Below are 144,179 nucleotides of genomic sequence, written 5' to 3' on the forward strand. Positions count from 1 at the left end.
CATCCCCATGAACAGGGCTATAAAACAGAGTTGTTGATTTTGTATATCACTTTTGCTTTGGAAAAGTAAATTTGGTTAAGGTTTAGATTTGCTCCACACCTGCCTTGGGAAACTTGGTTAAGATTCTATCCTCCTAAACCGAGCCGATTCCAGGACCCCAAGTGGAAGTTGAATTATGAGAATGACGAGTGAAACGAATGTATAAGGGTGCTTTGCTCAATTGATGTGTGTACGGATTGTGATAAGAGCTGTATGAGCCCCAATAAAAAGATTTATTAATTAAAAAAAAAAGATTCTATCCTCCTATGCTACAGTATTCTGAAACACTTCTGCTTTTCCACTAAAACCTTACAATGTAGCTTTTGGAAGACAAAAAAAAAAAACCCCTATGACTCCCTGGAGATGATTTTATTAGGAATCCTATTTTCTTCCTTTTTTAAAAAAATTAATACATCTTTTTATTGGGGCTCATACAGCTCTTATCACAATCCGTATATACATCAATTGAGCAAAGCACCCTTATACATTCGTTGCACTCGTCATTCTCATAATTCACTTTCCACTTGGGTTCCTGGAATCAGCTCGGTTTCCCTTGTAGGAACCCTATTTTCAAACAGCCATTCAGTGCTTCAAAATAAGTACTCATCTAATTTAATTATGACGACTTCACCAGAAAGTAACAGCCCAAGATGATATTTACAAAAGCACTTGTCACTCCCTTTAGAAGTAGCAATGCTGTTGGGAGAGTGGGGTGTGGGGAGTGGGTGTTTCACACTTTCCTGTGTTTATAGTCTGCAACCAGTGATAAAGTGACACTTAAGATTATTTAAAGAGCAAAGCACTTCAAGTTTGGGACCTCCCTTAAATCATTCTACAAGTTCACTGGGTTGCTTCAGCAGCCAGCCACCACTGGGTACCTGGGACAGGTATTCCGAATGGCCATGTGCTTGTGCTAGGAAGCACTCTAGGAAGGGACCCCGGGATGCTATTTTACCCGCCGACGACAGGCTCCAACATTAGGAGCTACTCCAGCGGAGCTTGCAGCCACACCACAACAGCTCGTAAATAAACGTGACCCCGCACAGCAGCCAGGCTTCGGCCAGCGGAGCGAGGTGCAGCCTTCCCAGTCGCTACCATTCACAAGCACTTGCGCCCTGGAACAGGCAACCTTTTGGACACGCATTCTTACCCCCTTGGGCAAAGCAGGGCGTTGGGGGCTGAGGCCCCAGGGCTCCTCGGCGGCGCTGGGATTTAAAAACACGTCCGTGAAGCCCACCACACAGGTTTCCCGCTCCTAAAACACACTTCTGCGCGAAAAGACACCTGAGTGGCAGGCGGGTCCGGGGCGCCGGCGTAGAAGCGATGGCGCGAACGCCGCTCTCCGCTGAGGCGCCCTCAGTAGGCGCCCGAACGCGCTGCCCACCCGCACGAGACCTCCGGCTGCGCCTCAGCAAGGCGTCCTGCTGGCCGCCGGGCGCGCGTGCTCGGAGCTGGCAGGAAGCGCAGCACGGGCGCCGGAGCCACCGGCCGGGACCTCCAGGAGGCGCCGCGACCTCCGCCCTCGGCCGCCCTCAGCCGCGCCGCATCCGGGTCCCGCGACGCAGCTCTCACCTGCCCGGCTCCTAGCGCAGCGCGCTCCGGATCCGGGTGCGCCGTCAGTAGCCCCAGCAGCAGCGGCCGCCCCGCTCCGTCACCTCCCGCCCGCCGGGCGCGGCACTCCACCCGCCCGTCGCCCACGGCCCGCTCCGCCGCCCCGACCGACAGAGCACGCGCGCCCGCGCCTCCCGGCGAGCTGCACGGCCGGCCGGGGCCTCCAGCCGCCTTTCTGGAGCCTCTCCTAGCGGCTCCTGAGGGACCGCAGAGCCCTCGGACCACCCACTTCTGAAGCGGCCCTCAGCCGCCTCGCGGGGACCCCTCGCAGCCCTTCGCCCCACTTGTGCTCCGCGGCGCCGCAGACACCAGACCCCCCTTTCGGAGCGTGGGAGCGCGGGGATGTTGCCCCGCAGGGTCGATGCCCTTGAAAGGCTGAAGTTCCCACTTCCAAGTTCAAGAATATTATTCTGTGTGTTCATTTTTGTGATAACAGCTAACATTTTGCTGCAGTTTCATCGTTTAACCAACCCTTTTTGTATTATGCTCTCCTGTTCGTTTTTCTCTCAACCAGGAAATGTCACGCCCCTCATTCTTCGAGCACAGTTGAATTTTTAATTGATTATAAACCCTAATGTCGACTTGCTGTAAAGCACCTGTACGAGGAGGCTTCAAAAATTCATGGGAAATTATATTCTCTTTTCAGTCCATTCTCCCACGAACTTTCCAAAGCTCCTGAGTATTGTGATGCTAGTGTACAATTAGTAAAAACCACTCTGGCAAATAATTCAGTAGTCTGAGATATAAGCAAAGGTGGCAAAACAATCCAGTGTTAAAAGAATGCTTTGGTTAATGAGTGGTTTAATTGGCTGAATTTACAAGAAATCAAAGGAAGGAGCATACTAAATTAAAAAATGAACTCCAGGAGTATTAGATCGATAAAATATTCAAAGCATTAAAAACTTAGAGGAATTTTTTTAAGAGTAGCAATTTAGCTTTAGTGAGGTGGAAACTTTAAGCAAGACAAGAAGGTTCATGTCTTTAAAGGAAAGATAAAGCTATTTGACTATATAAAAATATTTTTACCTTTTAGCATCGGTATCACGATGACAAGAAAAGTGTTTTAAAAGAACAATTGGCTATGCAAAACGCATGGCAATCTAACATAAAGAGTTTCTATAAATTATTTTTCCAGACAAATTGCTTGGTTGTGTGTGTTTTTAATACAGGCAATGCATATACATAGACAACTAACAGAAGAGAGGTTCATAAGCATGATTCATAAACATTGAAAAGATGCCCAATGTCATTGAAAGCCCTGGAAACGTAAACGGTTGAGATATAAATATTAAAGTCACCGAGAGCATGAGCGATAGAAGAGATATTACAAAAATGCAGTCACACACATTTCATGGTAGCATTGCTCACCTCAGCCCCACTTGGTGGTCCACGTGGAGAGAGAGGGAAGAGAAGGAGGACAAGGGGAAATGGAAACGGGAGGGAAAAGACATACATCACAGGAAGTACTTGACTACTATTTTTACGTATTATCACTTTACAATTGCGCCTACCAGACCAGTAAAGGTGCTTAAGGGGCTGGCTTCCCCTGACACAGACATGCCCACACGCACCTGCCAACGTGCCCACGCACACCTGCACACGTGCCCAGGCGCATCTGTGCACGTGCACACCCACACCTGCGCTCGTGCCCACGCGCACCTGTGAACGTGACCACGCCAACCTGCGCACACACGTGACCACAAGCCCCTGCGCACATGACCGCGCCCACCTGCGCACATGACCACAGACACCTGCGCACGTGCCCACGCCAACCTGTGCACGTGCCCTCGCGCACGCCCGAACGTGACCACGCCCACCTGCCCACGTGCACACCCGCACCTGCGCACGCACCTGCTCACATGCCCACAGACACGTGCGCACGTGACCAAGCGCATCTGCACACGTGCACTACCGCCATGCACACGCGCACACCCGCACCTGCACACGTGCACACCCTCACCTGCACACGTGCACACCCGCCACTGCACACGTGCCTACACACACGTGCCCACGCACACCAGCACACGTGCCCACGCGTGCCTGTCCACAGGCCCACAGACACCTGCACACGTGCCCACGCGCCCTTGACACGTGCCCATGCACACCTGCACACGTGTCCATGAACACCTGCACACCAGCCCACAAACACCTGCACACGTGCACACGTGTGGGGGGAGGTCAGACGCTCACAGACATCCTCCCAGAGGGCGAGCATTTGCCAGACTACATGGCAGGCCCCACTCCCTGCTGTTAAAGACATTGGACCCCTGCAGTCATCTATATGGTTCCAGTAGGTGGGGTTTACACCCTACTGATAATGGTTCCTATGGAGATCTAGAGAATAGGTCAAAGTTAAGCCGCCATGCTAAACTTAGGATCCGCCCATCTTGTCACATGTGTAACCCCAATCCCTACCCTTCCTATTGTGTATATTTCCCTAGACCACCCCCTCATTACTGTATTACCCATAGGACATAGGACAGCCCCTTCCAGTGAAGTGGGTCCTCACCTGTAATTAGGGGGCTTGCACGTCCCCAGAGAATATAAAAGGCCTGGGCTAGCATTAAAGATCTCTCTCTCTCTCTCTCTCTCTCTCTCTCTCTCTCTCTCTCTCTCTCTCTCTCTCTCTCTCTCTCCCTCCACGTGGACCATCAGCGGGGCTGAGGTGAGCATGCTACCATGAATCGTGAATGACTCCATTCATTTCAATACTTTACTTCTCTCATGCTCTCTATATAACTATACTATGATCTTTACTTATTATCGCTGTACAATTGCGCCTACCGGACCCTTAACGATATGTTAGGGACTGGCTTCCCCTGACATATGGCGTCCATTACGTGGGGTCTTGTAGGAAAAGAACTCTTTTGAGTCATATCCCGTGTAACAATTGTACGGCCTCATTGGACAGTGAGGGTGAATTGGGACATTTTTTGAATTTATTTTTAAGGGTGTTTTTTAGTCCGAGTGAGATATGGGTGAGGCAAAGAGCAAAGATACAGAGTATGGTATCACGCTTTGCCACCTCTTGAAGAAACAAAATGTAGTGGTAATGAATAAGAGAAAGAGTTTCTTCAAGAGGTAAAGACATGTAACCAAAAGAAGAAGGAGGAGGAGGAGGAGGAGGAGGAGGAGAAGGAGGAGGTTAATACTTCTTTTCTCGAGTCAGGAACCTTTGATATGAAGATCTGGGAAAAGGTAGCCATTAACTTAAGAAAGTCTCACAGGGAAGGACAGAACATACCCATGGAGATCTGGGATCTGTGGGTGCAGATTAAAGCAGTGTTGGAGCCGCTGCAAGGTGAGAGAACGAAAGATCAAGACCAGCAGAGTAGTGAGAAACCTCTAAGCCACGCAGACTTAAATCAGGCGAGAAGCAGGCAGAATGAGTTTCAGGCAGATGAGAAGATTTTAGGTGTAGCTGGGAAAATGAAGTTTGAATCAGGAGACAGCAGAGTAGAACTATCTGCCCCACCAGAGTATAGCACACGGAATCACAATACTATCACGAGCGCACAAGGATGCTGAGGATGGGATAGATATAGGGATTCACCAGTTGCTAGGAGATGAGAATTATATCACAATTGAGGCACAATTAAACCTTGATGAGCAGACTTTTGCTCAAGTTAGAGAAGTCTGTCTTAAGGCCTGGGAGAAATTAATACCATCAGGAAGCAGATGGCCCAGTTACGCGACAGTAAAGCAAAGGAATGATGAGCCTTACATAGATTTTATATCCAGGTTGCAAGATGCTGTCCACAAGAATGTAACAGACAAAGGGGCAGCGGATAATCTTATTCTTACATTAGCATTGGAGAACTCGAATACATCGTGCCAGGCTGCCATACGCCCTTTCAAAGAACAGAGCACGCTGTTAGATTATATCAGGCTTTGCAAAGATGTGGGGACAGATGAGCTGTAGATTCAGTGCCGTCCTTTGAAATAAATTCTTCTGAGGGGAGGGGTAGGTGTCCACTTAGTAGTTGGTGTTGGGGCTGGCCCCCCAGATCTCTCCACTGGTTCCCTACTCCACGCCGGCTTGTTGCATTCACATCTTGGAGCACCAGGTTGCAGTCTGGTCTCTCTTTGCTTGTGGAGACACAAGCAATACCCTCCCCTTGGGTGGGTTAGTGCCCTGTGCCTCCACTACCCTTTTCATTATTATTATTATTATTTTCCTTTCCCCACCTCCTTTTTAGTTGTCTACCATGTGTATCCCTGTATTTAGTCTGGTCCCTGGCATATTACCTGGTCCTCACCCCAGGAATATTTGTATACCGTAGCTTTTTCCTATGCCCCTTTTGCCTTTTTTTTTTCAAGCTTACCTCAGCTGTCTTTCAATCTTTCTATATTTAAATCAATGCTATCTTAAGGTCTGTTTTCTCTTTTTTGCCCTCTGGGTGAGGTTGTTCTATGTGGTGGTCTCTTATTTATGCTTGGTGAGTGTTGTTCTTCTGCCCATACTGAGTCGGCAAGGACCTTGTGTAGGGCTGGGTTTCTTCTAACGTATTCTTTGAGTTTTTCCTTATAATATATTATTTATATACATGTATATAATTTACATATAATATAATTTGTTCACACTCATATATGTATATATAAAACCTAACACCCCCCCAAACCTTTCAAAAACCATGTAAAGGGACCGAAAAAAATCATTTAGAACACCATGGAAGTCATTCTAAATTTCCTCCCCGCCAAGAAAGAAAAACCCTACATAGAGTGTGTCAGGCCTCCAGTGAGCTATTTATCTCCCAGTCCTTCCAAATGAGGTCATCAAGCTGCAACCTGATTGACAGGCTAAACTCCACTGTTTCACTCTTAGTAGCCTCAAGTTAACAGGAGATGATGTAGCTATTGCAGCACATGTGTGACGGGAAAGTCCATTCCTAACAAGATGGGCGGGCTCTGGAATCAAGATGGCAGCCTAAACTTGGTGTCTGAACTGACTTGACCTTAGGTGTCTTTGAATTCTTCTCCAGGGAATAATCTATGGACCTTATGGGAAGGGAGTGGAGCCTACGTAGGATGGGGCAGGAAAAAGGGTCTGAATGCTTTCAATAGCTGACAACATTCAGGCATGTAGCCTTCAAGCGGTTGCCCTTGGAGTTCAAGTAGTAGCAACCTTGTGCTGTGAAGCGCCTTAAGATTGGCATTGTTAGGGTGCGTGGTGGTTGTGTGGTGGTGGTTATGGGGACGTTGTGGGGAGCAACTTTTACTTAGGAGCCCAAAACCTAACCTTCAAACTAACTCAAAAATGCTAATCGTAACCCTAATCCTAATCTGAACTGAAACATGAGCCCTAACCATAAACCTAAGCCTAATCCTAACCCAAACTTTAATCCTAACCCGAACCCAAAATGAACCCAAACATGAATCTGTAGCCTAACACTAAAACAAACCCTAACCCTGATCTGATCCCGAACATGCAACCGTAACTGAACCCAAACCCTAAGCCGAACCCAAATCCTAAACTGAACCCAAAACTTAACCGTAATTGCTAACCCTACCCCTAACCCTGAACATTAAACCCAAACCCGAACCAGAACCCTAACCCAAACCTGAACCCGAACCTTAATCCTAACCCTAAAACCTAACTCTAACCCTAAACCCTAATGTTAAAACTAAACCTAACACTAACCCTAAGGCTAACCCAAACCCAAACCCTAATACGAAATCTAACCCATACTCGAACCCTAACACTACGCAAACCAGAACCCTAATCTGAAACCCAAACCTGAAATGGAAACTTAACCCGAACCTGAAACCAAACCCTAACCAAAACCCAAACCTGAAACCGAATCCAAAACCGAACCCTAATGCCAACTGTAACCCAAACTTGAACTATAGCCCAAACTCTAACATTGACCCAAAACCCAGACTCTAACCCTAACCCTAAACCGAACCCGAATCCTAACCCGAATGCTAACACTCACCCGAACCCAAACACTAAGCCATACCAGAACCAGAACCCGAACACGAACACGAACCTAAACCCTAACAGGAACCCAACATGAACCCGAATCTGAACCCGAATCTGAACCCGAACCCGAAAACTAACCTTAACAGAACCGAACCCTCACGATAAACCTAACCCCAACCCTAATCCTAGTCCTAACCCTAGTCCTAAACCTAGCCCTAGCCCTAACCCTAAACCTAACCCTATTCCTAGCCCTGACTCTGACCCTAACCCTAACATTTACCCTGACTCTGACCCTGATTCTGACCAAGACATTGACCCTAACCCTAACCTACCCACTAAAACCTGACAATAACCCTAACCCTAGCCCTAGCCCTAACCCTAACCCTAAACCCTGACATGGACCCTAACCCAAACCCGAAACATAATCCTAACACCAACCCTAACCCCTAAACCTAACCCTAACCCTAATGGTAAACCTGAATCCAAACCTGAAACCCTAACTCAAATCCTAAACCCTAACCATAACCATAACCCGAACTCTACCCTGACTCCAAACCCCAAGTACAACCACAACCACAACCCGAACCCGAAACGAATCCCAAACCTTAATGGAACCCCAACGCTTACACTAACCTGAACCTCAACACGAACCCAAACACAAAACCAAACCCCAACACAAACACAAACCTGAACATGCACACGAACCCGAACACTAACCCAAACCCTAACACTCACCCTTAATACTAACCCTAACTCAAACCCTAATCCAAACCCAAAACCGAAACCAAGCCCTAACCCTAACCCTAACCCTAATCCTAACAACCCTAAGACTCGCCCTCACCCTAACCCAAACCCTCACCCTAACACAAACCCTAACCTGAACTCGAAACCGAACCCAAACCTGAACCTGAAACCTAATCCTAACCTGAGCACAAACATGAACCCCAATCCCAACTCCAAGACCAAACTAAACCCGAACTTGAATGCAAACCTGAACCCGAACTAAACCTTAACCCTAACCCTACACTAACCCTAACCCCAACCCTAACAACACTAACCCTAACCCTAAATCCTAGGGCTAACTCTACCCCAAACCCAAACCGTAAGACGAACACAAACAGGAACATGAACCCAAACCTGAACTCGACCCCTAATCCCAACACGAACCCCAATCACAACCCCAAATCCAAACCAAACTGGAACCTGAATGTAAATGCGAACTCAAACAAAAACTTAACCCTAACTCTAACCCTAACACCAACGCTGACCCTAACAACCCTACCGCTAACACTAATCCTGAATCCTAACCCTAAATCCTAATGCTAAGCCTAACCTGAACCCAAACCAGACTCCGGAAGCGAACCCGAGCCCTAACCCTAACCCTAACCCTAATGCTAAGAACTCTAACACTCATCTTCACCCTCATCCACACCCTCACCCAATGCCTGACTCTGACCCTGACCTGAACCCAAATATGAACCCGAACCTAAACCCAAACCCAAGACCAAACCCAAAACCTAATGTGAACCTGAACCTGTACCTAAACATGAACCCAAGCATGAACACCAACCCCAACCTGACCCGTAACCTGAACCCTAACTCGAACCATAAAAACCCTAACCCAAACTCAAACCTGAAGCCAAACCCTAATCTGAACCAGAAATCGGAACAGAACCTAAACTGGAACCAGAACCTTAACACTAACCCGAACCTTAACACGAATCGAACTCCAACCCCAATCCCAACCACAAACCGAACCTGAAACTGAACCATAACCCTAAGCTTAACTGGAATCCGAACCCAAACCCACAACTCTAACAAGAACCCGATCCCGAACTCTAACTGGAACCCTTAAACGAACCTGAACCCAAACCCGAAACCTAACCCAAACCCAAACCCGAACCGGAAGCCAAACCCGAACCCTGATCTCAACTAACCAGAACCCAAACAAGAAGCCGAAACCTAACACTAAGTGTAACCCTAACCCTAACAACCTTAACTCTAACCCTTATTCTAACCCTAACCTGAACCCGAACCCGAACACTAACCTTAACCCTAACCCTAATCCTAACAACCCTGTCACGCTCACGCTCACGCTCACGCTCACCCTCACCCTGACCATGACCCTAACCCTAACTCTGACCCTGAACCTAACCCTAGCCTTAGCCCTAACCCTATACCTAAGCCTAACTCAAACCCTAACCCTAATGCTGAACCCCAACTTTAACCCTAACCTTAGCCCTAGCCCTAAACCTAACCCGAACTCAAATCTGAAACCTAACCGAACCTGAACCTGAACCTGAACCCGACTCCTAACCGTAACCTAACCCGACTCCTAACCATAACCCTAACACTAAACCCGAGCCTGAACCTGAATCCGATCCGGAACCCAGACCCTATCCAGTAGGGGAACCCGAACCTGAACCCTAACCCCAGCCTTATCCTTAACCCGAACCCGAACCCAAACCCTAATCTCAACCTGAACTCAAACCCTAATCCTAACCTGAACCTGAACCCTAACCCTAACCCGAACCCTAACCCTGACCCTGACCCTAACGCGAACCCATACCCGAACCTTTACCCTAACCTGAACCCAAACCCGAACCCAACCCTAACCCTAACACAAACCCCAATCCCAACCCCAAGACCAAACCAAACCAGAACCAGAACCAGAACCGAACCGAAGCCTAACGCTAACCGTAAACCAAACTCAAACCCTAACTCTAAGCATAACCTGAACCCTAACCCTAACCCACACCCGAATCCGATCTGAACCCGAACACGATCCCTAACCCCAACCCCAACCTGAACCACAACATGAACCTGAACACAAATAGAAATCCCAACCATAACCCGAACCTTAAACCCTAACCCTAAACCCAAGATTTAACACTAATCCTAATCCTAATCCTAACAAACCTAATCCTAACCCTCACCCTCACCCTCACCCTGAACCTGACCTAACCCTAACCTGAACCCCAACCCTAATACCATTCCGAACCCGAACCTGAACCCCAAACCCAACCCCAACCCCAATCCAAACAAGAACCCTAACCCAAACCCTAACCTGAACACGAACCCAACTGTAACCCTAACCCTAATAACCCTAACCCCTAACCCTAATCCTAACCCCTCATCCCTAGCCCCTAACCCTAACACCTAATTCTAACCCTAACCCCAATCATTTACAGGAATTTGGAAATTGGCATCCCATAAAGGCTAGAGGTGATGCACAAATTCAGCCCTTTGAGACATTCCGTTAACTGTGTGCAGGCCTTTTATTACAGTGGCCCCTGCCAAAAAATGTGAATATTCTAGGTGATTCCTTTTGTGTGTCACCTCAATTGGCGACAGGTCTCCCTGCTCATCCTTCTCAAGTCCATTTCCTTTATGCCCATATTTTTCATAATATCCTGTGCTACTGAATTCTGCAGATGGATAGTATAATGTAGCTTCCCATTGCAGTAATAGGTCTCTACCCCATAGATTAATGGGTGTGAGGGTCACCACAGGTTTCATGAGTCCAGATTGTTTATCGGGGTCTGTGTACTGCAGGGTTTTCCTGCTCTGCCACACCTTCTCCTGATGTGCTTCTCCTATTCCTTCCATGGTATAATCTGGGCAGACCAGTGGCCAGGCTTTGGGCCACTGTTGATATATGATAACAGAAAGATCAACCCATGAATCTAGGAGCTCTGAAATTTTTCCCCTTCAAATGTTAGCGCCATAAATGGATGTTCCTGTTTGTCGAGAACAGCACTCCTAAATGCCCATGACCCTTGGGTAAGCCTCCATTTCCTGGTGCATCTTTATTAAATGTATCATTTTTTATTTATGGAAATATAAGGGAGAAGCAACCATTGCCCCAAGCTGTCTCTCTTTTTTATAGTCCAGGCCACATTGTATCTCACCACCGCCTTAACACTTGTGATAGTTTGTACACTGAACACAATCAAATTACGTCTCCCTAACGAAAGCCCGATTCATTATTTGGTAAAAGCAGAATGTCCTTCTGACTGGTTTAAAAATTTAGTGAGGAACTCCCCCAAATGATAGAGGGAAGCCATATGCCTGATAGATGTTGGGAGGAGTGAGCTTCAGAATGAATACGGACTGCATTTCCCCTGGAGCTCTGCATTGGGCAACTGCTTCCTGTACCCGGTTCAGAAGGCCTGGAAGCACTGCCCGTTCTATGTGTGTTGGCTTCCTGGTAAATGTCCCCTAGTGTCAAACCTTGAGTGACACTGTTTTGCCCAGTGTTTACCTTGATTGCAGTGAGGGCAATGTCTCAGTTGCACCTCTGGCTCTTTTCCCTGTCTGATGTGAATTGTCCTATTTCTTGGAGGGAGCTGCCTGCTTTCTCTCTTAAAATGTCCCTCTTCCCCATATATAAAGCAGTTTCCCTTGGGCGTGAGGTCGGCTAGGTATTCATCTGTTCCTACATTTCTGCATATCATGAGATAACTGAGGAGCCAGCTCTATCCCTTGAATGGGCATAATGCAGATGGACTGGATGGTTTCTGCTATAGTTTATTGTGCCAGCCTAGCCGATAAACACAAGTAGGATTAACTGAAGGGCAGAGGGATAAATGGCTCCGTGAGCCTCACCTTGGTTGTTCTGTGCCTCAGTTTAAAGGGGTACACTACCTGTGGGATGCCTAGCCTGTGGACTGTGTCGCTTTAAGTTGAGGTCCCTTTAAGCCCGCATGATTGGAATGTTCATCTCTGGAGCTGGGGACTGACAGTTAATGACAGTTGGGGACCTGCCTTGCTGTTTGCTGTCTGGGTATATATATAGCCCAGCTCTCTCTACAGAAGGGGACTGGCAACTGGCAGTTCTCAAAACTTGAAGGACCGCTAGTGTCTCACTGCTTTATAATTTAACTGTTAATTTCTTGTATTATCTATCTGTATATTATTTACAGTTTATTTCTTGAATTATACATCTATCTTTATAAATATATTTATATATAATTACTAGCAATCTGGTTTGTTTCTCTAGAGAACCCTGTCCAATACATTTTTGAATTTTTCAAATGCTACTGTAAGAATGAGATTAAAATGATGGCAACAAATGCAAAAATGTGCTTGACACAATGGATGGATGGATGGATTGTGATAAGAGCTGCACGAGCCCCCAATAAAATCATCTTTTAAAATGAGATTATCCACTGCCCCCATGTCTGCCACGTTTTTCAAACTGCATCCTATAATCTGGAGATAAAGTCTAGGTAAGGCACAGCATTTTTTTTTTGTTGTTGTTGCTTCACTGCAATGTAATTGGACTGGCTGGCTCCAAATGGTGCTGTTTTTCCCAGGCCCTTAGGCAAAACTCACCTACCTAAGCGAATGCCTGTTCAATGAATTGTAGTTGTGACTCAACTGTGCTATAAAGCTTATCCCCTAGTAACTGATGTATTCCAATAACTATTCTATCCTCAGCATTTCTACGAGCTTGTGCACTTGCTTCTTCATTCCACCAGATCCAATATTGTAAGAATTCTGAAGGAGCAAGGAACACTTTGGATCCCTGCGGAGGGATCCAATGTTCAGACTCTGCCAAAGACTTTATCATACTAATTACAAAAGGGGAGTCTGGGCCATAACTAGAGACAGTCTGCCTGAGATCTTTTAGTAGCTTAAAGGGGAAGACACTCTGATGTCGTTCTTGAACTCCTTGTGGGCCTTGCATGTCAAGCTGTGGGTCAATGACGCGAACAGGAAAAACCATCCTGATTTCTGGATTTCCTTCCTGCGCTATACCCTTTTCTGCCTGTGAAAGCAAAGGCGCCTTTCTACACCTTGCCTCTATTGTCTGCACTGGTTTTCATGACTGGCAGATCTCCAAACTTCACTTCCCGAACTTCATATTTATAAGGTAGTCAAGAGGCGCCAGAGACCAAATCAGTCGAATTTGAGCAAACAGGCTTTAATAGGGAGAAGAAGAAAAAAACAGCCTGGGCGAAGTCTGGGGCCGAGGGAGTCGCACTCCAGGCTACAGGAGTGGTATTTATATTGCGGGGGAACATGTGACTGGGCTGCTTTGGGTCCATATAAGGAAAAGTAGTCAGGGATTGGGAGATACAGGTATGGCCGGGTTTCTGGAATGTAAGGTGTCTTACTGGTTCCGGGTGTATTCGTGCCGGGTGCAGGGAGGCAGGCCAAGAACAAAGCGGGTCATGAGCCAAACAGGCCATGAACAAAATGGGCCATAAGCAAAACGGGCCGTGAGTAAAAGAAGAGAGAAAAAAAAACATGCAAAGCGGCTCTGGTCAGCTCCGCATGGGTGAGGGAGATTCAAGGTCACTTGCTGCTAGGATCCAGCCTGATATTGATCCGGCCAGACAATCTTCTGTGTGTGCTCTCTCAGGTGTCATTCCCTTGGGGTTAAACTCCTCATCTTTATCTCCTGTACTGGCTTGTTTTATTGTCTTATGATCCCTAGGCTTTTCTACACTATATTTCAGTGGTGGGGCAGATGCTTCTCTGATGTCCCCTTCTGATTTAGGCTTAGTGTTCTCAGTTCTGTCTAAAATATTTTCAGCTGTCTGATCCTCATTCTGACTGCCTTTCACCAGATTTAAGTTTGGGTATCTTCGAGGCTTCTTACTACTCTGATAGCTTTTTAAGTATCAATAGTCCTGCCCAGACTTCTCAATGCTCTGCTGGTTTTGTTTCTTTGCTTTCTCTACCTGCAGAGGTTATGTTAGATTTCTTGGGTGGGGAATACCTTGGTCCTTGACTTTGCACAAGGAAGAATTCACACCGAAGCCTAGTTTGTGATCCAAATGGGTTTTTATAAAGGACAGAAGTTTCAGGCTTTATAGTTAACTGAACACAGGCACCCTCAAGGAACTGCACACCCACACATGGTGGCCTCATTGGGGAGTAGAGAGAGAAGACAAAGAAGCAGCTGGGAAAAGAGGGCAGAGGTCTCCAGGTTCTGACCTTTTAGGGTTTTAGGCTGGGAGGCATGATTGACAGTACTGGTTGACCCCATTGACTGAATTAAGCCCACTTGGCTCAGGCTTGAATTGGTGAATGCCCCTTAGCCTGCATTGGCTTACAAAAGCGGTTCTCAACCTGTGGGTCGAAATCCCTTTAGGGGGTCGAATGACCCTTTCATAGGGGTAGCCTAGTACATCCTGCATATCAGATGTTAACATTATGATTCATAACAGTAGAGAAATTACAGTTATGAGGTAGCAATAAAAATAATTTTATCGTTGGTGGTCACCACAACATGAGGAACTCTATGAAAGGGTCCCAGCATTAGGAAGATTGAGAACCACTGCTCTATCCTGATACCTAACAGTTCCGGAATTGTTTTAATCTGCACCCTCAGAGCCCAGGTTTCCATGGGTATGCTCTGTCCTTCCCTGTGAGTCTTTCTTGGGTTAATAGCTACAATGTCCCAGATCTCCATATCAAAGTTACCTGATTCCGGGAAAGGATTAAATTTCCATCTGTTTTAGATATTACCAAATCAATGTCCATAATGGCTGTACATACCTACAGGTCCACCATCAGTGGATAAGAGCTCCTATCTCACCACAGGCTTTCAAACACTTGGTACTTTCTGATTTTTTGAATTGGGCATCTTTGAGGGTGTTTGCTGGTATCTCACAGTTGGTTTAATTTGGATTTCTCTTATGACTAATGATCAGGAACATTTTCTCATATGCTTATTGGCCATTCAGATTTCTGCCCTTGTGAAACTTCTGTCAGTGACCAATTAGTTTTTTTTTCTTATTGTAAGTTAGCAGAGTTCTGTAGATTTTAGTAATAAGGCCTTTAGTCTACGGACTCTCTTATTATGCTCTTGGTGAATTCTTTCAATGTACACAGGTGGGTTTTTTAAAAATTATTTATATCGTTTATTTTTTAAATCATTTTATTGGTGACTCATACAACTTTTATCACAATCCATACATACATCTATTGTGTCAAGCACATTTCAACACAACATGAGGAACTGTATGAAAGGGTCACGGCATTGACCCTTTGAGTGGTTGAGAACCACTGCTCTGGAGTAGAAGAAGACGACAGGAGAGGTGGTCGGGATGAGAGATGGCAGTATGAAGAATAGCAGCATGATTATGCTGCTATTGACAGTGGAGAAAGGAGGCCACAAGCCAATGACCATGAGAAGCCACCACAAACTGGCAAAGACAGAGTTTCCCCTAGAACCCCAAAAGGATACAGCTCTTCTAACACGTGATTTATTTCTATGAGATTAATTTTGCACTTCTTTTAAAAATCATTTTATTGAGGGTTCATATAGCTCTTATCAAAATCCATCCATCCATCCATCCATCCATTGTGTCCAGTACTACTGTTGCCATCATCGTTCTCAAAACAGTTTTTTCTACTTGAGCGCTTGGAACTCCTTAATTTCTTTTCTTTTAAAAAAATTGTTTTATTGAGCACTCATACAGCTCTTATCACAATCCACACACACATCTATTGTGTCAAGCACATTTGTACATCTGTGGCCATCATCACTTTCAAAACATTTTCTTTCTACTTGAGCCCTCTGTATCAGTTCATTTCCCTACCTCTCCCACCCTCCCTCCCTCATGAACCCTTGATAATTTTTTTTAACCGTTTCTTTCACTGACGTCTCCCTTCACCCATTTTTCTGTTTTCCATTCCCCTGGGAGGGGGTTATATGTAGATCATTGTGATCAGTTGCCCCTTTCTCCTCCCATCTTCCCCTTGCCCTCCTGGTATCTCTGTTCTCATTATTGGACCTGAGGGCATGTATCTGTCCTGGATTCCCTGTGTTTCCAGTTCTTATCTGTATCTATATGTGTGCTCTGGTCTACCAGATTTGTAAGCTAGAATTGGAGTCATGATAGTGGGGGAGGGGAGAAAGGAAGCATTAAAGAACTAGAGGAAAGTTCTATGCTTCATCGGTGCTATACTGCACTCTGACTGGCTTGTCCCTTCCTTATGACCCTTCTGTAAGGGGATGTTCAATTGTCTACAGATTGGCTTTGGATTCTCCACTCCCTGCTTTCACATTGATAACATTTTTTGTTGTAGGTTTTTATGCCATACTGGATTCCCTAACTTACAACAGAAGGAATCTAGAAAGCTAATATTCCACGATAGGAACGACACCAATTTGGTAAATTAGAGATAAAGTCCAAGTACATTATCCTGCTTTGTTTTATTTTTAATAATACTTTTATTGGGGCCTCTTATATCTCTTATCACAAATCCATACATTCATCTAGTGTGTCAAGTACATTTGCACATATGCTGCCATCATCGTTTTATTTATTTTTAAACGTTTTATTAGGAGCTCATACAACTCTTATCACAATCCATACATACATCAATTGTGTAAAGCACATCTGTACATTCATTGCCCTCATCATTTTCAAAGCATTTGCTCTCCACTGAAGCCCTTTGCATCAGCTATCATCATTTTCAAAGCATTCTCTTCCCACTTGAGCCCCTGATATCAGCTCCCATTTCTTACCCTTCCTTTCCCAAGCCAACCTCCCTCCTGAACCCTTGATAAGTTATAGATTATTATTTTCATATCTTACATTGTCCTCCATCGTCCCTAACCCACTCTTCTGTTATTCGTCCCCCTGGGAGGGGATTATAGATTGATCCCTGTGATCAATTACCCTTTCTGCCCTTACCCTTCTGTAATTCTCCTTGTATCTCTACTCTCATTGGTGGCCCCGAGGGTTTTATCTACCCTGGATTCCCTGTGTTGCGGGCTCTTATCTGTAGCAGTGTGCATGTTCTGGTCTAATCTGATTAGTAAGGTAGAATTAAGGTCATAATGGGGAAGAAGGAAGCACCAAAGAGCTAAAGGAAAGTTGTATGTTTCATTAGTGCTATACTGCACTCTGACTGGCTCGTCTCTTCCATGGGTGCCCTCTGTGAGGGGATATCCAATTGTCTACACATGGGCATTGGGTCTCCACTCCATGGCTCCCCCATTCACCTTGGGTATGGTTTTATTCTGGGCTTTAGATGCCTGGTACCTGATCCCATCGACACCTCATGATCACACAGGTTGGTATGCTTCCTCCATGTGGGCTTTGTTGCTTGTGAGCTAGATGGCTGCTTCTTTATCTTCAAGCCTTTAAGACCCCAGACGCTGTATCTTTTGATAGCTGGGCACCATTCGCTTTCTTCTCCACATTTGCTTCTGCACCTATTTTGTCTTCAGGGATCTTGTTAGGATGGTGAGCATCACAGGATGCCGGATTGCCAGAACAAAATGTTCTTGTGTTGAGGGAGTACTCGAGTCGAGGCCCAATGTCCATTTGCAAGCTTAATTCTTAACATATAGATTTGAGTGCATAGTTCTATTCCCCTCTCGTTATATAAATATATATATATATTTACATATGTACATGCCTGTATTTAGGCCTCTATAAGTGTCCTTTGCCTCCTGGTTCTTTCCTCTATTTCCTTTTACTTTCCTCTTGCCCCACCATCATCATTATCCTGCTTTAAATGTCATTACCACAGATTCTCCCCTAACAGCTATGCTCTTTTCAAGTGGGCACATGGTTGATTTTGTCATTCTTCTTGAGACTGTAACTGCTGGTGGGAGTAGAAAGCCTCCTCTTTCTCCCTTGGAGCAGATGGTGGTTTTGAACTGCTGACCTTGTGGTTGGCAGCCCAGTGCATTTGTCATTCTTCTTGATTGTGTCACTCTGACATAGTAAACCATATCGTTTTCTGATTTCGAATTGTCAATACCAGTCCATTTCAGCTCACTAATGTCCAAGACATCAATCTTTATGCATTCATTTCACTTTTGACAACTTCCATTTTTCCTACATTCATACTTCACACATTCCAAGTTCCGATTTTTAGTATATGTTACATCTGTTTCTTCTCACCTTGAGTTGTGCTCCATTACCAATGAAGGTCCATGGGGTCCCACACCACACTCTCTTCAGGTCATCATGATTGACTCTACTTTGAGAAAGTAGCTCCTCCTTAGTCACATTTTGAGTAGCCTTCTGGCCAGAGGGACGCAACCTCTGACATATCTCTGACAATATTCTGTTTTCATTCATTAGGGGTTCAGTATCTGTCATTTCCATGCTAGGCATAAGATTTTCAGTGGCTACTTCCTATGAAGCAGGCAGCCAATTTCTTCTTTGTAATCTTAGTCTGGAAGCTCTGCTAAAACCTGTTCACATTGGGTGACCCTGCTTGTATTTTAAATACCCGTGACACAGCTTCCAGTATCACAGAAACACAGAAGCCACCACAGTATAACAAACTGGCAGACAAGTGTACAGATTGTCACTGGTTAATAGTCCCACAGAATTCAAGGAGGCTTAATTAGCCTAGCAATTTGCAAATAGATTTTGGGCTTTCACTGTCATTCATAGCCTTCTGCAAACCTGGTGCTCAGAATTTAAGCTCTATTCTATCTCTATTCAATTTCCAACTTCATTTTTGTCACCAAGATCATATTTTCCCAATTACTAATTCCTCCTTTGTTTCTAACTTTAGAATTTCAATCACCAGTAATTATCAATGAATATTGATTACATGTTTGAGCAATTACAGACTGAAGAAATTGGTAGAATTCTCTTATTTTCTTCATCATTAAATTTAATGGTTGGAATGGAAATGCGGATAATAGTTTAATTAACCAGACTTCCTGGTAGGCATATAGATACTATCCTATTACAGACAATGCTGTACTTTAAGATGGATCTTGAAGTGTCCTTTTTGATGAGTGGGATGCCATTCTTCTTGAATTTGTCATTCTGGCATAGTGAACCACATGATTGCTTGATTAAAAATGGTTTAACTCCTTTAAAGCTTTTAGGACAGGATCCCTGGTAGCATAGTGTTGGCCATTTGGGATGCTAAATGAAAGGTCAGCAGTTTGAAACCACCAGCCGTTCAGAGGGAAAAAGATGAGGCTTTCTATTCCCATAAAGAGTGGACGTCTCAGAAACCTCAGGGACAGTTCTACCTTGTTTTAGAGGGCCTCTATGAGTTGCAATTGACTTGAGGACAGTGGGGTTTTGTTTTCATTTTTACAAAAGCCTAGGATATCAATCTTTATGTTTCATTTTTGATAACTTACAATTTTCCTAGCTTCGTGAATTTATACATTCTACATTCCTATTACCAATGGGTGTTTGCGCCTGCTTCTTTTCATTTGATTTCTACCCCACTTTGTTGGGATCACCAAGACTACACCAAGGACCCTGTTAGGTATTTCACTACCCTGCACCTCTCTTCCAGCAGCCTCTGATTAATAAACATCCGATGGTGTTACTAGCAATCAGAGACCTTTCCCTAGCACACTCTGCTTTTCCAGGGACTGCATTTGACAGAGCTCTTTCTTCTGACTAGCCCCAGGATCATTGGCAGTGCAGTGGAGTATGCTTGTGCTGATGACTACAAGGTCAGCAGTTTAAACCCATTGGCCACTCCATGGGAAGAAGATGAGGCTTTCTACTCCTGTGACGATGGGTCGTTTTGGAAAACCTTAGGGGCGGTTCTACTGCCCAGGAGTTGGAATCGACCGAGTGTCAGCAAGTTTTTTTTAGTTTTCTCTTTAGCGGGAGAGGTTCTCACGCCCCCTTCACCCTTTTCATGTGACCTGTGCTTAGTTGCTTCTGAGGAATGTGCCTCCCTGCAGGCTTCCCTGGGAAGCCACCTGGCAACTGGTGCAGGATATGAGTTGTGGACTAACGTGGTCAAGTCTCCTGTGGTTTTCATTAGCATTTGTCTATTGAATAATTACTCGAGCTGTTTCTGCAGGCCAAACATAACGGCGGCCGGGTGAGAGGAGCGAGGAGGCTTGGGAGGCTGGCTGGGAGCTCCACTCGACACCGGCCTCCCTTCCTTTCTTGCTCGGCTACACAGCAGAGAGCGCAGAGGCCCCGCCAGGCGGCAGCCGAGAGGAGGCTCCTGCGGGAAGCGGAGCGCTGGGCGGGGCCTTTGCTGGGCGGAGGGGTTGGCGGAGGACGGGGCGGGGCCTCCATCCCGGGGAGGTGGGGTGCGCGCCAGCGTTCCCCGCTTCTCCGCGCGCGTTCTCTGGAGTCCCGGAGGCGCGCGGCCAGTCCCGCTGTGCGCCGTCGCACACGGAGCCTGTGGGGCCGGAGGCATCCGGACCCAGACCGGGCCGGGGCGCACCGCGGGGTCTTGAGGCCTAGGCGCGGCCAGTGGGGCGCCGAGTCCAGCGTCCCTCCACAGCCCCTGCAGAGCGAGGGCGACGACAAGGCTGCCCGGGGCCGAAACCATGAATCGGAGTTTCCACAAGTCTCAGACCCTGCGCTTTTACGACTGCGGCGCTGTGGAAGTCAAGAGCAAGGTAAGCGCGGAGGGGCGGCCGGCCCGGCCTTCGCACCCCGCCAAATGAATGGGACGGGAGCGGAAGGGGCTGGCGGATGGGGAGAGGGGCGCCCGCGGCAACTTTCTGCGCTCGTGCACCGCTGGCCACTCGGCGCGGCGCCGCGCGGGGCGCCGCGCGGGGCCCCGCTGCCCGCCCCGCAGACAAAGCCGGCGCCGGGAGGGTCCGCTCAGAGCCGGCGCTCCCGGAGGGCCCAGGGGCAGGGGCCAGCCGGCGCGGGCCGATACTGCTCTTTTGTTTCAGCAGCCCAGGGGCGCCCGGGCGCGCCGCAGTTATTGAAGAGGGCGGCATTTCCTGGGCGACCGGGGGCTGTGGGCTGCTCAGGGTTCGGGCCTCTCTCTAGGAGAGGGCCCTGGGCGCGCCGCCTCCTTTGGAGAGCTAAGACTGGTAACCGGCGAGGAGGCCGGCAGCGGGTGTCCCAAGCGGGAGCCCCGGACGAGACCCCAGGTGCAGCGCCCTGGGTCCGACCTTAGGACGCTCTCGGGGTCCCTGGACCGCACCCCATCTCACACCCGGGTTCCCTATGGTGGCCGAGCTCTACGGGTCCTGGAACGTCCCCGGGTTTCTGGGTCTGCATCGTCCCCCCCCTTCCCCGCCCCGCCAGCTCATCTCTCAGCCTCCGAATCCCAGGTCTAACTGCCAGTTCCCCTGGAGTGGAACTGACAGCCCCCAATCCTAGCCCCCCAGTTCCCGACCCCCTTGGTTCCCAGGTACCCCAACCCCAGGCCCGGCCCCAGGCCCGGCTCCTCCATCCGCCTGCGCCCTGGCTCGAGCGTGCCCAAACCTGCGGGTCGCCGGGCGTGTGTCTGGGTGACTGTCTGATAGGATCTGGCCCATATGCCCTTTGCAGGAGTGGTTACCCGCCGCTCCTTCCACGCTGTCGCTTTCTCGGACCAGGGTCTCTCTCCAACCTCCTAGCGGAGCTGTGGTGTTCTTTTAAGGTGCCGAGCCGGGGAGGGGGTGTCCTTCAGACTTGTTACCCACGAGCAGATCTCCGTACGCGCCCTCTGCACCTTCTTCCTTCCTTCCTTCCTTCCAGGGAGGTGTTCACGGAACCCGGGAGGGCCAAGGGGGTGCCAGGGCGCAGTGGCCACACGCCATCCACCAGCCTGGAGTGCCCCTGAAATAAATGCCCCTCTGGGAAATAGGGGTGGAGCCGGGGTGGGGTGGTAGTTTTAGGAAGTCTGACTAAAGGTCCACTTTAATTCGTCCAGGTGTGATTTTGAGAGCCACAGGCCGGCAAGAGCTTTGAGTGGTATTTACTTGTTAAAAAGTGTTTCTTTTGAGATCGTTATAGACTGCCAAGACACTGTAAGCAGGACTAGCGACAGGCAGCCAGGAAGCCCAGTGGATGGCTCCTGCAGCCTCGTTTTCTCCTAACCAGCTCGGTGCCCTCTTGTGCATGAGGCTGTGAGAGAGGGCTTGCGTCAGAAGGCCCTTGACAAAGTCTCGGAGCTGTTGTGCGTGGGCGCGCGAGTATGTGCAGAGTTATCCTGCGCGTGAGTATGTGCGGAGTTAACACACCTGCCCACTTTGTGATCACCCACCTGCACAGCCCTTTCACAGTGGCTTCTTCCTTCATTCCATTAGGAGTGGAAACCTCAGTGCCTGGGTGGCATGGGCCACAGGTCAGGTGTTGTGTAGCCTATGAGTCAGCCAAGCTGGACGGCCAGCACAGGGAGGGGGCCTTCCTGCCTGTGCTGTACAGTGGGGAACCCTTCCTCTCACCAGGTGTGGGGTACTCTTAGACCCCTCGCCTGGGTCTGGCCTGCTGCTGGCGGGCTAGCTGGCTATGCGCCGTCCCTCCAGGCTCCCAGATGCTGGCCGGAACTCACTGTTTGTTCAGAGAGGCCCAGGCTCTTCCCTCTGGACACCCTCCCACAGGCTGGCTTTGTAGTTGCTGGTCGTCAGCACAAGGGATGTTTGAACCTTTTTTGAAGGGTAATTAGAAAAGTTGTTTGCACCATGCTTGGACAATCACACAGCTCCTTGTAGCCTGCTTTGACTCAGGCCCCTGGAGAAGTGGAGGGAGCAAACCCTGAGGGAGACACTGCCTTCAGCCAGACTCCTGCAGTGCCATCGGACATGGATTTGGATGTGGGGAGCTGGGCCCAAGCCGGCTGCCCCCTCTTCAAGCTTCCTTTGAGGCTTGGTTCCACTGAACCTCATGTGCTTTCTCTGTAGAAGAGTACAATACCTGTTCTGCTTGCCTTCCAGAACCAAATGATGCAATGAACTTGAAGGCACTCCCCATTGCAGGAGCTGAGCTGTGGGTCACGGCATTTGGTCTGCAACTGCCTCAGACCCTCTCAGAACTCATGCGTCATCTGGCTGCCACAGCTGGAGCGTTCCCAGTGGCTTGGACACAGGCTCATCTATGAACCAGAAGGGCATGCTCTTGGTCTGGCCATGCCCACCCTTCCCCAGACACTCCCACTTTGACACCAGCTTCCCATGGCTGCCCCCAGATCAGCCACATGGACTTTTGGTTCTCGAAGTTGGGTCCCTTTTCCCACTTCGTTGACTTGTTCCTCTCCTTGCGGAAGACCGGAAGGAAGGAAGGAAGGAAGGAAGGAAGGAAGGAAGGAAGGAAGGAAGGAAGGAATGAAGAAAGGAAGGATGTAAGTCTAGTAGACCTCTGGGTGTAGGGGCCCAGTGAGTTTCACTCAGGGAAGGTAGAAAAGGAGCCCTCAGAAATTCCGAATGCCTTATGAGCACCCGTGTTTGTCAGCCCCACGGCATCTGCACATGTTTGGAGACATTATCCATTGGTGGGTGGGTGCCCACGTGCACAAGTACACTTGCTGCGTGTCCATTACCCAATACCCCTCGGCCCTATCCCACCAGGTGTCACCCCGAGTAGCCTACCTGAGTTAGGTATTCCAAGGCTCCTTCCAGCTCAGACATCAACTACCTGCTTCTCCTGATTTCAGGCCCCAATCGCATGACTGAGTCCATGCCTGCTTGGCCCCACAGCTCTGGTTTAGTTACGCTGCACCAGCTTTCTCAGAGAAGCTGTCCTGCCTTGATGACCTTTGAAAGTGCTTCCTTTTCTACTAAGATTATTGATTTGCCACCTGCCTTCTCTACTGCTTCCCACTCTTTCTCTAGTGTCTGTGTCTCTTGTGGCAGTGGTACAGCACTGGCTTCGAAGTAGCTGCCAAACCACTGAGAATCATGGCTCAGCCACGTTGCCACAACCTTAACTATCACAGCCAGTTTTACATTTGTCTCACATTTGGCATTTGCTACTGCCAGCTGTGTACATCATTAATGTGCACAATGATGTGTGTAGTAGATTTTTTTTACTGCTGTTGTAAGTGCAAAAACATTGGATGCTGAGATGGTTGGTGATTGAGGAGTAGGTGTATTTCCATTTTTGCTGTAATTAACTATGCTGCAAATAATGTCTCCATTGTTGTCTTTCAATAAAGAATTCATACAGAATATATTAATATAGACTAGATATTACGCAATGTAATGTAGGAGCCCTGGTGGCATTGTGGTTACATGATGGACTGCTAACCGCAAGGTCAGCAGTTCAAAACCAGCTGCTCTGAGGGAGAAAGATGAGGGTTTCTATTTACATTCTTAGAGACCCACAGGGGCAGTTCTACCTTGTCCTACAGATGGTAGTGGATTTTGAGTTTATTACAGAAGGTATATAAAGATTACTGGTCATGTTAAATCTGTGCAGAACTCTGATGATTTTTCCCCCACCCACAAAAATCTGATTTATTCAAGACAAAATCCCAGACATGAAATCACTGGGTTAAGAGCATGCACATTTTTAAGGCTTTGAACTCATACTGCTAAGTTGTCTTCCAGAAAGACTCTTTACTCTTTCTGCTGTTTCTCTCTCACCATGCATCTGTCCCCATCTCTGGGTCTGTGGTCCATCCCACCCCTGCAACAGCCTAAACTATGGGTAGTCTGTCATTCCTTGCAAATTTAATAACTGAATCAGTGGTGCATGCTCCAAATGTCACTTCTTGACTCACTAGTGAATTAAACATGTTAGTATTTATTGGCTAGCTGTGTATTTTCTTCACTGTATGTTTATGTCTTTCTTTTTTAACAAACATTTCTATGTGGAACAATTTCCCCAGCTTATCACGCCTCCTGAAAGCTGGCCCCTCTCCCCTCTGCCTCTTCTCCCCCGTTGGCATCCTTTTTCTGCTCCCTTTGAGTTTTCTGTATTGAATTACGGGGCTGCTTTTCCACAGGGAGGTTACTGGACAGCCCATTTGATGCGGAGGTGGGGCTGGACTTGGGAGTAGCCTCCACCCAGGTGTTAGCCAGTGCCAGAGGTGAGCGGGAGGAGGCAGGTGCTGGTCAGGGCTGTGTGAGGTTTCTTCTGGTTCTCGGTGTTGCCTATGATCATGGTGATTGGCAACTGGGCCTGCCACTGCAGGTAGACGTATGTCCTTCCATCCTGGGGTGACCTGAGACAGCAGGGGCAATGGGCCTTGGGTCGAACAGGCATCTCCCATTGGGTGCTTGCTCTTTTGGTCCGTTGGGAACTGCCTGGACAGTGTGACTCACCTGCGTGTGTCAGCTCCACCCTTGAGATCCGGTTTTGTGTATCTGTGCACGGCCGTGTTTCAACAAGTCTGACAACTTGATTCAGAGTTGTATGTGGAGGAGGAGACTCTTATCAGGCACCGAGCGGGGAGCATTGGTGGGTGGATTCTGATGCTAGGGGCCCTACATTGCAGATAAAGGAGTCTGCCAGGGGGTCGGGGTGGGGGAAGTGTCTGGCCGTCAAGGATACAGGAGTGTTCACACTTAGGAATGACACCCTTCCTCAGGTACCAGCCTCCTGTCTCTGAGAGGGGTAGAGCAGGGGTCCACCAGGCTGCTCTGAGGCTGCTGCCATGAACAGCCACATACTAGTGGCCCCACCCCTCTTGTGAGCCTGGGGAGCAGAGGGTGCACCATCCCCTGAGCACAGTGGGGATGTGTCTGTGGTGGGGTCCCCCATCCCATACTTCTTTCAGTGATAGCCAATACAAAATGGCGGCTTTTGATTTGCTCTCAGCTGTGAAGGTGAGTTCTGCTCTCACCCCATTATACAAAGGAGGAAACTGAGTCACAGGGGCTAACCGTCCAGGGTCATAAAGCTTGCCTCAGGCTCCAAAGTCAGACCCTGCATGGGGAGGAGGCTCCTGGCTGCCCTGTGCTTCCCACAGAAGAAATTTTGTCTTCTGATGCCCATGAAGGAGGCTCTGACTGCATGGGAAGTCTACAGGGAAGGCTTCTATTCAGTGGCTTAGGGGCTGGTTCCATTGACCCATGTATTCATTTACTGAGCAACTACCGTACTTTGTTCCAGGCAGAGCCCTGGCCCTAGAACCTGGCGAAAGTTCAGAGAGTAAACCGTTTGGGGGAGGTGGGTGAAGGAAGGGGCTCCTTGTCCTGAGATGACTTATGCCACCAGACCCACACCTCCACATCTGCTTGGAGTCAGCCCGTCCCGCGGGGCAGACCTGCTGTTGTGCTCAGCCTTCTGTAATTGCTCCTATCTGTGCTCTGGCATCGGCAGCCTGCTTGGGCTGGTTCAGGACGACTCAAAAGGAGGTTTCCTTCCGAGGCTCTCCAGGGCTTCCGCAGAAGCCAGTGACTTCTTCTTGGTTTCTCAGCACCCTGCTACAGGTTCTCAGCGGCATGCCCCAGGGAAAGCTGGGCAAGGGCTTAGTGGTCTGGAGATGGACAGCAGTAGCTCCCAAGACTGTGAGTTCAGATGGTCTAGGTTCCAGTAGAGTAAAGGGCTTTTTGAAGAAGGTGGCAATGGGTTTGTGGCCCATGTGCCTCTGAGAGAGGTCACCAGTTTTGGCTCCTCCTTACCTGTGCAGGTCACCGAGCACATTGATGCTAGTGCTGGGTGGGAAGTGGGGGGCAGGGAGAGGTGAGTGCAGTCCACAGACTCTGAGCATTAAAGGACACTAATAGGACAAAAAGCAACAAAATGACAAACAACCCAGTAGACCTTCCTCCATCGCTTTCATACCTGGGTGTACACCCTGTAGCATCGCAGCACTATGTTCAGGAACCAAAAGGTGGAGACAACCCAGGTGTCCAGCAACAGATGGACAATGAGCCAAATGTGCGCTAGGCCACAGTGGAATGTTGCTCTGCCATGAGTAGAAATGAAATACGGGTACATGGTACAACATCGGTGAACATTGAAAACATGCTGAGAGAAAGAAGCCATACCCTGAAGGACAAATACTGTATGCTCCAGTTATCGGAGACCACAAGCATCTAGACACACATTGGTTAGTGCTTAGCAGAGGCTGCACAGGCGGAGCTGTTGCTTAAAAGGTCCCGAGTTTCTCTTTAGGGTGATGAACATATCTGGAAATGGATAGTGCTGCTGGTTGCCAGACTGTATTATAAACAGTGCCATTTTATAAATGCTGTTCATACAATCTCCACCACTTGTCTGTCAGTTTGTCCTACTGTGGTGCTCTGTGGATCGCTGTGATGCTGGGAGCTGTGTCACTAGTATCTCACCTAGGAGGTCATCCAAAGGGAACAGGTTTCAGCAGAGGTTCCAGACTATGATCAGACTGTCGAAGGAATCGGTTTTCCACATCAGAGGAATTAGCCGCTGAAAACTTTCTATGTAGATTCAAAACATTGGCAGCTACTGAAGGGTAAATGAATGGGAGCAGAACACTGTCAGAGACAGTGCTAAGGATTGGCCACTCAGGTCCGAAGACTCTTGAAATATGACTGAGGAGGAGCTGTCTTCTCAAAGTAGAGTCCACCATGGTGATGGGAATGGAATAAAAATTGGAGAAGTAAAGCCTTCAGGATCTTCATTCGCTGATGACGCGTAACTCAAAATGAGAAGAGACAGCTGTAAACAATTAATAATCAGGACTTGGACTGTACAAAGTATGATCCTAGGAAAATTGGAAGTTGTCAACAATGAAATGGAATACATAAAAATTGATATTGTAGCTGTTAGCTGAAATGAACTGGTATTGGCCATTCTGAATCAGAAAAGCATTTGGTTTCTGATGCTGGGAATCGACTGATTTAAGAGGAATGGCATCACATTCATCGTCAACAAGGACCATTCAAATCCCTGTATTGAAGTACAGTGCTATATAGTATAGGGTAATATCTACACACATACAAGGAGATGTAGTTAGTACAACTATTCCTCCAATTTGTGTACCAATCACTACGCTGGTAATGAAGAAACTGACTAACCCTATCAACTTCTTCAGTTTGAAATTAATCAAACATGCAATCAAAGTGCATTGATTATTATTGGCAATAAGTATGAGAAACTTGGAAATGAAGAGAAAAGAACTGTAGTTGGAAAATAACGCTTGGGTGATATAGAAATGAAGCTGGAGATCACATGCTAGAATTTTACAAGACCAATGACTTCTTCGTGGTAAATACCTTTTTAAAATAAAAAAATACCCCTAAAGGATGACTGTATGCATGGACTTCTCCAGATGCGATACACAGAAGTCAAGTGGACTACATCATGGGACAAGATGAGCCCTGGTGGCATATTAGGCTTCACCCTGAGTTGCTAACCACAAGGTTAGTTGTTCAACGTGATCATTTGATTGGGGGTGGTGGTGGTGAAGATGAGGGTCTCTATTCCTATAAACAACCAAAAAGAGAGCAATTCTACCTTGTCCTAAAAGGTCACTTTGAGTCAGAAACAACTCAATGGTGGTAAGTGTGAAGAGATGATGGAGAAGCTCCATCTCAGCCAGCAAAAAGAGGCTAGGGGTTTACTGTGGAACAGACCATCAATTCCTCATAAGTAAGTTCATGTTCAAGTTGAAGAAAATTATAACAAGTCCACAGAAGCCAAACTATACTTTGAATATATCCCACCTGACTTTCAAGAACATCTTCAGAACAGATTTGACTGAGTGACAGAAGACGAGATGAGCTGTGAGAGAACCCCAAACACAGAAAAAGCAAAGGTCATTAAAAAGACAGGGAAGAAAGAAAAGATCAGTGTGGATGTCAGAAGAGCCTGTGCAAATTGATCTTGATCACAGGGAAGCTAAAGAAAATGGCAGAAGTGATGGAGTGAAAGCTGAATGGAAGATTTCAAAGGTTTGTTTGAGAAGACAGAGCAACATATTATAATGACGTGTTCAAAGAACTTGAGTGAGGAAAAAAAAGGAACAACATGGCCAACATATCTTAAGCTGAAAGAACTGAAGAAAAATGTTGCAATATATTGAAAGATATAACATGCAAGTAAAATTTTATGGGCAAAACATTGAAAGATGCAGGAAACATCAAAAGAAAGTGGAAACAACACAAAGCCACTGTACCAAAAAGAAATAGTTGACACTCGGCTATTTCAAGATGAAGCATATGATGAAGGACCAGTGACACCAAAGGAGCAAGTGCAAGCTGCTTCAGCAGCATTAGCCATAAACAGGGCTTCCGGAAGGGATGCAATACCCTGAAATGTTGCAACCAGTTGACGAAGAACTCGCTCGTCTATGCGAGGAAATTTGGAAGCCAGCTACCTGGCCAACTGACTAGATCCATATTTGTAAGCACTCCAAAGAAAGGTGATCCAACAATGTTGAATCATTTAACAGTATCATTCATATCACATATGAAAGTAAAATTTTGCTGAAAATCATTCAACAACTATTGCAGCAGTGCATCGACTGTGAGCTGCCAGAAATTCAAACTGAATTCAGAATCGGCGTGGAACAAAGGGTATCATTGTTAAAATCAGGTGGGTCTTGGCTGAAAAGCAAGGAAAACCAGAAAAATATTAACTTGTGTTTTCTTGACTTTGCAAAGGCATTCGACTGTGTGGATTATAGCTATCTGTGAGTAGCCTTGAGAAGAAGAGGACTGCTAGAACACTTCATTTTGCTGATGGGAAAGCTGGGCATGGACCAAGAGGCAGTTGTTCTAACAGAACAAGTGAATGCTCGTGGTTTACAGTCAGGACAGGTGTGCCCCTCAGGGTTGTACCCTCTCACCAAGCTGAGCTAAAGAGCTGAGAAGCTGGACTGAAGGAAGAACGCCACATCAAGGTTCAAGGGAGACTGAACACCTGCAATGTCCAAGTGACACAGCCTTGCTTGCTGAAAGTAGGGAGAACTTGATGAAGCAGTTGTTGATGAAGATTCAGGATTTCAGCCTTCAGTATGGATTGCAACTCAGTGTAAAGAAAACCAAAATCCTCACCATTGGACCAGCAGGTGACATTGTGATAAGCGGCACAAAGATTGAAATTGTCAGCAATTTCTTGTTGCTTGGATCCACAATCAATATTCATGGAAGCAGGGGTCAACAAAACAAAAAACAAAGAATGTTGCATTGTGCAAATCTGCTGCACAAGACCTTTTTAAAATGTTGAAAAGCAAGAATGTTACTTTTCTGACTAAGATGTGCCTGACCCAAGCCATGGTATTTTCAGCCACCTCACATGCGTGTGAAAATAGAATGCTGAATAAGGAAGACCGAAGAAGAATCGATGCATTTGAGTCTGTCTGTTGGCAAAGAATCCTGAAAGTACCACAGCCTGCCAAAAGAACAAACCAACCTGCCTTGGAAGAATGCTCCTTAGAGGAAAGGGTGGCGAGACTTCAGCTCAGGTACTTTGGACATCATGCTTGGTAAAGTGAAAAGGAGGAAGGCCCTCAACAAGATGGATGGACAGTGGGTCCAGCATAGGAACAGTCTTGAGGAGGGCAGGGCCGGGCAGTGTTGTCATTCTGCTGTGCACGGGATCGCCCGATGGCACTGAACAACAACCACCACCTGACAACCACACTCTCTGATAGACAGACTGGGGACGATGTTTGGTAGCTTACAATTGTGATGCCCTCAGATGCATACCACACACGAGAAAGAATGCCTCGGTGACAGTGCCCTCGTAGTTGCTAGAGACCGAGTGGTTCCTGAGCCACTCTGCTGTGACAAGGAGCGGCAGGTGGGTGTTTTCTCGGACACACTGCTCTTCCTGAGGTCCATTTGGGGGAAGGAAAGGATGTGTGGTCTCATGGACCCTTGAAGCTGGCTGTGTGGTCCCTGGTGGGACGCCCTGTGTGTCCCCATCAGTAAGGTGTAGTGCATGTCCTCTGGGGCCATTGTTTCTTTGAAGCTGGGAGTGAACATCTACTGGTTGGACCGGCACCAGCCTGCACTGCCTGGCACTAGTGAGCTGCAGACGGGTAGTTGTCTTCTGGCCAGATGTTAGGGTGCTGGCTGGTGACTGGGTCCTGAGTTCACTAAGGCCACCTAGCTCCTGCTTCTGTGGGGTTTGTGTCCAAGTGAACTGTGCATCTGGGAGCTATCTTACACATGAAATACTGCCAAGCAGAGTCTGATGGTGAGGGCCAGCTCCGAAGCCTGTCCTTCGCCCAAGGACCCCAGGGGTGCCATCGAAGCCCAGTTATTGGGATTCAGGGGATCCAGTTCTGCAGGACCTTCACATACCATGAGCCATGTTCAGGGGCACTGAGAGCCAGAGATGCCCCCCCCCCTAGAATCTAGTGCCAGCAAAGTAAAGGAATTGTGTGAAGAAAGCATGAGTGCACGATGGAGACCATGGGAATATCATGCAGTCCCTGTGACTGGTTCATGTGTGCAAGGTGTCTTCCAAGGGTACACGAGGTGGGTCACAGCCTCTGGTGGGTGCTCTAGGGGCTGCAGACTGGGGCAAAGGGAGACTGTTTACTGAACAACGCTTGGACTTTCAGCAATTGGGCCACCGCCCTGTTCAAACAGCGACCGTGTGACCCTAGTTTTGAAAAAGCCACAGGTCAGAAAACCCTGGAAAGAGTGGTTTCCTGGGAGTGGGTGATGTGCAGAGTGGCCCGGCGGTAGCCCTAGGGCCACTCCAGATGCTAGGTTCCCATTGTCTTTCTGGCTTCTATGTTATGTCCAGAGAGAGATTGGCTGGTTTCCCAAGGTGGATCTGTCCCCAGCACATGTGGTCAGCTTCCCAGCACCCCCTGCCTTGTGCATGAGTGGAAAGAACATACTTTCAAAACAAGAGGGTGTTTGCAGGAAATGACAGAGTTGTGGACATGGGGTCAGAAACTCCAGTGCTGTGGAAACACATGTGGGAGGCAGCTCCTGGGGTGGCCAAGAGACCCGCCTCTCGTTGGCTGCTTTTGCGTTGCTCTGGCTCAGGTGTCCCGTGAGTGTCACAGTGGAAAGTGGCTTCCCGTGGTTTCCAGCTGGTGGCCCTTCTGAAGAGGATGCCCAGCCTTCTCCCAGGGCCCATGTTGGGGCTCCCTAGGCCATAGGCAAGTGCTTTACCCTCTGTGCCCAAGGGCTCCCTTACCTTTCTGTTCTCAAGGCTGGAATCGTGGGTTTAAAGTCAGTGCCACCTGTGCCCTCGATTCGGGCCACCTTTTCCAGGTGAGGGCTGCCCCTTCTTTGGGGCAAAGGGATGGCCTTGCAGAGCATCGAGGGGTGGGGGAAGGCTGGCTCTCTGAGCCTCCATGAGGGATGCCAGCTCAGCACTTGGGCACAGGTGCCTGGCAACTGTTCTGCATAGACACTCCCTGAGGGGCCACTGAGGATGGTTTCAGTCAGCAGATGCCCACTGCTGTGTTTAGATGTTAAGTCAACAGTAGCAATGTGTGTTGAAAGTGCAACCTCCGGGCCATGGGTCTAAACTGCAAGAAGGACCTTTCCAGAAGCTCGGGGGTGGCCACCACTCTGTAGTGGACGGTGCACTTGACCACCATCAGCAGGGAGTTTCTTCCAGCCTGATCCCCAGGAGCTGTGGCTGAGGCTTTGGCCTCTCTACACCTCAGCTGACAGGACATCCCTCAACCGTGGAGCACTAAGGTGGTCAACCCAATCCGGGGGCGGGGGACGTGTGTGAGCGAGGGGAGAGACTCCCCGCCAGGATGTCCAGGCAGCTGGAAGGCCTGGCCCAGGCTGCTTACACACAGATTGGGGGTCATCCAACAGACCCATACGTGTTTGGCATTGAGTCTGCGTCCACACTGGACACGGTGTGCACAGGGCCGCTTCCATAGACAACCTCACAATCTGAGAAAGTGCGGCTTTTGTTTGTGGGTGTTTTCCAGTCTGGGAACTAAGGGGTAGTTGTGGTCATTGTGCTGAGCTGTGTTTGGAGACAGATGCTGAGCGATGAAGTGGATGCATACTGCCAGAGTACCGAGAGCCCGGAAAGGGGCTTGTGCTTTTAGGTTCTGGATCGGAGCAATGGGCTGGGTGCCACAGTTGCTGGGTTTTGCTAGTTTAGGGCCAGGCTGGCGGGGGAGTGCCAGAGAGTGCGTGTTCCACCCTGCTCAAAGGGCATGCCCTCTGTCCGCCAGCCAGCCAGCTCTCTGGACCCCTTGGAACTGGAAAAGCTGGCCCTTCCAGCTGGGCTGGCCCGAGCCTTGCATCCTGTGCTCTCAGCAAGACCCAGAGTAGTGGGCAGCAGACACCGAGCTCTTACTTCTCACACTCTAATGGACTGTGGAGGGCAGCAGGTGACGGGAGCCCTTTGTTCGCTCAGGGCTTCCTGTTTGCAGCAACAGCAAAAGCTGAACAGAGATTTCAAAGGGCAGCTCGAGAAGACAAAATAAAATATTATAATGAAATGTGCAAAGACTAAGTGTTAGCAAACCAAGGGGGAAGGACTTGTTCACCAATTAAAGAGCTGAAGGAAAAAATGCAAGCCTTGAAACAGAATATTGTTGGATACTCTGAGCAAAATACGGAACGACATCAGAAGCATCGAAAGAAGGTAGAAGGAATATATTGAGGAATTGCACCAAAAGAAATTAGTCAGTGCCCAGTTCTTTCAGCAAGTAGAGTGTGATCAAAAACTGCCGTGTCAAAGGGAAGGTCCCAGCTTCACCAGTGAAGGAAGGCTTTGGTGGAAAACGAAAGAAGCCACTAGTTGGCAGGAGACAAATAGAGACGTTCCCAAGGGTGGCCACTGTCCTGGAAGCACTCAGTCACCATGGCCAGGGATTGTGGATGGACAGCCACCTGGCCAACTGAAAGGAATAGCTCCATATTTGTGAAGTTACCCGACAGAATACAATATCATTAAAATCACATACGAGTAAACTTTTGCTGGCAGTCACTCAACAATAGTGGCAGTTGCAGGAGTCTATGGACAGGGACCTGCCAGAAATGCAACCTGATCAGAAGAGGATGTGGAGCTAAGGGATACCATTGCAGAGGAGAATACCAGAAAGATGTTTGTTTGTGTTTCATTGGCTGTGCAAAGGTATCAGGCTGTGTGGATCATAGGAAATCATAGATAACGCTGCGAAGAATGGGAATTCCATACCACTCCATTGTGTTCATAGAAACTCACAGGGGCAGGTCCACCCTACCCTGTAGGGTGGCTGTGAGCCAGCATTAACTCGGTGGCAGTGACTTTGGTTTAGATAGGTCTGCCTTTATGCCAGGCCTTCCATGTCAGTATTGACATTGGACTGTGTGAGTCATCTCTCCCTGTTCTTTTTCAAGTTTATTTAGACCAGCGGTTCTCAACCTGTGGATCATGATCTCTCTGGGAGTCGAACGACCCTTTCCCAGGGGTCACCTGATTCATAACAGTAGCAAAATGACCGTGATGAAGTGCAACAAAAATAATTTTATGGTTGGGGGGGTGACCACAAAATGAGGAACTGTATGAAAGGGATCGTGATATTAGGAAGGTTGAGAACCACTGATTAAGACTATCCTAGGCCCCTTGCATTTCCTTGTAAACTTTACGATCATCTTGCCAATCACCCTCCCCAACCTTCGACAATGTTCTGTAGTTTTCAGTGGAGAATTGTACTTTTACTAAAGTTATTTCTCAGTATTCCATTCTTTGAGATACTGAGGTAAATGGTGTTGTTTTCTTAGTTTTTATTTCATATTTTCCATGGTTAGTGCTAGAAATAAAACTTATTGTTGTGTATTGATCTTGTACCCTGTAATCTTGCTAACATTCATTTGTTCATTCTGTTAGTTTTATTGTGGATTCCTTAGGATCATACATCTACAATACTATCTGCTGCATGGACATATCCGCGCTTGCTGACTTTCCAATCTGGATGTCTTTCATTCTCTTGCCTGACTCTCTTGATTAGAACCTCTCCACAACCAAGCTCATTGCATTGCCATCCAGTCGATGTTGACTCATGGCGCCTGGGGCCAGAGGACTCTGCCCCTGTGGGTTTCTCCTCAGGACTGACTGGTGGTTTCATTGTCTTTGGCCATTAGATAGGATATTGGTTGTGAGTTTTTTCTTAGATGCCCTCTAGAAGGACCTCCACGCCAGAAATACCACAGCGAGTGGCTTTGACAGAGTTGATTTTCTTGTGGTCTAGGCCCCTCAAAGGAGCAGCGCAGTGTTGGCTCTAGGGGAAGGCCTGCTCTCTCTGGGAGCGTGTCCTGTCTTTACCCCACCCCCACTCCCCGTTCCTTGGTCATCCTGGGGCAGCTGTCATCTCGTCCACTTGATCTGGTCTGGTCCTGTCTCACTCACCTGACAAAGAAGCCCATTCTCAAATGGGACTCTGACTGCAGGTAAGAGGGGTTAGGGTTACAGTCTATGGACATAATATATTCTGTAACACTTTCTCGAACCGCTGACCCTGTGGACTGCAGCTGAATGCGTCGCCACTACGCCACCAGGGCTCGACTTTGTAACACTTTCTAAAACATTGCTTTAATTCTTTTCCAATTTATCTGTTCTTCAAAATAATGAGCTGAGTTGATTCCCCAGCATCCTGCAGGTGATTTCCCCCTGTTATCAATATATAAACAAATTAATTTATGCATTTGGGGAATGTTCCAACCCAGGACATCACGATAGTTCAATATACAAAAGATCCCATCCTTGGCTGTGGCAGATTATTCAAGCTAACTACTGAGTTCTTTTGATCCCAGCAGTGTCACGTAGTCCCTTGCTTTAGGAAAGGGTACAAGTCCCCGGCCCGTGCTCTTCTCCGTAGCTGCTGCGGTGGCGGCAGTGGTGGCAGCTGCTGTTGATGTTGGTGCCACTGAGTTGTCTTCAACTCCTGGCGACTTTGGTCCTTCGCCATCCGCAGTTGTTTTTCTATTCAAGCCATTGCTGCAGCCATGGTATCAACTACTTTGTTGAAGGTTTCCCTCTTTCTCAGGGCCTCCTTCCTCCACTTCATCAAGCGCTATGTCCTTCTCCAGGGACTGAGCTCTCTCAATGACATGTCCAAAGTATGTAAGACAAAGTCTCCACATCCTTACCTCTAAGGAGCATTCTGGCTGTACTACTTCTAAGACAGATTTGTTTGTTCTTTTGGCAATCCGTGGTACTTTCAGGATTCGTTGCCAGCACAATTCAAATGCATCCATTCTTCTTTCACTTCCTTATTTGTTGTCCAACCACAAGCAGGTATGCTGGAGCTTGTCATATAACCTGGGCCAGGCCCATCACAAGAAAAACCAAACCCACTGCCATGCTGTTAATTCTGACTCAAAGCAACCCCATAGGACAGGGTAGACCTGCCCCCTGTATATTTCTGCCCCCTGTGTACTGTGTACAGGATGATATTTCTGATCAGAGCAGCCAAAGCACAGAGAGGACCATAGAGCCAGCCCCACTACGAGATATGACATCCCTCACTGACCCATAGCATTATGGGGGAGAACACTGGAGACATAGTGTGGGAATTGCGCCCGATCTGACCCCACCACACCGAGGTGAAACACTAAGGGCGTGCAACAGAACAGCAAGGGGAACAGAGCAATGAAGTCTCCGGGGAATACCAAAAATAGACTGTGGGGTCAGGGCATGGCACCCCATCAGACTACAACTGAAAACACTCCTAAAGGTCAACAAATAGACCTTGAACTATTTACAGGGTTTTCTTTTTTGCCATTGTTTTTTGTTGTTGTTTTGTTTTATTTTGTTGCTTTGTTTTGTTCTGTCTTGTTTTTTGTGCCTGGTATCTCTGCAGGTATATCTAGATAAGATAGGAGGGATAAACAATCTGGAGGAGAAAACCACAGTTCTGGGGGTCATCGGAGAGGGTGGTGGGGGTGGGGGGAGAGTGGGTGTTAACAACCCCAGGGACAAGGGAACAACAAATGATCCAAAGTTGATGGTGAGGAGGGTGTAGGAGGCCTGGTAGGACTTGATCAAAGGCAATGTCACGGAGAGGAATTACTGGAACCCAAATGAAGACTGAGCATGATAGTGGGACAAGAGGAAAGTAAAAGGAAATAGAGGAAGGAACTAGGAGGCAAAGGGCATTTATAGAGGTCTAAATACAGGCATGTACATATGTAAATATATTTATATATGACGATGGGAAAATAGATCTATGTGCATGTATTTATAAGCGTAGTATTAAGATAGGGCTTCTACTCAAGTACTCCCAATGAAAACACTTTGTTCTATTAAACTGGCGTTCCATGATGCTCACCTTCCCAACATGATCACTAACGGCAAAGTGGGTACATAAGCAAATGTAAAGAAAGCTGATGGTGCCTGGATATCAAAAGATACAGTGTCTGGGGTCTTAAAGGCTTGAAGATAAACAAGAGGCCATCTAGCTGAGAAACAACAAAGCCCACATGGAAGAAGCACACAGCCTGTGTGATCATGAGGTGTCGATGGGATCAGGGATCAGACATCTAAGACCCAGAACAAAATCATACCCAATGTGAGTGGGTGGGGGGAGGCATGGAGTGGAGAATGCCCATCTGTAGACAATTGGACATACCCTTACAGAAGGGTCTCAGGGAGGAGATGAGCCAGTCAGGGTGCAGGATAGCAGCACTGAAACATACAACCTTCCTCTAGTTCTTTAATGCTTCCTCTCCCCCACTATCTTGATCCCAGTTCTATCTTACAAATCCGGCTAAACCAGATCATGTACACTGGTACAGATCAGAGCTAGAAACACAGGGAATCCAGGACTGATAAACCCCTCAGGAACAGTAATGAGAGTAAAGATACCAAGAGAGTAAGGGAAAGGTGGGGGGAAAGAGGAACCAATCACAATGATCTACATATAACCCCTTCCCTGGGGGAAGGACAACAGAAAAGTGGGTGAAGGGAGACATTGGACAGTGTAAGACATGAAAAAATAATAATTTATAAATTATCAAGTATTTGGGAGGGTGGGGGAGGGCGAGAGGGGGAAATGAGGAGCTGATACCAAGGGCTCAAGTACAGAGAAATGTTTTGAGGATGATGATGGCAACAAATGTACAAATGTGCTTGACACGATGGATGGATGGATGGATTGTGATAAGCGCAGTACAAGCCCCCAATAAAATGATTTTTTTTAAAGGAGGAAGAAAGGCCTCTTTGTTTTTGCCTTGTAATAGTGTTTTGTTTATTTGGGGTTTCTTTCCTTTCCATAAAAATTGGTGATTAGTTTTTCCATTTCTTTGAAGAAATGTAGTGGGATTTGGACTGTAATTACATTGAATTTATGAAGTGTGTTTGGTAATATTGACAATTTCACTATACTTAGTCTTCCTATCCAGGACTATGGGACATTCTTCCATTTGTGCAAGTCTCTTCTGGTTTCTTGTAGAAGTCTTTTGTTGCTCCTGTAAGATTTATTCCTAGATATTTTATCTTTGGGGCTGTTATGGCAAAATGGTGTCAGTCTTTTAATTTCCTTTTCAGTTTCTTCTTTAACATACAAAAATCCAATTGATTTCTGTATGTTGATCTTGTACCTGCTACATAGCCTTTTTTTTTTCTTTCTCTACATAGCCTTTTTTCAATGGACTCTGGGGTTTTCTATATATAGGATTATTTCATCTGCAAATAAAGAGTTTTGTATCTTTTGTGCCAATATGGATGTATTCAGTATCATCTTGATTTCTTATAGCTCTAGCTAAGACTTCCAGGACTATATTGAGTAAGAGTGGTGATTAATGATCTCCCCATCTGGTTCCCTTTAGAAGGGGGAATGTTTTCAATTTCTCTCCATTTCGTGGGATGCTAGCCGTTGGTTTCACATATATTACCTTTATTATGTTGCAAAAATTTCCTTTTACTCCTAATTTGCTGACTTTTAAAAACCAAGAATGGATATATTTTTTTAAAAGAATGGATATTAAATTCCATCAAATGCCATTTTTGCATCAATATAATCATACGGAGCTTAGCCTTTATTTTGTTTATATGGTGGATTACATTGACTGTTTTCCTAATATTAAGCTATCCTTGCTGAACTGGTCTGAATCCCATTTGATCATAATGTATTATTATTTTTATTTTGATGCTTTGTTGAACTCCATTGCCTAGAATTTTGTTGAAAATTTTGGCATTGATAATATTCATCATGGATATTGGTTTGTAATTTTCTGATTCTGATTATATCTTTGCCTGGTTTAGGTATCAGGCTTATACTTGATTCATAAAATGGGTTCAGTAGTACATTGCCATCTGTATTTTGTTAAATAGTTCATGTAGGACGATGTTGACTTTTCTATAAATGCTTGGTGGAATTCCCTGGGAAAACCATCTGGTCCTGGGCTTTTTGATGTCAGGACCAGATCTATTTCTCCTTGTGTTTGGTATAGGCTTAGTGAGATTTTCCACAGTAGTTTGTGTTAGTGTAGGTGCATAATGCATTTCTAGAAATTTATCTATTTCTTCTAGATTTTCACATTTGTTGGAACACAATTTTCCATAGTACGGTGAGTGTATGTGTGTGTGTTTTACATCCGCTGGTTCTGTTGTAATGTTACCCATTTCATTTCTTAATTGTGTATTTACTTTTTGTCTTTTGTTAGCTTTGTCAATGGCCTATCAATTTTGTTAATCCCTTAGAAGAACCAGCTTCCTTATGTTGATGTTTTTCTATAGTTTAAAAAAAAAATTCTGACTCATTTATCTGGGGCTATTAATCTTTATAGATGTAGGAAACCTTATCTTTCTCCCTTGGAGCAGTGAATTGGTTTGAACTGCTGGCATTGCATTTAGCAGACCCTCTCCTGACTCACTACTTATAGCACCAGACACCCTAACTACCCTTTACTTGATGAGACTTGTTTATTGCTAAAGTGATACAAAGCTAGCCATCAGTTCTCTGCTACTTTTCATTGCTATGGAAACAGCACTGGGGAATCAGCTCACCTGAAGTTAAGAGGAACACAACACACCAACAGTGGGCACTTGATTCATTGAACTCTCACTGATACACATGCCCCCCGCCCTCAGTAGTCCATTCTTAATTACTTTTAAGACCCTCTTAGCTGACGGCTCAATTGTGACCTCTCCCAATTCTGACAGCAGAGAATTGTAAATCACCTAACCTGCAAGTCTTTCACATTTTCAATTTATTTTAAAAAGTTTAACTGGCATATAACTCACAAACCATACAATTCAGTAATTCAATTATATCAAGAAGAGTTGTATGATCATCACCACAATTAACTTTAGAATGTTTTCTTGGTTCGTGTACTTATTATTAGCTTCCCATTTCTCTCCAACCTCCCCTGCCATCACCACCACCACCACCACCACCACCCCAAGGAACCATTACTTCAGTTACGTTATTGGCTCTATAGATTCACCTATCCTGAATTTCATATATAAGAAAAAAAGGTTTAAGAAAACACTAAAAAAATTGCCAATAATAACAAAGTAAAATAGAAAAGCCTCAATAGAAAAGAAAGAAAATATTTTAAAACCTTCCGGTTTTGACAAGTATGGAGCCCTTGTTAGGCTGCTTATTAAAAGACCAGCAGTTCAAAGCCACCAGCTGCTCCGTGGGAGAAAGATGAGGCTTTCTACTCATGTAAAGAGTTACCGTCTTATAAAACCACCTATTGGAAGCATTTCCAACCTACCCTACCCGGTCACTCTGAATCTGAATTGACTCAATGGCAGGGAGTTGGCTTTTGGAGAATTTGTATGTGCAAAGCAAGGGCTTGACTGAAAATTGTATGACAGGGAATATACCTGCTAATTCTCTCATCATGTTTGGGCCAACAAGGAACTCTGATGGCATAGTTGTGAAGCACTTCACTGGTAACTGAAAGACTGGAGGTGTGCACCAACCTAGCAGGTGGGTTAAAGGAGAGGACCTGGCAGTTTGCTCCGGTAAAGATTTTCACTTCAGAACACCTTGGGGGGCATTCTGAGGTCACTGAGGTCGGAGTTGACAGCAGCCATTTGGCAGCTAGCTGATGTAATGGGGAAATAATAGATAATTTAGTATTCCTGCTGATTCACTTTAAAATAAGGCATGTTTGCCATGCACTCCACTTCAAATCTGCCTTTGCCTAAATGTTTCTTCAAGCCCATCCAAGCTGGGGGCGTGCTCTCCAGCCAGCCAAGCTGGCACAAGTTAGACTCTGTCTGGAAATGGTTTCTCTGAAGAAGAATCCTCATGGAAATGCCTTCTCAGGAAATTTGTCAGAAGTACTGAGAAACACCTCGAGACGTCTCTAGACTCCTAGGTGTGGTCTGAATGGGTCCCACAGTGTCTGCCTGAGGGGCATGGAGACCCTGCCAAGGAAGGTGGGCATACCCGGTCTGTGCCTAACCTGCATTGGTGCTCAAACAGAGTGAATGTTCAGCAAGGTGCCACCATCTGAAGTCAGAGCTGGTCTCATCACTGTAATGAGGCAGTGTGCTTGAACCCTAATAGTGCTTTCAGTGAAGAAAGAGGTTCTGAGATGCACATCTTTCTTGAGAACTACTAGGTCTAAGAGGTGGGAGAGCCGTTACTGGCCTCAGCCTGAGTGCCCCAGACCCACACAGACCCTGCTGTGGGACAGAGTGTCAGAATTCCGTACACAGGCCCTGTTTTAGCAGGAATCTAACCGCTCCCCAGCCGCATCTGGGGACTGAATATTGAGAAGAATACTGCTCATCTGTGAGCAGAATCAAGGCCTTGCCAGGGGCAGGGGTTGAGGACAGTGGACTCTACTCGCCTCAGCTACCAGTAGGGATGGAAGGCAGCAGGCCTTGGGTGTTGGACTAGTCATGAAAGATGGCTCTCTCCAACCAGCATTTTGAATCATCCCATTGTTGGTGCCTGGGAGCTTGCCCCTGCCCAGGGGCTCGTGGGATGGTGGAGGCTGGCTTCCTGTGCCAGGAGGGGCAGCCCACTTGGTTAGGCTGAGCTCTCCAGAAGCTGATTGTCTTAGAGCCTCTGTGGTCCGAGAACCAGCAGCTGCAGCACTCTGGGTGTTGCAGTGCCAGCCGCTGGTGCTCGAGGGCTGGGTGTCTCTCATGTCCCTCCTGCTGGACTCGCCCAGTGCGCACGCTGAGTCGCCAGGTTCCAGAGGGTGCAAATGGGAAGGACTTCATTTTATGCCTTTTGGGACCAACACAGATAGTGTGAATTCCACCCAGTGAGGGTGAGCCCAGCTACCCATTGTGAGGTGAGGACACCCACATGGGGCCTGCTTGACGCCCTCTATCAGGAGCCAGCAGCTCTATAGGTGAGAGTGGCCACAGGTCCATCCAGTTCCCACTTTGGGCAAAGGCCCAGTCAACCACTGACTCCTGAGGGCTCTGTCCTTCCTTCTGCTTCAACTGCTGATTCTTCTGAAAGACAGATCATACTCAGATGCTTCCTTGTTTGAACGAATCACAGCTCCCCTTTGCCCAGTTTGCTCTGCTGGCCTTCTCACCAAGCTCTGGGAATCCTGCCTGGCCTGTTGCCTGTCTAGACCCTTGCTGGTCCTCACTCAGCCCTGTCCCTACCCAGCTCCCCTTGCTCCCCCCAGAGGCTTATCTCCCAGAAATTGCTGGCGTTACAATTACTTTTCCCACCTGACCTGGGCGCCAACAACAACACTCCCCACCCCCACCCCAGCACTGGCAGCCCCCCCCACCCCCCCGCCCCCAACCACATAGCTGGCGCCCCTGCTGTCTGCTCACCCATCTCTTTCATTGCAGTTTGGGGCTGAATTCCGGAGGTTCTCCTTAAACCGCCACAGGCCAGGTGAGTTCAAGGACTTCTACCAGCTGGTGGTGCATGCCCACCGTCTCACCGGTGCCGATGTGACCATAGGCTACGCGGACGTGCATGGTGATCTGCTGCCCATCAACAATGACGACAACTTCTGCAAGGCCGTGTCCAGTGCCTGCCCCCTGCTCCGAGTCTTCGTCCAGAAGCGAGGTAAAGCAGGCAGCTGGAGCCCAGGGCCCTGCTAGTCGGGGAAGGAGGTTTGCTACATTCTGTGTGGCAGCCATGAAAAGCTGGATTTGAGCAGTGCTGCCACTTTAAATAGGGTTGATCTCTGACTTTTCGATAATGGGGGAAGCATAACTGATTCTTCCAGCACTTTTGCTGGAAGCAAACAGGCTCAGTGAGGACAAGGCATGAGCCAGTCATCGTAGGAGGCCACTGAGAGCGGGTGACTGGGGTGTTTCGCAACTGTTAGGATGGGAGGCACTTCGCTTTACTTGTCTGCCTTGCTCAGCCTGGCTCCGGAGCCTGGGCCCTCAGTAATATGCTCTCAGCCTGTGGCAGTAGATGACTCACAGACTGGTGGATAAAGGTGGGGGGCCTGAAGCTGGTGCACCCCAAGACCTGCCTTTGAAAGGGTTTTGCTCCTCTCCTGTCTGGGAGGCCATAGACATTCTAGAACATTCTGAGAACAGGAAGGTTCTCAACCTTCCAAATGCCATGACCCTTTCATACAGTTCCGCATGTGTGATGACCCCCCTCCAACCATAAAATTATTTTTGTTGCTACTTCATCACTTTCATTTTGCCACTGTTATGAATCGGGCGACCTCTGTGAAAGGTTGCGACCCACAGGTTGAGGACCCTGTTGTAGAATAAGAAGCTGGAGGAAGCCTTGTCAGTGATGGGTTGACAGTGGACCACTGTATTTGTGATCTGAGGGTTGTCTCTTTCCTCCCTGGGGACCCCGCCCCCAGTGGCTGGGAAGCACCCAGTGGGGTCCAGGTGCAAGCCTGGTCTCAGCATGAGGGGGAGGGGTGGGGCCTGGGGGTATTCTGGGGACTCTGTGGAGGGAAGGGGATTGCTGGAGGTAGGGTGGAGTGGGGGTTGGGGAAGATGGTAAGGGCTTCCGGGACAGGACTGCCAAGCTGGTGGGAGAGTCAGGCTCTTGGCCAAGTGGCTTCCCCTGTTACACCTGTGTCCTACTCACAAAATGGCTACACTAGTAGTGGACACCCATGGGTTACTGTGAGGACCAGAGAGCTCCCTACCCATGGACTCTGCAGGGGGTGCTGGCGGAGGTGGGGGTCACTGTGGGTCACTGTGGGTTGGTGACAGAGGCGTCGTCATTATGGACTTGGTCAGCGTGGCTGTCCACTTTTGTCCAGATCTGAGCTACACAGAGGCTGGGGCATTCCTGGTGGTGGCCCAGTCCCCTGAGTGCCGAGTTGAGCTAGCACTGGGGAGTGCACGCATACTCAGCAGTGGTGCTGTTTGTGACAGCTGGTGGCCTGCTCCTCCAGGCCTAGGGAGGCCTGTCACTCTGAGGGAAGTGGAACTCAGGCTTGGCCCAGGGCCACAAAGGGTGCTGCCCTGTCCATGAGGCTCCAGGGCCTCACCTGTTCCCACTGTTGGGACCCTTGCACCCTGTCCCCACTCCTTCACTCTCAGGGTGATTGCAAGCTGCATTGTCCTGAACCCCTGTCCCCACAGGAGGCCCCTTTCTGCTGTTGCCCAAACTGAGCTCCAGCCCAGAGCTGTGTCAGGACTAAGCAGACAGATGTAAAAACCATTACATGCCTCCCGCCTGGCCCTCCAGCTCATGGGAGCCGTGCCTCTACCCTGCCCTCCAAGATGGCTGCGATGGCTCTTGCGCTGACCTCAGAGGGGTGGGGGGTGGAAGCCAGGCCCTGTGTTTGTGTTCAGGACAGACTAGCCAATCAGTGAGAGGCCTCTCCACCAGGAAGCACATAACCCTCTACTGCAGCTTCCTGCCTGCAGGTAGTCAGCCAGAGCTGAGGCCCTACTGGGTGGCACTGCATCCCCCTCCCTCCTTTCCCCACACCAGGGCTCTCGAGACCCCATGCACGAACGCCCACCCGGCACAAGCTCACTGCCCGCCAGCCCTGTCAGACTCAGCAACCCCTTATGGAGTTCTGTATACTGACACACATCTTACATTGTCCCAAATAAAAGTGCAATAGTGCACGCTGAAATGAACCCTTAACGGTTTCCTAAAAATAATATATTTTCCACTTGAAATAGTTCCTCCCCCCCACAAGCAAAGACTCCCGGGGCAAACCAGCGTCCCTTATGAACACAGGCCTGAAGCCCCCTCCACAAAACACTAGCACACAACCCACGCCTGCACAAAAGCTCTCACTCTGGCCCACACCCGCCCGCATACCATGTTGCCTAGTGCAGCACGGTACAAAAGGCTGCACGATGCAACAGGTCAAGTCCTGCTCCGCAGGGAGGAGAGACACAGTGCGTGCGCACTATGTTGCGCGTGCGTGGGCAACCATCCTACCGTTGTGCACGCAAAGCTGGTGAACTTCAGAAAATCAATAACATCTCAGTAAGTGTGGTCCATTTGTGAGGCTGGCGCAGGACCTGGCAACATTTCCTTCTGTTGTACATAGAGTCTCTATAGGTCGGAACCGACTTGATGGCACTCGACAAGTGTGGTGCACGTCCAAAGTGCTGTCGCGCCTGGCTTCTACCAGTAACCAAGCAGTGATTCAAGCGTGTGCCACCAGTGTGGACTGTGGGGAGGTTGCCGCCATCGGCACATGCAAACACTTTAGCTTTTTAATAACGGTTTTATTTACTATTTGCCATCACTAACATCTCTGGTACTGGAAGTTTCTGCTGCGGCTGAGCGAGCTGGGCCCTGAGGGCAGTGGCAGAATTGGCCAGCAGGTGTGGACAGAGCATCTGTACAGCCTGCACCTGCAGTGTGTCCATCTGCTCATGGGGGCAATGTGATGCTTGGTACTCGCTCCTATACTCTGTTCCCAGAGCTCCTAGGATCCCCGGCTTTGAAAATTCAGCAAATGGTGAAGTACCTGCCACACCCCAGAACCTGACTCATGAGTGAGCTGCAGAGGACTGTGTCCACAACGTAGGATCATGTAGGAAGTTGTCATCAAGCCTGAATGTCCTAGAAGATGCTGTCAACTGCTGGCTGATGGGTGACACCCATGGACAGGACTGTGGGGTGGGTGTTGTGTGCTCGCTGACCCTGTGGGCTGTGGAGGCCTGGTGGTGGTGAGCCACTTGTTTAGTAAGAGACTTTGGCCAATGGACCTGGTGTCTGGTCCTTCCTGAGAGTCAGGTTCCCACTTTGTCTCTTGCTGCCTTGAGTGTTGGGGCCATGAATGGTCACCAGGAGGTCCCTCACCCACAGTCAGGAGCTCAGCTTCTGGCCTGGGGCTCCTGGTGGTGATATAATCGCCCCAGAGATCATCTAAGGCCTTTCTCAGTGGTACCTGGGGTGGAGTTGTGGGACTTGCTAAATATGAGAAACTTTGGCCTCACTCCAACTTGCAGAGCCAGCGTCTGAGGGCTGGGGGTCAAGGTGCAGCAAGCATCTCCCCTCACTTGGGGGCGTCCTCCCGGGGGCTCTCAGAGTCGTCCTGATGCCAGTACTGTTCTCTTGTGAAACCCTGCTAGCACACAAGGCATGGGCTTCAGCACAGGGTGGGTGATCCCATGGTCTGCTCACTCTGCTTGTCCATGAGCTTTCTGAAGCCCCTTGGCCTGCCTCTCTCTCTCTCTCTCTCTCTCTCTCTCTCTCTCTCTTTCTCTCTCTCTCTCTCTCTCTCTCTCTCTCTCACACACACACACACACACACACACACACACACACACACACACACACACACACACACACCCCTGGTGGGCGATCCTATGGTCTGCTCACTCCGCTTGTCCATGAGCTTTCTGAAGCCCCCTGGACACACACACACCTCTATCTTCCCAGCTTGCAACTGATGCTCCGGATAGTCAAGCAAACTGGTTGCCAGAGTTGTTGGCAGTGATTGGGGTGTGACCCTCAGGCTCAGAGCAGGACTCGCTGCCTTTAATGCCCATCAGGGTACAACTTGGCCCACCCAGCACCCAGCTTTAGGACCAGGGGCTGCGCAGGACAGGCCAGGGCACTGGTGAGAAGTGTCTATTGTGGGCACTGCTCACCTGCGTTCCCGGGCCCGCGTCCAGACCAAGAGGTTTTTACCATGACTTTCTTTCCCTGAAAGTCAGCAGGATGGCTTCCTCTGTCTGCACTCACTTTTCCTGTTTTTGCCTCTCACTGTCCATCCCCTCCTGTTGGAAAATTACTCACAAGGATCAGAACAAACACACAGGCATCACTTGGCACGTCCCCTCCTCACCCAGACCCTGCATGTCCCTTCCTCTCCCAGGCCCTGTACCCAGCATGTCCCCTCCTCATCCAGGCCCTGTACCCGGCATGTCCCCTCCTCACCCAGGCCCTGCACCCAGCATATCCCCTCCTTTCCCAGGCCCTGTACCCGGCATGTCTCTTCCTCACCCAGACTCTGTACCCAGCATGTCCCCTTCTCACCCAGGCCCTGTACCCGGCATGTCCCCTACTCACCCAGGCCCTGTACCGGCATGTCCCCTCCTTGCCCAGGCCCTGTACCCGGCATGTCCCCTCCTCACCCAGGCCCTGTACTGGCATGTCCCCTCCTCACCCAGGCCCTGTACCCAGTATATCCCCTCCTCACCCAGGCCCTGTACCCGGCATATCCCCTACTCACCCAGGCCCTGTACCCAGTATATCCCCTCCTCACCCAGGCCCTGTACCCGGCATGTCCCCTCCTCACCCAGGCCATGTACCCAGTATATCCCCTCCTCACCCAGGCCATGTACCCAGTATATTCCCTCCTCACCCAGGCCATGTACCCAGTATATCCCCTCCTCACCCAGGCCCTGTACCTAGTATATCCCCTCCTCACCCAGGCCCTGTACCGGCATATCCCCTCCTCACCCAGGCCCTATACCCAGTATATCGCCTCCTTGCCCAAGCCTTGTACCCGGCATGTCCCCTCCTTGCCCAGGCTCTGTACCCAGTATATCCCCTCCTTGCCCAGGCCCTGTACCCACTATGTCTCCTCTTCACCCAGGCTCTGTACCCAGTATATCCCGTCCTCAACCAGGCCTGTACCCGGCATGTACCCACCTCACCCAGGCCATGTACCCAGCATGTCCCCTCCTTGCCCAGGCCTGCACCTGGCACATGACAAATGTAGGCAGAAATCCGGGCTGAGAATGGTCACTGAGTCAGTCATTTGCTCCTACATCACTCCTGAGTGTGGCTTTGGTGTATTGGAGTCAAACGTTCCAAAACACAGCCCTATCCTTATAAGTAAAGGACCTTGGTGATCTACTGGGTGACCAGTTGGACTGCTAACCAAAAGGTCAGCTGTTTGAAACCACCAGCCACTTTCTACTCCCAAAGAGTTAGAGTCTCGGAAACCTACAAGGGCAATTCTACCTTGCCCTACAGGTTCATTATGAGTCGGAATCAACTTGATGACAGTGAATTTGGTTTTGGTTTGGTCCCTGTAAGTATAAATCCCTGTGGGACTGCTATGAGCCTGCTCCTACTGGCGTGTCTCAGAGACTGCAGAAATGTCCTTTTCTGGCTGAGGAGCTGCTGGCTGCTGGGAGTGCAGGCTCCAGGCAGAGACCACCACCTTGAGCACCATCCACTTGCTATGTGGAGCTGTAGCAGCAGTGCCTGGTCCCTTCTCCACCACTCACGCCAGTCTCCGGGCCTGCTCCCTTCTGTGGAGCCTGCAGGAGTGCTCCTCCCTTGTGGGGCTAGCACCCAGGGAAGAGTCAGATGAAGGAAAGTGGGGTTTGGGACTGGTGGGCTGTGGTGGTCTCGGGTCCCTCGGCAAGTGTGACCTTGGTGGTCCTGCCGAGAAATGTGTGGAGACTTGGAGCACCCTGGGGTTTTGAAGTCTGTAGTCAGTCCTGTGGGGGCTGCTGTCTTTCTGCACATACCATGGCCAACCCCATGTGGGTTGGTCTCAAGGGACCTCCTTGCCCCCCTCGGCCTGGGTTCCCTCTGAGGGGCTACGTGAGGGCTGCCATGTGATTGAGGTCCACCCAGCACCCCAAAGTAGCAGCTCAAACTTAAGGCCTGGCCAACTCAAGCCTGAGGTGCAGCCCCCAAACTTTAGGGTAAGGCCAAACCCAATATCTTCTGGCCCCTAAACTTCAGGGAAGGGCCAAACCCAAGACCAGCACCCCCCCCCCAAAAAAAAAAAAACAAAAAAACAACACAGACCCAGCAGTTCCCTCTCGGGGACTGGGTCTAAAAGACAATTCTCATCAATGCACCAGAAGCTGTAGGCCATCAGCTGTGTCCCACTGCCACCACCACTGGGTCTATATAAGCACCCCTGGGCCACACCTCACCTGGGGGCGGGAGGAGGCAGTCAGGTGGGTGATGGTGGGCAAGGGAAGGAAGAGAAACTTCCACAAAGTCTGGAAGGCTCTGTGCAGTGTGCGGTGTTGGCCTGGGGGAGGGGGGGAGACTGCCCCTCCGGAAGCTTCCTTTGGAAGGCCTGTTGCTTGCCAAGCCTCTGCATAGAGGAAGGAGTGCTGCCCAGTTTGGGGGTGCACTTGCAAGGTACAAGGCCAGCGGGGGGCCAGACTTCCTGTAAAAGCTGACCAGGTGTCTTTCAGAAAGCTGCACGTGTGACCGAAGCACTGGAGAGAACGTTGATTCTGGGTGGGCATGGGAGGTGGGCGGGGTCCAGGGAAGGGACCTCGGGTGGATGGCACAGTGGATTTCACTCTCCCAAGGACTGACTAAACTTTCTTTTGGTTTCTGTTTAAGGAGATGTTTAAAAACATACAAACACAGGCAGAACTGAATCTCTTTGAGGCCGTTTACTGTGAAAGAGGCTTTCTTCTGATTGTAACCCACATTTTTAACCAGCCTCAGGCCGTGCCACGGTGGGCAGGTGGGTTGGCGGTCCTCCAGGCTGGGGGTTCAAGTCTACTGATAGGTGCCTCAGAAGACAGATGGGGACCTACTTCTGGGAGCATGTCCTCTGCGACCACAGCTACTCGAACAGCCCAAGGCCAAAGCTTGTGTTTTGCATGTGGAGGAGGGAGAGTGGGTACAATGTTTGTCTTTGAGGCCATGTGATTCCATGGGGGAAGTAGAGGCTCCCGGAGCCTCACCCCAGCTACCAAGAACAAGTGTCCTCAGCCTTTCTTCTGCCCACTTGGAGCCTCTGCTGGACAATAAGAACTGAGGGAGCTGCCTGCAGACCTGCTCCTCTTGTAGGCACCCGGTTGCTTGGCTGGATGAGCATACAGCTGAGGGCTGGAAGGTGGGCAGTTCCATCCTGGAAGCCACGTGGAGCAGTTCTTTTCTTCCCTGTGGGTCACTGCGCTGCGCCAGCTTTGCTGCTCCTGTGCTTCACCCCTCGCCTTGGGGGGATCTCGCCTAATGGGGCTGCAAGGGGCCCAGGGGATATACAGGACTGTGTCCTCCTGGGCCTGTGGGCCAAGGTGCCCCCCACGCTGCGTCCACCAGGTCATCAGATTGAGCAATATACTGCTGGGCTGGCATCTGCTGCAGAGGACCCACCCCATGGCGGCCAGCGGGTGAGGGGCAGCGAGGCTGTGCTCTGGTCACCCGACAAGGCCCTGCATCTGGTGTGTCCGCCAAGCTGGCCGCTGGACGCCCACCATGAGGACGCTGGAGGCAGCCACTCTTGAGAGAGGGTGTTTTCTGCCAAGTTATTCTTGGTGGTTTCAATTACAGCTGTCCCCTCTGGAAACCACTGTCAAGTCTGTAAGTACAGGCTGAGTTCAGCCCTGCCTGCAAGCACGTCTGGAGGGGCTCCTGGACACATGGACAGCCCCTCAGCCTCCCATGTCCCTAAGTTGCCAGGTATCTGGTGACCGGTAGGCACCACACTGTGACGGGCCAGGCCGGAGTGTCTCTAGGGGATAGACCACACTGGTAGGGTCTAGGCCAGGATACCACAACGGGACATGCCACAATGGAGCAGGGGACAGGCCCGGGTGCCCTTAGGGAACAGTCCAGTCATTCTTGGTAGCAGTTTTTCCTGTAGCATTGCGTTGCCCCACATTCACCAGGAGCCACCACTCGGGCCACTACAACATTGCCATCACCAGGACAGTCGGGAGGAGGCAAGGGAGGACTTGCTGGCCCTTGAGTGGGTGGCAGGGATGGTGTTCTTATTGGAGTACCCATGGGGGGATGGACATGTCAAGTACTGCAGAGCCGCCAGCCAAGGTCCTGATAGGAATGTGCCTTCCAGTCTTCATTTTCTTCCCATTGCTTCCTTCTTTAGTTTTGTGTGCACAACTTTTGTGTTTCTTCTATTAAATATATTGCTAGGTATTCTATGTGCTGCTGTTATGAACGGGATTCCTTGGATGGTTCATTGCTAATGTACAGACTGCACTTGATCTTTGTGCTCTCAGCTAACAATCTGCAAACTTGCTGAGCTTACTTATTCTGGGTGTTCTTTGGGGTCTGTTATAGGCAAGATCCTATCACCTGCAAGCTGAGATAGGCTGACCTCTCCCTTTCCAACTTGAATACTTTTTTCTTATTTTCACCCCCTGGTTACCTAGCTGGGGCCTCTGGCATCGAGGGCTGGACCCCTGGCACCTGGTGGAATGGACAGAGCGTGTCTCTGTCCTCCTAGCCCCAGGGTCTTGCATCACTGAGGGTGAAGTGAGCTCCAGGCTTTGTGTGGATAGACGCTGGCAGGTTGGGGACCAGGCATTTCTTTGTCAGGGATGCGTGGAGACTCATTTCCCCCTGTTTGGGGAATTCAAGGCGACCTCAGAGTAAAACAGCGACTCAGCCAGCAGCGTGTTAGAGACAGAGTGACAGCCTGTTGGTCGGAGGAGGCCCGGTTCCCGGCAGCGTCTAGACATGTGGTTTCATGATTGCTGTGGGTTCTGCGCCTGGGAGTGAGAGTGCGCGACTCTTGCATTTTCCATTCTTGCTCATTTAGACACGTAGGCCGGTCACCAGGCAGCATCCTCCCTGCTGCGCTCAGACTCAGTGGTCTGACTCGGAGCACTTGTGGCAGCCTCAGCAATGTGTGCAGGGCAGGACAGCTCTCCGGCCCAGAGGAGGTTGGTGCTCCTGTGGCAGCCTGACCCACCACAAAGGGTTCTGGGGAGGAGGAGGAAGGCTTATGGGTCAGAGCCACGCCCTGCAGCAGGCGGGGTGGGGGGGGTGGGGGATGGGGCAGTGCCGTTCTCCTGGTGCACATCCTGTCCCACCCACTGTGCCACATGAGTTGCCCAGCTGTAGAGGGAGGGCTGTGTGGTAGAGTCTTTGGGAGACCGTGTGATGCCCCTGCCTTCCCTGGGCCTACCTTTTTGGTCTCCTGGCTCTGTTTTTCTGGCCTCTCCGCTTTTTCTGCAGCATCCCCGCAGGTGCAGGGCCCAGCACTGCTCACCTGATGCTCTCACCTGGTTGCGTCTGCTTCTGCACCTCCTACCCGCATGCAGAGCAGGCACTGACAGGAGCAGACTGGAGAGGCCCCTGGCCGCACCAATTCTCCCAGAGCTTTCCTCAGTGCTGCCTCTAACGGCACAGCTACAAAACAGAACCAGAAAACCGGCCCAGGGTCGTCTGCAGAAACAGCAATCCTGAGTTAAATAGAAGCTATCTTTTTCTGAGGATTAGTTGCATGAATTCAAACTCAGTGGCCAGAAAGAGAGAGAGATTGTGTGAATGTCTGTGTGTCATTTCCTGTTTGTTGATGTTTACATAAAGAGCGCTCTGCTCCTGGCCGGGCACCACACTGCCCACCAGGGCACTCCAGCATCCAGGTGCCCCAGGGTGGGGCCATGGGTCACCCTCGAGGTCACCATTGAGGCCTCAGGCCTCTTAGTTTCCCCAGCATGACGGTGTAGCTGCAGCTCCCTCCTCTCCCTGTGTGTCCCTCATAGAAGGTCTGAGATGAGCAGACTAGCAGGGGTCCTGAGGTGGGGAGGGGCACGGCTGGAAGACGCCAGCTGCCTGATCAAGGAGGTGCCAAATCAGTCCAGAAGAGTGGCCCCGGGCATGTGGCTCACCTGTGAGTGGCAGGCTGTTCACCACGCCTTAGCCTGGAGCTGAGTCCTGAACTCTGAGGGCAGGACCTCTGCTTCCCGTCTGTGTCTTCCACCTTTTGTATACTGGCTTTGGGGACCCAGGGCCTGAACAGCACACTGAGGCAGCAGCCAGGACAGGCAACCACTTGCCCACAGACCGGAGCCACAGAGGTGGACTGGGCACCACAGCTTCTGACCTGTGACCCTTCCAGATGGGAGACTACTCTCTTCAGGCGAGGGGCTTAGGATGCATCTAGGTACTGCACCCCAGGTGCACTCAGAACACACCCGTGTTTTGAGGAACCCCATTGGCAAAGAACGTCACCTTCAGAGTCCCTGCCCACACCACCTATGTTGGGCTCTCCTGCTTCCCTGCAGATTGCCCAAAGCTTGTGCAGGTGGGATATGCAGGAGGCATGTTCTGCAGTCAGGTCTCTGCATCTCCAATGGAGTCAGTCTGCTGGTCCCTGCCCTGCTGTGGGGCCAACACTCGTGGCTGGGTTGCTTCTCCAGGGTGACAGACGTTCCCCAACACAGGCACGATTGTTGTGCTGCTGTTTGTTAAAATGAGGGCAGCAGCTACCATTGCTTGCTATCCTTAGAAATGCACAGGGATGTGACCTTGGGTTAGGCAGCAGTATATAAACAAGACTTAGAAAGCACAAACAACCAGGGGGAACAGGAAGTCGGACTCTCTGTTACAGTGAACTTGGTGCTTCTGCAGCCCATCCAAAAAGGTTGGTAGTAAACCAGGGGGTGGGAGAACTATTTGGAGTCACATCTCTGATAAAGGCTTGTATCTAGAATGAACTCTTACAACTCGATAGTAAAAAAAACAAAAGACCCAATGAACGATAGATGATTCGAATACTCACTTCTTTAAAGAAGCTGGGCAAAAGGCCAACAATATCATGAAAGCACACCCAGCCTCGTCCATCAGCGAGGTGCCCACCCTAACCACCACTGCCCCCTCTCGGATGGCTGTTAGAAGCATGGGAAACCACAGGTGTTGGCAAGAATGAAGAGAAAACAGCGCCCTCGCCAGGGCTGGTGGGGCTGTCACATGGGTCTGCCCCATGGAAAACTGGCTGGCCGTTCCTCCGGAAGCTGAGATCAGAAGGACCCCATGACCCAGCAATCCCATTCTCAAATCCCTTCTCAAGACAGCTGGACAGGAATGTCCACCCAGAAACGTAGGTGTGAGCAGCACTGTTCCCGGCAGCCCCAGTGTCCATCAAGAGATGGTGGGTAAACGCACTGGTCTATCCACACAAGGGAGCCCTCAATAGTCAGTCATAAAAAGAAGAGCGGTCTGAGGTATCCCATCCAGGAAACAAACAAGTCAGCTGCTGCCAGGCTAGAGGGGTGCAGGTGCCTGTTGGGGGTGATGAAACACTCTGGAATTAGATGATGGTGGTGACATCACCTCAGACAGAGTGCCTCAGAAAGAGGATTGATGTGTAGGTTTTATATTGTTTGAATTTTCTCTCAATGAAACATAGTTTCAACTGTCATTTCTTAGGATGCAGCCCTGCTCCATACTTAACCTCATGAAGGGATCGGTGAAGATATGGGGACTATAGCAAAATGTGGTTCTGAAAGTAGATGGTGCCCTGCTGTCAGAAAGAATAGCATACAGCATTTTAAAAGCTAATCTTAAAAGCAAGCAGCCATGCAAGTGAGGTGCCAGCCGAGCCCACATGTAAGAAGCCACACCAACCTGTGTGATCCACAGATTGTAAATAATGAAATCCAAGGTCATGTAGCAGAGTTTAAATTCTGAACACTTTCTAGAAGCGTGTGGATGACCGTGAAAGTCTCAAGTCCACTTGCAGAGTCCTCACAGGGTGAAGCCTCCTTTGAATTCCCTCAGATCACTGAGCAGGGATGTGAATAGCCTTCACCTCAGACAGAGTGCCTCAGAAAGACGATTAATAGAGACACTAAAAAACAAATTGAGAATCGTTCTCCTTTGGGACGCATTTTTAATTCTAGGTTTTATTATTTTTTACTTTGTTTTGGATTGAGGTTTTTCTGTGTTTTATTTTGTTGCTATTTTTTGTTTGATTTTCTTCATATGAAATCCAGGATAGGTGAATCTATAAGACAGTAACTAGATCGCTTGTTTCTTAGGGTTATGGTGGGGGGACTTTAGAGGGATGGAGAGCTAATAAAGAGTACAGAAATGAAGAAAATGTTTTAAAACTGATTGTGGTGATAATTGCCTAACTCTTTAATATAGGCAAACTATTGAATCGTACTGTACATGACTTACATTTTTAAAAATCATTTTATTAGGGGCTCATACAACTCTTATTACAATCCATACATACATCGATTGTGTAAAGCACATTTATACATTCATTGCCCTCATCATTCTCAAAACATTTGCTCTCCACTTAAGCCCCTGTTGTCAGCTTCTCCCATTTTCCCCTCCCTCCCTGCTCCCATGAATTACATTTTTAAACACTCAGCAAAACCTTTCTTTTTTCAAAATAAAGGAAAACACGGTTTCAAGGAGCAGCCAGGCAGAGGTAGTGAACTCATGACTGGGTGGGCAGGGCCTGGGCCAGCTGCCTCCTCCTGTGTTCTGTGGCCTGGTGAGTCTCTTGGGGAGGGCAGGGTGACCATGATGCTCTTTGGCCATGCCCAACCATCATCCCCTGACAGCTCTGGCCAGGGGCCCTGCTGGGGGATAGGGAGGCTGTGGGCTCTGGCGCCCTCCTCCCTGAGACCACTGTAGTGTGAGGGAAGAAGTTATACCAATGGCGGGAAGCGAGAATGGAATTGCAGCTGTGTTTGTTCAGTTTTTTTCTCCGTTTTTTATGTAGTGGTTATGAGGACTTGGCTTATTTTTAACAAAGGGAGAATAACAAATAACTAGACCAAAAACAAGAGGCTTCTTAACTGTTTCCAGTGAGAGTGTAAGCTCTCTTCTGCTAATCCCCTTTCATCCTCCCCCGCTCCCCACCACTGGGACTGGGACAACAAGCTTCCTTGGCCCCCTGAGGTGGGGCTGGGGGGCACTTGCAGGTGAAACAGCGATGCTCTAGTTGCTCTACGCCCCAGGAAGTGCCCATAGAGGTTGGGGATTGTGCACCCACCTGGCCTGTTGCCCCACATTAGTGGGAAAATTAGGCTCATTAGCTGAAGGCATGTGATGCTCTTTCTTCTGCTGGTGCCAGCCTTTTCGAAGCCTCACCTGAAGAAAGCTTACTTACTTTGAAAGGCAGTGTCTTCAAGGGACAAGAGGCAGGATTGAAGGACTAGTGATTCTACCAGCGAGCTTTTATCCTTAAGAAAGCACGTGTATTCTCAGCCCCACCTCCCGGCCCTGTCTGTTTTCAGACCACGGAGTCAGGGCCATCACGCCTCTCTCAGCCTGTGTTTGGGGGGAAGGACATGCATGTGTACCACCTGCATTCACGTGTGTGTTACATGTGTAACATATATGCTGAAAGCCAAACCCAGTGTCGTCAAGCAAATTCAGACTTATAATGATCCTATGGGAAAGAATGGATGTGCCCATAGAGTTCCCAAGGCTGCAGTCTTAACAGAAGGGTTGGCAGTTCAAACCCACCAGCAGCACCATGAGGGACCTTTTACCTCCACAAGACGTACACAGCCACAGAAACCCACAGCGGGGGCTCTTCTCTGTCCTCAAGCCTCACTGGAGCCAGAACCTGTGGACTTCTTGGCTATAGATCTAATGCATGGTTTCCTCATGGACACCGACCGCCATCTCTTTTTCCAGCAGGGTGGCTGATGGGCTCAGACCATTATATGCCATCATTCGGTTCCGACCCATAATGACCTTATGCTCAACAGAACAAAACATTGCTTGGTAGTCAGGTACTGTACTGGGCTTCTTGTATGTTATACATCATATCTTACATACGTGTGCACTAGTGTGTGGTCCTGTTTAGTATAGTATACACACCCACAGCTGTGTGTATATACATACACATGTATGACAGAAGTGTGGTACTTATTTAGTATATTGTGCCCGTGTTAGTTCGGGTAGACTAGAGAAACAAAATTTATAGACACTCACATGAGAAGAAAGAGCTTTATATACAAGAGAAATTGAATATTAAGAAAACATCCCATCCCAGTCTAGATCAAGTCCATAAGTCCGATATTAGCCCATATGTCCAACACTAATCTATAAAAGTCCTCTTCTGACTCACAAAACACATGCAATGGTGCCAAATGCAGGACGATCATAGGCCAGTGGGTGGGAAATCTTGTGTTTCCAGTGGTGTTGTAAGCATCTCAGCACTGGCAGGGGTCTCCATGTGGTTCCTTTGGCACAGAGCTCTAGAGTAGCTCTATGTGTCTTGTCAGCTGCAATGTCTCGCAGGGAGTGAGTGTCCCACCTCCAATGAGCTATTTATCTCCTTAGCACCTCCAAGTGAGGTCATTGGCGAGTAAACTCCACCCCTTCACTTGAAAGTCTCAAACTGACAACAGATTATGTAACTATCACCGTGCCCATCCCAGAACCATATGTGCACACTCAGAAAAACTCCACTCGCTGCCACTGAGTCAAATCCAACTCCAAGTGATTCTACAGAACCGATTAGAACTGCCCGTGGGCTTCTGAGACTAACTCTTGGCAGAAGTAGAAAGCCTCATCTTTCTCCCATGAAGCAACTGATGGTTTCAGACTGATGACCTTGAAGTTAGCAGCTCAACTTGTAACCCACTATGCCACTAGGGCTCCTCTGTGTACAACCATGTGCATGTGATGATGTAAGTGCAGTGTGGCCCTGCAGCATCCCCATACCCCCTCTTTCCACCCAAACTGGCCCTTTTCCATCTGAACCAGGAAGCTCCCAAATGTGTATTCCAATCCAGTGTGAGATGGGTGGTGCATTTTTACAACCAAAAACTAAGGAACCAAAAAGGTTGATGATACAATTCACAAACAAAGCATGGATCCCCAAGGCTGCTTCATTATCTCTGTCCACAGGCCTTGTGGTTGGGGGAGGCCACAGCCCCTGAAGGACCTCTGAGGCTGTGTGGTTGAGGTGAGAGGCTGCTGTGGCTGTAAGAACCCCACAGCCACCACCCCAGCCCCCCTCAAGAAGCACAGTCTGATCCAGAAATGACTGTTGCTAAGGTAGGAGCCCCTCCCTCCAGCAGCCCCCAACCCCAGTCAGGCGGAAGTCTTAATGGGAACAAGTTGTTTTGGGCAGCCATCGGGCAGCCCGGGATGTTGTGGCGGGGCTCAGCCCAGAGCTTAGTGTCAACGGTCCACAAACAATGGCCTCCTAGGACCTGTGCTCACCCATGCCCCACAGGACCTGCCCTGCCCTGCTGTGCCCTGCCCAGGGCTCAGTGTTGGCTGCAGGCAAGCACCCCTCAGCCCCTTGCATGCCCTGCCACGTCCATTTCTGCCCTTGGGACCCTGCCACCCCTACAGCTGGGCACCAGCCCTTTCGCAAAAGGGTATCAGAAGGCCAGGTCTGCTGTGGTGCCCCACCTGTGCCATGCCCTTGGGGCTCTGATCAGGGTTGTGCCCTGTGTCACCATGATCAGGTCGACCGTGAGAGAGGCTGAACCGCAATGGAGCCACTCACTGCCCAGAGACCCCAACAGCCTGGCTGCTGCCGCATTTCCAGTCTCCTCGAGCCACCCCAGACCACCTCTGCTGTGATCCCATGGGCTGCCGGGCAGACCCCCCTCCGTGGAGCACACCGGGCCCACTCTGGCTGCCTCACCTGTGTTCACCCCGAACGCACAGGTTAAGGGAGGAGAGCTCACATGCATCTCCTAGTGGGGTGTGGGGTCACAGTGATGTTGGAGGCCGGTGTGATATGGGGGACACATTGATATGAGGGACTTGGTGATGCAGGGGGTGCTGTGCTGGGCTGAGCCACACTGTGACACAGAGGCACTGAGGGTGCACTGTGTCACTGGGGTTGTGAATGGGAGCTTTGTGATAAGGGTGCTGCTGGGCACTGTGACTGGGGCCAGATGTGACCCAGGTGAACACAAAGGTGGGGGAGCAGTGTGAAGGGACTTAGCATCTCGTAGTGTGTGGCTTGGGTGGTGCTTGGCCTGAACAGGAGGACCGGTGAGGCCAAAGCTAAAACTGCTGGCTAGACTTTGGTTCCTTCTTAAAAAGAAGGGACGGATTTTTGCTCTCCACATGGGAGCGGGAGGAGCATCCGGCCTTGAAAGATGACATCGTGTTCTGGCTTGTTCCTTCATCAACTTGTGCAGCTCCTCTGGAATGTCTGGGTATGTGTGTGCATGCCTGTTTAATTAGGGAGGGAAGGTATTCTTGGACAAGCTGGGACTGGAAGAGCCTTCCTGGCTGGGTTGCTGGGAAGTCAAGTCCCTGTTTGCTGCTGGTCCTTTGTGTTTCATTTAGCCTGCAATGCAGGGAAGGACACTTTCTCCTTCCTGCTTTCCTCTCCCTCCCCTTCTCCCTCACCCCTCCCTCTCTGGGGGCAAGATTAGGCCAGCAGCCACTTTGCTTTGCTTGGAGGCACACAGCCCAGCGCCCTGCCAACCCACGGTGTGGCCCATCTAGCCGAGAATCATCTGACTGATATAAAATAGGGGAGGTGGTGAGCCAGAGACTGAGAAAGTTTGGAAGTGGAGGAAGTGGTGAGGGTGGGTGAGCAGAGTTTGGGGATGGGGTGGTGGTTCAGGGCTTGGGGAATGGTGGGGAGGGTTAGGGTTTGGGTCAAGAGGAGCCCAGGGCTTGATATCTGGGCAGGGAGGATAAGAGGGGTGTCCCCAGCTGGCAAGACCACCCCACATCCCCAGGCTTTGAGCTGTGCACACCTGACCAGACCCAAGATGCGGGGGTCCAGGTCTGCTCACTGCGTTCCTGGTTGAGACAGGGCTCCTATGATGACCAAGTGAGGACAGATGTGGATAGAGCACACCTAACACTTCCTGTGAGTTGGGGGCGCCGACTGGCCCCCATTGGCAAGGGTGAACTGTGGTCCGGTGCCTGTGTCAGCACTGTCGCTGGCCCTACCAGAGAAGGGCAGAGCAAAGAGGGGAGGTAGGGAGGTTAGGATACAGATGATGGGGCTTCCCAGGAAGGGTGGGGCTAACAGCATGGGGTAGGGCTCAGCTTTCAAGCATAGCCTGCCCTGCACCCTGACTTCCACCCCTGCCCCCACGGAGGTGCCCCAGATTGCCCAGTCAGCACTGGAGACAGAGGGCGGGTCTCAGTCTCTGCAAGGATCCAGCCTTGCTTGGATCCGAGAATGTTCTGGAAGGCTCTGATCAGAGCTACCCCATCTGGGACTCAGCCACCCTGGGTGGGGGTACTCTACGACAATCTGAAGGTGACTTTGCTGGGTGTGCTAATTTTACCCACTTAGAGGGCTGAAAATTCAGGCCTGGGTTAAATACGGAGACTGCAGGACAGCTGACTGCAATAAACAGGCATCCAAAGCACATGGAAATAAGGACGCTGAGGGCAGCAGGGGTTTCCCGGTGGCCATAGACACAGGAGGGACGAAGGCCCAGCCAGCCTGATTCGGACCGTGGGTTTTTCACCGGAAGTTGAGTGGTGGGTTCTAAGCTGGGGGGTGGGGGGTGGGGTCTGTGTGTGTGTGTGCGCGCGCGCGGGCGCGCACATGTGCAAGCGCGCCTGCCCCCTCCTGCACCTCCCTGTCTCACACCTGTCAGATGGACAAAGGAAAGCCTTTTCTCAGGCTGCACTGGCTCCTAGCATTCTAAGACTGTACTGGGGCCCACCCTTGGGGCCAGAATGTGCCCTGGCGATGCCCCCTGCTCCCTCTCTGCGCCTGTGGCAGTCCCGCTGGAATGTTGGCCTCCCACGCCAGAGTCAGGGCCCAGGCGCAGCACAGCGGCTGCTTGGTCACTAGAGCAGGCGACTGTGGGCGGGTCTGGAGAGAGCCAGGGACAGGCTCTCAGCCAGCCCCTGACTGGAGGCAGCCCAAGCCCATACACAAAACAGGACATGCTGACAGCTGCCAGCACCCAGGTCCCCAGGGACCTGGCCACCCTGCAGAAGGGCTCCCGAAGGAGACCTACAATTAGCACTGCTCTGTCTGGTCCCATTAGGTTTTCACCTTAAAGAAAAGGTGCAGCCATCATGAAGGAATGGTTTGTTTTGTACTTGGACTGTACCGTGGTTTTTAGCGTTTTGTGCTTTAAGGCATCTTAAAGCACCCATTTCTCATGGTTAGGCTCATCCATCTTCATATACTCTTGAGATTGTTTTGATAGATCCGTGCTTTTGAGACATTTCTATGGGTATTTTTAGTTTTAAAAATGTTTTAGTGAAATTTTGAAAGTGCTCTGGGGCTTCTAGTGAGCTGCCCCAAAACAGGTTCCCTGGAACTTCACAATCTCTCCATCCGCAGGCTCACATCCTCACGCTTCTGGGGGCTCAGGGGGCCTTTTTCAAACAATTTTAAAGCTACACTAAGTTTTGGTTCACCAATCAAAATGTTTTATCATGGTAAAATATACATGACAAAAAAGAAATTGTAATTCAGTAATACTGACTACATTCACATTGCGGTATCATCACTACCTGAGTTTTTCTCCCCCACCCCCACTCCCAAACAGAAAGTCAAGTACCCTTTAAGCATTCACTGTCCATCCTTCCCTCACCCATGGCCAGGACAACCCCTCCTGTACTTTGGTCTATATTCATCTACCTATCTTAGATATTATGTATAAGTGGGATCATATGTTTTTGTCCTTTTGCCTGATGTAATTCACACAGGTGTTTTTCAGATTGCATCTGTGTTTTGGCATTCATTGGGATTTCATTTCTCTTTATGGCTGAATAATACTCTGTTGTGTGGATGAAGCACATTATTGGTATCATTTTGTTTAGGGACTCGCAGCTTAATTTTTGACGATTGCAAATGCTGCTGTGTGAAGATTGATGTGAACGTATCTCAGGTCCAGGCCCAGTTTCGCTCATCTGCATGTAGTTCCACAGCTGCCCCCACACTACTTGTTGAAGAGACGCCTTTCCCGACAAATGGCCTGGACTCCCTTGTGAAAATCAATTGGATATAGGGATAAAGGTTTATTTCTGGACTCAGCTCTATTCCACAGGCCTATATACCTGTCCTGGTACACCAGCACCACAATGTTTAGAGTACTGTAGCTTTACACACACATTGAAATTTATAGTTTTGAGTTCAGCTTTTTTATTTTTCAAGATTGATTTAAAAAAAAAAGATTGATTTCACACTTTAGGGCGCTTGCTTTTCCATTTCTGTAAAATAGGCAGTTGGAATTTTGGTAGATTGACTTGATTGTGTGGATCAGTATGGGTACTTTTGACAATTTATTATTTCCTTGTGTTCGCTTTGGGCATATTTTCCTCTTCTTATAGTTCCTCAAGGTGTAAAGCTGGAACATTGGTTTGAGATCTTCCTTGTTAATAGGGGTAGTTATAGCTATAAATTCCCCTCTCAGTACTGTGGGGTAGCTTCATATGGGATATGTTGTGGTTTTCATAAGTAGTTTCTAATTTGCCTGGTGATTGGTGCTTGACTTCCTGGGTCATTCAACAGGATGTTGCTTGATTTTCAAATGTGTGAATTCCTCAAGTTCCCTTCTGTAATTTCTAATCTAATTTCATTGCATTTGTAGAAGATTCTTTGTATGATTTCAAACTATTTAAATGCATGCCACTTATCCTATTGTCTGTCCTGGAGAGAAAGGCCATGTGTGTTAGAGAGGAATGTGTGCTTTGCTGCAGTTTGGTGGGGTGTTGTGTGAGGTCTCATGTACAACAACTGCTATTCCAGTTGTTTCCCATTGATCAGTCTAGATTTTCTGTTACTGAAAGTGGTGTTGAAGTCTCCAACCATTGTAATTCTGTAGTAATTGTTTCATGTATGTCTGGGCTTTGATGCCAGGTGCTTTTATTACAACACTGTCTTGGTGATTATTTAAGTTCTTACCACAGTGTGTTGTGTCTACTGCTAATATAGCCACCCCTGCTCTTTGGACTAATATTTGCTTGGACATTTCCCCTCATCCTCTCACTTTCAGTTTACCAGTGTCTTTGGATCTAAAGTGGGTCTCTTTGTAGACATGATATGGTTGTATCACGTTGTCTTATCCATTTAGCCAATCTTTAAATTTTGATGGAAGAGTTCAATCCACTTAAAGTTCATTGTTGAAAGGAAGGACTGGCTTGTCATTTTCAAATGTACTTAGTGCATTCCCAGGATGCCTCCGTGGAGCAGAGGGACACTTTAGTTGTGGGCACTTTTCCTCTTTCATAATGCCCACCACCCCATCTCAAGCACTTGAGGACTCCTGGTGACGCAGTTTTCATACCAGACCTGATCGTTAGGAACGTGATCTGGTCAGTTCTTGGGGCCAAAAGATAGGACAATTGCAGTGTTGGATAGTGTGCTTCGCAGCCTGTGCATGTTTAAGACACTCCCTGGGCCGTTTTTATTTCTGCTCTAAGGTTCCTGTCATCGCCACTGCCAGCTGGTGCCAAACTGATTCTGCCACATGTGACCTACTGCATGTCCGAGGACTGTGTCCATCTCCTTGGCTGATCTTGCACAAGGAGATCACCATGTTTTCTTCCAAGGGGACTTTTGGTGGACTCTGACCTTCCATTTACATCACCCACAGAATGTTCTGTCACCACTGAATGCCAAGAGAAAAACTGTCTGCTTGTTTGCACTTTTACCAAACTGCTTTCAGTCTTCTTGTGAGGGGCTCATGGACCATCTTCCTGGCTGTGGTCAGATGCCCTCACAGAGGCTCTGTGTTCTCCAGTGTGAATCCATGACATGCTTCTGGTGGCTCCACAGTGGTGGCCCTGCCTATAGGACACCCAAGCCTCGCAGGTCGCATCACAGGCATTTGGAGGGGCAAGACTCCCTGCAACAGGACCCACAACAGTGTGGTTTGACACCATTCTAGGTTTTAGCTGCTGGCACAGTGGGCGTGATCTTCAGATGGCAAGGCCACCAAGGTGCTCCCATAGCCTTGCACTCCTGCCACCAGCCTGCCAGGAGGAAGCATCTCAGCTGCTGGAGGGTGGATGCAGCCTGAAAAACCCAAGGTCTTCACCAGTCACTCAAGTTAGCCCCAGGAGAGCTGGCCTATCTGGAACTTCCCACTTGTGACATGCTGGGAGAGTAACCCTTGGAGCACAGCTGGTCCCCCATCGAGAAATGAGAAAGGAACCATCTCCTAAAATTGCACTGTGATTTGGCCTTTCTCACTATCCAGTCCATGTGTCTCCTCATAGGTCCTCTTAGCCTCACAGCCCTCCCCGTCTTCATGGATCACCCCTACCATCTTCCTGGTCCCATCCACATCCCTCCTGTCTATGTACCCCCTCACTATCCTCACACTCCCCTTCCCAGCAAGCACCTCTCTTCACCTGGCAGTTGGCTACCTTCCTACCATCACATCTTCCTCCCTTAGCTCACGTCCAGTTAGACGGTTGGTTCAGGACAACCCTTTGGAAACTGTGAGACAGGTTCTGTGACAACGCCCCCCCACAGCCAGACTCTGGGCGACAAGGTTCCCCCCAATGGTAATTGTGCTTTACCCTGTCTCAGGCACAGATGTGCTTATGTCCCCATGGAATGAAGGGTTATTTTGAACAAAAAGATTTCTTTGAACCATCGTTAGTATGAAAACTTACAATCATCATACTTTTATAGGAACAGGATTTTTTTAACTGCTGAAACAAGTTGGAGAATACAAATATAACATAAATCTGAAAATGTGTAACAATATAGAGTAGGTGGATGGGCATTTGCCTATAAATACATTTTCTTGGTGGAAAATGTAAAACTTGAACTATTGCCTTCCAAAGGAGCTGTGACAACTTCTGATCATGTGAAAAGGTCTTTTAGAAACCGGAATTGAAATCCTGGGATACCTCTTGTAAAGACAAATGGAAAATTCTGGCTGACAGACACATGGGGGTTCATAGTTGAGAAGACAAAGAGAAGGGTGCCCTTTCCCTGCCACCCCCAAGCTGCTCTCCCTCTTAGCTGGCTCTTCTCCTATAATGCACAATCAAAACAGAATCATCCAAATTTGAAAGAACAGAATCAGCCCAAACCTGGTTTCCTTTGAGGCCAAAACCAGGTGTATAGAGGGAGTTGAGCGGAAAGTGGGTCACCTTTAAGTGGTCTTGGAGGAAAGCTCGCCGCGATGTGGTTTGAGATTCTCCCCGGACTCGCTGTTATGGCGACCTGTCTGCTGATTCCAGAGATAGCGACAGCTCATATCCACAAGTTCTCTAACGGGGGCAAGGAGAAAAGAGTTGCCCAGTTTCCGTACCAGTGGAGTTTGATGGAGAGAGATAGGCGTGTCTCTGGGGTGAATTGTTACTACGTATCTAAGGGTTTGGAGAACATTGACTAAAGAAGCTTTTTTCTGACTGGTGAACAAACAACTTGATAATGTTCACCTCCGCCAGCTACAGAAGCGGATGCAATATATTACGTAGTATGTTATGTAGCAATTAATAAAAGTTAAAAAAAACAGGTGTATCTTTACCTTCCCATGTCTTGGTAATTTCTAACACTAGCTACTTCCTCGTGGCCCTGTCCATTTCCAGCCAAACCCACTGCCATCAAGTCCTTTCTGACTCATGGCAACCCTACCGTGCATAGTGGAACTGTTCCCTAGAGTTTGCAAAGCTGCCCATCTTTACAGGGACAGAAAGCCTCCACTTTCTCCTGAACCGTGCCTGGGGGGCTCCTTCCACTTCCCTGCCAAGTTCAATCATTCATTGCCACAGCCCTCCAGAACGCAGACCACTCACAGCAATGGGGTAATAGGGAAGTCACATGCTGGAACTTGAGATCAGGACCAACCCGAGACCATAGGAACAACTTGGGGTGAGCCTCAGTTGCGCACCAAGACCAAGGCTAAACTCACTGAATGGATCACAGCTCACAGAAGGGTTTCCAAGCCTATAAATCTTTATGAAATCAGACAGCTTCATCTTTCTGCTGAGGAACAGCCGGTGGGTTTGAATCACCAACCTGGGATTAGTGGCCAAAGCTAACCCACAGCTCCACCAGTCTTCTTCAGAAATGCACTGGCCTCCAGTAGTGAGCAGGTGTGGCTTCCCTGCAGGGCAACTGGTTTTTCTGAGAGGCTGCTGTGGCCATTTCTCAGCTATCAGGCTCCCTGTCACTGACCTTCCTGCCACTGACCCAGCTCCCAGCCAGTACAGTAACCCACACTGTAAAACCCCAAGGTGCCTGCAATCATCATCCTCCTCTTCCTCCTCCTTGGGTCGCCAAGTCAGTGCCAGGAGCTCCTCCATCATGTGACCTTCAGTCTGCTCATCTCTTTAGAGGTAGGTAAGCACTCCGCTGCTAACTGAAAGGCTGACAGCTTACCCACCCAGCAGTTCTGCGGGAGAAAGACCTGGCAGCCTGCTCCCATACCTGGCAGAACCCAGCAGCAAGGGTTAATCATTGGATGTGGTTACTGTGGACCAGCAAGCGGCTCTGGAGGGCATACACCAAGGGGGTGGCTTCCCTGCCCACAGTGCTGGGCCTTCGGGTCTGTAGATTGTTCACAGGATGGGCTGAAAGGCTGAGCGTTTCCAGGAAAAGTGAAGCGCAGTGACATGGGCCGGTGGCCCCACTTCTCAGTGTCTGTGTACGGCTGTACAAGAGTCGTTTGGGATGTGGTCCTCGGCCCTTATCCCTGCTAGGGCTCCTGACAAGCCTGCCCTGCCCTGTGACTGTCAGGCTGTGACTGTGGCCGCTGCCTCTAACGGTGGTCCCGTTGTTCTTGCAGAGGAGGCCGACAGCTGCAGCTTCGGGGCGGGCGCCCTGTCCAGGAAGAGGCGAATGCTGGCGGGCCTGCGTGAAGAGGGCCTACGCCGCCGAGCGCTCCCTGCCATCGGCCTGCCACGCGACTTCCGGCCGGTGTCCTCCATCATCGACGTGGACATCCTGCCCGAGACTCACCGCAGGGTGAGACTGTACCGGCATGGCTGCGAAAAGCCCCTGGGCTTCTACATCCGAGATGGCACCAGCATGCGGGTGACTGCCCAGGGCCTGGAGAAGGTCCCGGGCATCTTCATTTCCCGGATGGTGCCAGGCGGCCTGGCCGAGAGCACGGGGTTGCTGGCCGTCAACGACGAGGTGCTCGAGGTGAATGGGATCGAGGTGGCGGGGAAGACGCTAGACCAGGCCACAGACATGATGATCGCCAACAGCCACAACCTCATCATCACGGTCAAGCCCGCCAACCAGAGGAATAACGTGGTGCGTGGCAGCCGCGCGTCGGGCAGCTCCGGCCAGTCCACTGACAGCACCGCCAGCCCGCAGAGCCTGCCGCCTGTGCAGAACTTCCACCCAGATGAGCTGGAGAGCGACGAGGAGGCCGACATCGTCATCGAAGGGGCGCTGACGCCACCGCCGCCGCCCACCGGCAGCCTCCTGCGCCTCAACGGCCACTGCAGCATCCACAGACTGCTCAGCTCCCTGCAGGCCGACCCCCGTCACAGCCTGGCGTTGCCCCCCGGCGGCATCGAGGAGCACGGGCCGGCCGTCACCCTCTAGTGAGTGGCTAGTCCCTGCGCATCCGGGAGCCCGGCCGCACTGCCTGCGGCGACGGGTGGGGCGGGGCGGGGTTCCCGGGGACGTGGTGGAACGCTGTTACTCCTCCCTGTACAAGGGGCGGAGCAAGCGTCGTCCGGCCCCGCCCCACACAGTGCCAGGCTCCTTGACAGGAAGGGGCTGAGCGGTGCACAGAACACTTCACTGGGGTCGCCAGGAGGGAAGCTTTAAACGCTTCCACCTTTCAAAGTGTGGGCACCAGGACACCAGTCTACCCCTGGGGTACAACGCAGGGCAAGCGAGCCGCACCTCCTCCTGCAGTTAGAGAGCAGGGAGACAGCGACCACCCTGTGCTCCTGCCGCGGGCACCCCGCGCTCCCGTGCTGCGGCAGCGGCTGGGCACAACAATGCTCACATGGACTTAAGTTGCTTCAAATACAGATCCCCGTCATCTGCATATTTGGTTACTTTAAGGAGTTACACATGTCTGCTCCAACGAGGTTTTATATGAACTGAATTTTCTGTTGGAATCCACTGTCAGGGAAGAAAATGTACATTCTAACGTCCACCACTAAACTTGGACCAAAGTTACCGTTTACACGGTGAAGACACTCCCAGAACGCACTGCCCTGTGTCACGAGCTCACAAGACAGAAAACTCGGGTGTCCACGTATTCATTTTTTCCTGAATTCATTCAGTGAAAAGCTCTTTTTTGTGTGTGGGAAACAGCTGTTGGGCGTAAACAGCTGTGACTGAATAATTGTGGTGCCTTGCACTTTTGCTCGCTCCTCCAACAAGCAAGGGGGACGGTGCCACGCTGATGCTCCCCAAACCCGAGGTGCCGCCCAGGGGTAACAGCATCATCATGTGACCACGCCACGATGCGATTTTTACTAAGACGAGTATTATCAAACCAAAACTAATGCTTAATTACTGCCACAAGCGAAAGGCCCTTTTACTAAGTTATTGCTGGTTTTCTTAGCATCTTGTTGAATACCAAGAAGGAAAGTTCTATTTCTTACCGCTTTAAGTTGTTAAGCAAATGTGAATATTTTTAAAAGGAAAGAAAAGAGGCTTACTCTGATACCTGTACATTCCTGTTCATAATTCTGGAAGTTATGAGCGGCTTGGGTGTGTTTCTCTACCCTGATCTGTACTGTGCTGTTATCTTAACAAACTTACTGTGTATGTATTAAAATTTTCCTGGTTTTATATATCAAAGAATAAAAACTTGCTTCTGAGTTAACACTGAAGTACTTAGTTTTCAGTCAGTGACAGACCGTTGGTACTGGTGATGTCCAACAGATGAGCTCCAATCACGTGCCACCCTTTCCATTCTCCCATCCTCCCCATTTTACAAGTGAGAAACGGATGAGAGTGGAAAATAATTTTTAGGTGCATAATTTAGCACTATACTAACTTTGTGTATATCATGAATTGTAAACTGTAGAAAATTAAATGGCTTGAAAAAAGATGATTTATCGAAACTAATCTGAAATTATATATGAAAGTATGACTCACAATCTTAAATTTGTCCCTAGCAAACATGTCTACATGGTTGCCAAATTGGGGCTCATAATTTAAATACTAGTTAGTTTCTATTTTTCATTTGAAAAAGCTTCTCTTCTGTTTAAAAATAACCACTTCTCATATCACTTCATGAGGGGGATAAAGTGACTTCGGGAACGTTTCCAATGGAAGACTCCTGCTTGTCTGCAGTGCAGATGTTGTGACAGTAAGTCAACCACACTCACTACTATCGAGTCAATTCTGACTCATAGTGACCCAGGAGGACAGGTTAGGACTGCCATGGTGGGCTTCTGCAGTCGTAATTCTTTATGGGGACTGAAAGCCTCATCTTTCACCCCAGGAATGGCAGGTGGTCTTGCGGTTAACAGTTCAATGTGTAAATTGCTATGGCATCATTTGTATTTACTATTTTATATCCAGCATGACGACACAGCCCCTTTCAGATACACGGGCTTTGATTTTAATCCCTTTCTACATGGTGGTCCTTCCATACAGTCGACTCCAAGTAAGCACAAATTGCCATTTCCATGGGCTCTGAGGCTGATGGTTCGGTAAAGTCTCCTTTTATCCGTGTAGTTTCAAAAATCTGATAAACTGACATTTTTACCAGGTAATGTGAAAAATCCGATAATGTAATCCAGACTCCAGCTTCTACTGGCTTTACTCCTGCACCAAGAATCCCAAGAGAACAGGCAACGATACTTGCTACCTATGTACTGGCACTGCCCCCGGTGATGAGTATGTTTCTACGGGATATTCCCTGAAAAGCAAAATGACTTCCCTATATAACATCTGTACTGCCCAAATCATTTTTTAACTTGTGGCTCAACTTTAAAGACAAAGTAGTCATTGCTAAAAGTTGGACAAGGACTCTGAAGGATGGTCAACTCGTCAGTTTTCCTTGGGACCAGTCTCGAGCAAACGGGGATGGCTGGTCCCAACTGATGGCTGTTTGTTCCCCTATAGATGGAATGATGTCAAGAGGCAGCATCACCTCTTACTGTACTTTCTCCCTACTCTACCTTGAGTAAGTCCTCAGTTTCCCCTGTGTAAATGGAACACTACCACTAGCTTTGTAGATCTGTGGTGAGGAGTAAATGTTGAAATGCATAATGCACTTAAAGGGAACCTAACTGTAGACAGGAAGTGTGCCTTGGATAAGCAGTTGATACATGTTAATTTCTTAGGTGGAAGACCTGCTTAAAAACAGTCTTCATCCCTTGGTGAAAGCTAGATTGGAGTCTGGGGCGCTGAGGCATTCCTTCACACACACCCCCACCCCCTGGCAACTGCAGGTAACAGCCACCAGCTGTTGCTCTACTGAGCACACTCCTGGGCTGACAGAGCCATGTTGCCCTCAAGTCCGTCTTTAAGTCGAATTTGCAGAGTTGGAAAAGTTCAGCACATTCCTAGCAGACGTTTGCCTTAGTAGAGGGTAAGCAAACAATTTCATACATGCACAGGTTTATTCCAAACTCGTCTGCAATCAGTGGACGGCTGCAGACAATTTCCCTCTGCAACTAATTTGCATTGGTCTCCTTAGGATACCTTCAAAAAAGTACAGTCAAAATAGCAACTCCCAAGGAGAGCTGCTCACTGCTACTGAGTCGATGCCGACCGACTTGGTGACCCTCTAGGCCACGAAGTAGAAAACCCTGCATTCCTCCCGAGAAGCAACTGGTGATTTCAAACTGCTGACCTTGCTTTTAGCAGCCCAGCGCATGCCCACTAGGTCACCAGGTCTCCTGTAGGAGCTCTGCTGGGCCAGGTCCATTCCTGTCAAATTCATCAGCTTAGATTATGGGGGCCCCTTTTTGGTTTTTTATTCCAAAGCGGTAATCTTGATAGATTTTTCTGAAAGGACACAGGGATGATTATGGGGGCTTGCAAAGATGATTTCGGAAAACAAGATGGCATTGGGGAGAAAAGGGCCAAGAAAATCTTGGCCAAGTACAAGTTCCCTCAAGACAACGTACCTGCTCATTCAGGCTGTCTTGCAAGAATGTTGGTGGAGAACTTTATCCAGTCCACCCTCTAGCTCTAATCTTGCCCCTTCACAATCGGAGTCCCAGATTCACAGACTGTCATTCTGATGTGGTGGCTATCAGTGTCTCCTTTCGGGAAGCGTTGGAGGGGGAGGCGCCGCCTTCAGAAGTATACAGTCCTGGATGAAGATGTTGAGAAAACAAGAACCTCATGTTTTGTTATTTTGGGGTAATTCGGGTTCCACTGATTCTTTCTGCAGCAGGACCTTTGACTTACCCTCGTAGACAGTACAGACATACACCACTTAACATCTGTGTGGTCGTTTGACCACATACAACCCTGGACCAAGACGCCTGAGTGCCAGGACAGCAGATCCTCGCCTTGGGCTCAGAGCCCTGCTTCTGGCCGGCTGTTTCACGTAGCCTAGAAGCTGCGGAGCCTCCAGTGACTCGGTCCCCGAGGATCCCAGGTGGCCTCATAAGGAACCAATGGCAAGTGTGTGTCCCAGGAGCCCCAGCCTTGGCTTCAGCAGCCCTCGGCCCATCCTGGGCCGGTCCTCAGAGGCAAGCTGCCCTCCCCTGCTGAGAAAGGGGCCCCTGCCAGGCAGAGCCGCCTGAGGTATCCACAGGGGAAGCTGTGTGGGCCATGCTCTGCCCAGCAGTTCTGGCCCAGTGTGCATACAAATCCCATAGACACAAGTGTCCACACAACCTCTAATACACATCATGGCCCAGATCACAGAACGTATCATGAGGTGATGCTTACCTATATATAATGTACCTTTCTGCTCATTAAAAGCATGTAACGCTTTCAGGTGCACTAAAACGTCTTTAGTGCAGTACTGTTTAGATACCTGTCAAAAGGCAGCATCTGGTTATTAGGGACCCCTGAATGTTACTGGCAGTGTGGGCAGGAAGACTCCACAGCCCAGTGGCTTGTGTCAATTCTGATCTTAGTTTTGGTCCAGCAGTCACAGCCACCACAACCCAAGCACGCCACTCTCTCCCCTCCCTGCTATCCCCATTGGTCCTTGATGTAGGCCAGGGACTGTGGCCAGGGCTGGGTCTGGGTCCTGCAAGGGTATGCCCAGGCCTGACACAATGCTCCCGGACTGGATGGTGTGGAACAGCTCTGGGTGGCTCCAGGGCAGCAGTGGCGGTGCCCTCCCCCTGCCCCCCCCCCACTCCCGCTTCACCTGAGGGGTCCAGTGCTGGGTGAGCACAGCGGGCACCTGCCAGCTGCTAAAGGGTGAGGTGGACATCACCCAGCTTCTCCCCATGCCTGGTCTCTGGGGATGCTGGTTCATAACTCAGTTTAGAGGTCAGCCCTTAAAACCCCGGATCTATCTAGCTGAGCAACAAAGCCCACATGGAAGCAGCACACCAGCCTGTGTGATCATGAGGTGCCAAAGGGATCAGGTATCTAAGACCCAGAACAAAATCATACCCAAGATGAATTTGGGGGGAGGTTGGCATGGAGTAGAGACCCAATGCCCATCTGCAGACAATTGGACATCCCTACAGAGCAGTCACAGGGAAGAAATGAGCCAGTCAGGATGCAGTATAGCACCGATGAAAAACACAACTTTCCTCTAGTTCTTTGGAGCTTCCTTCCCCCCCACTATCATGACCTCAATTCTACCTTAGAAATTGAATTACACCAGAACATGCACACTGCCACAGATAAAGTGCCCCCAACACAGGGAATCCAGGATAAACCCCTCAGGGCCATCAATGAGAGGAGATACCAGGAAGATTAGGGGAGGGTGGGGGGAGTAATCAACCTATAACCCCTCTCAGGGTCAAACGGAAAAGTGGGTGAGGGGCAACAGGGGACAATGTAAGAATGAAAATAATAATCTATAACTTATCAAGGGTTTGGGAGGGTGGGAGGGCAGGGGAAGGTATGGGGAGCTGCTATCAGGGGCTCAAGTGGGAAGAGAATGCTTTGAAAATGATGGTGGTAGCATATGTGCAAATGTGCTTGAAACACTGAATGTATGGATTGTGATAAGAGATGTAAGAGCCCACCAATACAACTATTTAATAAAAACCAGGGCCTGCAATAATCCTCACCCTAGAAGGGGAAGGGGAGGGGGGACTAAAATGGGTAACAGAATTACAAGCAGCTAAAACAGTACACTGCACTACTTATATTGCTTCCAATTACGTACTTCTAAGTATAGTTTCGCATGCATGTAAAAGCTGCATGAGTTGGGAAGACCACAGAAGAACTGATGCATCTGAACTAGGGTGATAGCAGAGAATAGCTAAATACCACAGACTGCTGAAAGAACAGAGACATCAGTCTTGGATAATCTGCAGCCAGAATGCTCCTCAGAAGCCAGGATGGCAAGACTTCACACACACACACACACACACACACACACACACACACGTTTTGTCAATCCTTGGAGAACGCGCTCATGTTTGGTCAGACATGACCACCGCGAGGGTGTCACAGAACCAGGCAGTGAGTGTGTGTGTGTTGTATATCGAGTGCTCGGAGTCGGCGCTGACTCAATAGCCCCTCCTAACAGCATAGTTTCTTGTAAGTCACGCAAGAATTAAACTTGTCTCCTTCCCTCCTGAGTTTCTAACTGTCTTTCAAATGGGTCTAAAATATCTCCAATAAACTACCTGTAGCTTCTCATTTTGCTTTCAAGGGCACTACCCTTCGCAGCAGCCAGCACCAGACATACGGGAAATCAGAATCCTGGACCTCAGTGGCTACGGCTGGCCCACGCTGCCCGCAGGGACAGCCTCAAGGCCACGATTGCAGGTGCTACTGTCACCTAATGGAGGAAGCCAGGGGTGGGCTGTCTCCCCTGGTCAAGTAATATTTGGTCCAAAGTGGCACTCTGAGGAACTGCCAGGGAGACCCCAGGCATCTCTAGCTACTCTTATCTTGGGTTCCTTCCGGTTGGACATATTTTCATAAAATTTTGGAAAATAAGAGGTGTTCTCGTCCAGGGAGCTTCAGAGGTTTGTGGGGTAATGGAATTTCTTCATATGCTTGTTGAAGGCCCTGGTCTTCCCATGTTTAGGCTGTCCCAGTCACAGACCCGTCTCAACAGCTGAAAGACATTCAACAGTTCTTTTGCTGTGGTGTAACAAGTTTAATTCAAAATAGACACTCTGAAAACAATAGGTTAAAAAAAATAAAGTTCAACAAGCTCTCTTTTTGAATTTGTAAGAGGACGCTGACAATCACAGACGAACTTCACAATAGCCTTAAATGCACAGGATGACCAGACATGCAAATGTACATGTGTACAACCACCGCTGAATGCGCGCTACTGCGTTTCCAAGAGGCTCCGCCCACCCAGCCAGGTGGGGCTGCTCTCCAATGGGCTCCTGACCAAGCTCACCGCCGCCTGGGCACCTGGTAGCTCTCCACCGCTGGCTCTGGCACTTGAAGCAATTCTTGACAATTGTTTAAGAAACTAGAGAATAGTTATACAATGGGGCCTCAAACAACTCAGACCCACCAACCCAGACAACATGGGAGTGGGGAGCCCAGGATTCATGGTGACCTCTCAGGAGTTTCTTCCCAAAAAATCAACACACCAACCCTGGGGTTGCCATCTGCCTTCTTTGCCTCATGGTGTCCCCTGAAAACCTGTTTAAAGTTTCAACTTATAACCACACTCAGAGTTAAAAATTTTATTCCTGAGTGATGTGGTCCTTCCCTCTTACTAGTTCATGGGAAGTTAAATTAGAAGACATTTTATTAATGCTTATTCTAAAGGCACTAAAGATTTCTTGTCTCACCTCTGAATGGAGAAATGATCACATCAAAAAAGGAGAGGCGCCTACACCAGAGTGCGTTTCTGCACCACAGAACCACTGTACATCAATTCTGATGCAAGAGCTACATACCAGGCACCAGGGTCAGGGCATTTCAGCAAATGAAAACATCTGGTCCCCCTAGGAATTCTACTGAAACATCGCCAGAAAGGTAAACCAAAGGGCTCATTCATCTAACCAGCAGACACATTAAGAGTCCACGGTGCCCTGAAGGGGTGTGCAGCCAGGTGAACCAGATGACACATGATGTGGCAGCCTATGGGAAGCTGAAACAGGAGCCGAGCAGCACTTTGTGGAGTTCACTACCAGGAAAGAGCATGCATGAAGCATCAGAGATTCAATTCACGTGATGGAAAACTAAAATTAAAAAAAAATTTTAAATAATAATTACAAAATCAGCCACAGGAAATAAATGTGAAAAATCTATGCACTCCCTTACAGAGCAGTCTTTCTGAGCACCTGAATTAATCTGAAGAGCAGCATCAAGACCACCAAATCAGCCCAACACACTAGTGGAGAAAATGTTTTAAAATGTCAATGGGAAAAACGGCAAATTACTTAGTTTAGATTTTCCTTATTTTTACAAGTTCTGAGGTTCACACTCAAAGTTCAATTTGTGTTTGACGTTCTTAAGCTCAGACATATCGAAGCCTAAAAGTACAGAAGGTTTGTGATTTTTTATTGCTTTCATGCAAATATATCTTCGTTTCCCAAAAAAAGAAGCCACATCAATTTTCCATACCCAGAGGAGTGAGGATAGCAGTTCAATCTCCTTTTTACTGGGATAGGGCCTCTTATGGAAATAGTCCCTCAGGAACTGCTTCTTCTCCTCATAGGAACGGTCCTCGTACTTTCTGGGATTCAGCGCCAGGATCTCCAGCGCCTCGTCAGTAATCGGTGGGGCATCTGTCCTGCTCTCATTCTTCTGCCTCTTAAAAGGAATGGCACTCGCCGTTTTTTCCTGAGCGAATGAGGTATCGCCGCCGTCCAGGAGGACAGGTTGCTCGTCCCCGGCCCTCGGCTCGTCGGGCCCAAGGTGGCCCTCGGGGAGCTTCCTCTTCACAGAGAAGCCGGCCTCATGGAGCATCTCCCCGCTGACCAAGAGCAACCCGCTGTTGTCGATGAGGCCGGGCTGCAGCTGCAGCTCCGAGCTACTGTCCTTTGGGGCGCTCCGGCAGCGCAGCAGGTGGACGGCGATGGCCGCCAGGGTCATGTTCCCAGTGTAGACCCCACAGCAGTGGATGCACTTGAAGGCTGGTGACTTCAGGACCGTGTGTACTGTTGGTGTGATATGGTGCCTCTCCTTCAAGTGCACCTCGTACGCCTCCGTGGTCACAAATGTGCCAAAGCAGAAAGGGCAGGTCAGCACTTGCTGGCGGGGGGTGCTGGTGGCGCCCTCTGCCTGGGGTCGCACCTTGATGTACACAGGCACGAGGGCCTTTGAGTGAACACCAGCCAGCACGGCCAGGTAGACTTCCCGCTCACCAAGCTCGTCCTTTGGCAAGAGGGTGATGAAGTCAATGTGGGGGAAGAGCAGGCCACCACTGGCGTCCACATCCAGCTGGAAGCCCCGGCCGCTATAGTCCACAGGCAGCCGCTCCTTGCCCCGGTGCTTGGTCCGGCAGTGCTCTGAGAGGCCCCTGAGGTCGTGAAAGGTGCAGGGGCAGAAGAGGCAGCCCAGGCCATGGTTCAGCAAGTGGCGGATGAGTTCCTCCTCAGGGACCAAGCACTTGCAGGACAGACAGCGGACAGTCTTCTCCTTCATCCACTTGAGGAAGGGCGCACAGGCGGCCAGCTTCTCAGGCTCCAGCCTCTCGCTGGGCTTGGCTTCACTGTGCTTGTGGGCCACCTCCATGTGCACCTGGTACACGTTGGAGGGGAAGAGCTCATTGCACACAGGGCAGGTTTTCCACTGCTTGGCCTGCCTGAGGGCCTGGCTCGCCTCGGACCCCGATGCCGCAGTCTGTACAAACATGCTCTGAGGGGTACTCACCACCATGTGGGGTGGAGGCAGGCCAGTCACCCCAGGCTGCAGCAGCTGGAGGGGCAGCTGGGGTGGGCCAGTGGCTGAGATGCCCCCTGGGGGCACAGGCAGGGTGACTGAGACGGGAGCCAGTGTGTAGGTGGGAATGCCATTCACCTGCTTTCCTGTGGGGATGAGCTGCCTGAGGATGGAGCCCGAAGTGAGGAGGGTGGTGGTGGGTGCAGTGCCTGGCCTGACAGGCGGGCTCCCGGGCACGAGGCTGCTGCTGACAGACTGACCAAGCTGTAGGAGGCCGGGCCGCACAGGCTGGCCCACAGGAAGCATGCCTGACACAACAGGCTGGCCAAGATGCAGAACACTGGGGCTCACGCTCTGGCCCACAGGCAGTACCGCTGATGAGACCCCCTGGGTGGGAGGAAGCAGCCCTGTTGGGACCACCTGGCCGCCTGTGGGGAGCGCTCCTGATGAGGCCTTCTGGCCTGTTGGGAGGACCCGCAACGGGACCGTCTGCCCAGGGGGTAACACCCGGGGCGGGACAGTCAGCCCAGCTGGGAACATGCCCGCTGGGGCCATCTGGCCAATAGGAAGTGCCCCTGACTGGACCATTTGGCTGGCAGGAAGGACCCCCGCAGAAGCCGTCTGTCCTGGAGGAATCACGCCTGTGGGGGCCACCTGGCCAGCAGGAAGCACAGCTGGAGGAACTGTCTGGCCTACAGAGATGACTCCTGGTGAGATGGCCTGCAGAACCCCAGGAGCTACCGCATGCCCTACAGGCAGGACACCAGGCCCGGCAGGCCTGATTCCCGGGAGAGTGCCAGGCCCAGCGGGCCTGCTCAGGGGCCCGGCAGGTGGAGTGAGGGGCAGAACCCCCTGGCGGATCGTCTCCGATGAGTCGGCTATAGGTCTGACAGGCTGGCTGAGGGGCAGCACGGTGGGGCGCACAGGCTGGTTGGGTGGGACTCCGTGTGACATGAAGACCGGCTGGGAGACTGGTGTTTGCAGAGCCAGGCTGCTCGGGCCTGCGGGCAGCGAGCTGGAGATGAGTGCCACCTGGGACTTGGCCATGGCACTGGGGGGCTGGGGGGCAAGCCCCCCACAAGCGCCCGAGGCCAGGGAGACGGGCTGAACTAAGGTTTGGCTTTGGCTGGGTGGCAAGGCAAGGTGGAAGCAGGGTGGCGTGGCCGGGATGCCTGGAGCACTGCTGGGAGGGGGAGCGGCCACACTGGCAGCTGGTTTGGGAGCAATATTCATCTGCTTCAACAGCCCGGTTTTCTTAACGTGCTCTGAAATCACAGACCGAAGCTTATTCTCCAAGTCCCTGTGTTTATCTGATGTCAAGATGTGGTACATTAACGCATCCTGGCTGCAAGCACTGGCACTGCATTTCTTGCAATAATACTTGTTGGGGGCTGGTGTCTTGTCGGCAGCACACGTGTCACCGGCCTTCGACTGTTCACCCAGCAACTCCGTCCGCAGACCAAAGTAGGCGTTGATAAGGTGGTGGAAATGGGCAACCAGCACGTGCTTCTTCATGATGTAGTACAGAGTGTTGGAGAAGTGGCATTTCAAACATGTGAAACTGATGAAGTCACTGCGGGGTGACTTGGCTTCGCCCAGAATGTTCACAGTGTAGTTCTGGACTTTGCGGGCGGGGGCGTGAAACACCCGCAAGTGCTTCCCCACAACTTTGGGCTGAGACGCAAATGCACAGTGTGGGCATGGGACCAGCAACTCCTGGTCCATTTCATCCTCGTGGTAGCGGTGCAGGTGGTTCCTGAATGAGGTCGGCACCTTGGTTGAGTATTTGCAGAGGCTGCAGCAGTATGGCTTGGTTCGGTACCGCTGTGGAAAGAAAGAACATCTTGGTCGGTGTTAAGATATGAAAATGATGCTGAAGAAAAATGTGTGCATAAGCAAATGTGGTGAAGAAAGCTGACGGTGCCTGGCTATCAAAAGATATAGCGTCTGGGGTCTTAAAGGCTTGAAGATAAACAAGCGGCCATCTAGCTGAGAAGCATCAAAGCCCACATAGAAGAAGCACACCAGCTTGGCTGACCACGAAGTGTAGAAGGGACCAGTTATTAGACATCAAAGAACTAAAAATCACATCAGTGGGTGCCCACCTTCCTGATACAATCACTGAAGACAAACGTGTGCATAAGCAAATGTGGTGAAGAAAGCTGATGCATAAGCTGATGGTGCCCGGCTACCAAAAGATATAGCATCTGGGGTCTTAAAGGCTTGAAGGTGAATAAGTGGCCATCTAGCTGAGAAGCATCAAAGTCCACATGGAAGAAGCACACCAGCCTGTCTGACACAAGGTGCAGAAGAGACCAGTTATCAGACATGAAATAACTTAAAATCATATCCAAGGGTGCCCACCTCCCTGATACAATCAATGAAGACAAACATGTACATAAGCAAATGTGGTGAAGAAAGCTGATGGTGCCCAGCTATCAAAAGATATAGTGTCTGGGCTCTTAAAGGCTAGAATATAAACAAGTGGCCACCTAACTCAGAAGCAACAAAGCCCACATGGAAGAAACACACCAGCCTGTGTGACCATGAGCTGTCAAAGGGATCAGGTATCAAGCATCAAGGAACAAAAAGTCATAATTGAAAATGTGGGTAAGTGCAGAGTGGTGACTACTCAAAGCCCATTGGTAGCCAACTGGACACCCTTTACTGAAGGGCTGTGGGGAGTAGATGAGCCAGTCAGGGTGTAGGGTAGCAACGATGAAACACATAACTTTCCTCTAGTTCTTAAATGCTTCCTTCCTCCCACTATCATGATCCCAATTCTACCTTACAAAGCTGGCTAGACCAGAGGATGTACATAGGTAAAGATAGCAACTGGAAACACGGAACCCAGGACAGATGACTCCTTAAGGACCAGTGGTGAGAGTGGCGATGTCTGGAGGGTGGAGAGAATGTGGGGTAGAAAGGGGAAACTGATTACAAGAATCTATGTATAGCCTCCTCCCTGAGCAAGGGACAGTGGGGGGAGACATCGGACAGTGTAATATATGACAAAATAATAATGATTTATGAATGATGGGGGGGAATGGGGAGGGAGGGGGAAAATGAGCAGTAGATATTAAGGGCTCATGTAGAAGGCAAATGTTTTGAGAATGATGATGGCAGCAGATGTGCAAATGTTCTTGATATAATGTATGTATGTATGGATTGTGATAAGAATTGTATGAGCCCCCAATAAAATGATTAAAAAGATATGAAAATGATAATAATTTATAATTTATCAAGGCGTCACAAAGGTGGGAGGGAAAAATGAGGAGCTGACACCAAGGGCTCAAACAGAAAGTAAATGTTTATAAAATAATGATGGCAACATATGTACAACTATGACTCATACAATTGATGTATAGAGTGTTGTAAGAGTCCCCAATAAATGATCTTTTAAATAAACAAATACACAAATGACATGACTACAAGGAAGAAAATGCTATAAAATTGTGGTGATGACTGCACAACTCAATTCTTGACATGACTGAATTGTGAGAGATGTGGATAAAGTGCCAATAAAACTGTTTAAAACAAAAGAACATCTTAAGCACGGTGTGCCAATATTCGGAGGCCAAACCTTTCCTGACACATGTTGGACTTAACCTTGTCGCTAGGCTAGTCAGGCAACAATGTGTTCTAATAGGGGCAAGACTTTTTTGGAAAGGGCCAGCGAGGGAGGGGGATCTGCAGTGGGCACCTCACTGCCCCCATAGCAAGGGCTCTTCCACAGTAGGGCTGCGAGCATGGAAAGCCCCAGAGCTTCCCCAGCTTGGAGATTTCAAGACTCCACAGCAAGAGATAGGCCTCAGAGCCCACTCCAAAGGCGTGGGGCTGCCTGGCCCCTTCACAGTCCCCAGGTCTATTGGCTTCTAGAGGCTGTACTCCCAAAGGTTTGTTCAAATAAGTATTTGAAAATTTAAGAACGGCTTCCTCTTCACAGGTACCTGGACAGATGTAGTCTGCAGGAGGCAGTCTGCTGAGTCCTGTGCCCAGCTATCCACTAACACCATGAGTCTCTATGACTTCGCCAATTAAAATAAGGTCAGTGAATCCTCGGCCAGAGACAAGTTATTTTCTCTTAATCCCCATGTTGCTTGAACGCCAAAATCTGGAACTTTCATCATATGACTGCTGCTGACCTACAAACCACTGATACTTTTCCAGCCACCCCCACGTTGGTGTGATGCAGGCAGTAGGTGCCCAGTGATGCTCATGCTGAGCTAGATACTAGGGAAAGAAGAGCATAGTCCACACTTGGTTCATCTTATCCCACTCTGAGGACCCGGCAACCTGCCACAAGAGCAATATACCTGTGGCCGAGTCCAGAAGGCTCCCACCTAGGAATTTACCCAAGAGGAATGAAAAGGCCTGGCCGGTCACACAAAGTCCAGGGTGTGAAGGTTCCTGTCCCACGACCACCAGAAACCACGGGAGCCACTCAGTTCATCGAAAGCACTGAAGAAAAGCAGCCGAGAGACATGCAGACGAGGTCAATTCCCAGGGAAAGCTGGCTTCTCCACAAAGCCTAATGCTGCTTCCTCAGGGTCACACAGTAACAGCCCTCTTCACCTGAGGCGATGACCAGTGTCTACCATGTGACACAGCACGGTGACCTCCCACTCTGCTGTGCCACCCTGAACCACTTTTCTTCATCAATACAGACTGTCTTGGGAATGGCAATAAATAAAACAATGAAAACAGATGTGCTCAAAACCTCAAGAAAAACAAAACAAGGGCAAGTTTGGATTGTGAGGTTTTACAGTGGAATGCTGCTACAATGAAAGCAACTTCTGACTACAGAGCAGCAGAGACGTCTCTACCCCTCCAGGTAGCACTGTCCATATTCCCATCACATCCGTTCTCAGGTCTTCATGCTCAGGCCCTCTCTACCCAGACAAGAACAGAGACTCCTGAAGGACAAGACCCAAGCAGGTACCTCTTGTTATGAGGCGCTCAAAACCCACACGCCTGGCTTTGTAGCAGGGATTTTAAAAATGGTCATTATAAATCATACTACATGTAACATGATAGGCTCTGTGATGAATTCAGATGAGAAAAACCAAAGAAGCCTAAGAAAAGAACCATCCAGAGTCTGTTAAAAGTAGGCATGTCTCAGCAGCTCTGACCTTCACGCAACATTAAGAACTCTGTCTGATGACCAAGGAAGGTAAGAGGCTGCCCTCAACCTAAGAGGAAAAGCCGAGAGAGGCTGAAAAGTGGGAATCAAGAGTGGATTAAAACCAGAATGATTTTAAGAACTTTTTAACACAATTAGTCCAATAACTAAAGAAAAAGAAAAAAACTAAAACTCTGAATTCCCAAACAGGGCATGACTTGGAACACGGTAGCTCAGCTGACTGAAGAAGCTGGCTGGGCCGTCTTAGTTCAAGATTATCTTTCGTGTGAATGGCTTGTTGGCTCAAACGGCCTCGATAAGCAGAACTAGACAGTACATGTCCCATATCAATGTTAGTTCACTCAGCATACGATCCAAATCATTATAAATTTGTTCAATTCCAAGATTCACATTTTTGTTTCCGAAACCAGGACAAACTATTGATCAATTTGTACATTTAATGTAATGGAATTTCTTTTTACTGAAAACAATTAAGTCGCAGGTCATCCTATATTGATGGCTTCTTGTATCAAAAATGCAAGTGTCGCTTTAGTGGTCATCAACTCCACATGCAGCAAACTCTCAATGCAAATTACTGTTTGTCTTTCTACTTTCTAGACTGTGACACTACCGCATTCACTCCCCACTCATTATCAGAATACAGATGATAGTCCTCGGAATCTAATTTACCCAGAACACTGCTTTTAAGACACTTAAAAAAGTTTAAATGCAAAAATACCTACCACTTTCTTTCCAGAAGGTTCCCAGAGAGAAACATCTCCCCATGACGTGTTATAAAAGTACTTCTCTCCTGGATCAAAGGCTTTAAGGTCCTTTAAAAAAGAAAGAGAGTGAGCAATGACTGTGAAAATCCATCAATAAAGACTGCGTTAGAACCCAGTTAGATCATGTGGGACCAAACATCTACATGGGAAATGGAAGCTCAGGCCCATCACAAATTTCTAAAGGACCCATGAATCAAGAGGACTGGCAGTTCAGTGTTGGGAGTCTCGCCTTCCACCTAGGAGTTCCAGGTCCAAGTCCTGGCCAAGGCGCCTCACACACTGCCTCACACCGGAGCCTAGCGTGTTGCTGAACAGATTTCGGCAGACCTTTCAGACTTTCCAGTAGAAAGGCTGGCAATCTACTTTTCCAAATCAGCCAGTGCACATTCCATTGACCAATGGTGCAGTGGACAGTGGCTGGCAGGACGGGCCCAGGGCTGGGCGGTGGCTCACCCTCACGTGGCACAAGGTCACCGCCCCAAAGCAGGGTCCATGTGAAAGCAGCTAATAACCCATTCTGAGAGAACAGAGGAAAGGTCTGAGTAATCTGGATGAACTTTATGGAATAAACATGTGAGACTTCAGGAAAATGATTTCTAGCTCAATGCAAATAATCACCTGTACTTTGTAAAGGCCAGTAAAGCCTAGATGTGGGGAGAGACCCTATGACGCATATATTTTCATAAGCACATATCAAGAAACAAAGTAAAAGGTCTATTCTAAACATATTCATTGTCTACAATCACCTTGCCACTGTATAAAAACCTATGACTTAGAGAATTAAAGTGTGTTTTCATATTGCTCTTTAGATACACAATTTGCACAATACAGAACAAGCAAAGCATATACAGAACATATAAACAGTTCTTCTTAGTTGGATAGATCATGCAGAACATATTTTTAAAACCTTAGAAACTAACAAGACAACCCAATTTAAAAATGAGCAAAGTACTTACTAGACTTTCTCCACAAATATATGCATGGCCAACAAACATATAAAAGATGGCCAACAAGCCAAAGTGGGTGAACAAATAAATGTGGTGAAGAAAGCTGATGGTGCCCGGCTATCAAAAGAGATAGTGACTGGGGTCTTAAAGGCTTGAAGATAAACAAGCGGCCATCTAGCTCAGAAGCAACAAAGTCCACATGGAAGAACACACCAGCCTGTGTGATCGAGTGGTCCCGAAGGATCAGTTATCAGGCATCAAAGAACAAAAAATCATATCATTGGCTGCACACCTCCATGATAGGATCGCTGAAGACAAATGGGTGCATAAGCAAATGTGGTTAAGAAAGCTGATGGTGCCCGGCTATCAAAAGAGATAGTGTCTGGGGTCTTAAAGGCTTGAAGGTGAACAAGCGGCCATCTAGCTCAGAAGCTAAAAAGCCCACATGGAAGAAGCACACCAGCCAGTGCGATCACGAGGTGCCAAAGGGACCAGGTATAAGGCATCATGCAAAAAAAAAAAAAGATATGTGTATGTGTGTGTGTGTGTGTGTGTGTGTGTATACACACACCAAATTCAATGAAGGAGGAAGTGCAGAGTGGAGACCCAAGGCTCAAGTGTCGGCCACTGGAGATCCCCTATAGAGGGGTTTAGGAGAGGAGATGGGTCACTCAGGGTGGGAGGTAGTACCGATGAAGAACACAGCTTTCCCCCATATCCTGGATGCTTCCTCCCCCCAACTACCATGATCCGAATTCTACCTTGCAGGACTGGATAGGGCAGAGGTTGTACACTGGTGCATATGGGGGCTGGAGGCACAGGGAATCCAGGGTGGATGATACCTTCAGGACCAAGGATGTGAGGGGCGATGCTGGGAGAGTGGAGGGTGAGTGGGTTGGAAAGGGGGAACTGATTACAAGGATCCACATGTGACCTCCTCCCTGGAAGATGGACGGCAGAGAAGGGGGGGAAGGGAGACTCCGGATATGGCAAGATATGACAAAATAACAATGTATAAATTACCAAGGGCACATGAGGGAGGGGAGAGCGGGGAGGGAGGGGAAAAAAAAAAGAGGACCTGATGCAAAGGGCTTAAGTGGAGAGCAAATGCTTTGAGAATGACTGGGGCAGGGAATGTGCGGATGTGCTTTATACAATTGATGTATGTATATGTATGGATTGTGATAAGAGTTGTATGAGCCCCTAATAAAATGTTTATTAAAAAAAAAAGATGGCCAACATCATCAGTCACCAGGGAAGTGCCTGTCAAAATAGCAGTGAGCTGCCACATCAGCCACACGAGGGTAGCTGCTATCAGAGAAACAGAAAAGAACAAACAGTGGCCAAGATGTGGCAGCAACAGGCTCTTCCTGCATTGGTGCTGAGAAGATGGCACAGTGCAGACACTATACTGAACGGTTGGGTGGTTCTTCGACAAGTTAAAACTGAACTATCCTATGACCCATCAAGTCCACTTCTAGATACATACCCAATAGGATTGAAGGCACTGACAAGAAGTGTTCACAGGAGCATCATTCATCAAAGTTACAAGAGACCACCTAGGTGTCAATCAATAGATGAATGGACAAACAAGATGGACTGCCTAATAGCATCTGGCCATAAAAAGTTCTGAGATATCTGACATGAATAAACCTTAAAAACATCATGCTGAGTGTGATGATTAAGGCTATATCAGCCTGACTTGGCCATGATTCTCAAGCTTCTGTTGGGCGTAATGTAATCATCCTTCGTTTTGTGATCAGGTGTGCATAGCCAATCCATTTAAAGTGGAGTTTCCCTGCAGGTGGGGCTGTAACCAATAGATATGGTTGTTCTGACAAAACTCACCTCCTCCTGAACCTGCATCCAACTCATCATCCCCTCATCTCTGGTTCTTGGGATGTGAGCCAGAAGCCTGCCATCTGACAAACTAATTGGGGTGGGGGTTAAGTGGTTGGCTGTCCCTGAAACTACCTGTGGTAGATATATAATCCTTTGTCAATTTGAGAATTAGGAGTGTAGGGGTGGAGTCGAGTTTGTCAATCAGATCACAGCCAATGAGGCCTCTGTGTGGACATGGCCTTCTGAGAATTCTGGGAAATCCAGTACTTCCTCCTTGGAGGTGGGAGACTGACTCTCTGCTACTCCCTGGGAGACATCGCAGAAGACAAGTCACCTGGACGCAACCAGACCTCGGAAGCCGGAGAAGCCAGAGAGACCCCTGCCAGCAATGAGATGCTTACAACGCTACTGGACCCAAAGACTTTCTACCCACTGGCTTGTCCTGCATTTGGCTTCATTGCATGTGTTTCGTGAGTCTGAAGAGGGCTTTATAGATTGGTATCAGACATATGGGCTAATATCAGACTTATGGCCTTGAACTGGACTGGGATATTCTCTCAATGTTCAATTCCTCTTGTATATAAACTTCTCCCATATATATAAATATAAATATATATATATATTCACGTTTATGAATTTGTTTCTCTAGTCTACCCAGACTAACACACCACCTAAGTCACGAGAAGCCTCCAGCCTATGCTTGGCCCTAAGATTTGGAACTTGCCAGCTTCCACGACCACGTTGAGTCATTTCCTTGAAATAAACAAACCTCTCTATAGATGCAGCAGTGAAGAAAGCAAATGACATATTGCATTAGGTACACCCACTGCAAAAACAAAAATATCACCTTAAGGACTAAAGTACCCGAGCCCAAGCTGTGCTGTGCGGAAAACTGACCCAGAGAAAAGCGGGTTCCTTTTCAATGACAATAATGCTGAGGACCATGCACACCGTGTGCTGCTGGAAGACTGGACAGATCTGTCCAGGAGGCAGCACAGCCAGAATGTGCCTTACATGTGAGGAAGCGAGACTATGTCTGGCATGATTTAGATAAATGTCCAAAAGAGATCAGTCCATGAAAATGAGAACGACCATCAATAATATGAACTGACAGAGTAGCTGCAACAATATGCTCCAATGTTGGAGAAGGAAGAGAATGGGAGTTATACCTGAAAGTGTGCAAAGGAACATTTGGAAATATTGGTGATGATTACACAATATGGTAAATGTCATCAATGTCACCGAATTGTACACTGAAAACTAGACAAAAAGGCAAACATTTTCTTTTTTACAACACACACACACACACACACACAAAATAAATAAAGCCTCCCCTCCCCCAAAGAGATTCGGGAACACAACAGAACTTGGGCCCACTTTCAGAAATGCAGACAGACTTGGTGGAGGAGTCTCTAGTCCCTCAGCTTTACTTTGCTCAGCCAGGCTTTGGACAAGAACACTGCCCTCATCTTTTTTTTTTTTTAATGATTTTATTGGGGCCTCGTACAATTCTTATCACAATCCATATATCCATCCATTGTGTCAAGAACATATGTACATTTGTTGCCATCATCACTCTCAAACATTTGCCTTCTACTTGAGCCCTTAATATCTGCTGCTCATTTCCCCCCTCCCTCCCCCCTACCTCATAAACCCTTCATCATTCATATATTATTATTTTGTCATGTTACAATGTCTGACGTCTCCCCCTGCCCTCTTCTCTGCTGTCCCTCCCCCAGGGAAGAAGCTATACGTAGATTCCTGTAATCAGTTCCCCCTTTCTACCCTACATTCTCTCCACCCTCCAGGCATCGCCACTCTCATCACTGGTTCCGGAGGAGTCATCTGGCCTGGATTCCCTGTGGTGCCCTCATCTTTTGAGTCCCAGCAGCTGAGGGAAGACTGGGCAGAGTGGACTTTGGGAATGGGATGAAGAGGCCAGAGGGACAGAAGACTTCCAAGATAGTATTGGGGGGGCGGGGCACGACACCACACGACACATGATGACAGGCAGGTCTTCCTAGGGCTTTTCTCTCTCTCTCTCTCTTTTTTTTTTTTAACTTTTTATTGTGAATTAAGGGGGTTACATCCCAGATAATCATTTTTGTATTCGACATTTTAAACAATTTATCATAGCTCCTGCTTGCCCCTCCTCCCTTTTATAGAATATTTTCTTCTTCTTCACTCTAGTTAACACACGTTTATCCTGTAGCCTAGTACGTCTCCTTCCTTCTCACCCCAGACCCATCAATCTATTTCTTTAGCTATGAAAAACTTTTAACTTAATTTCCCTTTTACATCAATGATCTCAGACAATACTTAATCCTTTTGTGATTGGCTAAGTTCACTCAGCATTAACATCCTCTGAATCCATGTCACTATGGGTTCCAGTCTCTCATTATTTTTTGGTGACATATAGTATTCCATTCTATGTATGAACCCCAGCTTATTTATCCACTCCTCTACCAAAGGACATTTGGGCTGCTTCCAGCTTCTTGCACTTGTGAACAGTGCTGCCATGAACATGGGGTGCACAACAGTTGCTTGGGCTGTTTCTTGTTCCTTTCAGGTGTGTACTGAGTGGAAGGACTGCTGAGTCATTTCTTTCTTTTCCCTGTTGTCTGAGGAAGCACCACAATGTACAGCTCTACAGGCCCACCATCTAGGTATAAAGGTTCAAATCTTCTCCATATCCTTTCCAGGATTTGTTCTTTTGTTTTCTTTTTAAACTTTTCTATCATTGCCAGTATGAGAAGGTATCTCATCACTATTTATATTTGCATCTCGCAAATGATCCCAAGCTTATCTTAGAACATGATGGCCTCTTGGATGGGAGCTGTCTGTTCATGTCTTCTGCCCATTATCTAATTGGATTGTTCACCTCCTTGTTGAGGTGCTGCAGTTTCCTACAGATCTTACAGATTAGTTCTTTGTCTGACATATCATTGCCAATCCCACCCCCAGTCTATGGATTCTTTTTTAACTCATCTGATGAATTATTTTAATGGACTTAAGTGTCTTAGTTTTAGTAGGTCCCAGTCATCTATTTTACCATCTGCTGTTTTTCTTTATGTTTGATAGTACGCTTATGCTATGTATTACTACTATGTTTTCACTGATACACTTCAGAGTTCTAGTGTTTACATGTAGGTCTTTGTTCCATCATGTGTTCATTTTTTTATACAGAGTAAGATATGGGTCCTATTTCATTCTTCTGCAAATGAAAATCCAATTTTGCCAGAACCATTTGTTGAAAAACTATCTCTTCCCCATGTCATGTATTTCTTCCTTTTGTCAAAAATTCGTTGTCTGTAAATGGTTGGATATAGTTCTGGGTTCCCTATTTTGTTCTAATGGTCTCTGTATCTATTGCTGCATCAGAACCAGGCCTATTTTTAACTACCATGTCTTTAACAGGTATTGAAAATGGGAAATGAGAGGGCTTCCTACTTGATTGTTCTTAAGTAGTGCTTTGCTTACACCAAAGCTCTTTCCATAAAAAGTTGCTCTTCATTTCTTTAAAGACTGATGGTAGAATCTGAATTGGAATTGCATTATTATTTATAATTGTTTTAGGTATCAACATTTTCATAATATTAAGTCTTCCTATCCATGAACATGGAACATTTATATAGGTCTTTATTGGCTTCTTTTAGCAGTTTTTTGTGGTTCTCTGGTTTATTCTTAAGTAATTCATCTTTTCTATGACTATTGTAAATTTATTTATGACTGTGGTAGTTACATAATTTCATGTCAACTTAAAAGGTGTAGAGGTGGTATTCAATTTGTCAATCAGGTCACAGCATGATGGTGCCTCCTTGTGGGCATGGTCTTCTCAACTGGAGGGCACTGGGACCTCACCTTCTCTCCCCGTCTTCTCCTTCCTGCGGCCTGACCCTGGTTGCTGCCAGAGTTCCTGTGATGCATCCACTGCCATTGGATCCACCCGACTTTGCACTCATCAACCTGTGGGTACGTTCTGTGTCACTGCATGTGGCTGTGTGAGTCTGAAGAGGGGCTTAAGGACTAGTGTCAGACTTAGGGACTAGAGTTGGACTGGGCTGGGATGTTTTTTCAATATATAATTTCTTCTTGATATAAAGAAAGCTCTTTCTTATATGTGTAAGAGTGTCACTGGATTTATCTAGTTAATACAGCCTAACACAATGGCTTTTGTGATTTCCTTTCGGAGATTTGTTTGTATGTTGAAATCAGTTTAATTTTTGTATGTTACCCTGCTACATTACTGAACCTTTCAATTATTTCCAACAATTTTCTTATAAAAACTTTGGGGTTTTTTTATGTATAGAATTGTATCATCTGTAATCAGATCGTTTACTTCTTCACCAATCTGGAAGCCTTTGATTTATTTCTGTTGTTGTTATCTAACAGTTCTGGCTAATCACAATACTGAATAAGCACTTTAATCAAGAACATCCTTGTCTATTTCCATTTCACCAAGGGAATGTTCACAGTTTCTCCCCACTGAGTGAGATGGTGGTTGTTGGTTCTGTAGATACATACAGATGGTCTTTACTATGTTGAGGGATTCCTCTTCTGATGTGGATAGGATAAGGTTTCCCACAGAAATTCTCAAAAGACAGTCCTTGCTACCCTCAAAGAATGAGCAGGTATACTGTCTTGAAGGAAAATAATTACTTGGTACAAATTTACTGACCTTTGTCTCACTAATGCAGTTTTCAATTTTCATTAAGCTTCTTTTCAACAAGCCCCTGTTACCACTCTGGGTTCTGCAAGAAAACCCATCATGATGACCCTCTGCAGCGCCGCCCCACACTCCCCACCCAAGCAGTCTGCATAACCTTCTAAGCTGACTGGTCTCACTCTGCCTCGCAGCTCCTCTCAGAAGCCACTTTTTGATTGGACTTTTATTTAAACTCACCCGCACAAGGCTAAGACAAGTCTCCAGCCACCCAATGACTACAGAGAGGCGCCTCAACACGTTTGCTTGTAATAAACCCGCCTGTACACACTGGAACCCTCTTGGCAATACTCTCTGACTTGCCCTCCTAGTTCTGTCAGCAACATCACACAGAAACAGTAACATCGTCTTGAACAAATTCAGGCAACTGCAATCTTATGCTGACGACAAAGCACAATATGAAGGTCATGAGCAATGTTCTCCTGCACTGGTGAACAAGAACTAATGAAACATTGTAGTTAACTCATCGTGGACGTTTTATCTAAAAAGAAAACCAAACTTCGTAACCATATTCTACTTTTCAAAACAGAATTCACATTAAAGGAAACTGAAGGTGTGTGACAATTTGGCCCTGGGATACTGACAGGGGAAAATGGCCTTAATGAATCAACTAATAAAGCTGGAATATGACTGGTAAATTAGACAAAAACATTCTAAGTTTAATGTACTTATGGTAATATACTGTTTCCAAGAGAATGACTACTTTATTCTTAGAAAGCACACACAGGAATATCCAAGGCATTGCCTGTGTGACTATTTTAAGTTTGTGTGATGGTTTCCAAGAAGTCTTGGTGGTACAGTGGGCTAAGGTTCTTGGCTGGTATTCAAAAGGTGGGCCTTGAGCCCACCAGCCACATTGTTTTGGTTTGTTAACTTGTTAGTCTGGTTTGATGTAGGTAAATTAACTGGGTCTTGGTTTAATTCCATGATCCTGAAATACTCTCTCTCATCCTTCTCACTGGTGCATCTTAGCCACTAAAGACAAAAACATGCCATCTCATCCACAAAGGTGCCACTATACAAGCTTCCCTCGCTAGCGACATTCCTGGTGACTTCATTATTACTGCTTTTCCTTAAGGTGAGAGGTACCTTATCATAATTCTCCATCATATCCCTTTCCTGTAATGATGAAAACATCCAGACTCACAGATTTGGCTGTGTCACACTATTAGCTAAGAGCAAGGCTTAAAATGAAAGGCTACAAGAAATATACCCATCTATACATCTACACCTGTGTTCTTAGGGACCCATTTTCACATTTCCTGCAAATACAAGGGGGCATCAAAAACCTCATGCAATTTTAAGTGATTTTTTATTTCCATTTGCCCACTCTGAAGACCCCTCATAACTGTTTGTCTACCTGCATTTACATGACAAACATTCCATTACCAAACTAGTCTCCAAATAATGACACCACTCTTCTTTCGTGAGTGAAGCATGAGTGATTTCAGACCAAAGCCGATTTCAAAACTGTTCTTGAGTCACAAGAACTGCCATGTCAGCACCTGTTGTCTCCTTACACTTCCAGATATAGGTATAGTCACACCATGCTAGGAAAGTCTTTCCCCGTGGTGCATGTACAAGTAAACACCTCATGGGATGTGGTTCTTTGGTTTGGGGGGGTAGAGTTACAGTTTCATAGGACATCCCTGTTAATTGACCTAATACCCATGCTTAGTGTTTGAGTTCAACCTCCTAGTTCAGTGCCTAGTGCCAATGGTCTTAAAAGCTTGCAAATGACCATCCGAGGCAAACAATTTGCTTCTACGCACCTGGAGCCACAGAGGAGTGAGCCAGGTAGAACAGGAGGTGGAGACGGAATGTGCGGTCAATCAGCTCCAAGAACAACTGCCGCCTTTGCAGTGAGAGCACAGAACTGGTTGGTGTCTGGCTACTACTACTGAACATTCTGAGCACAGAGTCCACAGAAGGTCCTGATCCCAACGGCAGGGTGCCTGAACACTATTTCACAGTCTCATGGATTCACAACTTTCTGGAGCCATGGAGCCTGGAAAGACCCTTGATTGAAACTACCTCCGGAAGCCTTTCTTAAAACCCAACAACAGTTTAACTAGTGAAAAGGTCTGCCTTGACTATCATGCTCTTTGCAGAACTCTCTAATCCACTGCCAACAAGTTGATGCCAACTCAGAGTCCCTCCAGACAGGGTAGAACTAACTGCTCCATAGGGCTCCCGAGACTGCAAATCTTTACGGAAGCAGACTGCCTCATCTTTCTCCCAAGGAGTAGCTAGTGGGCTTGACCTGCTGATACTTTGGCTAACGGTCCAACGCTTAACCCATTTGATACATCAGAGACCCTAAGAACTATCTATATGGCATCAAACTGACAAAAGCAACTCAAAAAGTTATATTGGAACCTTAGAGCCAAGAGTTTATGTTAACAGAGAAGATTCAACAACTCAGAAAAAGGTGAGATGGTTGCACCACTCAGAGAAGCATCAATTAATTGGACAATGTAGAATGTACGGATTTGGAGTATGGTTTTCCTCTGTATATTCTCAACATCAGCAAAATACATAGCACTGAAGGGGATACAGTTTTCCCCTGCTTGGGTTCTGCTTCCTTGTCCTTGTTTGCTCAGTATTTCTGTCAGATCCTATCTGACGCCGCTACAGCAGGTAATAGAGCACTGAGACCCTTGTCAGCTTGCCCTGGAGCAGGCTTTCCAGGCAGCAGAAGAAAAACAGAGCCAGCAGAACAAAGGGTATAGTGGAAGAGGGCATCATGTAAGAGTGAACATTGCTCTGCGATGGCCCTGTCCAAGTGGAGACTTCTTGGGCCCTCAGAAATCACACTACAGCTAGTGAGCACCATGCTCATTAGTTTGTCTCTATCAGAATGCCCTTTATAAATGGAAATCTCACTGAAAGCCTGAGATTTCTTAAGAGGAGAACCTCAGTGTTTCCCAGACTAATAATATTTTGAATCAAATTCTTCATAAGTTTTAAAAAATTATTACACAAAGCAGACATTTTCACTACTTCTGTCCTTATGAATACGATATACAGAGAATTACTAAGTATGGCACTGTTGCTAACTATAAGACTGGCAGGAGAGAGCTGAGGCTGTGTTCCCATCAAGATTTACAGCCTCAGAAAACCTATCAAATGTCACTGTAAGAATCAACTTGATGGCTGGTGTGTTTTGTTTTTTCATGAGCACCCAGAAAACCTAGTGTTATTTTTCATTATGTCTGCCGACTGTGTATTTTCAGTGTTGTAAGAAAATTTTATGAAAATACAACATATCAATAAAATCTGTGACTTTAGCTTTTAACTTTTTCTTGAGCCTTTATACAGAGAAATTCAGAATTAAGTATCCAGCACAACTGGTCTCTATGTCCCTGGAATGACTGAGGAAGGAGAGTTAGGAGGAGGAGAAGGGAATGGTACATGTGCCTCACCATGTCCTTTGCTAGACTACAAGAACTGACTGGTGCTCAGCTACCATTATTGAACATACAAAAGAAGTTGTCAACAGCATCTCCAAGTCTCACAGCATTCAGACGTTGTGAGTGCATGGACACTAACTGAACCCCTGAAACTACTGCCCCGACATAATCTCTAAACCTTGAGACCAAAACTATTCCCCAAACACTTATTAAAACCCAACACTTATTTAGCTTAAGTAAGCAAGAAATGTCTGCCTCACACTCTTTTAAGATCTCTCTAGAGATCAAATTGGCAATCGCAATTTGAAACACTAGGCAAAAAACTCAAGGGGTAGTCAGTTTATGTTCATAAGGGAATATCATGTCTGCACCCACACTTGTTGATTACTCTACAGCCCTGGGATATTGAGTTAGGGCCTTCTTGTGCTAATATCACAATTAACCTCAAATATTTAGAAATGGGTGTTTTTTAATAAAACATGATTACAAATCTCTCCCCAAAATAACAAAACTTTTAACCAGCTTAAAATAAATCACTTTCCATTTGAAAGCCATCAATGACATCGAGTGATACTTTTACACAACCATTTGAAGTATTAGCAATATCCACCCTGAAAAATCTCACACGATTTTTCCAAATTCCCAGCTCCAACCTCACCTTCACAAGGCCTCACCTGGCCAGCTATTAGCACCTCCCTCATAGGCAATGTGGGTCTTACCTTAAGTAACTCCTTGCAGCTGTCAAGTCCGATATCCAAAAGAATGCTTTTCACCTTTTTCCGCACCTTTCGGATGTTGTCAAGATTTTCCACGGGAATTTGAAACATTTTTTAAACTTCTCTTAAAAAGGAAGAAAACAAACTATAATAAGTTTATACAGAAGTATGAATTATTAATAGAGTTGGCAAAACACTAGCATATAATGTTTAGCAACTGGATCTCCAGACTACAGGAGGAGGACTCCCTCCTTCCACCACACACACAGCACCTCCCTTTGGATCATACATCCGACTGCTGGAGCAGGAACTACAAAGCTCCTACTGCAGGGAACACGCCAGCCAACTTTATGACCTTGGGTTAGCCAAAGTCTTCCTAAATAAGCCTAAAATGGCAAGAAGCAAAGTAAAAAAAGATACACTGGACTTCATCAAAATTTAAAACTTCTGTCAACACAGGACTGTTTATAGCCAAGAGTCTGGAAGGCAGGAACTCGGACAATGGTCACCGACAGGTGAATGGCTGGATAAACAAACTACGGTGCTGACATCCAACGGAATATTACTTAGTCATCAAGAGAAATAAAACTGATACACACGGTGACACACATAAATCTTGAGGACATTAGCCTGAAATAAGTCAAACACAAAAGGAAGAACATGATCTGATTCCATTTCAAAGAAATAGCCAAAGTATGCAAATCCATGGAGACAGAGAGTACATTCATGGCTGCCCAGGGTGGGGAGGCTGGAAGGAAATGGCATAATTGCTGATAGGTACTGGGTTCTTTTTAGTGATGAAAGTGTTCTGAAATTGATTGTGGAGACAGTTACACAACTCTATGAATATTCCATTCAGCGAATTCACTTTTAAAGGGTGGATTACATAGTATGCGAATTGTCTCAATAAAATGGATTTATAAAATCAAACAAAATGTAAGCTTGATCTTCCAAGTAGTTTCAGTTCATTTGTCTGAGAAGGTGTGGACTACGGGTCCTCTTCCCCACCTCCCAATGGTGTAAACCAATGACCGCACATGTTTGGACATTTTGTAGGCAAATTGGCACATTTTAAAAAATTGTCACTGGTGTCCATTCATTCATTAATCAATACACACTGCTTTCTTTCCTTTTTCTTTTTAATTGGCACATTTTGAAGGAATAAGGAAAACCCAATGGCCCCATGGGACAGGGCAGAATTCCCTCTCCTGGTTTCCGAGGCTGTCTGTCTTTACAGGAGCAGGCAGCCTCCGCGTTCTCCCAGGGAGTGCGTGGCTGCTGGGCTCGAGCTGGAGACCTTGCGGTCCACAGCCCCACAGGTCACCCCTGATGCCCCAGGGCTCCTTGAATACAGAACACGGAGAGTCAATGTGAACCCTAGTTTCTGGGGTGAATTATTTAGGTATATTGCTGACACTACCACGTGAGAGGTACTGAAGAAGGAACAGGAATATGCGGGGCAATAAATTCAGAAGGGGGCATAACGAGTTCCAAGTATTTAAGGGCATCCAGTGGGAGATGCTCAGAAAACCACACCTTCTTTTCTGCGTCAAGACCTCTTCTTGCCTGCCCCACACTCTTCGTGGCCATCTAGTTGAGGTGCTCTTCTTGGTGCTGGGGAGCCCTGGTGGCATAGTAGTCACATGTTGGGCTGCCAATCACAAGGCCAGTTCAAAACCACTAGCCTCTTCTGAGGGAGAAAGATGAGGCTTTCCACACCAGTGAAGAGTTACCATCTGGGAAGCCCACAGGTGCCGTGCCACCCTGCCCTACAGGGTCACCATGACTCGGTGGCAGTGAGTCTGAAGTGATTTTTTTGCTGGGTGTTGCCAATAGCACTTATGATGGTATGTATATGTTAGTGCAGGGCTGGAAAACTTTTGAAGCGGAAGAGTCGATCCTGTCCTTCACAACAACTTAAAAATTATTCAAGAGCCATAAATATTATTTTTACAAACAAATGAAATCACCATTATCTAAATAATATCATTTAATTTTTTTTCAATTTTACTTCAGAGTCATGTGTTCATTATCCAAAGAGCCGCATACAGCTCTTGAGTCAGTTTGCCAGCCCCTGTTGCAGTGGAAGGCCAACAACCTGTGTTACTCCTAGCACAAGGACATGAACACTCAGTATGAATACTACAGTACAACAAAAGAGCTGGCAAAATACAGTAAGCGGCATTCAGCTTTTCAAAGAGGGTTCTTAGAGATAACAAAATTTTAGTATATGTGCCGCCGAAGCAAGCACGAGATAACAAAATTTTAAATGCAACATGAAAATAGTTTTAAATCTCTCTCATTAATTGACTATGAAACTTGAAAGATAAATGCATCCTTGACTCTGTCACTAAAGTCATGGCGAGGAGTTCTTGGATGGCTGCAACAGGAAGTGCTCAACTCTGGGGCAAGGGCTGGTGATTCAGAGCCCCCAGGCGTGCCTGAGACCACAGGCATGGTGGAAACGTGAAAGCACCATGGGGCAGGTGTACTCCACACTCAGCAGAAATGGCTGGGGGTTAAGAAGAACAAGACAATGGCTGCAGCTAGATCACTGAAAGGTCCTACTCCTAAAAGGCAGGGTTAGTGGTATCCAAATTACCCCTGCCCCCCAGGGGGAGGGGGAGGGATAGATACAATCTGACGGTGCAGCTGAGTCAAAGAATGTAAAAAATACCCAGGACTTCTAAGAGACAAGAAGTCTGTTTCCCCTAGCAAGGAAAAAGGCCTGCATTGAGACTTCTAGTCTCCAGACGTTGTAGTTAGGGGACTTTTAGCAAGATGGTGATTAGGTAGGCAAGCTTCTCAGACCCTCACAACAATGTCCTGAGAACACATGAAACAGATTCAGATGGTTCTCCTGGTACCTGGAGCTTCAGAGGAAAGGGCTGAGAAGTGGACTATCAACTTGGAGAAGAAGCTGGACAAAATGGTGAGAAAGGAGACAGAGCACATAAACATCAGTTGACCTGACACAGCATGACCATTTTGAACTTTTTTTTCTTTTAATGGATGAGTTTAACTTATTTATATTTATTATATTACATGTTGGATAATAAATTGAAGTCAAGAATTTCATGCCAGCAGTGTTCAATTGAGACGACAACCTGATAATAACCTCTGCTCCCAGGACAGCGCAGACGCCCACACTGATGGCTGGCATGCAGAAAGCAACCATGCACACATGTACTTCCTGCAGCCCACCCACTGCGTGAAGACGGCCACCCACTCCAGTACCACCTTATCAACAACAGCAGCCAACGCCAGCCAAACCTATCCTAACTGCACTCCAGTGAACTGACAACTGTGCACATACATTCTCTATCACACACACACCCCAAGAGACGGGTGGAAGTGTCTAGGAACACACCAACAACCAATCAAACGCAAATATACCACAATGTCCTAGAGATAAGTTTCAGTTCACAGGAAAACAATAGAGATATGCCAACCATGAGATACTACCAAGAGGATTAACTTACATGCAATCGACATTCCAGAAGTCCAAAACAGGAAGAAACCACCCCAAAAAGTATAGAGAAAACTATCAAAGGGTTGTTGGAATGAACTGCTCCCCTCCAAGAGCAGTAGTTCTCAAAGAGAGAGCAATAGCAGCAGCTGTGGCCCAGGAGCGCAATGATCAGGTTCCATCACAGGTAAAGACGTGGGGGGTTGGCCTCAAAAGGTGCATTTCTAACAGACTCTTCTGTTTGCTTCTTAGGACTGAATGCAGCATGTGCTCAGTAAACAGCTGCTGAATAGTCACTATCATCCAAAGAGGGTGATACAGCGCCCCCGGAGGTAGGGGGTGGACGCAGACATGTCCAAGGTGACTGCAAAAACAACATAAATGAACCCACCCCAAGTGATGAAGTGCAAAAGACCTCATATTATCTGGTCCCATTTATAAGAAATATCTAGAAAAGACAAATCTATCAGAAAAGTAGATTAGCTGTTGCTGGGACTAGAAGTGGGAATGGATAAAGGCTAATGAGACAAATGTTCATGGAGGTGAAAGAAATGTTCTAACAATAGGATTGTGGTGTTGGCTGCACAGCTGTGGATGTATTAAAAATCAATGAACTACAGACATATTTTTAAAAGATTACGGGGTAAAGCTTTAGGGCCTAGCTTTTTACAAGGGATTATTAAGATATGCCACCAAATGCTATGAACAAAACAAAATGGATGGATTGTATTTTATTAAAATTACAAACTTTTGTGCATCAAAGGATTTTATCAAGTGACAACCTACAGACTAGATGAAAATATTTTAACTATTATATCTGATAAGGATTTACTATCCAGAATATATAAAGAATTCCTGCAATTCAACAACTTGAAGAAAACCAATCCAATCAAAAGTTAGGCAAAAACTCGGATAGACATTTTTCAAAAGATTAGCAAGTGGCCATCAATTACACAGACAGAGGTTCACTATCGCTAGGGTAATGCAAATCAAAATAACAATGATTTACCATTTCACCCCCACTAGGAATGGCTATGATAAAATAAATAAATAGAGCGAGAGAGAGAGGGGAAAAGTCAGAGTGAGGATGTGGAGAAATTGACATCATCACCCATCACTGGTGAGAAACAAAATGGTAAATCTCCTAGGGATAAGAATGGTAATTCCCCAAAAGTTAAACACATGACTACTGTATGACCCAGTAATCTCCATCTTACACACTCAAAAGACTAGAAAGCAAATGCAAACGGAAAACCATACATTCATGTTCACTGCAGCACTATTCACAATAGCCACAAGGTGGAAACCACCTCAATGTCCATTAAGTGGATAACCAAAAATACAGTATGTTTATGCAGTGAAATATGAGCCCTGGTGGCAAAGTGGAGTACACACTGAGCTAACAGAAAGGTCATCAGTTTGAAACCATCAGCCACTCCCCAGGAAGATGATGAGGCCATCTTCTCCTTAAAGACATAAAGACTCAGTACAGAGGGGTTGTTCTACTCCACCCCAACTCAATGGCAGTGTTATTTTTCAATACAGTGAAATATTAGAGACCCATTAAGAGAAATTTAGTCCTACACAATAACTTAGATGAATCTTTAAAACATATTGCTGGAGTCAATCAATCACAAAAAAATTGGATGATCTCACTTACATGAAATTTCTGGAAATAGCATAATGTTCAGAGACCAAAGTTTTTAGTAGTTAGCAGGTGAGAGGGCGAGGGGGAGTCACTGCTTGTGGGGCACTAAGTTTTTCTTAGATATGCTGGAATCATCTGCAAAGGGGGCAGTTCTGATGGTTGCACATGATGTAATCACTGAATTGTATGTTTAATTGACCACAATAAACTTTCTTCTTAAAATTGTTAAATGGTTGAGGTGTTGGAGGGCTTTGAAGTTTAGTAAAATGTAGAAGCGAAGCTATCTAGATAGGGAGCGCGATGGAGAGATGAGCCCACGAAGACTGGAATCAAACTGGTAAGCAAGAAGGGAAGAAAGGGCAGGAAGGAATCAGTAGGTAGATAACGAAAGAGGAAGCATTTGTGAAGGTGACTAGGAGTAAGTTTCCTTTCTGACAAGTTGCTACCATTTGGTTAAATGAGAGGGCTACAAAAAGTTCACGGAAAAATGAAATTAAAAGAATAGAATTTTCCCATGAACTTTTTGAAGTCCCTTTGTACGTGAAGAGTCTATCTTGGACTCATCAACAGATTTAAAGATCACATTAACACTGTAGAACTGGAGATCTGAAATTAAGGCATAAAATTATTACAAAGCAGAAGGCAATGAATTGGGTTTCAAACTTCAGAACTATAAAACAGCAGAGCTATTGAGCAGCTCAGAGTGGCACTCTAAAATCTAACCCCTTTCAAGTTCAGACTGGCTCAACCAAAATCTCAGTTCAGTGTTTCAACTCGCTTGGTCGAATTTGCTTTCATCTAGGAGCTTCCCCTGGATGGTTCCACTAACCACTGAGCACTGGAGCTCTTCTTTACCCAAAGCTGGTTACTGAATAGGATTGTCAAAGGAAAAGACTATCATTCCCACATTATCTGGAACAAGGAAGCTACATTTTATTGTTTGCAAAGAATAATCTCACTGCACACAGTAAGAGCTGCTCTTATTACAGGGTTTTGAGAATCATGGAGTCCAGGGATTGGTGGACTTTCAGAAGCCAGCAGCCCTTAGGGATTGGCTGATGGGCCTAAGTCTGGTTACAGCAAGCTGCTACCGCTGGGTTGGCTGACTGGCAGAAAGGGGGCACTGAAAGGAAGCTCTTAGTGACTGGGCATGTTTCAAAGGGTTCTGCAGTTATACCAGTATCAGGCTGAGGACTAGGAGCAGGGAACCGTTTGCCTTTTTTTTTCTTTCTTGAATGGGAGAAAAGGAACTTTTTACTTTCAACCGTCATTGCCATCATCCCATTACTATGACTGTGACCCACCCCTCCAAAGTGCGCACATCTCTTAGAATGTTTGTTTTTTAAAGCAGTTTGCTAACTGCTTTAGAGACACCAAGTGAGGATAACAAAAACCAGAACAGGTAAATGACAGAAGTCCAAAACATGCTCAAGAGCCCTGCAGCCCATTCCCGTGAGACAACAGAGGCGTCTCTGCCCAACTCATCCATTCCAAGAGACCAGCGGACCAAATGACAGAGAAGTGGTTCATGTGTTGGTTTATTTATACCACTGCAGACATTGTGCCCTGTGTATTTTGAGTAAAATCTGTGTTTTCCCCACTAGGGACATTGGACTGGTATAGCTGTTCCCATAGCATACAACAGCATATTGATCACCCACCACAGTAAAACCAAAGCAGTCCCCTGCCTCACTGTGACCCTGCATGGAATAGTAGAACTACCACACTGGGTTTCCAAGGCTGTCCTCTGTAATAGGAGCAGTTGGTGGGTTCCCCCCATACCACCAGGACTCTTGGCTCCTCCAGTGCCTGGCAAATTACTTTTAAACCTAAAGTTTGCGGACAACCGGACAACCAGACAATCCCACTGGTGCCCATGAGAAAATATTTTTTCAGAGAACTTAAAAGGTGGTTTTTATTGTCTTGAGTATCATGACCAGTTCAAAATATTCTATTATAAAAACAATACACTCCTAAAAGTAGTCATTCAGAAATACTTTGTAACCACAGTCCTGTGAAACCTAAATTCTAAAAGGATTTCACTTGGTCGCAGCACTGCATGGTGATGGCCAGCAAGGACTCTGGAAAAGCACTGCGGGCCTCCAAACCAGGGATGGGGAATTCCCAGTCACTGGGCCTGGGCTTCCATGTCTCAGTATGTAACCAGTTAATGAAATAGCATTTAGAATATAGGTACCATGAGTTTACTATGCCCCAACTACAAAAATCTAAATTATCTGGTGTACTGGGCTTTTCGGAGGATCCCCTGGTGGTGTAGCGGTCACAGGCTGGGCTGTGATCTGCATGGCCAGTCTCAGTCTCGCAGAAGGCTGGGCTTTCTCGGACACCCCCCACCACCACCCCCACCCACCCCACCCCCCGCAGGGGGTCGCTGAGTCAGCACTGGCTGACTGAATGACGGTGAGTTTGGTTGTTTTTCTGTTTCTGGATTTTGAATTTCCTTAAGGACACCTGTGCTATATGAAAACTGGTTCCAGTTTGGGTTCGAATCACAGGTAGGTCCCTCCCAGACCATGTGACTTTTTCCATTTCCTCACAGGTCTGGGTCAGGCAGAGGGTGCGTGGACGATGCTGGCGCCTGTCCTCGGAGGCTGCGAGGCCGGGTGCCCCCAGCATCGCGAGCGCTCAGAGACAAGTCTCACCGGGTTTTCCCACCCGGCCCTCGGCCCCTAACCCCAACCATCAGTTGCCATTGGACGTGTCCCGAGGGTTGTCATTGTGGTCCGTCCGCCTGACCAGCACCGTGCTGGGCGCCACCGCCAGGGCTCATGATGCCTCCAGAAGAGGTCACCTCGCAGCCCGGCCAGAGCTCCGGGGCCACCTGCACACACTTTCACACGTCCTCGGCCCCCAGACGACCCCGTCAGCTCCCAGCCCCGGGCCGGCTCACTCGGGCTGCGCTCTCCTGGGGGTCCCGCGGCCCGGCCCGTGCCGGCCACTGGCGCCATCCCTGAGCCGAGAGCCCGAGGCCGCGCACGGGCGCTGACAGTTACTGCTTCGACGTCCCGGCGCCCACGGTGGGCGGAAACTTTGTCCCCGGCGTCGCCGTGGGCAGGTGGACGGCCACCGTCACCGTCCCCGTCCGGGTCAGAAGGGGTGGCCCCAGCCGCCGGCTGCCCCCACAACCCGGGCACCGGCCGCACGCGCCGCGGACCGAGCGCCAGGCGGACAGAACGCCGAGGGCCGGGCGTGGCCGCGCGCGGGAAGCCGCCGCGGAAAGTTTCCGCGTGAGGGCCCGGCCACACAGCCTTACCTCGCCGGCACGAGCCGCCTCGCCCCGCCGCCCGGGCGCAGGAGCTGCCCGCGCTGCCCGCGCTGCCCGCTCGGCGACCGCCGCCTCAGCGCGAGCCCCTCCCTGGTAGCGACCCCATCCCTCCTCCCAGCAGCAGCCAGAAAGAGAAAATGGCGCTCGATCTGCCTCCGGAAGTGACGTGAGACCTCATTTGCATGTCGGTGCAGCCAGCCAATGGGAGCAGAGTTTGCATTGGGACCCCTGGGCACTTGCACACAGAGCCCTTGGGCCCCTGGCCAAGAGCTGATCTGGAGGGCCTCAAGTGGGGGTGGGAGGGGCTCTGTTGGGGCTCCGCCCCTGGGCCACTCCCCCTCCCCTCTCCCACTCCCCACCAGTGCAAGGGCACTTTCTTGCCAACATCTGAGCAGCATCTGCTCCCACTCTCGTGAGAGTTGAGCTGATGACATCATGAAGGGGGCGGGGAGATGGTGTCGTCCACCACGTGATCTATCACGTGGGCTCGCCTGAGCTTTGGCTAATTTGCATGGAATGGGGTGGAGCCAGGTCAGAGGCAATCATGGTAACCCCGCCTGTTTCTTAGAGCCAATCAGAGGAGGACTTTTGAGGGAGCCTTCCTGCCATTGGAAGGCAGAACTTCTGATGTCAGCACTTTGACAATGTGCCCAAGACTGATATTTGGGTGAGCTGGCCAGGTGGGCATCCTGACCTCATAATTCTCTTTTTTGGAAATTAATGTCACACTTTTTCTTGAGAATTCTGCTATTTAAGCTAGATGTTTTGTAAAGAGAGGGTTAACTGTATACATTCCTATGACTCTAAGTGGCCCAAAAGTTCAGTTCTGCCAGATTTTTAAAATGCTAAGCAAATAATATTTGTTTTTCTCATTGTGAATGAAATCATGGAGTAGGAGCTCTCATAATAGTTTGACCCTTCATGCTTGCTTGCTTGAACTTGAAACTGGGCAGGCCCAAGCGAGGTGTGAAAGGTAGCCATGCCTTCATGGGTCTTAGAGTTCAAGGGACGACCTTTCCTCTTGCGCACAGCCCACTTCGGGCCAGTACTGACCTTCCTGGTCATTTCCGCTTCGTTGGCGCTCCTGGGCAACACATGCCCTCCCTGGTTTTCCTTTCATCACAAGACTTTTGGCGTCATCCAGAAAACCAAGACGACCTGCCCATGTGCACGTGGTCCACGTGGTGCCTCACACTCTAGGTCACCTTCCTCAGAAAGAGTTGTCACTGTGTCCTCCCCTCACCGCCTTTCCGCGCCGCATCACACCCCTACTCTGCAGAAACTCAACTTGCTAGTAACCCGAGAACACATGCTAGTCTGAACGTTTCTGTTGTAGCCTCTAACTACTCCCTGACACCCCAACTTGCGTCTTTAATCTCCTTCAACCTCCCCCTGACACTCCCTGTCCACTTTCATTCATTTATCCAGCAAATATGCACCACCCCCTTCCAGTTCTTATTACTCTACATATTCTAGTTCATCACAACAGCATATTCTAACACCATAATTTTAATAGCTGGAAGATTGCAAATCAATCTCTCTGCCTCTTTCTTAAATCTCAGTCTGAATTTTCTGGCTTCCAATTGGACAGCTCCACTTGAGGGTCCTATAGGCAGGCACCTTAATATGCAAATGTTCAAACCTGAACTCCCCAAACCCCCTCCCCATCTCTCCTACAATGAGCAATATTCCTACAACTCCCTTCCCTAGCTCCCATTTTTCACGCTTCCGATTCTCCAGTTTAACCAGTCAGGCATCCTCAAACTACGGTCTTCGGGCCACATGCAGCCCGCCAAGGACATTTATTGGGTCCGCCGGGTGTTTTGCCCCATTTGTTTTTTTACTTCAAATGAAGATATGTGCAGTGTGCTTAGGAATTTGTTCATAGTTTTTAAACTATAGTCCGGCCCTCCAATGGGTCTGAGGGACAGTGAACTGGCCCCCTGTTTAAAAAGTTTGAAGATACTTCTCAAATCTGTTGCCTCATCTTCAGCCCTACTATTAGAGTTCAGCTCCTCTTCATCACCAGCCTGCACTTATCTCTAGTGCTGCTGCCTCTGGTACATTCTCTAACCAGCCATGTTAGTGGTGTCCTCTTCTTAAGACTCCCTCACCATCTCGACACCTTTCCAGTAACAACCTCGATCTCATAGCCTGGCACTGGAGACTTTCCAAGAGTGCACAGTCCCAGCCCCAGCCCCTGCTTCCTGCAGAGACCTAAAACATCTGCCTTCCCCATTACCTGAACTAATTTCTATCCCACCACCTCGTAAGGCACAGCTCTGCTGGTTTCCCTCCTTCCCTGGAAGGCCTGCCTGAGCGGCAAATACCTCAATATGTCAGACTATAGTAGGAACTTCTCCGGGTATTCCCAGTACAACCTGTGTGCACCTCCATCATGGCCCTCGTCGAATTGTGTGAGCTTTGTCTGGTAAAGTTTCCCTCTTGGTAAATGCCTTGCCAAAAGAGACCATTTCTGATTTATTGTTGCATCCCTGATGCCTAGGGGTGCTTGAAAAATATTTTGAATACGAATAAATAAAATATAAATGCAATAAAATTCTAATAAATGTTGAACAAATTTGTTTTTATCCATTATCTTTTAAGGAAAGTTTTTGGCATACAGAAATTTTTTGAAATATAGAGTGAACTCCATCACCTAGATCTTAAAATGGTCATTTTGCTTCATTTGCTTTATCACAAATCAGTCCAACTAATTGATTCTCGTTCACCTGTTTTTTTAATGCATTCAAAGTTCTTTGCAGACATCAGTACCCTGTCTCCCTAAACAATTCATGGCTATCTAATGACTAGAGTTTAAGTTAGGTCAACCACTTTGATTGAAAGGACAGTCCTTTCAATGAGCAAGATGACCAGTGGGATGCTCCCCAGTGGGGTCATCAAGATGAGATAGTGTATGGCAGGGATGTCATGAAAGCATTTGGAAGAGAAATTCAACCTAAGAGTCATCTACAGTGCGTGCCACAAGTTTATTCTGCTTGCTTCCAAGCAGAGACCAAGGTGGTACCACCGGCCGCAGCAGGAAGAATGCAGATGAATGGCTGTCTGCTGTCCCTCTGGCTTTGAAAGTGAAGGTTTCTTATGCTAACCCCTCCCTACTCTCTCATCTGGCTCCTCCTAGACAGAGTCACTGTGCATCAGGTAATTGTCCTGAAGAAAGAACATAAGCTGGAGGACCCCAAGAGGGGACACTACCAGCCACAAAGAAAATGGTGGAAGCCCTTCGAGCACTTGAGATAAAAGCGACTTTATATGCTGACGATGGAGAAGACCCACCCCCTAGGAACACCCAGAGCAGCCTGCAGACTCAGACCAAGGTGGGCTGCATCACAGCACCCACTCCCCACCTCAGCTGGTGTCCAGTTGTATATATACGTTGTAGAACTATATCCCACAGCCAGACTGGTCGACATGTTGAGAAACCACATCCATTTCAAAAAAAGGGTAAGTTACAAAAGATAAACTTAATCTAGAACATGAGATTCCTCTAGAAATTATTTGTGAACAAGTTGTCGTCTCTCCTGTCTGCCCTTTACTCTCACTACAGTTTGTGCCAAGTGTCCTCGAGGATCCAGGGGTACAGTGATGTGCAGAAACCAAAGCTGGGTCCATCCCTGCTCTCTCCGAGCTTAGAGCCCACTGAGGGTGAAGACCATTGGTTAAATCATTATGCCAGTAAGCATATCTTCGCTCCAGTGCTGCCAAAGCAAGCTCAATAAGCGTGTGATTACAAGCTGAGGTCAGTGTTTCTGGGCAAGGTAAGTCCTACCTACGTCTGTGCATCGACCTGGACGCAGCCCAGGGATCTGGGAGAAGTGCTCCGCAACCTGGGATTAGAAAGCGAGGCAGCAAAAACAAGAAATAAAGAAAACAAGGCAGCCATTATGGACCCAAGCAGTGAGCAGTGGAGAGGTGAAATCCTTCCAGTCTGAAGAAACAGCACCTGCAAAGTGGCGGGAGCACACCATAGACAGATGCTAAACAGATCCCAGACGACCCAAGTGCAGGTGAGGAAAGGGGCGGGGAGGGGTGGGACGGACTGGGTACTAGGCCAGCAGGTCTTTTTTAAGCTCCATGGAATCCACTGAGATCATTCCAAGAGGCTGATGGCATCAGACTTGCATTTGGAAAGTACAGCCCAGTCTTGGTGTGGAGGAAAGTGGGAGGCACAAGAGTGAGAAGAGGATTTGATTGGCCCAGGTAGAAGGTGATGATAGCTTGGAACTGAAATGAAAGTCATCTCAGGGAAGAGGACAGTAAGTGGGGCACTTAAAAGGACATTTAGGATATGAAATGGATACATTGAGACATGCCTGAGTGAGGCATCAAGGGCACTCACTTGTATTGCAGAGGGTGGAAGAACACTGGGATGGCAATGACACTGGTGCCCAGAGGACATGTGATTGGTCTTGGCCATGTTGAGTACTGCCGTTGACCTCTGGGTGTTAATGTTGAATAGATCATGAAAAACAAAGATCTCCGTCAAAGAAAACACCTGGGGTAGGAATGTCAATCTTAGAGGCACCATCATATGGAGAATGCACCGGGGGAGTCATAGGGCACTGAACACAGAGGGTATGATGACCGATGCTGCTGCTTCTGGGGGCTGCTTCTACCATGTGGTCATAGCATTCTTGAACTACCAAACTCACTGTCAATGCCATCTTAGGACAACCTGCATTGAAGGTCAGACACAAATTCCTTTGTAGAGAGCCACCTTCCTAGTTTTCACCCACGCTTCGAACACTTCTCATAAGATCATGGGAATTTATGAATGACACTGCTATATAATGGATTGCTATATATTACATTAGATCTCATACTGATAGAAAATAATTCTAGAAATAACTTTTTTAGAAGAAAAATTTCAGACATGCTAATTAAAATCAGTTATATTAAATATTACAAAACTATTGAAAAGAATGTCAGGATTAGACTTGATGTTGCATATGACCACCGTGCAGCTTACCCTTGCCATTGAATGGTGAATACAGCCAACGACTCAGGAGATTAATAGTCACTGGAGCCACGGTTAATGGAACGCTGGTGTATGATGGGAACAGTGGAAGGGGCGATTAACACAGACAGGCATTGGAGAAATGATTCCCAGGGGCAGTAGTATCTATGCTGAGGCCAGAGATAGCCAAGATGTATTCAGGCAAGAAATAAAAGGTTGGGGGAGAAAAGAGTATTTCAGAAAAAATAAATGGCTTATACCAAGGCCGGCAGAAAAAGAGAGAGCAAGGCTGTTATAGAAACTAAATGAAGGTCAATACAGTTACCAATGGAAGGTAAAACCAATCAAAGATAGATCATGCCCAGTTATAGAAAGTGAAATTAGTCCAAGAGCAAAGAGGAGCCACCAAGGGCCTTAAATCAAGGGAGTGACCTAAATAAGTGTCTGCTTTGGAAAAGTCATTTCTGCTTCCACTTTTAGTAACTTTTTGTTTCAGATAATTTAGCAACCCACACAAATCCAGTCTGTCATGTGAAAATAAATGAAGGTCACCAAGATGAGAACAAAGAGAGGCTCTTTCTCCAGGTCGTGTTACAGGAGAGTCAGCCACCAACTATCACCTGCATTTGGCAGAGACCCAAAGGTGGGCAGAAGAGTGGGTCAGCTTGAGAGTAAAAAGAAGAAAGTCACGGGGAAGTATCTTTGGTTGGGAAGCGTCCTGATTTGGGGAGGCTGATTGTCTCTGATTGGTCCTGAATTGGAAGTGAGGCTACTGGCAGCCATTGACCAAATCCTGCCAAGAATGGTTATGGGTCAAAGGTTGTCATATATGCTTTGGTCATTGGTCATTGGTCATGTCCATTGGTATATTCACTGCCCTTGTGTCATTATCTCACTTGCCAGGCACGGATTAGTTCATGAAAGGCTAGAGATGCAAATATTCACAGTTCAAGGATTGTCCAAACATCTCCACCATCAACTGTATCACAAGATCTTCTTAGCCATTTTTGTTGTTTATTCTCATGACCATCATCTAACAAGAAAATAGCTGGTTGGAAGCTTAAAGGAGTCTGGGTAGAGCACAATACACCAGGATCATGACCCATATGACAAATCATCCATCATCCTTATAGGATACAATTGGGAATTGGGAACTATAAGTGCCCAACCCAGTGCAAAAGAAGCAATCCCACAGGTGATGAACATCAACCTTAGAGATCCAAGTAGAGTTTCCCTTCGGATGATTGATAGTTGGTTCTGCTTTACCTATTTCTTTAAGGCAAGTACAGAAGAAGCATTTGGAATGGGGTAGGGCTGCTGCCATGAGGAGCCAACACGAAGTCTAGAGCAATGGTCCTGGCCGGCAGCACTAGGCCAATGAATTGAAAGTGAGCTGTAGTCCATCTGAGATCAAGGACTTCCTTCGTAACTCTGCCAAAGTCTGTAGTAACTTTCTGAAAGCCTTGCCTGCTTGTGTGATTCACATTTTTTGCATATAGGATTGAGTCCATCGTTTCCCCAGGTAAAGTGTCTCAGTAATTAAGGATGACATCATTTTGGAGCTCACATCTGAGTTAGAATGTTCCGTTTGTGGCAATTATAGACTCAGTCTCTGTGTACAGTCGAGTCTCCAAATACTGTTCCTAAGGGGCATGAGGTCAGGTGTCTCTCTGAGACAAATAGGAGTAGACATCCTGGACTTAGTAGATACAGCAGGAGAGATGTCTCCCAGGTTGTAAAGCTGCTTGTGACACAAGATCAGAGCCAGTACCTTCTATTAAATGAGTTACATATTTGAATCTTTAGAGCTCTCTTCAGGGCGGTACAATCTGGCCCATTGATCTATGAATGTTGTAAAGTGCAGATTTAGAATTAAAGGAGCCTTGTTGGGATGCTAACCACAAGGTCACTGGTTTGAAACCAGCTGCTCTGAGGGAGAAAGTTGTGCTCCCATAAAGATTTAGTCTCAGAAACCCACAGAGAAGTTCTATTCTGTTCTATGGAGTCAATATGAGTCAGAACCCACTCAATGACAGTGAGTTTGAGTTTTTAAGACCTAATCAAGGAACCCTGGTGGCTTTGTCAAGTACTCAGTGTACTGCTAACCTTAAGGTCAGTGGTTCAAAACCACCAGCCACTCCTCGGGAGAAAGTTGAGGCTATCTGCTCCTGTAAAGATTTATAGCCTCAGAAACTCCATATAGGGTCACTGTATGATGGAATTGACTTGACAGTGGTGAGTGTGGTTTTGGTTTTGATATCTAATCAATAACGGGCTCTTTATCTGGTAGAGAGGAAGATAGTAAAGCCACCAGTTGATTTATTTTAGGTCATTTAACATGTAGTTATAAGTAGAAATTTCATCTGCTGTCATTTTCCCTGGTCTCACTGATGACACTGTGATTGATCAGAGTTTTGTTTTTTTTAATCATGGTGTCCACTGAGGGATGGTGGTTAATAAAATTAAAGTTCAGACTACTATTAGAGACAGTTGAAGTATGGCATTAAAATGAGTGTGTTCCAATCTCACACTTACCATAAAGAGGAAAGTGGTCATTACGAGCGGGCCACAACCAAGTGTCTAGATAATTAGAATGATGTTAAGCAAGCAGATGAAAACTAGAACCACTATTAGACAGAGGTCTTTGTTGGATATCGTCAGGGGATGACGACTAAAGGAGGTCACCAAGTTGTTCTCAGAGTCTCCAGTCTGCTGCTCACAAAGCATCTCTCCCACTGGAGGAGTTTCCTCCTGGGTGGCATTTGGGCTTTCTTCTTTAGTGTGGTTCATGAAGCTGAGTTCTGAAACACGACTCCTTGGGGTCTCACCACTGTACTTGCTAGTTATAGTACATGAGGAGGTTCCTCCCAATGAGATTTCAGAGCAGTAGGCACAATTTCCTAGTTAAAGATCATGATGAGACATGTTAGGAAGATGTCATGGGAAGGTGGCCCTAACCAGTTTGGTGATAACACTGAGTAACAAATATGAATCCCTTGTGATATTTTGTCCAGTCCATGTGCAGCAGGAAAAAGTGCAGTATCGGGGGCAAAATTCCTAACTATACGGGCTGTCCTGTTACCAGTTCATAGGAGAATAATCAATGAACTATATAGTCACTAGGACTTGCAGGAGCAATGTTGGCCAAGAGAACTAAAGGTTTCTGGAAAATGTGTTAACTTTAAGTATACCTGCGTTAGTCTGGGTATACTAGAGAAACAAAATTCATAGACACTCATTTTTTATGAGACAGTTTTATATAAAGGGTAAGTGTACATTAAGAAAGCATCCCACAACAAAACCCTCATGGAAGAAGCACACCACCCTGTGATCACGAGGTGCTGAAGGGATCAGTTATCAGGCATCAAAGAACAAAAATTCATATCACTGTGTGCTCACCTCCATGATATGATCGCTGAAGACAAATGGGTGCATAAGCAAATGCGGTGAAGAAAGCTGATGGTGCCTGGCTATCAAGAGATATAGCATCTGGGGTCTTAAAGACTTGAAGGTAAACAAGCAGCCATCTAGCTCAGAAGCAACAAAACCCACATAGACGCACACCAGCCTGTGCAATCACGAGGTGCCGAAGGGATCAAATATCAGGCATCATCAGAACGAAAAATCTTACCATAGTGAATGAAGGGGGAAGTGCACAGTGGAGACCCAAAGCCCATGTGTAGGCCACTGGACATCCCCTTACAGAAGGGTCTCGAGGAGGATATGAGCCAGTCAGGGTGCGGTGTATCAATGATGAAAAATACAACTTTCTCTAGTTCCTAAATGCTTCCTTCCCCATCCCCACCCCCACTATCATGATCTCAATTCTACCTAGCAAGTCTGGCTAGACCAGATGATGTACACTGGTACAGCTAGGAACGGGAAACACAGGGAATCCAGGGCGGGTGATCCCTTCAGGACCAGTGGTGCGAGTGGCAATACTGGGAGGGTAGAGGGACAGTGGGTTGGAAAGGGGGAACCGATTACAAGGATCTACATGTGACCTCCTCCCTGGGGAACGAGTAACAGAAAAGTGGGTGAAGGGAGACGTCGGACAGGGAAAGATATGACAAAATAATAATTTATAAATTATCAAGGGTTCATGATGGAGGGGGGAGCGGGGAGGGAGGGCAAAAATGAGGACCTGATGCTAGGGGCTTAAGTGGAGAGCAAATGTTTTGAGAATGATGAGGGCAATGAATGTACAAATGTGCTTTATACAATTAATGTATGTATGGATTGTGGTAAGAGTTGTATGAGTCCCTAATAAAATTATTTAAATAAACTTTTAAAAAAGAAAGAAAGAAAACATCCCAACCCAGTGCTGTCCAAGCCCATAAGTCCAACATTAGCCCATATATCCAACACCGGTCTACAAAGTCCTCCTCAATCTCACAAAACACAGGCAATGACACTGAATGCAGGAGGAAAGCTGAATCAGTGAGCTTGTAAGCATCTTAGCTCTGGCAGGGGTCTCCATGTGGCTTCTCCAGTACCCAGGGCTGCATCAGGGTGGGTCCATGAGGTTTCTCCTCAGGGATGTCTTTCAGGAAGTGAACCTTGCCAGCTAAGGCAGCCACACACTGGCCTGACCATCAGAGAACAAGAGACAAGAAAGGAGAGGTTCGCCGAGCCATTTAGCTCTTCCCCACCTTCAATTAATCCCACATGAGTTCATTGGCCAGCTTGGCACAACAAACCTTAACTATCACAATACCGTTGGTTTTTCCCACCTTTTGAGAATATTATGTATGGAAAAGCAATGTTGTATGCTTGTAAGGAGTAATGCTGTGATCAGTTGATATAAAAATTGGTATAATCCAGGCTGGAAACACAAAATCAAATAGCTTTTAAACAAGTGTAAGGCTGTAGCTTTTGGGCAGGGAGATCCCTAACCCCTCCTAAAAATAGACATACAAAAATGAAAATGTCTGAAAAACCCTATGGAGTGTGGAAGCTGAGTAAACTCTCCTGAAGAACAGTGGTGATGCCAGTCCATAGGGCGAGAGTGGTGAATGCGCTGCATTTTACACCTGGAGATGGTCAAGATGGAAAACATGCTGGGACATATTTATTTTACCACAAGCTAATTAAAAATTTAAAACCCACCCGAAGGTGTGCATGGTGCCCTGAGGCATTGGTTCCTGGACATGACCTATCTTTACGTTTCTCTAGGTCAGTAATTCTCAACCTTCCTGGTGCTGCAACCCTTTCATACAGTTCCTCATGTGGTGGTGACCCCCAACCATAAAATTATTGTCATTGATACTTCATAACTATAATTTTTCTACTGTTATTAATCATAATGTAAATATCTGATACACAGGATGTATTTCATTGCTACAAATTGAACATAATTAAAGCACAGCGATGAATCACAAAATAAACATGTAATTATATTTTGTGAAATATTTATTTCTAATTACAAATAAATGAAATTTTGTCTTGAAGCATGGTGTAGCATGGGTAACAATCTTAATATAACACATACACCTGTATTTGTATGGGGTGTATGTGATTGGGTTGGCGCGACTATGTCATAACGCTGGGTACTCCTTTGTGGGCATATCTGCATGTGGGCGAACCTGCCTGTTGACGGGAGAGGAGTGGTGTCTCAGTTCCTAAGACCATTGGAAATATGTGTTTACCGATGGTCTTAGTCGACTCCTGTGAAAGGGTCATTTGACCCCCAAAGAGGTCGCACAACCCACAGGTTGAGAACTGCTGCTCTAGGTTATGATGTTGACAAGTTAGCATGTGACCCCAAACTAGTGTTTTTAAAAGTTTTCACACCAATGTCTTCATTTCTTAGTATTGCTATAATGGAAATACAAACGGGTGACTTTAATTAACAGGAATTTATTTCCTCAACGTTCCAGAGGTTACAATCGCAAATTCGGGATGTTAGCGCTAGGAAGGTGCTCCTGCCCTCAGCTCTAAGGGAAACCCAGGATTCCTTGGTGGTCTGCACAGAGTAGCTATCTTGCTCTTTTTAGATCTCAAAATAGATTAGGTTTAAGACACACCCTATACTGTTATGGCTACATTAGCATAACAAAAACTATTTCCAAATGGAATCACATCCACAGGTATGGCATGAAAATTCCAATACATACTTTGGGGCAACAATTCAACCCATAACAGATAGTAACCAGAGTGTCTGTACCATGAGTAGTAGTTAATGGAGAACCATAGCTAATAGTCATTTGAAATCATCTTGTGCCACCAAGTGACCAACTTGACAGTGTCAAAGATGATCTGAGGGAGGGGTGAAGTCTGATAGTTTCTGTTCTTTCTTTCCAAACTCTGGGGTTCAGATATTCTATAAGACAGATTTGAAACCCTCTGGAGAAATGGTGAAGGATTCTGCCAGAGCATTTCCTTTTGCTGCCATCTCTCTCTTATCACAGCCCCAGCCACCTCTTGGGAGAAAGTGCATCTAGGAGCTCCGTAACTTGCTGTCCATTTTGGATGGAGTGCCAACAGAAATAAGAACCACCCCTCCCCACTTCGTTTCTAAAGCATCCAAAAGTATCAAAGGTGATAATGCTAGGCAGCTTAGCCTAGGGAATTGGGAAGTCCATTCACGCATGCCCAGGAGAGCCAGCAAAGGACAAAGCTGGATTTTCCCGCCGGTGGGCTCGGATGGGCATTACACCTGGAGCAGCCCACCTGGGCCAGGTGATTGCAATTCAGCCAATGGGAGAGACCTGAGGTCGTTCACCACGCCTCCCCGGGAACCCTTGAAAAGGCAGGGACCTGAAGGGAGAGGGGCTTGTTTAGACGGTCTGGTCGTCTTCTAGGGAGGAGAGAGATCCTTGCGTGACCTGGGGCAGTCTCTGCCAGGCCGCATGGTCAAAGGAATCCTATGGGTGCCGTGTAAAACCTGAAGCTTCTTTTAACTCTCATTAAATTCACTTAGATCACGAGCCCGGCTTCGGTGTAAAATCTTTCTCGTATGGAGCCAAGGACCAAGGCTGAAATTTAGGCCGGAGAGAGAGACCTTACAATACTCCAGAAGTGGAATCTGTGCACATTCGCTGTCCTTGGCCGTTGAACAAACTCTCACTCAAAACTCAAATGCACTGCCATTAAGTTGAGTTGATTCTGACTCACAGTGATTGTGGTAGCTACATAATCTATTGTCAGTTTGAGAGGATTACGAGTGAAGGGGTGGAGTGTTAGAGTAAACCAGCCTCTAACAACCACAGGGTCCATAGGCACTATTATGTGACTATAACATATAAAGATTATAGTAAAGTCATGGAAGATAGGAGAGCTAGGAGAGAGGATAAAATTAAGGAGTCACACACATTTTATGGTAGCATGCTCACTTCCAGGATGTCCATGATCTCAGCAGCCAGGACCCCACAGAGAGAAAGAGTTTATTTCTAATCAAGGCTTATATATGCTTAGGGGCGTGCAAGCCCCCACTGATTACAGGTAACCACATATGTAATAGGAAGGGGTTGTAACATAGGCAATCCAAGCAATAGGAGGAGGAGGATCTATGCAATAGGAAGGGGAATACACATGTGACAAGATGGGCAGACCCTAGATTCAAGATAGCAGCCCAACCTTGGTCCTCCTTGAGTTGGTTTGACCTTGTCTCTGGGGTCTCCTTCAGGGAAACAATCCACTATCCTTAACAGCAAGGTGTGAGCCTCTGGGACAGATAGTAGAGTCTGATCACTCTAGATGGCTGATGCCCTCAGGGAGAAAACCTCTAAGCAGCTGACCTCACAATGACCTAGCAGGCAGTTCCTGGGCTGGCATACATTTGGGGTACACCCTGGAGAAAAGCCCTTTTGCATCCCACAGTGGAGTCTAGCCTGTCAATCATTGTATAGCCAATGAGGCCTCTGTGTGGGCATGGCCTACCCCTGTATGAAAGGGTCGCGACATTAGGAAGGCTGAGAACCACTGTCTTATGAGAACTCTGCCCTAATGTGTATTGATATATAAACTGGAGAGTAGCAACTAGGATATACTAATTGATAATTGAAGATCTCCTTTAGAATATATAGTATTTACTGGAGAAAGATGAGGTTTTCTCCTCCCATCATGCGTTTCAGACTCGAAAACCCACATGGGCAATTCTACCCTGTCTGACAGGGTCACTGTGTGAGTCTAGGTGCACTAGAGAAACAAATTCATAGAGGATTCTGGGAATCCTGAGGATTCTGGGAATTCCTGTCTTTCCTCTTTAGAGATGGGAGACACACTCTCTCTGCTCACTCCCTGTGAGACATATGAAGCTACTGTGACATAGTCAAAAGCCACATGGAGAGCCCTGCCAGAGGCTGAGATGCTTCCAAAGCCTCTGGATCCACAAGACTTCTGACCCACTGGCCCATGATCTTCCTGCATTTGGCATCATTTACATGTGTTTACTGAGTCTAAAGAGGACTTTATAGCTTGGTATTGGACAAATGGGCTACTGTCAGACTTAGGGACTTGAGCGGGACTGGACTGGGATGTTTTCTCAATATTTAACTGCTCTTGTATATAAAGTTTTTTTTATACACATGTGAGTGCCTATGAATTTGTTTCTCTAGTGCACCTGGACTCACACAGTGACCCTGTCAGACAGGGTAGAATTGCCCATGTGGGTTTTCGAGTCTGAAACGCATGATGGGAGGAGAAAACCTCATCTTTCTCCAGTAAATACTATATATTCTAAAGGAGATCTTCAATTATCAATTAGTATATCCTACTTGCTACTCTCCAGTTCATATATCAATACACATTAGGGCAGAGCTCTAATAAGACAGTGGTTCTCAGCCTTCCTAATGCCGCGACCCTTTCATACAGTTCCTCATGTTGTGGTGACTCTTCAACCATGAAATTATTTTTGTTACTACTTCAGAACCACTGTAACAGGAGGTACTAATCAATCTGAGTGAGTTACAGAGTCCCCCTGGGGTAAAACAGTTAGGGACTGCCCCCTTCTGGTAGGGGCAGAAGAGTGGCAGGTGTCGGGCAGAAGAGTGGCAGGTGTCGGGCATCGTCATGTGAGAGGGAGCTAGTAATAGATTCTCCTAAGGGGTTCATTAACTGGTGAAGTCCTGTGTGTCCTCAGTGTTCATGTGAGGAGTCATGAGGTCAAGCAGAGTGCATAGAATTAGCAGGCAGAAGGCTGACAGGTTTTATTGTAACGAGGAGTTGCCCTGAGGTAACCCTGCAGGTGTTCAGGGCAAGGCTATGGGCTTTAGATGCTTCTGGTGACATTGAGCTAAACCTCAAGGGCATTCCCAGGCCACTTATCACAAAGAAGCGTGCAGCCTGGAGGCTGACTAAAGGGGATGCCACAGGGGGAAACAGCACCTGCTTTCTGAAATAGTAAGACCTAAAAGTCTTCTCAAGTTTTCTTCTGAGGATCTATAGGAAATTGGATAGTCTTTAGTCTAGAACAGCAGTTCTCAACCTATGGGTCATGACTCCTTTGGGGGTCGAAAGACCTTTTCACAGGGGTCGCCTGATTCATAACAGTAGCAAAATTGCAGTTCTGAAGTATCAACGAAGATAATTTTATGGTTGGGAGATCACCACAACTTGAGGAACTGTATAAAAGGGTCACAGCATGAGGAAGGTTGAGAACCACTGGCCTAGAGAAATGTTTTTCTTCTGTATATAGGTCATGCCCTAAAGTATGAGCCACAGCTTCACAAAATTATCATTTATATTCTGAAATTTGGCATCCAGTTTCTGAAATAAGGCTCAGAGCAAGTAAATGAAAAACTTTTCACAGATTTCCATGTTTCCTGAACAAAGTGCATGATCATCTGCAGATTGTATCAGATCTGAATCCCATGTGATATGGTTGTATGAGTAGACACAGAAACAGTATTTGACAAAATTCATCACTTGTCATAAGAACTCCCAGTGGCTCGGACTAGAGGGAACATTCTTTTTTTTATGTTTTATTTATTTTTTAAAATACTTTTATTATGGCTCATACAACTCTTATCCCAATCCATACATACATCAATTGTGTAAAGCACATTTGTACATTTATTACCCTCATCATTCTCAAAATATTTGCTCTCCACCTAAGCCCCTGGCGTCAGCTCATTTTTCCCCTCCCTTCCTGCTCCCCACTTCCTCATGTACCCTTGATAATTTATAAATTATTATTTTGTCATATCTTTTCCTGTCTGACGTCTCCCTTCACCTACTTTTCTATTGTCTGTCCCCCAGGGAGAAGGTTATATGTACATCCTTGTTATCGGTTCTCCCTTTCCAACCCACCGTCCCTCTACCCTCCCAGTATCGTCACTCACACCACTGGTCCTGAAAGGATCATCTGCCCTGGATTCCCTGTGTTTCCAGTTCCTACCTGTACCAGTGTACATCCTCTGGTCTAGCCAGATTTGTAAGGTAGAATTTGGATCGTGATATTTAGGAATTAGAGGAAAGTTATCAGTTTCATTGTTGCTATGTTGCACTCTGACTGGCTCATCTCCTCCTTGAGACCCTTCTGTAAGGGGATGTCCAGTGGCCTACAGACGGGCTTTGGGTCTCCACTCCTCATTCCCCCTCATTCACAGTTATAAGATTTTTTTGTTCTGATGATGCCTGATATTTGATCCCTTCGGCACCTCGTGATCACACAGGCTGGTGTGCTTCTTCCATGTGGGCTTTGTTGCTTCTGAGCTAGATGGCCGTTTGTTTACCTTCAAGCTTTTAAGACCCCAGACACTATACCTTTTGATAGCAGGGCACCATCAGCTTTCCTCACCACATTTGCTTATTCACCCACTTTGTCTTCAGTGATTGTGTTGGGAAGGTGAGCATCATAGAATGCCAATTTAATAGAAGAAAGTATTCTTGCATTGAAGGAGTACTTGAGTGGAAGCCAAATGTCCTTCTGCTACCTTAATACTAAACCTATAAATATATGCACATAGATCTATTTCTCCATATATATATTTGCAAATGTATGTCTTTATCTATATCTCTATAAATGCCCCTTCCCTCCAGCTCTTTCCTCTATTTCCCTTGACTTTCCTCCTGTCCCACTATCATGCTCAGTCCCCACCAGGGTTTCCACAATTCCTCTTTGTTATATTACCCTTGATCACACCCTACCAGGCCTCCCACACCCACCTCATCACCAATTTGGATCACTTGTTGTTCCCTTCTACCTGGGTTTGTTAACACCATTTCCTTCCCCCTCCCCCTACTTCCCCCTCTCCCATGTCCCCCTAGAACTGTTGGTCCCATCATTTTCTCCTCCAGATTGTTCATCCAGCCTATCTTATTTAGACAGACCTGCGGAGATAATAACATGTACAAAAACCAAGCAACACCAAGCAACAATATACAACAAAACAACAACAACAACAACAAACCAATGACAAAAAACAAAACACAACAAGAAATAAAAACTTAGTTTGAGGATTGTTTGTTGGCCTTTAGGAGTGCTTTCCAGTCCAGTCTGTTGGGGCACCACACCCTGGCCCCAAAGTCCACCTTCAGCATTCCCTGGGGACCTCGCCGCTCTATTCCCTTGCTGTTTTGTTGCACCCCCTTAGTGTTTTGTCTCGGTGTGGCGGGATCAGATCGGGTGCAATTCCCACACTGTGTCTCCAGTGTTGTCCCCTGTAGGGCTATTGGTCAGTGAGGGCCGTCACGTCTCATAGTGGGTCTGGCCATGTGGTCCTCTCTGTGGACTGGCTGCTCTAATTGGGATCATCATCCTCAAGGCCTGGTGGTCCAGGTTTTGCTCCTCTCTCCTCCTCCCTCTTCATCTGCTCCCATGTGCTCCGATCATATATGTCCCTCTCCCCGAGCTGCAGATTCAGTGCTGTCTTTTGAAATACATTCTTCTGGAGGGAGGGGCAGGTGTCCACTTAGTATTTGGGATTGGGGACAGCCCCCCAGTACAGATCAGTTTTTACTTTCATTTTTCCCCCAGCACCACAATTCAAATGCATCTATTCTTCTATGGTCTTCCTTATTCAGTGTGTGACTTTCACATGCATATGAGGGAACAGAGAATGCCAGGGCTTGGGTCAGGTACACCTTAGTCCTCAAAGGCACGTCCTTGCTTCTCACTCCTATAAAGAGGTCTTGTGCAGCAGATTTACCTAATGCAATAAGTCCTTTGATCTCTTAACTGTTGCTTCCATGAGCATTGATTGTGGATCCGAGCAAGACAAAATCCTTGACAACTTTAACTTTTCTTCATTTAACATGAATGTTACCAATGCACAGGTTACTCCAAAGAAAATGTGTTTGCACATGTCCCTGGGATCCATGGCAGACAACACAGATGTCCTCTCTGTAATACACTTGTTCTTAGTCACCTAAGGGAGTCAGGGTGGAGGGTGGGCGTGGGGGGTCAAAACAGTGTCTTCCAGGGAATCTGCTGGGTCAATTCCATTTAGGCAGAAAGGTAAGCTAGCTCAGAAAGCTGTGGTGATTATTGCATACCATTCCAAATGGGTCATCTTGATATATTTCCTCAGAGGACACAGGACAACCAAGAAGATGTAAGAAAACTGAAAATAGCATTGTTGGAAAAGAAAAATAATAAAATAAAAAGGCCAGCAAAGCAGATTGAAGGATTCTCTCCCCTTCCCCCCACCACCAACACACCTGGCTCCTTCTTCCAGGGTAGCAAGGACAGTCTTATTTGGATTCCATGGGGAGAGTTTAACTTAACCCACCCTACAGCCACGATCTTGCCCTTTCTGATTTCTTTGTACTCCCCCAACTCAAAGCATACTGACAGGAAACAGTTGTGTCCCTCCAGGAAGCCCACACTGTTCAGATGCGTACGTCAAAGAGCATAGGATTCTCTAGGAAAGGGTTAGCGAGGAAACACACCTCAGAAGGGGATAGACCTAGCTGGAGGCTGCTAGGAGACACCAGCTTCACCTTCTGGCATTTTTGTTTAATTCAGGGGTCTATGATTTTGTAGCAAATTTTTTAACTTAAAACATTCGCTTTCTCATGCGCACTCTCCCACCCCCCTCCGCCACCCCCCAGCCCCTACGTGGATCACTAAGTGAGGCTGAGTTGGATCCTTACTTCAAACAATTTCCGCTGGCTGCTGAGATCATGGCCGTCCGGGAGGGTTTGCTTAAACCAACAGTGGACACAAGGAAAGACTGATGGTGTAGCTGATGGCCAATTCCAGATGCATCAGCTCCTGAGGCCCTGGAGCAGCTAGACCCTATGGACATCAACCATCTCTAAAAGCACCACCAGATACAGTCTACAGTGATGGACAAGGCTTCAGAGGGGATGGTGGTGATGGTTGCACAACATCAATTAATTAATGTAATGAGTATCACAAAATTATAAACTTAAATATTTAATGCTTTATATAAAAAACATTCAAACAAGACCCCTATTTTAAAAAAATCATTTTATTGGGGCTCTTACAGCTCTTATCACAATCCATACATCCATCCACTGTGTCAAGCACATTTGTTGCCATCATCATTTTCAAAACGTTTTCTTTCTACTTGAGCCCTTGCTATCAGCTCATTCTCCCCCTCCCCAACCCTTCCTCCCTCATGAAACCTTGATAATTTATATATATTTTTTCAAGTCTTATATCAACTGCTGTCTCCCTTCACCCACTTTTCTGTAGTTTGTCCCCCTGGGAGGACATTATATGTAGATCACTGTGATCTGTTCCCCCTTTCTCCCTCCCACCCCCACCCCCCACTTCCCCTTCCCTTCCTGGTATCACTACTCTCATTATTGGTCTGGAGGTGTTTATCTGTCCTGGACTCCCTGTGACTCCAGCTCTTATCTGTATCTGTGTACATGCTCTGGTCTGGCCAGATTCGTAAGTAGCATTAAAGAACTAGAGGAGAGTTATGTGTTTCATCAGTGCTATACTGCACCCTGACTGGCTGGTCTCTTACTTGTGCCCCTGTTTTATAACACTGTGTTACGTATACACACGTCTGCGAGGGCTTTGACTAGAGAGCGTGTTAAATGACCTCACACTTGGAGCATGTTTTTAAAGGCTGCGGGCAAAAGGATCTGTCTGCCACCTTGGAATCTCACCTCCATTTGGAGAGAGCAGCAAAATGAAATCCGCCCACTAAAAAAGAAAGAAAGAAATCCGCCCACCTAGGACATGTGAGTTACCTATCACATCCCACCAGTGGCCCCATACCGCAGTCAAGGCAGCGGTGAAGGCTACAGAGTCCGCCATCTCAGAGAAGTCAGCCCTACATGTTTAGTTTTCAGTGGCTCTGGCATGCTCTCCCAAATGCCTCAGGGTCAAAATCACAAGCCCTCAATTCTAGACATCTTGGTATCACCGTTGGCAATATTCCCACAGAGGCCCCATCCAAACTCTGTGCTTTTTGTTCCGATGTAAGATTTTGATTTGTTCTACCTCGGAGTCCTATGTTTCAGACTTCTGAAATTTTTCATCTCCAGGACTGTCCTGAAATATTTCAGAGTCCTAGACAAGCAAGTATGCCAGGCTTAAGGACACAGTAGAACTGCAAAATTCAAGAGAGCAGGATAGGTTGGTGGTAAAGGCAATTGCCTACGTTCTAGTGTCTGACACACAAGTTCATCCTGCTGATATTCTGATCACAGCTACAAAAAAATTAAGCTTAGCATGAACTTCTTCACCAACTAATTTTTGGTTGCGGATAAAATGGGTGTCCTCTAGAAAGAAAATTTTGTTTTAAAACCTGGAATTCCATTGTAGGACTTGTTTTCCACTGAGCCCCATTTATTGGAAAAATCTTTATTCCAGATTACCTAATGCCCCATTGTATGTATTGGCACTCTTAATAATAATAAAATAATAATAACTCTACTCTCTTAAGATGCTTATTTCCAAAGCACTATATTGTAGTTGCTTCTATTCACTAGAATACCAAGAAGAACGGCCAGATGCTTTCTCATTGCAAGCACATTTCTTTCCTCCTGATTCTGTGGTGGGTGAGAGTTTCTCTGCGAGCCCCCTCTCCAGCCTGCCTCTCAGGCTAACTTTTGTTCAGCAACAGTTCATTTTCAGTTATTTATCAGATCACTTCCAAGAAAAATGCAGCCCGCTCTTTACATTTCTATAAAAGTCAGCCCGGGTGGGTACAAGGGTGAACAGTTGGTACACCAACAGTGCAAACAGCCAACCAACATGATGGAAACTCACTCTCAGAATGCCAGTAGTGCAAATCCCCTGGGCTTTCCTGTTCTTGAGCACATGGGTGATGGGACTCCGTATGCCACTCGCATTTGCCTTCAGAGCGAGAAGGGGAAAGGGATGGACCCTCCCTCGGATCCACAAGTATCATCTGCCTTCCGCAAAAAGAAGAGGTGCCACCAGAAACTCTGGAGAGCTGTTTTCAGCTCACCAACATTTCACTTTGCATCCTGGGCTGGAGGGGCTGCCCTTTGAGAAAGAGAAACGCTCTGGCTGGAGTGTGTGTCTGCACAGGGGCCCCGCGGGCCGGGGAGCAGCACCTGTGGATACTGTCCCACAGCCACTGGCCAGAGTTACCAAGTGCACCTACTGATTTAACTATCTTCCCAACAACCATTCATCTTCCCAACAACCATTCATGTTGCAATCCTGCCGTTTCTTCCAACCCTTGGGAGCATTGCGCTTGGACCAGCCCTTCTGGGGGACTGAGCCCACAGAGACAGCAGGTGCAGAGGGTGACCATCCGGGAGATCACTACCAGTCCTCCCTGAGGGGGCACAGCCTCTGCCCACCTGCTTGGGAGGGATGTTTTTGTCTTTCCCTCAAATATGTTCTGGGTGCTCCTCCCTGGAGCATTCACAGGTTGGGACTGAATCCCATAGGATGTTCTGAGGGGCCCTGGAGCCCCCTGTCCCGTCCCGGGATGAAAGGAGAAGAATGGCCTGTGGGTGGCAGGGCAGAGAACCCAAGGATCAAGAGGCAGTCCACAGGCCAGGCAGGAACACACCAACCGAGCCACCAAGATCCAGTGCCCACTCACCAATGACAAACTACAGGAAAGCAGGCCATCCTTCTGGTCTCTTGTCCAGCAGGGTCCCGCAGGGTTGCCCACTCCAGTGTCGGCTCACAGCTGCGACAGTGCCCACGTCAGGCAAAGCGGGAACGACTCAGAGAATGACTGAGTGGAGGCATTGGTCTGCTTTTATCTGAAGAACAAATACATCTGAGGAAAGTGGAGTAGAATTCTTAAGAGAGAAATGAAGTTCTCAGACTACCTGACCTACTGGAACCCAGTTATTTTGAAAGAATGGTTTGTGTTGAGAACCGGTCCCTTTCCTATCTTCTCATTTACCAGGGAGACAGTTTCATAAAGACCAAGGGCTAAAACTTCAATAACTTTGGCCACCTGCTGTGGTGACTGACGTCCCAACAAATTAGATTGGCTTCCAGGGGTCAGCACACATCGCTTTCCTTACCACCCATCCCAGACATGCACTTAGTTCCACAGCCAGCCTGGGGGGCTGGCATGCTAGTGCTCCAGAGACCAAGTGTGTCAGGCGGAGCTGTCTGGGGAAACAGACCAGTGACTGTCATCAGGTACCAGAAAGGACTGGATCAAGAAGCGACTTTACATCATTGTATGACTGTATCAGAACCTCTTTGTCCATTCCTCTAGAATTAGAGTTTACGGTTGTTCCCCTGGTTTTGCTCCAAAAATTGCTCTGATGAGCATAGATGGGTATATGTCTGTTCATGTTTTATTCTGTATTTCTTTAGAGGATACCCCAGTGGAGAGATTGCTGGATCATTGATAACTTTATTTGCATTTGTTTAAGGATGTGTCATGCTGACTTCCGCAGTTAGTCCGGTTCTACAGTCCCACCAGCAATGTAAAAGTATTCCAATCTCTCCACAGCCTTTCCAGCGTAATTTTCTGTTTCATTGAATTTTGCACAAAGCATCAGCATAAGTGGTATCTCCTTGTTGTTTTAATTGGTATTTCTCATATTGCTAATAAACACGGAAATTTCTTCATGTGGTTGCTGGCCACTGGGATGTCATCTTTGGTAAATTCATGTCTTGTGCCCATTTTTATTGGGTTGTTTATATTTTTCTTGTTAAGATATAATAACTTTCTATAGATTGTAGAGATTAGCTCTTTATCTGATGTAGCACTATTAAATATTTTTCCCAATCTGTGGGTTCTCTTTTAACTCTTTTGATGTGCATAAATTTCATATTTTTAGAAGCTTCTTTATTTTGTCTTCTGTAGTGTGGATATTTTTCATTATGTTTGATAGTGTGTTTAAGTCTTGTATTAGGGTCCTTAAGTTTGTTCTTATTTTTTCATTGATGATCTTTATGGTTCTAGAATTCAAATTTAAGTCTTTGATCCATCTTGAGCTTGTTTTTGTTCATGGTGTGAGGTATGGATCCTGTTTCATTCTTTTGCAGTTCATGATCCAGTTTTTCCAGCACCAAGTATGTAAAGGCTCTCTCTTCCCTACTTAAGGTGTTTAGTTCTTTATTACAAAAATCTCATCCACGGGTCTTCATATCTCATTTAGTTGTTACAATTTCACCCATTTCATTTCTTATTCATAGAAGTTGCTTTTTCTCATTCTTTTTCTTTGTTAGGCTTGCCAGTGGTTTATCAATTTTGTTAATCTTTTCAAAGAACCAAGTTCTTGTCTCATTGATTTTTTATATAGTTTAAAATTTTTCTTTCATTTCTACCCTAATCTTCATTATTTATTTTCTTCTGGTATCCGATGGCTGGTTCTGCTGGTCCTTCTCCAGTTGTTGTAGTTGATGTGTTTGGGTGTTTAGTCGTTTCTTTTTGATATGCCCAGTCATTGCTATACACTGCCCTCTGAGGACTGTTTCTGCTGTGCCCAGAGGTTTGGATTCACTCACATGTTTCCATGAATCTTTTGAGTGTGTTCTTTCTTTCTTCAATTACAGTGGTACTTTCAGTATACTTTGCCAGCACCACAATTCAAATGCATGATCTTCTTTGGTCTTCCTTATTCAGTGTCCAACTTTCACATGCAGATGAGCAATTGAAAATACTGTGGTTTGGGTCAGATGCACATTAGTCCTCAGAGTAGCATCCTTGCTTTTCAATGCTCTAAAGTAGGTGTTCTCAAACTAAGGCCCGCAGGCCACATGAGGCCAGCCGAGGACATTTTTCTGGTCCACCAGGTGTTTTTTCCCTGTTTTATTTTTACTTCAAAATAAAATTGTTTGTATTTTTACTTCAAAATAAGATAAGTGCAGTGTGCATAAGAATTTGTTCATAGTTTTTTTTAAACTATAATCTGGCCCTCCAACAGTGAACTGGTCCCCTGTTTAAAAAGTTCAAGGACCCCTGCTCTAAAGGGAACTTGTACAACAGATTTACTCAATGCAAGAGCAGGTCTCATTAGACGTGGTAACATCAGTGTTCCTGAGACTCAGGGATGTGCAGCAGACAAAGGTGTCCCAGTCCTTGGACCCTTAGAAAAGCACAAGCTTCATATATGCACAGGTACAGTGACCTAAAAGCAAAGGGAGGGTGGGATGTGGTGAGACCCCCCCACCCTGTGATGCAGTCCAGTTAGTCACTCCACAGAATCCCACTCAGGTCTGTGACTTGTGCTGATCAACGGTGAGGGCACACAGCTGGCACCCCCACCGAGCGTGCCCAGCTGAGCCTATCATCATGGGAACCATGGCAGCAAAGGTGAGCAGCACTTGTCCGACTTGCTCCCACGTGAGTTCTCAGTCCACTCAAGGTCTGTCAAGCAAGCAGAGATAGTTCTAAAGACCATGATCCAAAGACTCAGTGTGCAGCAGTGGCCAAGATGTCTAGGAAATGCAGACACCGGTCCCCATTTTTGTAGCCTGTTGCAGGTGCTGCATGGTGATGGGTTTCCCCTGAGACCAGTTCATTAAAGGTCTACAGTTTGAACTCACTGGTCTGCTGAGGCTGTCTGCTTCTGTAAAGATTTACAGCCTCGGAGTCCCTCTGGGGAACTTCTCCTCTGTCCTGTAGGACTGCTGTGAGTCAGGATAGATGCAAGAGCAAGGGGGTGGGTTCTCCCCATCTCTGAGGCTCTCAAGGCCAGCATAAGCACCCTCTCACCTCTTGCCCTCAGCAGGCAACCAGAGCTGTGCAGAGGCCATCAGGAAGGTGCCGTGTACAGGGAGGGTCAGGGAGGCAAGTGTCTTATTCTGGTCATGCTAGGCATCCTATAGCTAGGGAGACGCTGCTGGGAGAAGGAGGTCCTGGGACTCAGTCAACATGGCCATCGTTTAAAAAAAGCCAGAAACAGAAAGACTCACCTGTAAATCAGAAAACCAGGGCTTCAAGCCAGTAGGACCTGAGCCACCAGAATCGGAGAACCTCCCTTGCACCCAGATGCATAGAACCACACCCACCCATAAATAAGATCACCTGGAGAACTCACTTTGCTGTCGGCTCTGGGCAGTGTGCCCGGTGGGAGAGCATCTGAGCACAGCCGGGGCCAAACCAGAGTGATCCAGTGAGGAGCCTGACAGCTGCAGACACCCGGTGCTCACCTGAAGCAGGTCTGAAAGCCAGGGGAGCAGCCGGCAAACACCCATTGCAGCAACCCAACTTTGGAGAGAGCCGAGAGGCTCAGTGTGGTTGTTGCCATAGCTGGGGAAACGGAGCCACTGCCTCAGTGCCTGTGCTGCTTGCTGTAGGGTCGGGTGGGCTGGTCCTGAGGGGGTACTAGAGACTAGCCAGCATGAGTATACAAGGCCTCCCAGCTTCCGATGAGGGGCAGGACCTGCATGACACCAGGCGGCCAGGCGTGGCCAGCCAGAAGTATGTGGTAACTGCTGGTTGTGAGATGGATACACAGAACTTTCGCCTTGTTCCAGTGATCGTGAAGGGAGCTCACCCAGAATTTCCCAATCCTTCTGTTTAAAGGTAGTGCCATTTGTGGACAGGGTGGAGCTAGGCATTGTTATGTAGAAAGTGAAGAAATTTCCAATAAAAGGTGGGTCATTTGAGGCTGTCTCAATGTTGAGTCAGTCAAACAGGCCAGGCCCATTGCTGACTCGAGGTGGCCCTCTAGGACAGAGCAGGACGTGAACCATAGGAGAGTTGCCTACTCGCTCTGCCCTTGACTTCCAACATGCCCTGCAGCAGGCCAGCGGCCTTGCTCCCGACACAGGCCCACAACTCAGCTCGGAATGTTGGTGTGGCAGGTGCTCTGGGTAAAGTAGAGGGGCAGGGACAGACAGGATGGCCCTCCAGGAGCCTCATGCACATGACCCTCCCTGGGGTCCCAGGCTGCACAGAAAACCCTAGGGAGGCTGTTGGGTGCCAACCGCGACCTTGCGCTTAGTAACCAGCATGGGACCCACTGCTCCAGGCTTTCTCCACTGTGGGCCTCCTCCACTGTCCAGCACCAGCGGTGCTGCTTACCCACCGTGCTTCTCGGGAGCCCGCGCCATTCCAGAGGTCTTCCTGCACCTGCCCCTGTGACCCACCCAGGAGTCCGCACCCCGGGGCGTGGTGGTGTGGAGGGACAGTGGAGTGGTGTGTGTGTGTGTGTGTGCACGCGTGCTAATTCTTTCTGCAGTGTAGTGGATCAGCGTGCCAAGCCATCGGCCCTCGGAGCCTGCGCAGGACCAGGGCATCCCAGGAGCTGCCAGCCTGCGGAACTCAGGATGACCTGGGGTTTGGGGGGTGGGGGTGGAGCAAAGCCGGACACCTGTGCCAACCTCCGCTAGGGCCTCAGCAGAGGGTGATGGCACGGCCACCTGGCCCAGGGCCCTTGGGAACACCTTCCGGCAGTCCTGCCGCTGCCACCTCTAGGAACATGGAGTCCGGCTACCTGGAGCCGCCCCTACTTCTCAGACTCCAACCCTAGGTCAACATCTGGCTGAGCTGCTGCTGCTCTGGTCAAGTTGGTGACCATCGTCCAGGTCCCTTCCCTATGGCCCAGAGGGGATCTGATCTCGGGATCGTGGCTGGACAAGGACACTGCAGGCAGTGGCAGGGAACACCCCCAGCTGTCCCCCAAGTGGCCGCCCAGGAGACCGTAGCGCCCATCTGTGGTGACAAGACTGGAGGCCACGGCTTTGTTGGGACATGGGTCCGCAAGTCAACGTCTCCGAGTCACTTAGCCACAGCCAACAACCGGAATGAATGTCCAGACGCTGGCCAGGCAGGCAGGTGCAAGGCCTGGGCAGGTGAGCATGGGCAATTGTGCCCACTGCTCAGTGTGAACAGGGCTTCCTGTGGGAAGGCTCTGCTCCCAGGTGCCTGGCACCTCCGGCAGTCCCACAGCATCTTCCTGCAGGCAAAGCCTCACCCCAAACGCACAGAGCACGCACTCCCACAGGCTCTCCAGTCCGAACACAGACAGGAAATCCTATTCTCCTGGCTTGTGTGTGGGAAGTAGGTCGTGTGGCCTCCAGAGCCCCTGCTCATATACTTCTGCCATCACTGGCCTCAGCTCCTCTGGACAAAGGACTGGTGCTCTGAAGGGGCCAGTTTCACACTGGGCAGGAGTGGGCTAAACAAACCCCAAACTCCCTGGCCTCTGAGTCCATGCCAACACTCCCCACAGGGCAGAACCACCTCCCCTCCAGCCCCCACCATGGGTTTCTGAGACTGTCACTCTGTATGGGAGTAGAAAACCCATTTTTCTCCCTCACGCTGGCTGGTTTTTAACTTCTGACCTGGAGGATCGCAGCCCACTGCACCACTAGGGCTCTATGTGGACGGAGCAGGCACTTACAAACTAACCATTGGTCCAGAATTGTCCCTTCCAGGAATGGCCCAGTAGTGTAGTGTATTAACTATTGGGGGGGGGGGATGCTCTCGAGGGGCTGCCTGGGGCGTCTTTGCTGAAGTGGTGATATCTGTATGTGCTGGGTGTCCAAGGGCCTCTGAGACCAAGCTGCTCACATGCCCCAAAGCAGTCCTGTACCCTCTCAGTTCCAAGATCTGCTGAGAAGGGGCTTTATGGGTGAGGGCCCAGGCACCTTCACCTTTGGGTGGGATCTGAGGGGGAGTAAGCTGGGTGAGCCCCATTCACAAACAAAATGACTCAGAAGAAATAGATTTTCAACACCCATCAGTAAGGAAGGTGGAAGTGAAGCCAGCTTCCATGACCATCCCCAATATGGTGGCAGTGCAAGAGTGAACCACGGCTGGTGCTGAGCCAGCCTTACAATGTGGCGATGGAACCCATGGTCGCAGCCACTGTTGTCAGCCCATCTGCTTGTCTCCCTCTTTTTCACTGCCCCTCCACTTTACGCAGCATGATGTCCTCCTTCCCCAGGGTCTGGGGGTTCCTGACAATGTGTTCTTGCTTCTGAGGAGCATTCTGGCCCAACTTCTTCTAACAGAGTTGTTCTGGAAACCTACATGTCCATAAAACTAGAACATACCCAACTCTCTGCCATCGAGTTGATGCCAACTCATAGCAACCCTACAGAACAAAGTAGAACTGCCCCCTGTGAGTGTCCAAGACTAAATCTTTGCAGGAGTAGAAAGCCACATCTTTCTCCCATGGAGTGGCTGGTGGTTTAGAACTGCTGACCTTGTGGTTAGCTTTGCAGCCCAGCATATAACCCCTATGCCACCAGGGCTCCAGAGTCCACAAATACTTTTAAATTCTGTATAGTTATAGATATATAGATTTCTATCATATTGATGAGGAGTTAGACCTTAAAGTGAAAGGCCTGTGGGGAGAACCGGGGATGCCCCTCTGGCTACATCGGCCTGGCAATAACTGGATCTTGGAGGTAGAGGAAAGGCCCCTCCAAGAAATCACACCTGTGGCCTGGAGAGGACACTGCCTCCATAGGCTGTGAAGTAAGGTGCTGGATGTGCTGGGGGCAAGAAAGAGTGGGTTCTGTTTGCCTCCTGGGGCATATGGCACAAGGAGGAAGTATTGGCAGCGGAGAGCGAAATGGGACTGTGGAGGCACGATGGCGTCCGTATTGCCAAGCTTAGCTGGGTCATAGCTACGTCTGCTCACCACACGATGATGCCTCTCTGGAACCCACAGGTCCTGACACACACTGGGGTCCCTCTGGGGACCAAAGACACGAGATTGCATGTGAGGCAAAGCAGGCAGGGACCAAGATCCGAAAATTTGTTGCAGATGATCACCTTTTACCAACACACACCTCTCCTCCCAACAATCCTGGTGACACTTGGTCCTTCAAGTTTTTGACGTCTTAGCCAGTTACCACGGAATTAATTCCATGGGTTTTCCCTCTGCGGGGAATGGCCCATGCAAAGATGACCACAAACAGCACAGGCAGGAACAAGAGGAAGCTGGCTCCACCCAGAGGTGCTACTCAGTTCCAGTGACAGTAGGAGGCACAAGGCAGCAGGTAATCAGGCCAGCTCCATTCAGAAAGTGGAAACACAGGTAAACACAGAAGTCGGGGCATCATAAAAGTCACTCCACTGAAGAGACCCCAGGGCCCCTTGTCCCTCCCCCCTGCCTGGGGTCTCCACTCAATCATGCTGCTGCTGCCAGCAGTCTTGAGTCAGTCTCCTGCCTCCTCTCCTAGCCCCAGCCACCCGCTGGCCTCCTGATGGGACTGCCAGAGGGATGTGACCCCTCTGCACACCTGAGACAGGGGCATGGGACCCTCCCTGGGTGCATGCCTCCCACTGTCTAGGTCCTATTTAAAACATGGACCCAAAAAGAGAATGGCAGAGTCCACATACAGAGGGGTCAGCCGCCACTGCTATACCCAAGGCGACATCAGCGTTTTCAGTGGCCATCCTAGCCCTGGCCCATGACAGCACACAGTTCAAACCCCTGGGCTGTGCTTGCAGGCTCTCCTGTGGAGCCAGCTCCCTTGGGTCTTGTTTTTATTCCCAATATTTAAACACTCAACCCCAGGCGTCAGCAGGTATGCACGTTGGATCCCCACGTTCTTCACTTGAACCAGCTACTCTGTGATCTCGTCTGTTCCTCACCCTCCTTTCCACGCCCCCACGGGACACAGGGTGAGTGATGGGTCCTTCACCACCGCAAGCTGGTGTCCTCAACTCAAGCCATGTGCAGTAGGCCTTTCCCAACTCATGGAATTGAAGTTTGTGTTTTGTCCTTGTCATGCCAAAGATCAGTGCCTCAGGCCATTGGTCCAAGCACTCAATATGTGACACCTCCTTTCCCCACCTGCCTGAGGGCTCTTCCTCCCAGACTTCCATGTCAGCAGTTCAGTGATGACCAGGAAGCAAGTTCAGCCTCCCCCATTTGACACTGATGTTTCTTTCCGTCCATCCACTCCTGGACCAGATAGCCTCTTACAACTCCACTCTGCACTGACAGGAACTACACTACGTGACTGCTCCACAGGGTCCACAAGTGACTAGTGCTCACTGTTGCGGATGGCAAGGTCAGATTTGCGGCTCTAACCAGAACCACCTCAGAATGACCTAGCCATCTACATCTGGAAAGTTCTGGAAAACTCACCACCTACAACTCCTCCAACATCCAGTGTTCCCTGAAGTTGGGATCGAGGACAGCTGGTTTTGGTGTGTGTCCTAATACAGCTCTTCCGGCGTGTGGCCTCACTCAGGGCTGTGGGCCAGACACGAGGGCAAAGACTGGCAGCACACAGAATGGTTTGAAGTCTGTATGCTGGGTGATAGCATTCTCCCATCACCGGTCTAGCCTGTCTGTTGGAAGATGAGTCAAGCCCCGCTCCCAGAAGTACTTGACTTTTTTAATTGAAAATATTTATATTTAGCATTAGCCAGTTGGGCTCACTTTAGATGATTCCAATTTTATTGGCAACATCTAAAGCGTCATAGTCAGGAGCCAGTCAAACATCTGCCTTCTTCTCCCCGTCAGGCCTGATCAAGGTGTTGACCTTGGCTACATCAATGTCATAGAGCTTTCTCACAGCCTGTTTGAGCTGGTGTTTGTTGGCTTTGACATCCACAATGAACACAAGTGTGTTATCTTCATGGCAGACTCTGTTGATGAAGGCATAATGGTCCAGCTTATTTCTCCTGGGGGCGTTCTTCTGAGGGTATTTGGGCTGTCTTTAGCCTCAGGGTCTTGGGCCTCCAGAAGGTGGGTGACGTGCGGATCTTGTGTGTGTGTGTGTGTGTGCGTGTGTGACTGTGGACGCCTTTCAGCATGGCCATGTGTGTGTGTGTGTGTGTGACTGTGGATGCCTTTCAGCATGGCCTTCTTGGCTTTTAAAGCCTTTGCTTTGGCTTCCGTTTTGGGAGGGGCAGGAGCTTCCTTCACCTTAGGAGCCATCCTTGTGAAAAGGCAACTTTAAAAAAAAATCATTTTATTGGAGGCTCTCACTGCTCTTATCACAATTCATCCATACATACATTGTGTCAAGCACATTTGTCCATGTTGCCATTATCATTTTTAAAGCATTTTCTTTCTACTTGAGCCCTTCTTCAGCTCATTTAGTGCAATGCATGAATATCCATTCTCTGTGTTGTATAGGAACCCTGGTGGGGGAGTGGGGGTCCGCAGTTCTAAACTATCAGGCCTGAGGGTCGGGGGTAAAGTGCCACTCCTCAGATAACCTGTGGGGGTGTCCTCTTCAGGTGACCTGACTTAGGGGCCTGCTCTTGGGTCAGACACCTGGGGAAATCTTCCTCAGGCATGATAGGGGATCTGATTCAAAACAAGTGACCTTACGGGGAGGGGTCTGCTCCTTATCTGGACAGACTGGAAGCTCTGATGCTGATATGATGCCTGGGGTGGGGGCGGGCCTGTTCTAACAGACAGTCGGCCTAGGTGGGTTTCCTGGGGCAGATGATCAGGTGGCAGGGCACCAGGTGATTGCTTGTTTGAGATGAGATGTTTGAAAACCTTTGTAATCAGCAACAAAGCCCACATGGAAGAAGCACATCAGCCTGTGTGATCATGAGGTGTTGAAGAGATGAGGTATCAGGTATCATCAGAACAAAAAATCTTATCATTGTAAATGAGGTGTTGTGCAGAGTGGGGACCCAAAGCCCATCTGTGGGCAACTGAACATCCCCTTATGGAAGGGTGGCGAGGAGGAGACAAGCCAGTCAGGGTATAGTGTAGCAACAATGAAACATCCAACTTTCCTCTAGTTCCTAAATACTTCCTCCCCACCCACTAACATGATCCCAATTCTACCTTACAAATCTGGCTGAACCAGAGGATGTACACTGGTACAGATAGGAACTGGAAACACAGGGAATCCAGGGCGGATGATCCCTTCAGGACCAGTGGTGAGAGTGGTGATACTGGGAGGGTGGAGGGAAGTAAGAGGGGGAACCGATTACAGGGATCTACATATAACCTCCTCCCTGGGGGACGGACAACAGAAAAGTGGATGAAGGGAGACATCGGAAAGTGTAAGACATGACAAAATAATAATTTATAAGTTAGCAAGGATTCATGGGGGGGAGGATGAGAAGCTGATGCCAGGGGCTTAAGTGGAGAGCAAATGTTTTGAGAATGAGGGTAAGGAATGTACAAATGTGCTTTACACAATTGATGTATGCATGGATTGTGATGAGTTGTATGAACCCCCAATAAAATGATTTTTTAAAAAAAGCAACATGCACACAAAACCCTTTGTAATAACATGGCTGTTTCTGTTACGTAGCTAGAGGCAGAAACCAGGGGCTGTCCCTCTATATGCCAGGGCCCCCTCTCCCCCATATAGGAAGTTGGAAGCTGATAAAGGCTAGAGAACATTCGCAAATTCAGGCCCTTGAGCCAGGAAGCTAGTCACCTGGGTGGGCCCCAATCTACACCAGATGGGCTTAATTCAGCCAATGGGGTCATCAACCAGTACCACTGACCACGCCGCCCAGCAGAAGGTCCCAAAAGGCTCTAACTTGGAGATCACCCACCTCTCTTACAGCTGCTCCTGTCTGTGCTGCAAGTTTCTCTGGCCTGAGGTTGCCACGTGTGGGTGTGAATTGCCCTGAGGGTGCCTGTGTGAAACCTGAAACTTCTGTCCTTTATAAAAAAACTCCTGAGGAATCTAACATTTCTACACCTCCTGTTTTACAGTCTGTGAGTTGGCGACCACGCACGCACGCACGCGCGCCCACTCACGCGCGCGCTCTCTCTCTCTCTCTCAGCAGGACAGCACAGAGTGGGCAGCTTTCACAGGGGAAGAGAGGGCACGAGGTTTTTTGAGTGGACACCGGTATCCTGCTTTACTTGCTGTTGAAGGTGCAGTCACGTACCCCCCACATAGTGTGTGCACAGAGCCCAAGGGTCTGTCCATCGACAGCAGGGCCAGCTTCAGACTCACTGCCCTGGGCCCTGCCTGTCAATGCCAGGCTCTGCAGCCTGTCCCCTCTGCTCCAGCAGGCCCTCCTCCGGCCACTCTCCATCGTCATCACTGTCCTCGCTCTCGCCACCTGACAGAAAGCTCTTGGGGGAGATGTCGTGGTCAGCGGGCTTTGTTTTCTTCCTCTGCTTCATCTGCCTGGCCAGCTTGGCCAGCTGCTCCTGCTTGTTGGGTGGCCCCAGGTTGGTGCAGCCCAGGGCCTGTTCCCGCTGCCTCTTGTAAGCCAGGACCTGCTGGTGGAGGCCCTCGTGATCAAGTCCATACAGCCCGTGGGGTGAGGGCTCCCTGTGGGGGAGAGAGGAGCCTTCATGTACCACACAAACCATACCCAGGTAATCCGTCCCTGTACCCCAGACAGGCCCTCCAGGTGCTGAGAGGCAGGAACAAAGGTGAAGGGTGATGGTTTCCACCGTTTGACCCTGAAGTTGGTGCTGTGAACATCTGTGTACATGTTCTGTGTGGACGTGCACTTGCAGCCCTCATGGATGCTCTCCTGGATCATATGGACACTGGTTGGCTGAGGGCCTGCAGACTGTGTCCCAGAGTGGCAGCCCACTTCGCCATCCCCTTTACTCCTGCCCAGGGCAGTGCCCATAGATACCAGAGTCTGGCAGTATGCACACAGGATTGTGAGCAGCACAGCCAGGGAGTGCACGTGAGGCTGGACTTGGGTCAGCTTCTGGGGTACATGCCCTCATGCAACCCAATACCAACCTGCACCAATGGGTCAGTAGACAGTGGGGTACAATCAACAAAATGCTGTTTATAAGGAAAGGGGGAAATATTGCCAACTGGTGCCACTACGCTTTGAGGGGCGGGGAAGGCCACAGGAAATGCACAGAACTGAAAGAATGGCTACAGGGGGAGGCATCTGTCCATACATCTCAGATGTAACTGTCATTCAGTAAGCTCGCAGCATTTATGATCCCAAAGCAAACCCACTGCCACGGAATCCTTACTGATTCACAGCAATGCTCAGGTCAGAGTAGGACTGCCCCTGTGGGTGTCTGAGACTATCTGTCACTCTTTTCAGAAGCAGAAAGCTTCTTCTTTGTCCCATGGAGTGGCTAGTTGGTAGTTTTGAACTGCTGACCTTGTGGTTAGTTAGCAGCCCATTGAGTAACCACTATGCCCCCAGGCTCCTTTTGTAAGGACAGGAAGAAGCACTGCCAGGGCTGCGTTCCCAGTGTCCTTCTCTACCATGCTCTTCTGGGCACATCTTTGAGAGTAAACACAAAACCAACAGACACATGAAAATACACTCAAGGAAAATCACCTGGCACCATCTTGTCGCACGTCTTCTTTTTCGTCAGAGGGCCCCAAATCAGCGATTGCTAGTAACCGATCCACCTGGAAAGGAGGGCCCAGTGGCTTCAGTCAAAACAGCATTCTCCGCCTGCTGCATGGCCAGCCAAGCCTCAGATTCATCCCAGCACCGTCCTCCCTCCGAGTGCTCCTTCCCTGACCCTGGGACAAGCTCACCAGTCTGTCCCTGCTTATACCTACTGGCAAGTGAGCATGTTCTATGGAGGCTTTTCAGAAGCCACACTTAGGAATATTGCTAGCATTTGCTGGCTGGGCCTTAGGCTGGGGATGGGCTGGGATGAGAGGGGCCAGAAGAACTCTGTAGAGCAGGCAGCAGCAGTCCATGCTGGAAAACAGCGAGGAAGAGGCGGAGACCGGCTGCTGTGTGTATCAGCAGGGGAATGTTGCACCTGCCCAACCTTGGGTGAGTGGGTGGGTGGGGTTCCAGGGTCGAGGGAGAGTGATGGCCCGGCCTTCACAGGGTCCCTCCAAGTGTTTCCCAGCCCCTCTTCCTATTGCATCTGGCTGTTGTTTTCGAGTTCACATCCAGCTGGGCGCTGGGCATCCTGAGCATGCCTGGCCTCTGAGCTGGATGCAGGAAATGAATCCCCAGCTTTCCGGAAGCAGGACAGGTGACCACGAGAGGAACCACCCCAAGCACAGTCTAAATATCCACACAGCCTAAATACCCCAGAGCAGAGCATCCCACCCAGAGGAAGGTGGGAGAGAAGACCCCAGAGGGGTGCATACCACCTCCTGCCCCTCCCAAACAAAACCTCAAACCTAGACTGGGCAGCATCCCGCCGTGGCCTGGGGAGGACACTCAGCCACGTGAACCTAGTATCTGACATCCAACTGCAAGGATGAACGTGAACAGCAGCTGGACTGGGAGGAGCTCAGTGGACAGAGGCCGCCAAACAAGGGCAGGCTGCGAACTCTGTGAACACTCAGCTGACTCGCATCCTGCTCTGCCAGGGGCCACGGCTAGCACCGAGACAGACGTCCACAAGAACAACAAGAATGGCTCTGTGAGGTGGGTCCTGGGTCCCAGGAGGGAGCAGGACCTTTCACATGTCCCGGTGGGGACGTGGAGTGGCAAGCTGCCGTGCATGGCACTTTGACTAACCACCTGACCATTCCTAAGCACTGCTGTGACAGGAAGAAACGCCACAGCATTGCACTAGACTACCCAGAGATAGTCTGGGCTCAAAGGGTGATCCCCCCAACTAACCATCTTTCCTTCCCATTCACTTTGAACAGCTGCGGTTAGGGGCTCTGAGCTTGGCTCCAACCCAAGCCCTTAGGTTTCAAAGGCTGTACGTCTCTACAGGGGCAGAAAGCCCCTAGGCAGCAGCTGGTAGATTAGAACTGCTGATGGCAAAGTCAGCAGTCCAGTAACACTGTGTACAACAGAACTAGACACTGTCTGGCCCCGAGCCACCTCACAATCTCTGCGACAGCCACGGTGCCTATCTGTGCCAATCTGTCTCGTGAGGGCCTTCCTCTTTTCCACTGATCGTCTTAGTGACCACGGTCTCTTCCCATAGGTGCATTGATCTGATTCCTGTGTTTTACAGTTGCCGTGTATTTAAAAGTGCCTGCAGTTAAGAAGTCAGTCTTGGAGAGCAAATGCTTTGAAATTGATGAGGGCAAAGAATGTACAGATGTGCTTTACACAATTGATATAAGTATGGATTATGATGAGTTGTATGAGTCCCTAATAAAATGTTTAAAAAAAAAAAAGAAGTCAGTCTCACAAAACCCTATGATCTCCAGCTCCACCTCCAGCACCAAGGCCGTATTTTCCAGTGACCGACCCTTCCTACCTGTTTCTGACATTCAAATTCCAGTCAGTGGTAATCATTTATGCATCTTGACTACATGCAACTTCTTTTCATCAGTGAGACAGAAACAACAGGGCAGTACAGCTTGTCATCCCTCTTCTTCCCTTTGCCTCCCCTTGCCAGCCGAGCTCTGGACCCTAGGCGTATAGAGTGAGAGAGGACCAGGCCCTTGGACTGTGGGCAGACTGGATGATGGGACAAACAGGCACAACTACCGCCTGTCGGGCAGAACCCCAAAGTTTCCAACTAAACCTCAGCAGCACCCCTCTGGACAAGGGTAGCCCCACAGGAGCCCATGTCCTCACCCCACATCTTCTCCTGGAACATGATGCGGAGACTCAGGGCACCTGGTCATTGCTGCGCCTGTAAGAGCAGGATGGCAGGGGGAGGGGAGGGGTCCGAGGCTCCTCCCTCACGTGACCAGGGCCGTCCTTTCCCAGGACACACACCACAGCCCACTCCACTTGCTTCCTTACAGCAAGGCCTGGGACTTGCCTGTGGTCTCTCCCGCTCATTGGGGCTACTCACATGCCTTTAATGTCACTGCCGCATGAGTAACAAGAGTCATCAATGTCACATGAACCTCTTTTCCCCGGTTCGGTCCAGATGCAACCTGGTCCTACGGTCAGAATTGGTTACCGAACCATAACCTTGCAGTTATCTGACGCCTGGTCTGCCATGACCCATGGTGCCTTCACTGGCTGCTTCTTCCCAGTCGCAGGAGTGCGGTGCCACAACTTCATTCCAGAAGAGTCTGTGTTGGCTTGCTATCAGGGATGGTGACCTCTCCTCCCTCCAGAATCCTGGCTGTGTGTGGCCTGACTTATCTGGAAGCTGGCTGGGGCCTGGTCCACACCACAGCCACATAGAGGCCTCTGCAGGCAGAAAGGTGGTAGCTGCGCCTGCGGGCGCTGGGTGCACTCAAAGTTGGACTCGTGCGGAAGGCCAGGGTTCTGCCTTTACCAGGGCGTGGCCAGGGACTCCCAGTGCCTGTGTGCTGTGACAGACTCTGTGAGCCCATAGGTGCAGCCACATGTCCATCCACCTCAGGGTCCCTATGGTGTCTGCTCTTACAACCAGGGTGTAGTATACCTTTGTCACTACTGCCTAGACCACACTTGTGGGCCAAGAGACCGCTTCTCCTTGGTTGGTTCTGACCCAATGTACAGCACATCAGAACACTGCCATGTCCTGAGCCATCCTCAGCCATTGCTACAGTGGACACCACTATTCCAGCCACTGTGTCAGTCCACCTCCTTGATGGTCTTCCTCTTTTCGCTGCCTTCTCTTTATCAAGCATGATGACCTTTCCAGTCACCGGTCTCTCCTGACAACAGGTACAAAGTGGGAGAGACGATGTCTCATCATCATGGCTTCTAAGGAGCATTCTGGTTGTACTTCTTCCAAGACATATTTGCTTGTTCTTCTGGTCCTCCATGGTGTTTCAATATTCTTCTCCAACATCATAATCCAAATGCAGTAAGAAATAAGGACCATTTACTGGTCTGCATTAAAGAGAGCTGCACACACAAGCAACGCCAGATGTGGTGGCATCTGGAGAATGGGGCTGGGCACCCAGGCTGGGAACACTAACAGCTTCACTTCCTGTGGGCTCCCCTACACCCCAAATGTGCTTCTCAACTGTGGGCATTATGCTTTCAATATTTAGAAGTGGACTTTCCTTGTATGGGTCTGATTACTGAGTGCCTCACCTCTGCCAAGGCTGCGTCCTCTCTATCCTGAATGAAGACGATGGGTGGCACGTTCCGGAGTATCTGCTGGGACATCAGCAGGTGCCTGGGGAAAGAGTGTAGGCTCCATCAAAGGTGGCATGGAGACAGTGGGCGGAGGGAACATGCCAACATTAAAATGCAGGGACCCACCAAGAACCCAGGTGTGCAGGATAGGTAATCCAGGACAACAGAGAAAGTCTTAGGATTACTGTGCATATAGCTGTAACCTTGAGAACTCCTCAAAAGGACCTTGGGGTAGACTAGGACCCAGGACAAGGGCCAGGACCAGTCCTTGCGAAACACTAACCAAGATCAGGCTTCTAGGAAAATGTATGCGACACCTTGATATCCCAGAAAGGCCTCCACCTGGGGGTGGAAACAGCAACCGCATGCAGGAAGGGACATGGACTCACCGCATGTGGGCAGCGCTCTTCTGTAGAACGGTCCTGGTGTGCTCGTTCTGCTCAGCAGAGAGAGACGTCCTCCAGTACACTCGGCAGGCTGAGAAATCTGAAGTCAGAGACACCTGGGTCCCACCCACCCAGCTGCTAGAGACGGCTCTGTGCACACTGGCTGCCAGACAGACAAGCATGAGGAGCCCCTCAGCTCTGGGCACAGCCATATCTCCTGGAGCCAGTGGCTACCTGTATCAGCTATGTCACCATGGACACCAGGAACTTCGCCTTCCCTCCAGGGGTCATGCCAGCGCACTTGATTCAGTCATTCACCCCAAGATGTTCACCTGCCACTTACTGCCCTCCCATGACACTGACACTGCCGTAAAGACCTCGCTTATCCTATGACCACCTTCTGATGCTCCATCATCACCGAGTATGGGCAGTACCATCTGGTCTGCTTGGCCCCTCTGTCCGCAGACGGCCAGGCTCCCCATCCTGCCCCACCTCAGGGACTCGGGCTCCCCAACCTACCTTGGAGAGCTCCACGTTCAGGTTATATACCTCCTGGTTTACTTCCGAGGTGCTCAGCAAATCCACCAGTGCTTTGTGGAGCAGGCCGTTGAGGACTCTGAGGCGCACGTGGTCTTCCTTCTTGGTCTTCTGAGAGGTCTTCTTCATTAGAGAATCCAACTTGGATGGTTTGTAAGTCTTGGTTGAAAAAAGAACAGTGTGTTCAGTTCCTGGGGCTTTACAAGCAACCAGCCAGTCCAGGAAGGAAATGTTCTGAAATGGATTGTGGTGCTAATTGCACAAATCTTAATAAGATTGAACAATTAAATGATAGAATTTAAGAAGTATATGCCAATAAGACCATTGGGAACAAAAAGTGTTACAGCCTCAGAAACTCCACACAGGGTTGTGATGAGACAGAATGAACTCCATGACAGAGGGTGGGTAGGTGGGTGGGTTGGTAGTTGCAAATAAACTCTGAAGCAGAGCAAAGCAACCAGGAGACAAAGTTATGGAAACGGAACCAAGGGCCTCGATGGGCTGAGGGACTGGAACTGTGTGTGGGCCTGGAGGCTCAGGGGCACAGGCCAATGGCATGCCTGTGTCTACAAAGACAGTGCTCTACACCCGGCTCTGGAAACTGGGGTCTTAAAAGCTTGTGAGCAGCCATCGAAGGTACCAATATTGGTCTCTTCCCATCCAGAGCCAAGGAGAGTGAAGAAAACTGAAGCTGAATGGAAGCTCAATGTACTAATGAACCATGAGAACCTCAGCATCTACAATCCTGTTAGGATAACACTAACAGGGTATAAGTGCCCCTGTGGGCGGCCAAGACTGCAACTCTACAGAGAAGAAAGCTTGGTCTTTCTCCAGAGGAATGGCAGGTAGTTTCTAAATTTCAGACCTTGTGGGGAGCAGCCACACACACAGAACCGCAATGCCACCGAGGGCTCCTTCTGGAAAACTTTGGTGGCCGTGAATATTAGGTCGATATTCCATGGTTCATTGACAACTATCCCCATCCACACTCCTATTGTCCCCACCTAGAAAAGGAAAGAGCTGGGCCCCCTCTGAAACCCAACTCCACCCCAGCTCCTAGGGGAGGCGCTGCTAACTTCATACTTACAAGGTTAGTTCCCAAGGAAGGACTTTCATACCAAAACTTTTTCCTATGGGGAAAAAAATAAATACCATGTTGGATACTAATGGTACATTAAGGCTAAGTTCAGTGGTTATGATGGTATGACTTTGGTTCCGATATGCTGTAGTCTGACCCCAACACTGTCTGTGTGTCACACTGCAGTATCTTATGTGTTGCTGTGATGCTAGAAGCTAGTATTCCAAAAACCAGCAGGGCCACCCAAGGTGAACAAGTCTTTCAGCTGAGCTTTTTGACGAAGAACAGACTTCCTACTTCTCAGGATATAGGCACAGAAAACTTGGTAAAGTGGGAGGAAAGCAGGAAGGAGGAAGACCCCTAATGAGATGAGCTGACACCGTGGCTGCCACCATGGCCCCAGCACAACTGGGAGGTTGGTGCAGGGCTGAGTGACATCCCGGTCTGTTGTGTGTTGGGTAGGGCCTCTGAGTTGACACCTGATAACCACACACTTGGGTACAGAAAGTCCATTACTGGGAATAGATTCTATTGAGATCCCTGACAGCACGGGTTGTAGGCAGAAAATTGTTTTAATCCAACCTAGTTAATTAGTTTAATTCAATCTTCGGTTCACCTTCAATCCAATAAACTTGAGCTAAGCTTCATGTTCCAGCTGATAAAGAGGTTTCCTGTGGAGGGACGGGTCACTATCTCTGACACTGCAGACACTGGAATGGAAGAACCAAGCAAATGGATGGTGGATGACTAGAGCCAGGTTTCTCTCTGCTGTACCAGGGATGTACAGAGAAACCAGGGGAGGCGGCCACAAGGAATCGAGCACAAGGAGAGGTGGGGCCATTAATATGAACTCATCTACTTTAATACAGATACAGATGATCACATAAATATATTACAGAAACATGAATACCTAAGTTAGGAGCTCTCCTGGTGCAGTGAATTATCGGTTGGGTGCTAACCACAAGGTTAGCAGTTCAAACCTACCAGCTCTCTGAGGGAGAAAGATGAGGCATTCTGCCCTCCTACCACAGGACTGAATCAGCATCGACTCAATGGCAGTGAGTCGGGTTTGATATATACACTTTTCCCCCCTGCCAGCTGAGGGGAATGAAAAGAATGACACCCCGATTGCAATGAGTACACCGGCAAGAGATCTCGGTTCCTCACGCCACTCTCCGAGAGGAAAAGGACTCCTTGGAGAAATGGCATATTTGATGGCTGAGAAAGGAGCATTTTGCAGTGTAAGAAGTTTTGATTGCAAGAAAGCAAAACCAACAACCAAGCCCACATGGATGAGTTATGTCAAAAGGAGCACAGGAGGCAACTGAAGGGACTCCCAATTCAGGGTAACAAAAGAGCGTTGTCCTGAGCTCTATAGTTCATAACGTACAGGGTTGATTACTTCAACAATGAGGAAGAGGCACAATTCCCATGCACAGGAAATCCTAGTAATTTATGTGGATACTCCAACCACAAGGAGGGGAGCAATCCACGCCCTCTTTCAGTATGGGCTGGGAATTATAACTTCCTCCCCAAATGCCCGCTGGGGTGGGGGATATCACAGTGGGTAAGGCTGACAAACCCTTTCTCTACCACATGAGCAAGGCTACCACCAACAGTGCTCAAAGTCATGCTGAGCATGCACCTGTCACATGACGTGGTGAGAATGTCACTTTACATCTGTGGTCTTCCTCCCCAAACTCACACCCCCAGTTTAATCAGGGGAGGAAACAAAACCCACTGCTGCCAGTCTAATACCAACCCATACCCAGCCTGCATTTGCTCTTAGCTATCCTTATACTAAGCCTACAGGACAGAGGAGCACGGCCCTGGGGGGCTTCCAAGGCTGGGCATCGATCTCTCTTGGAGCTGCTTGTGGGTTCGTTAGAAGTTGGGTGCTTTAGTCACTGTATTACCAGGGCTCTTCTAATCTTGGGGAAAAGACACATTCTAGTAGAAGGGCCCCTATAACATGTGTCCAACTAAAACCAAACCAACAGCCACTGAGTCCATTCTGACTCCTACCGACCACGTGGGACAGAGTAGAACTGGGCTTAGGGGTTCCAAGGCTGTTACCCTTTCTGGGAGGTGATAGCCTCATTTTTCTCCAGAGGGAATTGCTGGTTGGTTCCAAAACAGTTGACCTTTCAGTTAGCCACTAGGGCTCCTGTCCAGTGTTCCTTAAAACTGTCAAAAACCATAAATCTATTGCCAACTGATTTGATGTCGATCCATGGCAACCCAATGTGACAGAATTGCTCCACAGTGAGTGCTTGGCTATCACTGCAGACCTGTCTTCTGACCACAAC

At 48.2% G+C, this 144,179-nt stretch overlaps 3 protein-coding genes and 1 pseudogene across 4 annotated transcripts in view; 2 read left to right on the forward strand and 2 right to left on the reverse strand.

Annotated features, from left to right (window-relative positions):
* The first annotated feature begins 20,573 nt into the window (after positions 1-20,573).
* Positions 20,574-68,733, forward strand: PARD6G (par-6 family cell polarity regulator gamma). The gene is made up of 3 exons (XM_075532918.1): positions 20,574-20,900; positions 42,799-43,021; positions 66,721-68,733. Exons 1-3 carry the CDS (start codon positions 20,829-20,831, stop codon positions 67,488-67,490), a joined length of 1,065 nt encoding a protein of 354 aa, XP_075389033.1. The 5' UTR covers positions 20,574-20,828; the 3' UTR covers positions 67,491-68,733.
* LOC142427793 (NADH dehydrogenase [ubiquinone] 1 alpha subcomplex subunit 1 pseudogene) lies at positions 61,368-66,713 on the forward strand (annotated as a pseudogene).
* A 6,524-nt stretch (positions 68,734-75,257) lies between the features above and the next one.
* ADNP2 (ADNP homeobox 2) lies at positions 75,258-102,915 on the reverse strand. 2 transcript variants are annotated; one of them, XM_075532917.1, is made up of 4 exons: positions 102,754-102,915; positions 94,366-94,481; positions 82,680-82,769; positions 75,258-78,638 (listed from the first exon to the last, which is right to left on the reverse strand). In XM_075532917.1, the coding sequence occupies exons 2-4, from the start codon at positions 94,471-94,473 to the stop codon at positions 75,393-75,395; spliced, it is 3,444 nt and encodes a 1,147-aa protein (XP_075389032.1). In that variant the 5' UTR covers positions 94,474-94,481; positions 102,754-102,915; the 3' UTR covers positions 75,258-75,392. The 2 variants fall into 2 exon arrangements, with proteins under 2 accessions (XP_075389032.1, XP_075389031.1); XM_075532916.1 differs by having other exon boundaries at positions 94,366-94,486; positions 102,754-102,914.
* Positions 102,916-134,798: 31,883 nt separating this feature from the next.
* Positions 134,799-144,179, reverse strand: part of RBFA (ribosome binding factor A) — a 13,862-nt gene continuing 4,481 nt past the window's right edge. The window contains exons 2-7 of the mRNA XM_075532668.1: positions 141,880-141,922; positions 140,775-140,951; positions 140,259-140,371; positions 139,825-139,909; positions 136,240-136,313; positions 134,799-135,248 (exon numbers count right to left, since the gene is read on the reverse strand). Of these exons, the coding sequence (XP_075388783.1) occupies positions 134,921-135,248; positions 136,240-136,313; positions 139,825-139,909; positions 140,259-140,371; positions 140,775-140,951; positions 141,880-141,922 (820 nt within the window). The 3' untranslated portion in view covers positions 134,799-134,920. The remainder of the gene's footprint in view (positions 135,249-136,239; positions 136,314-139,824; positions 139,910-140,258; positions 140,372-140,774; positions 140,952-141,879; positions 141,923-144,179) is intronic.

Source organism: Tenrec ecaudatus, chromosome 15 (assembly GCF_050624435.1).
Source record: "Tenrec ecaudatus isolate mTenEca1 chromosome 15, mTenEca1.hap1, whole genome shotgun sequence".
NCBI lineage: Eukaryota > Metazoa > Chordata > Mammalia > Afrosoricida > Tenrecidae > Tenrec > Tenrec ecaudatus.

Bases quoted from the DNA above. Each gene is read 5' to 3' on its own strand.
- ADNP2 (XM_075532917.1), bottom strand. From the start codon at position 94,473: ATGTTTCAAATTCCCGTGGAAAATCTTGACAACATCCGAAAGGTGCGG. The intron at 82,770-94,365 runs GTAAGACCCACA...TCTTTTTTAAAG, and splicing joins GCTGCAAGGAGTTACTTAAG to GACCTTAAAGCCTTTGATCC. The intron at 78,639-82,679 runs GTAGGTATTTTT...TTCTTTCCACAG, and splicing joins AACCTTCTGGAAAGAAAGTG to CGGTACCGAACCAAGCCATA.
- PARD6G (XM_075532918.1), top strand. From the start codon at position 20,829: ATGAATCGGAGTTTCCACAAGTCTCAGACCCTGCGCTTTTACGACTGC. The intron at 20,901-42,798 runs GTAAGCGCGGAG...CTTTCATTGCAG, and splicing joins CTGTGGAAGTCAAGAGCAAG to TTTGGGGCTGAATTCCGGAG. The intron at 43,022-66,720 runs GTAAAGCAGGCA...TTGTTCTTGCAG, and splicing joins AGTCTTCGTCCAGAAGCGAG to AGGAGGCCGACAGCTGCAGC.